This window comes from Eschscholzia californica, unplaced genomic scaffold (assembly GCF_041429995.1).
Source record: "Eschscholzia californica isolate CP2 unplaced genomic scaffold, dmEscCali1.0.p SCAF_6, whole genome shotgun sequence".
In the NCBI taxonomy this organism is placed as follows: Eukaryota; Viridiplantae; Streptophyta; class Magnoliopsida; order Ranunculales; family Papaveraceae; genus Eschscholzia; species Eschscholzia californica.
In genome coordinates this window covers 27,311,263-27,422,372 of record NW_028238483.1, presented here as the reverse complement: position 1 = coordinate 27,422,372, position 111,110 = coordinate 27,311,263, and the positions used below count along the sequence as shown (strand labels likewise).

At 35.8% G+C, this 111,110-nt stretch overlaps 10 protein-coding genes and 5 non-coding genes across 16 annotated transcripts in view; 7 read left to right on the top strand and 8 right to left on the bottom strand.

The window, feature by feature from the left end:
• The first annotated feature begins 26,534 nt into the window (after positions 1–26,534).
• On the top strand, positions 26,535–29,727 carry LOC147533076 (serpin-Z1B-like). Its single transcript, XM_086650477.1, has 3 exons — positions 26,535–27,027; positions 27,303–28,214; positions 29,598–29,727. Exons 1-2 carry the CDS (start codon positions 26,644–26,646, stop codon positions 28,131–28,133), a joined length of 1,215 nt encoding a protein of 404 aa, XP_086506603.1. The 5' UTR covers positions 26,535–26,643; the 3' UTR covers positions 28,134–28,214; positions 29,598–29,727.
• A 1,256-nt stretch (positions 29,728–30,983) lies between these two features.
• Positions 30,984–31,401, bottom strand: LOC147533075 (uncharacterized). The gene is made up of 2 exons (XM_086650010.1): positions 31,236–31,401; positions 30,984–31,132 (listed from the first exon to the last, which is right to left on the bottom strand). Exons 1-2 carry the CDS (start codon positions 31,399–31,401, stop codon positions 30,984–30,986), a joined length of 315 nt encoding a protein of 104 aa, XP_086506136.1.
• A 4,707-nt stretch (positions 31,402–36,108) lies between these two features.
• Positions 36,109–38,017, top strand: LOC147533074 (serpin-Z2B-like). Its single transcript, XM_086650320.1, has 2 exons — positions 36,109–36,657; positions 36,774–38,017. Exons 1-2 carry the CDS (start codon positions 36,196–36,198, stop codon positions 37,584–37,586), a joined length of 1,275 nt encoding a protein of 424 aa, XP_086506446.1. The 5' UTR covers positions 36,109–36,195; the 3' UTR covers positions 37,587–38,017.
• A 10,696-nt stretch (positions 38,018–48,713) lies between these two features.
• On the top strand, positions 48,714–50,366 carry LOC147533073 (serpin-Z2B-like). The gene is made up of 2 exons (XM_086649095.1): positions 48,714–49,332; positions 49,447–50,366. Exons 1-2 carry the CDS (start codon positions 48,889–48,891, stop codon positions 50,263–50,265), a joined length of 1,263 nt encoding a protein of 420 aa, XP_086505221.1. The 5' UTR covers positions 48,714–48,888; the 3' UTR covers positions 50,266–50,366.
• Positions 50,367–51,445: 1,079 nt separating this feature from the next.
• On the bottom strand, positions 51,446–55,681 carry LOC147533072 (Ribosomal protein L25/Gln-tRNA synthetase, anti-codon-binding domain-containing protein). The gene is made up of 4 exons (XM_086647100.1): positions 55,163–55,681; positions 53,894–54,908; positions 53,680–53,809; positions 51,446–52,013 (listed from the first exon to the last, which is right to left on the bottom strand). Exons 2-4 carry the CDS (start codon positions 54,266–54,268, stop codon positions 51,730–51,732), a joined length of 789 nt encoding a protein of 262 aa, XP_086503226.1. The 5' UTR covers positions 54,269–54,908; positions 55,163–55,681; the 3' UTR covers positions 51,446–51,729.
• LOC147533071 (small nucleolar RNA U3) lies at positions 55,574–55,789 on the bottom strand. Its single transcript, XR_015228989.1, has one exon. It is a non-coding gene; the product is annotated as a small nucleolar RNA U3 (small nucleolar RNA).
• A 3,783-nt stretch (positions 55,790–59,572) lies between these two features.
• Positions 59,573–63,397, top strand: LOC147533070 (protein OSB1, mitochondrial-like). Its single transcript, XM_086647099.1, has 6 exons — positions 59,573–60,184; positions 61,055–61,193; positions 61,634–61,724; positions 61,849–62,231; positions 62,323–62,413; positions 62,911–63,397. The coding sequence occupies exons 1-4, from the start codon at positions 59,817–59,819 to the stop codon at positions 62,121–62,123; spliced, it is 873 nt and encodes a 290-aa protein (XP_086503225.1). The 5' UTR covers positions 59,573–59,816; the 3' UTR covers positions 62,124–62,231; positions 62,323–62,413; positions 62,911–63,397.
• Positions 63,398–63,850: 453 nt separating this feature from the next.
• LOC147533069 (transcription factor HHO6-like) lies at positions 63,851–65,932 on the bottom strand. Its single transcript, XM_086647098.1, has 5 exons — positions 65,546–65,932; positions 65,247–65,434; positions 64,799–65,147; positions 64,523–64,599; positions 63,851–64,402 (listed from the first exon to the last, which is right to left on the bottom strand). The coding sequence occupies exons 1-5, from the start codon at positions 65,769–65,771 to the stop codon at positions 64,148–64,150; spliced, it is 1,095 nt and encodes a 364-aa protein (XP_086503224.1). The 5' UTR covers positions 65,772–65,932; the 3' UTR covers positions 63,851–64,147.
• Positions 65,933–67,265: 1,333 nt separating this feature from the next.
• Positions 67,266–67,336, bottom strand: TRNAG-GCC (transfer RNA glycine (anticodon GCC)). Its single transcript has one exon. It is a non-coding gene; the product is annotated as a tRNA-Gly (tRNA).
• An 11,989-nt stretch (positions 67,337–79,325) lies between these two features.
• On the bottom strand, positions 79,326–85,704 carry LOC147533067 (uncharacterized). Of its 2 annotated transcripts, none has more exons than XM_086649078.1 (6): positions 85,092–85,704; positions 84,111–84,222; positions 83,842–84,016; positions 81,094–81,147; positions 80,826–81,013; positions 79,326–79,744 (listed from the first exon to the last, which is right to left on the bottom strand). In XM_086649078.1, the coding sequence occupies exons 1-6, from the start codon at positions 85,421–85,423 to the stop codon at positions 79,625–79,627; spliced, it is 981 nt and encodes a 326-aa protein (XP_086505204.1). In that variant the 5' UTR covers positions 85,424–85,704; the 3' UTR covers positions 79,326–79,624. The 2 variants fall into 2 exon arrangements, with proteins under 2 accessions (XP_086505204.1, XP_086505205.1); XM_086649079.1 differs by having other exon boundaries at positions 80,826–81,007; positions 85,092–85,660.
• A 4,782-nt stretch (positions 85,705–90,486) lies between these two features.
• LOC147533066 (small nucleolar RNA U3) lies at positions 90,487–90,701 on the top strand. Its single transcript, XR_015228986.1, has one exon. It is a non-coding gene; the product is annotated as a small nucleolar RNA U3 (small nucleolar RNA).
• Positions 90,702–91,783: 1,082 nt separating this feature from the next.
• On the top strand, positions 91,784–91,998 carry LOC147533065 (small nucleolar RNA U3). Its single transcript, XR_015228990.1, has one exon. It is a non-coding gene; the product is annotated as a small nucleolar RNA U3 (small nucleolar RNA).
• A 2,780-nt stretch (positions 91,999–94,778) lies between these two features.
• Positions 94,779–94,993, top strand: LOC147533064 (small nucleolar RNA U3). The gene has a single exon (XR_015228983.1). It is a non-coding gene; the product is annotated as a small nucleolar RNA U3 (small nucleolar RNA).
• Positions 94,994–95,900: 907 nt separating this feature from the next.
• Positions 95,901–107,022, bottom strand: LOC147533063 (nucleobase-ascorbate transporter 3-like). The gene is made up of 14 exons (XM_086646847.1): positions 106,479–107,022; positions 105,385–105,482; positions 105,095–105,271; positions 104,814–104,914; positions 104,573–104,648; positions 104,424–104,483; positions 104,155–104,339; positions 103,955–104,051; positions 98,739–98,825; positions 98,144–98,202; positions 97,928–98,019; positions 97,754–97,831; positions 97,504–97,664; positions 95,901–96,228 (listed from the first exon to the last, which is right to left on the bottom strand). The coding sequence occupies exons 1-14, from the start codon at positions 106,630–106,632 to the stop codon at positions 96,010–96,012; spliced, it is 1,644 nt and encodes a 547-aa protein (XP_086502973.1). The 5' UTR covers positions 106,633–107,022; the 3' UTR covers positions 95,901–96,009.
• Positions 107,023–109,606: 2,584 nt separating this feature from the next.
• Positions 109,607–111,110, bottom strand: part of SERPIN1 (Serine protease inhibitor (SERPIN) family protein) — a 2,892-nt gene continuing 1,388 nt past the window's right edge. The window contains exon 2 of the mRNA XM_086648628.1: positions 109,607–110,541. Coding sequence (XP_086504754.1) covers positions 109,753–110,541 — 789 coding nt within the window. The 3' untranslated portion in view covers positions 109,607–109,752. The remainder of the gene's footprint in view (positions 110,542–111,110) is intronic.

Here is a 111,110-nt window from a genome sequence, read left to right as displayed (position 1 = left end):
AAACTACTTACTTCAATCTAAGTACGTTTGCAAGTCATATGAGTTTTTATTGGAAAAAAATTTCATCGAAATTGGCAGGGTGGAATAGACATTCTCTATCACATGCCAGAAGAACTGTATTATTGAAGAATGAGTTAGCAACGATACCGGTTTACTTTCTCTCAACAAATTTAGTGACAAAGAAAACATTATATGAAATTGAAAAATGTCAGAGGGAATTTTGGTGGGGACATGACTCGAATCAAAAGAAAATGCACTATATCGGATGGCAGAGACTAAAGAAAACATGAAGAATGGAGGATTGGGGATTCGTGATATGAAGCAAGTTAACTTGGCTTTAGTTGGGAAGCTAGTATGGAGATTTTTAGAAGAAAAATAAGCAATGTGGGTGAAATTACTTAGCCGCGACTTTGGGGAATAAAGAAAATTCTCCGGGGAATAAAGACTTTCATTAAAATCAGTCAAATAAAATTGACTTTTTTGTTTCTTTCTATTGTTAACTGGCTTCTAATTTTAGGAGTTAAAAAAAATTATAGAAGATACTATAATAAAATTAGAAGTTATTTTTTTTATAAAATTAAAAGAAATCTTTCTAGGGATCAAAAAATAAGACAACTGCCAAGTTTTCTTGTGTTCTTCCACTGAAGTTTGATTTTCTTCTAATCAGTAAACCCTAAAACACATGGAGAAGAAACCTAATGATCATGAAGAAGACATAGATACTAAAAAATGGCCTGGTCTTGATGATATTGAAGAGTTAAAGTTCATGTGTGGTTTTTGATTTTATTCTCTTTCAACTCGATTTTCATGGTTTACTCAAAAGAAAAAAACGATTTACATTCTTTTACAACTGCACCACGAACAGATTTCGCAGATGCGAAACATTTCGCACTTAATGATGTTGTGAAACATTTCGTAAGAATCTTTTGTACGAAATGTGGCTTGTTGTAAATTCACTCGAAAAGGTTCTGTTTTACTAATTTTAGTATATAGATTATTTGAAACTCTGATTTCTATTTCAGACTCTTCAATTTGACTCAAATGAATCTTCAATGCATGAAAGTAAAACTCTTCCTATGAGATTGGATGTATCACATATATTTCTGAGAGACAAGGTAAGAATACGTTTTCATTAGTACTATTGTGTGAATGAATTGAATATAGGTTGAAGATAACTTATTTTCTTATATGTTACAGTATTTTGATTCAAGGGAAGAAGTAATAGATTGGTGTAGTAAGACATGTAAAGAAATCGGATTTGTCATTGTGAAAAAAATGAGTAAGTCTGTGAATAATGAAGGAAAAGGGTCGTTCACGTTGCTTCGGTGCAGTCGAAGTGGTAGATCCAGTAGCCACAAACTAAACAATTGGGTTTCTAATATAGTTCCAAGTAAAAGGAGACGTACGGGTTCTTCTAAATGTGATTGTCCTTTTGCTATAAAAGCACGAGAAGTGGATTATTGAAGTAATCAATGGACATCACAACCACCAACTTGAGAAGGATCTCACAGGCCATGGATATGCGTCTCGATTGAATGAAGTTGAATCTGAATTAGTTAAGAGTTTAACTAAGAGTGGATCACGTCCCAAAGAGATATTGTTGCACATAAAACAAAAGGCCAAACAAAATAGTGAACCTAACTGGTCCATTATGAAGACTATTTACAATGCGCGACGAAAGCTCAAGTGTAATGAAAGTGAGGTCAGCAATGCAACAGTTTTTGAAGTTGTGCACCGACTACCACTATGTAACGAAACATAGATGTCACGAAATGTCTGAAGAGATAACAGATCTATTTTTTTCACATCCTAAGAACGTTCAACTGGCGAGGTATTTCCCTCAGTATGTTATCATCAATTGCACTTACAAAACCAATAGGTTTAAGTATCCTTTGCTCCAGGTAGTCTCGACGACTTCGACTGGAAAGACTTTCACAGTGGCAAACGCATTTATAGCTAGCGAGGTTACATAACATTACATTTGGGTTCTAGAGTGTCTTAGAGATTTATATAATGTTGGAGATACTCCAACGGTATTTGTAACTGATAGGGAACAAGCGTTGATAAATGCGATTGGGGTCATGTATCCAGATGTGCAACATATCCTTTGTTTGTGGCATATAAACAAGAACGTACGATCGAAGGCTGAAAAACAATTAAAGATCATTGTCAAGAATATAAAGATGGATGAAAGTGACAAGAAACTTGAGAAAGAGAAGATGGTTGATGATTTTTTTAATGAATGACAACTTTTGGTTTGGGCAGGTACTGAAGAATTATACAATTCCCGGTACAATAATCTCGTAAACAAATTGACCAAAAAATCCTTGGAGTTAGTATCCTATGTACAAGATACATGGTTGTCACTCTACAAAGAGAGATTTGTTAATTATTGGACTAATCAGATAAGACACTACGGCACCACAACAACCAGTAGAGCTGAGGGAGAACATGGTAGGTCGAAGTGTTTCTTAAATAACTCGACAGGTAATTTTGTTTCATGTTGGGAAGCTGCTCATAAGTGTTTAGAACATCAGTTTATTGACATCACAGCTGCTTTTCAGAAAAGTTTGAGTACTGTATTGCATGAGCATCAAACACGCCTTTTTGACAAATTAAGGAATGTAGTCTCACATCGGGCAATGTTAATTATGTTGACTGAGATACAACGGGTCGATCCTTATGAAAGTGGAAATATTTGTCTTTGTATACTTAGACGCACACATGGGCTACCATGTAGACACGAGTTGCTCGAGTACGATAGTAGTAATGTACCCATACCTCATGAAAATATTGATAGATATTGGAGACAGATGTCATACGATGTCTTGGTAGATGTCGAAAAAATGAACTACGATGACCTACCTGAGCAAATGATAGCTAGAGAAAGGTGGCAAAAAGCCTCACAACTGGAGATAGAGCAAATGAGAATCGAACTAAGGTTAGGTGCTCCTAAAACAACAAACATGAGAGAGCCTGAAAATCCTATTGTTGGAAAAGGTCGCCCATCAAGGATAGGACTACAAAACGGGAACCATCAAGCTTTGAGATTTTAGAAAAGCAAAAAGCAGAGAAGGAAAAACTAGAAAAAAAGTTAGAAAAAGAAAAGGCGTTGCAGAAGATACGAGAGAGAAAGGCACAAAAAGAGAAGGGAAAAAAAAGAACGGCCGAAATGCAAAAGGGAAAAAAAGAAATGAAGGAAATGCAAAAGGCAGAACTCGACGATAAGTTGAAGAACATGACGCAAAAAACTGAACGACAGGAACTCGGACCAAAGAAAAGACCGGCTCTAGTGATATATCCGCCGGTGATAGAGAAAAGGTGGTTGAGTTCAATTCCCCCTCACATGAAAAAGTACGTCCAAAACATAGTAGATGTCTCGGGGGATGGGCATTGTGGTTTTCATGTTGTTGGTAAAGCAACTACTAATGGACGTCACGAGATTGGAAAGGAAATTCGTCGAATGATGTATAATGACATTATTGAGAATGAAGACTTTTACAGGGTTATGTGGCATTGTAATGCAATCGATGAACTAAAGGACCCTTATCATGTGTAACGAAGATCCAGCCCCGAAACATAATTGGTTTTGTATGCCACAATGTGGATATGTTGTGGCAGAAACGTTTTCAGTTCCGGTTGTGATATGATCAAAGAACATGAACTTTACATTCTTGCCGACCTCGATAGGTCCACAAAGTTATAAAAAATGGGATATGGTCGTTCTTGCTCATTACAACGATAACCATTATATCTGGGTAACGTTGAAGTCAAATTCTCCTTTGCCGCATGTTCCACCATTTACATATTACGAAAAAGTCAAGAACAAAAACTATTGGGCTTGGTACGAGTTGTTTAAAGATAGATTTGACTGTTATAAGGAGTTGACAGGCATTAGTCTGGTGGAGAACATTGACGTCCCAGAATGAAGGTTTTTTATTATTAACAATTAGATGTTTTTTTTCTTCTTAGAATGATAAGTATTTTATTCGCTTACTTGGAGTAATGTAGTAAAAACTACTATGGTAACATGAGTTACTCTCAATTTAAGCTTAACATCAATTATGCATTATTTTTATTTTACACTGACTCGATGTTCATTACATGTAGGAAGAACAAATAATAAGTCAAAAAAATTGGGACCTCAAAAAAACAGCAGATTTCGTACTAACGAAACATTTCGCACCCACAGAAAATTGGCAAAACAGGAAGGTGTTTCTTAGTTACGAAACACTCATCTGACTTTTATTTTCAAACTCAGTTTCGTAGGTACGAAACATTTCGTACCCACGGAAAATTGGCAAAACAGGAAGGTGTTTCTTAGTTACGAAACACTCATCTGACTTTCAAACTCAGTTTCGTAGGTACGAAATATTTCGCACCAACGGAAAGTAGGCAAAACAGGAAGGTGTTTCTTAATTACGAAACATTCATCTGACTTTTAATTTCAAACTCAGAACATACCACCATTCAAAACTTAAGACTCAACACATCCGAAAGGTTTTTCATTTCAAACTTAAATAGGTGCCAATTTTCGACATCAGCAGAGATGCTCTTAGTTTGATTTTTGTATTCAAATTTTCTTTCACAACGGAGATTTCAGTGCCTCACTTGTATTCAATTGATTGTTGATAGTATACAAATAAAATATGTATTCAAATTTGATCTCATAAAAGGCCTTAAATTTTGAACTTGCTTCAGACTACTAAAATCTCAAGGCAGCCTTGTGTAATTTTAAGGAAAAATATTTGGGTGCTTCTAAAGGCACCAGGCCAAAAAGGTTGTTAGCATCCATCTCTATTAGCACAAAGTCCAACTTCTCCTTTCTCTGTTAGCACCGTACAATTATGTAGGCACCGGTCAAAGTGGAGTTAACCCTAACCCCTCCATCCTTCACAAAATCTGAACCAAATTGGGAATTTCAAACTTTCTCTCTCTCTAGCTTTCAAAACGGAACTTCGACTCACGGAAAGGACATGCCTATATTAGAGTTAGGGTTTAGAGTTTGAACATTGGAGAAATTTTGAGAATGACTCAAGAAGTTGAAGACTGGTGCAAGGACATGCCTATAATCACTATTTATACCAACTGCATTAATAATTACCACCATTGGATGAAGAATGGTTCAGGCACATGCCTAGAATCACCCCTTCACTCCAAACAACACCAACCATTTCCACCGTTGATGTTCTCGGGATGTTTAATGTCTTACTCCTTTCACATCAATTTTGATTATTGTTTCTACTTGTATTGTTAAGAATCTTGATATCACCTTTCCAGGAAATGTAGGGTTTCGGGTTTTATTCTTCAGTTAATTCGTTCAATATTTATGAAGAGGAGTGGATTTTACCCTTTTTTTAGTTAGGAATCATTGGTTGGTGTAATTAGGGTTGAGAGATAGATTCATTAGTGAGAGGGATAGATTCATTAGTGGGAGAGAAAGAAATTGAAAGAGAGAAAAAATAACAAGATATAGAGGGGAGATGGGTGGTGTCGGTGCCGTAGGACTGCTTTTGTTTAGAAAGAAGGAGATGGGTTTGACTCAAAAAAAAAAGATGAAAGAAGCAAATGAAGGTGACCGTCACCCACATTAAAAACAAGTGCTTATAGAGAACTCGGGTCAATGACCATTGACTCGAGTCAATAAAATTTCCGAATGCTAGCAGCCTTTTAGCTAGGTGCCTTTAGATTTGACCGGTAAAAAGTAGCTTGAATGGTCTGAAAAAGGCAAATTGGTGACGTCATGTTGACAAGATGTGCGAAATGTCGGGCCATTTGTGAGCACTTTTTGTGGGCCCGAATAGATCTGTTTTTTAAGAAAGGGTCCAAGGGTATATAGTCCAAAATAATGTTCAAAAAGGGTTTAGGGTCCAATCTTCCCAAAAAATGGACTTTTAGTCTTTTTGCAATATGGACATAAAAACCCTCCCTTTATAAACAAAATACCGTCCATGTCCCACAATCAAATTTCACGCGTTTTGCAATTTGGGGCAGACGAAATCTGAAAAGCCGAGAATTGGGCGTGATTTGGGGGATTTATTAGGAAGTAACGGATATAAACAAATCGTGTTTTATCTCTCCTCTAAATAGAATTGGAAATCAAATTTTCTCTTTCCTCTTCCCCGAATCGATCTGAAATGAAACCCTAACCAAAACGAAACGCCATCACCACTGAAAAGGTAAGATCGTTCATTCTTCTTCAACCTATTCTTTTCTTCAAAGTTATTCAGGTGAAAAGGTAAGGTTCCTCATTAAATCGATACTTTTTCCAAAACGGTTAAATCTCGAACCATCATTACCTTCAGGTGAAATCTATAAATACTTGATCTTGCATGTTTATTTTCCATTATAATGAAGTTTTTTCATCGTTTTGGTAAAGGTTTTGGTGGAGCTTTTTAGGGTTTTTTCTTGAATGTTTACGATTTTTGTGATTTTGGGTTTATTTTGTTCCATCGTTTTTGTGTAATGTTTTTTAAATTATGAGTTATGTATAATGAATAATAGTTCAATGGTTTTGTAGGTCGATCATCTAATCTACAATTTAATTTTTTTTCGACACCCTAAATTTTTTTTATGAAACATAGACTTCTGTTTGACATTTAGACATTTTTCTTTTGTGAAATAGTTATAATTTATTAACAATAACTTGAAATTTGTTGTTGTGCAGGAGTTTTAAAATGACAGCGAAAACTAAAGGTACACCTAAAGCTTCCAAGGAATTAACTACAGTGAGAAAGAGTCTTTTACAGAGGAAAGCTATTGTGGAAGAAGTTGTAAAGAAGAAATCTAAAACTAAAGCATCATCAATTACTGAAGTAAATATTTGCGAAAAGTCTTATAAATTTCTGAAACTGTGAGAAAATTATACCTTTTTATATATAAAGTTTTAATAATTTATCATAAATGATGCATACTTTATGTCGCAGACTATCTATTGTTCGTAAATTACGTATACTTTATCAGATTTGATGAGTAATCTGTAAGAAATGACAGTGGAATATCTTTCATATATACAAAAATTAGCTACAAAAACATGTTTTCATGATTGCAGATCCTGATGTAAATGTACCATGCACAGCCATTGTGTTATTTGAGCATGTCGAAGAGAGGACTTATAGCTGCACTCCGAACTTTTCGTTGGGGATAGATGAAACAAATCCCAATGACTTCTCCGATATTGTTCGAGTGGCCAAATCCTATTTAGATAGAGCTGAAAGTGATTAAGAAAAAGATGATGATTTTATGGAGCAAACTCCAAAAATAGTTAAGAAGAAATAAACAAAATTAAAAGCTATGAAGGGTGGATCAGAGAAATCAGATGTTGCTGAGTCAAACACCATTACAAAATTCTCTAATTAAGAGGATAAAGGAAGCTCCAAGAACCAGAAGACATACTTAGATTATTTTCTGACTTAAATTACTCGTTTTTTACGCCTACATGTAATTTATGTACCATAAATTATCGTAACATGTTGGAAAATATAAATCTGAAATCCTATATTTTAATATAAAGTATGTGATTTATATTAAATATGTATACTGTATAATAAATAACACAAACTTTGTACGACTGAAAAGAAATTTTATTCAACAACAATGTGTTTTTAATTGAAACTGAAAAATAAACTCAAATATTAACCCTACATGTCGTGCCGATGTGGTAGGCAGCAGGTTGCTTACACCTACCACAAATCCTCAATCTCCTTGGAATGTTGTCCGAGCTCTCGATCATTACTGTCCTTGGCCTTTCAGGTCTACGACGAATCAAAGGTGGTATTGTTTTTGACTCTTCATCAAATGTACATGGTTCATCAAAGTTAGGGACAAGGTTTATATGTTCCTTGTAAGTCTTCACATAAGACTCCGTTGTCCAAACAGGATCATAGAAGCAATCTTCTTCATCGTAATTTCAACTTTTTATGCACCAAATGGCATGCTCACAAGAAACACCATCTACCTACCACCTTCTACATGTACAAGTAAGTTGTTGAAGATCGACCGAATGAGATGGGTCGGAGTAAACCACTGATATTAATGGGGCTGCCTGTGCAAAATTCCAAGTTGCGGCACTATCGTACTTTGTTTCGTAGTCTTAATTTGATGTGATGATTCAGTAGGAAATTCCATCAATGCAGGTTTACTACAAGAAAAAAAACATATACATTTGTCAGAAAAATTTATAATTTATCATAAACGACATAAAACAATGAATAAATTATCCATAATTTTTTATAAACTTCAACATGCGTTGGAGATAAATAGTAATTTAGTTTGAATCACAGTGACACTGTAATATAACACAAACATGTGTAATTTGCTATAAATTACGTGTACTATTTTGGAAATTACGCAATATGTACACACTGTTACAGAATAATTGTATGAAATCTTTATTAGTTCAAATGTGTAAATCGCAAAAAAATACCTATAATTTTTCGTAAACTACACGATGTTTACATTCTGTTACGAAAACATTTTAGGGAACCTTATCTGGTGAAAACGTGTGATGTTCAATACGTTCGTATAAAGTATGTATCGTTTATAATCAGTTACCGCACAAAAATTTCTCTGGTTTAGTAGTGGTACGGTAACCGGATCTGATGTCAAGAAATATTCGAATAGTCAACATCTATAACAAAATTCTGAAAACTAATTTAATACATGAAGATAAACATCACAAATTCGAAGTTAATGAATTACTAAACAAGGATTTGAGATTAATATGCTAAATCTGTTATGAATATGTTTAGAGAGAGATGTATTATGATGAAAGTAGGTAAAAAATGATACAGAGATGAAACCGATGATGATGAAATCTGTAAATATACATTGAAGATGAAGATTAAAAATAGTGCAATGTTAAATCTGTTATTTTGACCTGAGAAGCAAATAGTAGATCTTGACAATGGTACGAACAGAGACTTTGAAACTGTAAATCCTGATAAACGATGGAAGTTTCAGCTGCTCTAATGAAGATGAAGCAAATTTCTGAGATTAAAAAATGGAGGTTTAGTAGATGATTCGGTTTTAGAAAGAGAAAGATAAACAAGTTTCCGTTATAGAGAATAATGAAGATAATGGTTACTTTGAATATAATCGTGATTGGAGAGAGAAGGTAGGAGATAAAATAGGAAACAGAAATTTGGAATTTTGAAGAAAAATCAGTTTTTATATATAAGGAAGGTTAGTTTAGGTATTAAGATTAATATGTATTTTAGGGATTAGTGTTTTTTTCTCGAAATGGATACAAATTGACTAGATATCCATTTACATTAATATTTTAGTTTTGAAACCCTTTATAGGATTAGAGAGGACTAAATGTCTTATTAGGACCCGTTTTTTGGGCTATAACCTCAAAAATTATTTAAGAAAACCTAGGATTGGAACTTCCTAAATAACATATTCCTAAAACATCTCTTGTACCAACCAAAAACCGTGTAAAACTTGAGAGAGATCATATATAGAGATTTTTGGTTTCATCAAACACCAAAAAAATCTAGATATTTGGAAATTCACATACACATATTTTGGCAGTTTCCCTTCTTCCTATGGTACAAGTCTTGGGAAAGAAGTATCTGAATTAGTGCTAATAGCCGACTCTAGTATTGCTATTTAAAGAGGGAAGTACTACTAGAGGTTTCAAATTGCATTGCTTTCCGTTTCTCTATCCTCCCCTTTTTCTTTCCCTCTTCTGTTTCCCTTCTCATCTTGAGCTTTGTAAAAGAGTATTAATGGAGTTGGGTTATGACTCTAGCCATCAGCCACACATTGGGAAGAAGAGAAAGAGACCTACTAAAAAAAATTCATCATCTTGGGAAAATATAGCCAAGCATGACTCTAGCCATCAGCCACACATTGGGAGGAAGAGAAAGAGACCTACTAAAACAAATTCATCATCTTGGGAAAATATAGCCAAGCATGTATGGTTGAATGAGGCTAAAGATAACAACTTTGTATTCTCTCCCTTTTCAATTTACTCTGCTCTATCCTTAATAGCTTCTGGATCAGATGGTCATACCTTAAAACAATTCTTGGGTTTTCTCAAACGTAAAAATCTCAATGATCTTAACACTTATGTTTCTGGAATCGTTAACTCGTTAGACACAAACGGAGGCGGTCCTACTCTCTCTTTAGTAAGTGGGGTTTGGGTTGATAGTTCATGCACTCTAAAACCTTCTTTCCAAGAAACTGCAACTTCAATCTATAGAGCTAAAGCGGAAGCTGTCGATTTCAAAACTCAGGTACGACTTAATTAAGATTGCTTAACTACAATTAATACTTGTCTCTAAATTTATTTACGTATTATATATGGTTTGGTAATAATTAATAACTTGATGATACGAAGGCAAAAAAAGTGAGAAAAGAGGTGAACAAATGGGCTGAAGAGAACACAAACGGCCTAATCAGAAATCTACTCCCGGGCGGAGCTATCAATAAACACACAAAGATGGTATTGGCGAATGCACTCTATTTCAGAGGTTCATGGGATAAATATCAGTTCAATCCATCAAGAACAAAGAAATCAAACTTTTATCTCCTGAATGGAACCTCAGTTAAAGTACCTTTCATGACTAGCTGTGTCGATCAATATATTTCTTGTTTTGATAGCTTTAAAGTCGTCAAACTATCTTACAAACAAGCTACCAAGGGTCAAAAACAGCTTCTTTCCATGTATATATTCTTACCTAATGAGCGAGACGGACTTGATGATCTGATAGAAGAGGTGGATTTGTTGTTTGATGATAAAAGATTAATCACAAATAAAAACCTCAAGTAATGAACCCTAAAATTATCAATCAACTAAATCTCATCAAACTTAGATTCAAATATGAACTCAAATCTTTTCTACAACAAAGTTAAATACTCATAGATAACTACTAACCTTTTGACATAAACAACACAAAATACCATTAAGCTAAAGAGTCTTGTTCCATTAGATTATCTCTTTAAAGTAGCACATCCTCTTGCAAAAGAACCACCAAGAACTCTATCTCATTTTTTTACTTTCTCTCACTAGGATACTTTCTAATCTCAGGCACAAACACGTTTTTTACTTGCACCCACTTTTGTTCCAACACACTTCTATTTGATAACCCTATAGTGCTCAAGCCACACTCAAACTCCAAGCCCACATAATATTCCATACAAGGCCCAACTTCAAATTTGGTTTAAAGCCCCTTTTTCCAACATCCCCCCTTAAACCAAATTTCCGTAGCTTCTCATACCTAACATCCACTTCAATCTTTCAAAGACATCATGCTTTAAAGGCTTCGTAAATATATCCGCTATTTGATCTTGAGACTTGCAATACATCACTTCAATATCACCTTCTTTAACATGTTCACGAATAAAATGGTAGCGTGTATCAATGTGCTTGCTTCTTTCATGACAAACGGGATTCTTGGCTAAAGCAATAGCCGATTTGTTATCAAGGAACACTTCGGTTGGACCAACTTGAGGGCATTGAAGATGCTTCAACATATTTCTTAACCAAATTGCATGACAAATCATAGAGCTAGCGGCTACATATTCCGCTTCACAAGTAGATAAAGTCACAATGGGTTGTTTCTTAGAAGACCAAGTAAATGCCGTGTAGCCCATGAAAAATACAAATCCGGATGTACTCTTTCTTTCATCTAAGTCTCTACCCCAATCACTATCGGAATAACCGATAAGCTTAAAATCTTGTTCACAAGAGAAAAATAAACCATCATTGAGCGTACCTTTAACATATCGAAGGAGCCTCTTTGCAACATTAAGGTGAGATTCATCCGGTGTCTTCATGTACCTACTCACTAGCCCAACTCCATAGAGAATATCCGGTCTTGTACATGTAAGATAACGTAGACTTCCAATCAAACTTTTGAAATATGTAGGATCGACATCACTTCTTCTTGTGCATTTTCTTAACTCCACTCCACTTTCAAGAGGGGTGTTTACCGGATTACATGACTCCATTTTAAACCTTTTAAGAACTTCCTTGGCATATCTAGAAATAAATATGCCATTTTCCATTTGCTTCACTTCAATACCAAGGAAATGACCCATCAACCCAATATCGGTCATATCAAATTCCTTAATCATGCTCTTCTTGAACTCATCAAATAGTTTTGAATCATTACCGGTGAATATCAAATCATCAACATAGAGACAAACAAATAACATACCTCCATCTTCTTTCACTTTCATATATAAAGTGTGCTCATGAGGACACTTTTCAAACCCATTTTCTTGAAAATACTTATCAATTCTTGCATTCCATGCACGTGGAGCTTGCTTTAACCCATAAAGGGCTTTCTTCAACTTATAAACTTTATCTTCTTTTCCCTTTCTAACATATCCCAAAGGTTGTTCAACATATATCTCTTCCTCTAGGATACCATTTAAAAATGCCGACTTGACATCAAGTTGATAAATCTTCCATGAATATTGAGCCGCTATAGAGATTAACAATCTAATTGTTTCCATACGAGCAACGGGAGCAAATACCTCACTATAATCAATGCCGGCTCTTTGCTTGTAACCTTTAGCTACAAGTCTTGCTTTGTATCTTTGGACTTCTCCACTTGCATTCTTCTTTGTCTTATACACCCACTTCACGCCAATAGGTTTGTATCCCTTTGGCAAATTTGTCAACTCCCACGTATCATTTTTTTCAATTGCATCAATTTCTTCATTCATTGCATTTTCCCATTTTTCTTCTTGGATGGCCTCTTCATAACTAATAGGATCACAATCCATGAGAAAACAACACAAGTTCAATTCTTCTTCATTATCTACAACTTCATAAATTTCTCTCAAACTTCTCGTCTTCATTGGTCTTTCACTAGAACTTCCCCCCGATGATGAAGATGATGGAGACGAGGATGAAGGTGATGACGATGATGATGCTTCTCTATACATCGGTGTTTGTGGCTCTCTTTGAACTTCTCTTGGTGCTTCTTCTTTTTCATGTTCTTCCCCTTCAAGCTCAAGTTCAACTTGAGTAATTTCTTTTCCTTTCCACTCCCATGCCATTTCTTCTTCAAATACAACATCTCTACTAAGGAGAACTTTATTGGCAATAGGGTTGAATAACTTGTAGCATTTTGTTTGTTCATTATAACCAAGGAATATGCATTTTTCACCTTTGTCATCAAGTTTTGTTCTTCTTGCTTCCGGTATCTTTGCATAAGCAATGCACCCAAAAACTTTTAAATGAGCCACACTTGGCTTGTAGTAGCCCCATGCCTCTTCCGGTGTTTTCATATACACACTTTTTGTGGGACATCTATTCAACAAATATACGGCACATGCCACGGCTTCCCCCCAAAAATTTCTAGGCAACATTTTCTCTTTTAACATGCTTCTTGCCATATTTAATATGGTGCGGTTTTTCCTCTCGGACACTCCATTTAGTTGTGGTGTGTATGATGGAGTAAGTTCATGAATAATCCCATGATTTTTACAAAACATATCAAAATCTCTTGAAGTGTATTCTCCACCTCTATCGGATCTTAATTTCTTGATCACATAAGCACTTTGTTTTTCAACCATATTCTTGAATTCTTTAAATGCTTCAAATACTTCAAATTTATTTTTCAAGAAGTATACCCATGTTTTTCTACTATAATCATCAATGAAAGTAAGGAAATAGTTATTACCTTCATTTGTCATCGGCTTCAATGGACCACAAACATCGGTATGCACAAGTTCCAATGGATTATAAGCTCTCCACCTTCCTTCTTTCGAAAAATTTGTTCGATGATGTTTACCAAAGATACATCCTTCACACACTTTATGTGGGTGATCAATATATGGTAAACCCCTTACCATATTCTTGCTTGCCAAAGTCTTCATCCCATCAAAGTTTAGATGCCCAAGTCTCAAATGCCACAACCAAGATTTATCTTTCACAATAGAGTTTAAGCATTTTACATCACCATGTTGAATGTTCAAAGGGAATAATCTATTTTTCGCCATCTTCACCTTGGCAATGAGAGTTCCACTTCTATCTCTTAATGTGAGATGAAGATCCTTCAATCTAATATCATATCCCTTCTCTAAAAGTTGTCCCAAACTCAAAATATTATTTTTCATATCGGGAACATAATAAACATCGGAAATATAACTATGGTTGCCATTTTTTAGTTGAATGAGGATATTACCTTTTCCTAGCACCGGAATCTTTGAAGAGTCGCCAAACTTTATATTCCCTTTTACATTTTCATTTACTTCAACAAACAATTCTCTTTTCCCACAAATATGATTACTTGCACCGGTATCAAAATACCAAGTATTTGTTTGAGATTCATCAAACCCATCACAAGAAAATAACAATGTAGGATCCACATTAATTTCTACATCGTTCTGAACAAGATTTGATTCTTCCTTCACTTCATTTTTATACCAACATTCATTACTATAATGTCCAAGTTTGTGACAATTGTAGCATTCAATATCCCTTTTATCTCTACCTTGACTATTATAAGGTCTAGTAAAGTTTCCTCTACCTCTTCCTCTTGATTCATTTGTTCTTCCTCTATTAAAAGGATTTCTTCCTCTTTGGTTTCCAAAGCCCCTTCTATGATTATCATAGCCTCTTCCATAACTCTCATAGTCTTTTTCCTTTTTTGATATACATTGTTTTTCTTCTAAAGTTAGTTTTGCTTGAAGCACTTGATCAACCGAATAATTTGAAGAGTTTGTAACATTTCTATTCACCCTTTGTTCATGGATTTGCAATGTTCCCATCAATTCATCTACCGTCATAGATTCCAAGTCTTTTGATTCTTCAACAACAATAACCACATTATCAAATTTTGGTGTCAAAGACCGTAAAATCTTCTCCATCACCCGAACATCATCACATTTTTCACCACACCTTTTCATTTCGTTAACATTAGACAATACTCTTGAAACATAATCGGAAACAAGTTCTCCTTCATTCATACTCAACCTTTCAAATTCACCGCGCAAAATTTGAAGACGAGCCTTCACTACTTTATCAACTCCTCTAAAAGAATTCTTGAGAATATTCCAAGCCTCTTTCGATGATTTTGCTTCGGATACTTTTTTCAAATGTAGGACTATCTATCCCTTGATATATGAGAAACAAAGCTTTTTTATCATTCTTCCTTGAATCTTTAAGAACATTTTTTTGTAAATCATTCATACTATCCTCTTCTTCTAAACTTGGTTCTACATAACCATTTTGAACAATATCCCACAAATCTTGAGAACCCAACAACACACTCATTTGGATAGACCAATGTCCATAGTTTTCTTTTGTTAATCTAGGTATTTGAGATTGTACCATATTTGCCATCTTTCTTACAAGATCCCCAATTTTTTTACAAACCCTAGATTCTCAAAGTGTTAAAATGCTAAAGCATTATGGCTCTGATACCATGTTGTTTGATGATAAAAGATTAATCACAAATAAAAACCTCAAGTAATGAACCCTAAAATTATCAATCAACTAAATCTCATCAAACTTAGATTCAAATATGAACTCAAATCTTTTCTACAACAAAGTTAAATACTCATAGATAACTACTAACCTTTTGACATAAACAACACAAAATACCATTAAGCTAAAGAGTCTTGTTCCATTAGATTATCTCTTTAAAGTAGCACATCCTCTTGCAAAAGAACCACCAAGAACTCTATCTCATTTTTTTACTTTCTCTCACTAGGATACTTTCTAATCTCAGGCACAAACACGTTTTTTACTTGCACCCACTTTTGTTCCAACACACTTCTATTTGATAACCCTATAGTACTCAAGCCACACTCAAACTCCAAGCCCACATAATATTCCATACAAGGCCCAACTTCAAATTTGGTTTAAAGCCCCTTTTTCCAACAGGATTCTGAATCAGGTTTCTTGGAACGTCATCTTCCAAAACAACAGGTTAAAACGGGAGAATTTTGGGTTCCAAAATTTAAGATCTTATTTGATTTTGAACTATCTAGAGTTCTAAAGGATGACTTGGGTCTGGATTTGCCTTTTGACAAAGTGAAAGCAAACCTGACTAAAATGTTGGATAGTCCTCCAATGGAAAAACTTTTCATATCCGAAGCCATACACAAATGCTTTGTTGAAGTTGATGAGCAAGGAACTGAAGCTGCTGCTTCTACTGCAGTTGGAATGGTCTGTTGTGCGAGTCGACAACGTAAACTAGTACATCGAGTGAACTTTGTAGCTGATCATCCTTTCATGTTCATTATCAGAGACGACATCAACAAAGTGGTGTTATTCATGGGTCATGTCCTTAATCCCTCAGTTAATTGAACAATGTATTAGTCCCTCATTAACAACGTTAGTGCTCCATTTCTCGTTAGTATTTGATTTAATCGTTAATAGAGTAGATTTACTAGTTATTTGATCTCTATATTAGAAGTGCGCAATTATTTGTCGTCTCGTGAAATTAATATTCAAGTAGTAATTTATGAGTTATTAGATCGAATTGCAGTAACAACTAGTTGGAATATATGAAATCAATTAGCTGGACGCTATTTTTTTTCCTCACTCAAATAATTAGTTACATGTAGTCGCATCTGTTGGGTTTTCCTCCTAGTGGGGAAACCTAGTTGGGTTTGGGTCGGTGACTTAGGTCGGTGATTAGGGTTAAGGGAAGTCTATAAATACTTCCTTAATCTTAATTAAAAGTAAGCAACACAATTAGAAACGCACAAGAGAAGAAGGAAGAGAAGGGGGTTGCCGAGAAGAGCAGGGCTGATTTGTTTCAGCGTGCACAGTCTTCGTTGTTCGGAAAATCCGACGGTGAGTTCTTCTCCAATTAAGCTGAAATTTGGCAGAAGTGTTCTTAGCCTGCTCATCTAGTATTTCTACGGTGGAATCGTTGATTGGTGGCCACAATCCTAGTGAATTTAGGGTCGTTTTAGACTGAATATTTTTGGGTTGTTTTGTTCTTGTTTGTGAGGGTTTCTCCGTGTTTCTTCGTGTTTGAGATTGATTCCTTTTGTGGAGTCTGAGTCTCGGGTGGACGTAGTCTGTAACTACTTTGCTTATTATAGTTAATTTGGTTGGACTACGAGTCCCGTGGTTTTTACTTCTCATCTTGAGAAGGTTTTCCACGTTAAAAATCGTTGTCTTATTTACTTTCTGTTATTTGTTTATTACTCCCATTTATTCTTCTGTATTATCCTCGGAACTAACACAAAGGGAAAAACTCTTATTTCCGCTGTGCCTAGGTGCCCGTTTTTCCAACAAGTAGTATCAGAGCTCCAGGTTAGAGAGTTCTTTGGATTGTGATAACTTTGGTTATTGGTTTGTTTGTGTTAGTGATGAAAAATATGGGTAGAATGATAAGTTTGAATGGTGTTAATTATCATCTATGGAAGGGTAAGATGGAAGACTTGCTCTTTGTGAAGGAATTTCACGTTCCGGTGTTTTATGAGAAGAACCCCGATGAGAATATTGATGATCAGTGGACATTGCTAAATCGTCAAGTATGCGGTTTGATGAGGCAATGGGTAGATGATAATGTGTTACATCTTATTGAGAATGAGACTAATGCTCGTTCGTTGTGGTTGAAGCTGGAGCAGTTGTTTGCTCGAAAGACAGGAAATAAGAAGATGTATATGATGAAAAAATTGCTCGAGTTAAGATATCGAGAGGGAACTCTCATGACTGATCACTTGGATGTGTTCCAGGGGTTACTCAATAAACTATCTGATATGGGTATAAACTTTGATGAGGACTTTCACGGTTTATGGCTTTTTGGTACGTTACCAGATTCTTGGGAGGTGTTCAGGATGTCTCTTCGTAATTCTACTTCCGAAGGAGTTATCTCAATGGATTTAGTGAAGAACAGTATCTTGAATGAAGAAACTAGGAGGCAGTCAAATCCTATTTCTTCGAGTTCAGATCTACTGGTTACTAAGTCGCGGGGGAGAAGTTCACATAGAGAATAAAAGAAGAACAGAAGCAGAAGCAAATCTAATAAATTTGCTAATGTGGAGTATCATTACTGTCATAAGAGAGGACACTTAAAGAAGAATTGATGGTTGTTGCAGAAAGAGAATAAGCAAGGAAAGAAGCAAGAAGATAGTGAAGAGAGAGTAACTGTTACTGAAGATGAGTTTCTTATACTCTGTGAGAGTGATGCTATTAATGCTACATGCCATGAATCCTGTTGGGTTATGGATAGTGGAGCAACTACTGATGCTACATCACAGCGGGATTTGTTCTATTCCTATACTTCGGGTAGTTATGGTTCCGTGAAGATGCGTAATAATGGTTTGGCTCAGGTTGTTGCCATTGGTGATATTTGCTTGGAGACTAGTATTGGTACTAGGTTGTTGCTTAAAGGAGTTAAGCATGTCCCAGACATTCGATTGAATTTGATTTCTACAGGGAGACTTGATGATGAGGGTTTCTATAGCTTATTCGGAGGGGGTAAGTGGAAACTTTCACGAGGTTCTATGGTGATGGCTCGAGGTGATAAGTTTTCATCGTTTTATTGGATGAAAGCTAAGGTCTCCATGGATGCTGTTAATGCAGTGGAGAATGATGATGCCATGGAGTTATGGCATAAGAGACTCGGTCACATCAGTGAGAAGGGATGGTCTGTGTTATCCAAGAGGGATGCCATTACAGGTATTTCTGGTTTGCAATTACAAAAGTGTGAACATTATTTTACTGGGAAACAACACAGGATGTCGTTAAAGTCTTCTGGATCTTCTAGAAAACCCGAGATACTTGATCTGGTGCATTCAGATGTATGTGGTCCAATGAAGACAAAATCTCTTGGTGGTTCATCATATTTTGTCACGTTCATTGAAGATCACTCTAGAAAGTTGTGGGTTTATCTTATGAAGTCCAAAGATCAGGTTTTGGGTTATTTCAAGCAGTTTGTGGCATCCGTTGAGAGACAGACAGGTAAGAAACTGAAACGCATTCGCAGTGATAATGGTGGAGAGTGTTCTGGACCATTTGATGCTTACTATAGGGAACACGGTATTCAGCATCAGAAGACGCCACCCAGGACTCCACAGTTGAATGGTTTAGCTGAGGGAATGAACAGGACGATTGTCGAGAGAGTTAGGTGTTTGATTTCACAGTCAGGCTTGGCGCAGACTTTCTGGGGAGAAGCTTTGAGCTTGTTTGTTCATGTGTTGAACCTGTCACCAAGTGCTCCGTTGGAGGGTGATAGCCTAGAGAGGGTATGGACCGGTAAGGATATTTCTTATGGTCATCTGAAGGTCTTTGGGTGTAAGGCGTTTTTCCACATTCCCAAAGATGAAAGGTCGAAGCTGGAGATGAAATCACGATAGTGTGTGTTCATCGATTATGGTCAGGATGATTTTGGGTATAGGTTCTATTACCCAGTGTGGAGAAGAAGCTCATCAGGAGCAGAGATGTTGCGTTCATGGAAAATCAAACGATTAAGGACATTGACAAGTCCGGAACTCCAGCTCAGGGTTATGAAGGTTGGATTGATTTGGAGGTTGCTCCTTCTACATCTGTCGATGGTCATGTCGAGGTTGAGGTTCAAATTGATACACCCGATGTTGATGCTCCCGCACAAGAAGATGGTACTGGTGGTCATGGTGACGATCATGATGGAACACCAACTACCGAGAAACTCCCTACTATTAGGAGATCTGAGATTTTTCAAAACTCTAAGTTGCTAAATTTCCAATTTTAAAACTCTTTCTAAATTTTTGAAATCTTTTTAGAACACTTCTAAAAATTTTCAAAACTTTTAGAAACTTTTAAAATTTTCCAAATTTTTTTTTGGGAGTTTACTAAACTCAAAACAACTCCTTTTAGAACACTTCTAAAATTCCAAATTTTGAAGAGAAAAGAATTTTTTTTTTTTTTTTTAGTTTGAAGGTCGCCGGCCGGAAATTTGGCCGACCGGCGACCTCTGCCGGAGAAGGTGATGAGGTGGCGTAACAGATGATGTGGCGTGACATGGCAGAGAGAGAAAAGAAATGGAGGAGAGAGAGTAACGGTGTTATAACGGAAGGGGGCCATATGGGTATTTCTTGTAAAGTAGGGGGCCAGGCGGGAAGCTGGTCACAAAGTAGGGGGCCATTAAGGAAATAACCCTAATAAGAATCCACCTCCTTTTAGGTTTCCTAAAGGCCAGCGCTTCGGGGAAAGCTAAATAGTTTCCGGGGTGTGAAGACTTGGTCAAAAATTGGTCAAATTTGTTTGAAAATTTTATTTAGGGGGAAAGCAAAATAGCTTCTCCACCTCACCTCTCTCTCTCCACCTCATCGTCTTCTCCGTCGAAGGTGAACCAGATCTGGTTCACCAGATCTAGGTCTGTTCGCAGACCAGATATGGTGAACCAGATCTAGAGAGAGAGAGGAGAGAGATATTTTTTTTTAAAAAAAAATTATAGAGAGAGATTAAAAAAAAAATTTTTTTTTTTTTTTTTTTACGTTGAAGGTCGCCGGCCGGAAACTTTTTCCGGCCGGCGAACGTGTCGGAGAAGACAGATAGAGAGGTGAGGTGGGGAAAGAGAGGTGAGGTGGAGAGAGAGTGAGGTGAGGTGGAGTGTTTTTTTTATTTCCCCTTAAAATTTATTTTCGGAAAATTTCTAAAATTTTACATATTCTCTTTAAAATTTCACACCCCGGAAACTATTTAGCTTTCCCCAAAGCGTTGGCCTTCCTAAAACACCCTTTAGAATAAGATTTAAGGAAATTGTCGAAAATAGCAACTATTAATATTTTCTCAATTTCCTAAGGAGATGACGTCCAAACCCAGCCAAAATTGACAGATTTAATGTTCATAACATAAGGAAACATCCCTCCAAAAATCAGCCCAATCCGAGCCCTAAAAGTGCCCGAATCGGCCTAGGCCCAAAAACCCTATTTTGGCCCTTTTGTACTATCTTTGCCTAATTCCTTTTTAGGCCTATGAGATATGTTTATGGGCCATTCCTATTGTTATATCTCACTCCCACTAGTCATATCCTAGATCAATTTGACACTCTTGTGTGTATCCCGTTGTAGGATCCGATCGAAGTTAGCCGCGAATTACTTCGTAATTCGACGATCGTAGTTAGTCTCCAGCTACAACTCTACGATCCCTAAATCAATCGGACTTGATGATCTTCCATATCAATTGTCTTATCCGACAACTTGTTCGCATTGTCACCTTGGTCGAAGGACATCTCCTTTAACTCCTTCACATTGGGTTGCAGTGAAGTGGATTTTGAGATATTTTCGAGGGACTTCTGGTTTGAAGCTTACTTTCGGAGGTGACCAGTCACTACTGGTCAGTTATACTGATGTTGATATGGCTGGGGACATTGATTCAAGGAAGTCTAATTCGGGTTACTTGGTAACATTTGCAGGGGGAGTTGTAGCATGGCAGTCAAGGCTGCAAAAGTGCGTTGCACTTTCTACCACTGATGCTGAGTTTATAGCCACAACTGAAGCTTGTAAGGAGTTGTTGTGGATGAAGAATTATCTTGAGGAGATCGGATTAAATCAAGATAAGTATGTATTGTTATGTGACTGCCAAAGTGCAATACATCTCCGCAATAATTCGACGTTTCATTCACGTTCGAAGCACATCGATGTGAGGTATCATTGGATACGAGATGTGGTTGCTTCCAAGGAGTTAGAGCTGGTTAAAGTTCATACAGACGAAAACGGTGTTGATATGATGACGAAGGCTCTACCGAAGGGGAAGCTGGAGGTCTGCTGAGGGATAGCGGGGCTGGTTGTTCAGGTTCGCCAAGGGACAACAGAGCTGGCTGATTACAGGGCTGTCGAGGAGAGCAAGGTTGGATGCTTCCAGGGTTGGTTGTTCAGGGTTGTCGCGGAAAAGCGAAGCTGGCTGTTTCTAGGGTTGTCAAGGGGACAACAGAGCTGGATGTTTCTCCTACCTAGTCGGAGGGAGAGTTTGTTGGGTTTTCCTCCTAATGGGGAAACCTAGTTGGGTTTGGATTAGGAAACCAAACCCCGGCCCCAAGTCAAGCTTCTTTGGGTCGGTGACTTGGGTCGATTACTTAGGTCGGTGATTAGGGTTAAGGGAAGTCTATAAATACTTCCTTAATTTTAATTAGAAGTAAGCAACACAATTAGAAACGCACAAAAGAAGAAGGGAGAGAAGGAGATTGCCAAGAAGAGTAGGGCTGATCTGTTTCAGCGTGCACAATCTTCGTTGTTCAGAAAATCCGACGGTGAGTTCTTCTCCGATTAAGCTGAAATTCGGCAGAAGTGTTCTTAACCTGTTCATCTAATATTTTTACAGTGGGATCGTTGATTGGTGGCCGGAATCCTAGTGAATTTAGGGTCGTTTTAGACTGAATATTTCTGGGATATTTTATTCTTGCTTGTGAGGATTTCTCCGTGTTTCTTCGTGTTTCTTCGTGTTTGAGATTGATTCCTTTTGTGGAGTCTGAGTCTCGGGTGGACGTATTCTGTAACTACTTTGCTTATTATAGTTGATTTGGTTGGACTACGAGTCCCGTGGTTTTTACTTCTCATCTTGAGGAGGTTTTCCACGTTAAAAATCGTTGTCTTATTTACTTTACGTTATTTGTTTATGAGTTAATTCCTATATGGCCCCCTACATTGTGACCAGCTTCCTTTATGGCCCCCTTTTTTTCGTAAATTCAAATATGGCCCCCTTTTTTGAGGTAAATGTCCTGATTACCCTTCTTATTAATATTTTTTCAACATAAAAAAAAAAAACTTGAATTCAACCTCACTTCCTACTCCCCCACACATATCTCTCCACATCATCTCTCTCTCTCTCTCCATCTCACCTCTCTCTCCAACTCACCTCTTTCTCTCTCTCCAACTCATCTCTCTCTCTAACTCACCTCTCCCTCTCTCTCTAAGTCACTCCTTCTTCTCCGACGAAGGTCGCCGGCCGGAAAATTTTTCGGCCGGCGACCTTCGTCGGAGAAGAAGGAGTGACTTGGAGAGAGAGATGAGTTGGGGAGAGAGAGAGAGATGAGTTGGAGAGGGAGAGAGGTGAGTTGGAGAGAGAGGTGACGTGGAGAGAGATGAGTGGCGGAGAAGGAAGTGAGGTGGAATTTAGGTTTTGTTTTTTATTTTATTTTGAAAATACATTAATCAGAGGGGTAGTGATGACATTTGTCTGAAAATAGGGGGCCATATTTGAATTTACGAGAAAAAAGGGGTCATAAAGGAAGCTGGTCACAAAGTAGGGGGCCATATAGGAATTAACTCTTTGTTTATTGCTCCCACTTATTCTTCTGTATTATCCTCGTAACTAACACAAAGGGAAAACTCTTGTTTCCGTTGTGCCTAAGTGCCCGTTTTTCCAACAGCATATCATTATTTTGAACTTACATGTTCTTTATCACTGATAGTATGAGTCTCCTTCCATAATGTGTCAATATAAATATTTTGAAAGAAATTGAATCCAAAATCATTATGCTCAAAAGAAAACTTTGGAAGTCTATTAACATTGTCATACATTCTATAGAAGATGTTACGTTAATTGGATTGCACAGTGAATTTACATAAGTTTCCATATAGTACAAACAGAGCTGCACGTCTCCTGCATATGGTTTGATAAAGGGCAACAAGATGTCAAGATTTGGGTCATAAGTTTCCATATAATCACGATTTTAAAGGAAAAGATTTGGGGCATAAAAAAAAGTTACCCTAAACCCTAAACCCTAAACCCTAAACTGAAAGATAAAGACTTAGGGGTGCTTATAAAGGCACCCGGCCAAAAGGCTATTAGCATCCGTCTCCAGGCCCAACCGCTTTTTTCTCTATTAGCACCGCCAACTATGTAAGCACCGGTCAAGTGGAGTTAACCCTAACTCCTCCATCCATCTTTCACAAAATCTAACCGGAATTTCGGACAAAACAATGATGCCCTAAGACATACTAGACGGACTGGACCAGTCCGTCTGTTTCCATTAAATCACGGTTTAGCCAATCCGTTACTCTTCACATGCTCACGGATTGGCTAATCCGTTTTTCTTCACATACTCACGGATTAGTCATTCCGTGAGTATTTCGATCCACATAGCAATTTTTCAGGTCTATGGGTTTCTGGTTCACTCCTCTGCCCTCATCCAAAATAGCCTTATCTTCTTCATCACCAAAATTTGAAAAAATAGACTACTGGGTTGGGGGAAGACAACGATGAGAATCCCTCTTCTACCACAAACTACTACTCATGGAAGACACACTCCTATATGTTTCTGCAATTCCATTACTAACAAGGTTGGCGGCAATGGAGGCTTCCCAAAACCACCGTCTTCCTACTTCCTCCCTATTTCAATTTCACCAAACACCAACAACAATAACAGCAGAACCCTTCTTACCCATTGTACAATTCTCTCTTTTTCTTCATCACCATCATCATCCAAAACCACCACCACCATCAATACCCGGATGCCTGTTCTTCTTCCCCAAAAGCCATTTAAAACCCCAAATTTTCCTCCCCAACAACCACCACCACCAGAAACAGATCCACTTATTAACTCTTCCTCATCCTTTTCCGACCCAAATGGATTCGGAGACAAAATCATATACTTGGAATCCATTGGAATCGACCTTTTCTCCCTTATCGAAGATTACCCACTTAACCTAACCTCTTCTCTCCACGACATGAAATCCACCATCGACTTCATGCGCTCCTTGGGTTTTACTCCTCTTGAATTACGCCGTATCCTTGGAATGTGCCCTAAAATTCTAACTTACAAAATTTCAGACATCGTCCATGTCTTCACTTTCCTCTTCAGAGAAGTTAAAGTAACTGGTTCTAATCTCCGGTGAGTCATAAACCGTCGACCAGGTTGCTCGACGTCGCCACCAGACTCTGACATACCCTTTACTTCTTACAGAGTATTGGGATATCTGAAGTTCATAAATACACTTATGTGTTATCTTGTAGTGTTGAAGATAAGTTCATACCCGGGATTCATTACTGACCGTGAATATGGTTTTAGAGAGACAAAATGACGAAGGTGAACGTAATCCACGTTAAAACCCGGTGCTAACAGCCTTTTGGCCCGGTGCCTTTAGAAGCACACAAGACTTAGGTGACAAGATTTGATTTAGGAGACATTTTCGTTTTGGGTCTAAATAATGTTGATACCTTTTGCCTAAAATGGAGATGTCCGCTGGGTCAAATGACTTATTTTTATACTCCAAGGGGGTAGTGGATCAAGATTTTTGTAGACATTTCATACAAATGGTGTATTGGGCCCAATTTAGGTTTATGGAACATTTACTTTCTTTTCTTTATGACCAGAGAATATTTTTTTTTGTAGTAGTAGTAGAATCAAAAGTTTCCTCAAATTCTTTGTATTATTTTTTTTTTTGTTGAAAGCTCAAATTCTTTGTATTAGAAAATACAAAAATGATAGTATGTCCGGCCGAATCCCGCCCGGAGTACTTAGACGGGAAAGATCTAGTGAGAAAAAACCTAACACTTTCTCTCACTAGATCTCAACCGGCCAAGTACCTTGGCCGGGATTCGGCCGGCATACTATCAGTGCTGTAAAAAATAAGTAACAAAATATACTTAAGAAATATTAGGGTATTAAAACGGATAAAAAATAAAAGAGTTAATTCCTATATGACCCCCTACTTTGTGACCAGCTTCCTTTATGGCCCCCAAATTTCTGTAAATTCAAATATGGCCTCCTATTTTCATGGAAATGTCATAACTACCCTTCCCATTAATATATTTTCAAAATAAAATTAAAAACAAAAACCTAAATTCCACCTCACTTCCCTCTCCGCCACTCATCTCTCTCCACGTCACCTCTCTCTCCAACTCACCTCTCTCTCTCTCTCCAAGTCAGCACTCTCATGAAGATCGCCGCCCGGAAAATTTTCCGGCCGGCGACCTTCAAACTTAAAAAAAAAAAAAAAAAAATTTCACTCACCTCTCTCTCTCTCTCCAAGTCAGCACTCTCATGAAGGTCGCCGGCCGGAAAATTTTCCGACCGGCGACCTTCAAACTTAAAAATATATATATATATATATATATATATTTTCACTCATCTCTCTCTCTCTCTAAAAATTCCGGCGAAGGGGGTTTTCCTTCGCCGGAATCTGGTCTGTTGAAGAACAGACCAGAATAGGTCTGTTGAAGAACAGGCCGATCTGGTCTGTTCTTCAACAGACCAGATTCCGGCGAAGGGAAACCCCCTTCGCCGGAATTTTTAGAGAGAGAGAGAGAGAAATGAGTGAAAAAAAAAAAAATTTAAGTTTGAAGGTCGCCAGCCGGAAAATTTTCCGGCCGGCGACCTTCATGAGAGTGCTGACTTGGAGAGGGAGAGAGAGGTGAGTTGGAGAGAGAGGTGAGTTGGAGAGAGAGGTGACGTGGAGAGAGATGAGTGGTGGAGAGGGAAGTGAGGTGGAATTTAGGTTTTTGTTTTTAATTTTATTTTGAAAATATATTAATGGGAAGGGTAGTTATGACATTTCCATGAAAATAGGGGGCCATATTTGAATTTACAGAAATTTGAGGGCCATAAAGGAAGCTGGTCACAAAGTAGGGGGCCATATAGGAATTAACTCAAAATAAAAATGCTTTCCTGCTTGGGAAACCTAGTAATCTTAGGAATTTATTGGAAAAGGTCTATTTATTACTCTTCTTCTTCTACTTCTCTGATCTCTTCCCCTTGATCTTCTTCCCTCATCATTCTCTCTCAATATCTCTCAATGGAGTTGGATTTTAACTGCAACACATCCTTGAGAAAACTTGTCAAACATGTTTGGTTAAATGAAGCTAAAGATAAAAACTTTGCTTTCTCTCCATTTTCCATCTACTCTATTCTATCCTTATTAGCTTCTGGATCAGATGGTAGAACCCTAGAACAACTCTTGGGTTTCCTCAATCGCAAAGATATCAATGATCTTAATGATTATGTTTCTGAAATCATTAACTCGTATTCAAGCAACAAAACCACAAAGGGAGACGGACCCATAATCTCATTCGTAAGTTGTGTTTTTGTTGATGATTCATGTACTCTACAACCTTCTTTCCAAGAAACTGCCTCTTCAATCTATAAAGCTCAAGCCAAGGTTGTCGATTTTATAAATCGGGTAAGACACAAAAACATCGATCTCATATTTTATTTATTTTTTCTTCGTTATTTTTTTTTTTTGAGAAGATAAAATAGTATCATTAATGAAAAAACAATGCAATGGCACAAGCCTAGATGGCTAACCATCCAATACACATACAAAAGACAAGAAAATATAGATACATTAGGCTTATAGCCTAGATAAAGCATCCCAATTCCTAATGTATTTTTTCTTCGTTCAATTCGGTCGATGTGTTTCTTACAACAATTAATGAAATTTTGATGCTAATGAAGGCTGAAGAGATCAGGGAGAAGGTGAATGCATGGGTTAAAAAGCGAACAAAAGGGCTAATCAGTGATCTACTTCCCCAAGGATCTCCTAATGAAAGTACAAGGTTGTTGTTGGTAAATGCACTCTACTTCAAGGGTTCATGGGAAGAAGATCAATTCAATCCAGAACTAACAGAAAACTCAAAATTCTATCTCCTTGAACAAGGAACCTCAGTTGAAGTACCTTTCATGAGAAGCTACCAAGAAGATTTCTATATTTCTTGTTTCGATAGCTTTAAAGTCCTCGGGCTCCCTTATAAACAAGCGACCACGACCTATCTTCAAAAACGATGCCTTTCTATGTATATATTCTTACCTAACGAGCGAGATGGGCTTGCCGATCTGATAGAAAAAGTGAGTTCTGAATCACCAAATTTCCTGGAAAGCCATCTCCCGAAAAATTGGGTTAGCGTGCGAAAATTCAAGATTCCAAAATTCAAGATCTTGTTTGGTTTTGAAATGTCTAGAGTTTTAAGGGATGACTTGGGTCTTGATTTGCCTTTCAACCCTAGAGAAGTAGAGCTGACTAAAATGGTGAGTACAGAAGATGGTAATGTTCAAAGGCTCTGTGTTTCGAAAGCCATACACAAATGTTTTATTGAAGTTGATGAACAAGGAACTGAAGCTGCTGCTTCTTCTGCTTTTGATAATGAGAGTTATTGCCTGTTTGATGACCCCGAACCTGTACCTATAGTAGATTTTGTAGCGGATCATCCTTTCATGTTTATGATTAGAGACGACGTCAATGGGGTGGTGTTGTTCATGGGGCATCTCCTTAATCCCTCTTTAGATTGAAGCTACATGGTTGATATTGATCTTTGATCAACTAATAATACTCTCGGTTTTAGTTCTTTTTTTTTTATTCAACTAATAATAGTCCAAGGCCGGCCCTGGCCCAAAGCGAGCAAAGCCTCGCTTTGGGCCACCAAATTTTGGGGGCCACATTCGGATGGGGCGCCTTTAGATTTTGTTAGAAGTTAAAGTTCTCAACCAAGATCCAGTTAAAAAACCAGTCTTCTGGGCCTTTTTACGTTCATTCTTGGCAACACGTGGCCCCCACCTTCTTTTAACCAATTGAGCAATTAATTCACCCTACTTTTTATGAAAAATAATTCACCTGACTAACATCACACTTATACATTTCAACAAAAAAAAAAAAAAAAACATCACACTTATACTTTTTGTGTTTCTTTCTCTCTAATCTCTCTCAACATTCAACAATCAAGTCAGCTGCATGCCCACATCTCCACATTATATGTCCAATATATTTGTTAGTTATCATATTTTTAGGTCTATATAAATTATTCAACATATAACTTTATATTTTCTTGGCTTCATCATTTAATTCATTTCTTTTGTTTATTGTTACTATTACAAGTTATAGTTAGTATAAGCTGATTTTCAACTCCCATCTCAACTTTAAGTTATAATTAAGTGAAGTGTAATTGATTTTTAGGTTTCGTCAATTTTGTAATTAAGTTAAGTCTAATTGATTTTTTGGGTTTTGTCAATTTTGTTTTGTTGAAGATATTATGTATTAGGGAAGAAAAGAGAGGAAGAAAACCATATAATTTAGTTGTTGTACATGTAATTGTTATTTGTACATTTGCGTATAAGTAGAGGCGAGTAAAATATATAGGTAAAGACGGACTGAAACTTTACATACAAAAATATTTTTTTGTATTAAAAGTCGAACATATAGAATCTAGTAGACAATATCTTAATTAATTTTAACTCATTGTGGTCAATTTATGCACTTAAGGGGTATCATGCACATAAGAAGAGATTTATATCTCTCATCAAAAAAAAAAAAGAAGAGATTTATATAACAAATCAAAGTATCTTCTTTAACTAAAATTACAAGGTGTTAATTTAAATACTAATTTCGGTCATACCTTGTAATTGTTATACAATTAGGCGTATATCTATTGTTATTCCAAAATATAATTTAGCAAATTTTTTTGTAGTACTGGTGTTAGTTACGGTTAGGAAAAAAGACTAAAGTCATCATTTGAAAAAAAATCCTCGAAAGACAAGATTTAAAAATGTGAGAGAGGGATTTAGACTCTTGACCTAGTCATAGAACTTCTGTATATAAGATTGAGTATATTTACAAAATCACAGGTGGACGGAATCAGGTTCTAGCATGAACCATTCCACATGTGGGTCCGCGTTGAATATATGCGTACGTAAGAGTTAGGGCCACATTTCTGGTGTCCGCTTCGGGCCACCAAAAAGTCAGGACCGGCCCTGTAATAGTCTCATCAGCTTGAAAATAACCACGAGGCACCATGAAGGACATTTGCTTTAATAAAGTAAACATTATCAAGAACATATCTGGAAAAACTTTTGTTTATAAATAAAGAAAATCAAAACGTTAGAGTGATAACATAATTTATTTTTTATTTTTCTTTTCTCATATAGATACTCGTTTTTAATTTAGTTAATTTATGATTTCACGAGGACTCTTGTGGTGGAGATGGTGGTGATGGTGGTGTTGTAACGTCGGAAGTGCAGTGGTGGTTGAGATGTGGTGATTGAAGTGTGGTGGTGGTAGAGGTACAGTGTTATGGAGATATGGTCGTATGGTGGTGATGGAGGAAGTATAAAGGTTGTATTGGTGGTTTGTTTAGGTCGGTGGTGGTGGTGCTGCTGAAAGTATTGTGGTGATAGTGGAGATATGGTAGTGGTTAAGTGTGGTGCTCGTGGTGGAGGTGTGGTGGTTGTTTTGGAGGTGGTGGAGTCTTGGAGGTCCGGTGATTTTGGTGGTGGAAGTACAATAGTGGTGATTGTGGTGGTCAAAGTGTGGTGATGGTTGTAAAGGTTGAGCGGAGGTAAGCAAGAAAAAGATTATACTAGTAGAATTTGTGTACATATCTGTAACTGAACTTTAAAGTCAATAACAAAAAACAGAATTTTAAAGCAAATCAAATTTTAGCTAAAGGAAGTCTGGCACTCCTTGCATTACCAAATAAGAAAATGATGCAGGACGCAAAGACTTTATAAAAAAAAAAACTAGTCAACTTTGGTTGACTAATACATTTTCTAATTGTTACGGGGAATAAAATTTTGTTTACCATTTCTTCTCCATATCAGGAAGGGTCGCCGGTAAATTGTCATTGACGGCGACTTTAATTTTTGTTTCAAATGTTTCTCTCATCTCTCTTTTTCCGATCACCAAATCCGACAACCACCATCATCATTTGCATCTCTCTCTTCTCTCTCTCTCTCTCTTTCTTTCGGTCACTGTGTCTCCCTCTCTGTTTATTGTTTTTTCTCCCCTCACTGCTTCTCTCTCACTATATCTCGTTCTCTCTGTCTCGCTAAGACTCGCGCTCCCTAAACCCCTAATCTTCTCTCTCACTGCGTCTCCATTAGGGTTTATTGATAAACGTGAAATTGGACTCAAACTCCTTCCTCTTTTTTCATTTGTTACCTTCTTTTTATTGATTTCTTGAAGTTTATTCAAGCAAGATTTCCGACTAGACCTAAATGGGGTGATTTCTGGGTTAATTGATTGTCGGGATCTGACACTTCGGTAGATTTCTACCGACCCTAAACTCACACACCTCCGATTGATTTCTGATGATACCAAATTTTTCTTTTGGGTGTTTTCTGATTTCTCAGTGGTTTTCAAGCTTTGCTCTATTTTTCAAGACGAAGGGCTTCTAATTTCGCAGATAATCGACAAATCTCCAGTTGGTTTTCTTCCATTTCTGGATCAATCTTGTCTTGATAACAAGTGGGTTGATTTTCATTTTCTACACTTGTCAAAGATGGAGAGAGAAACCTTGCTTGAAGAGGAGTTTTAATGGCTTACTTTGAGAATTTATTGGTTTAATTGAAACCCGGGATTTCAATACAAGAACAGAGGGGATTTGTTTTCTGTGCAAGAACCTAAATTTAGGGTTTCAGATTGATTTAGTGATGTGGGTTTCAGAGTGCTCTGGGAAGAAACTTTAATGGAGGTTGATTCTTCTGTATCTTCGTCATCGAAAGCAACATTGTTCCAAATCTCAAGATCTGGAGCGTTTATAGTATCTGGGTATTGCAGAATACTCATTGAATTAACTTTTAGAGAGATAAAATTAGGGGTGAGTGATGAGACATGAAAATGTCCCATTTGAATTTCTTAACTCGGGTTAGTTAGTCCAGTTCGAGCGGTTACTCTGATGATTTATTTGATTTTCTTTCTCAGGTCTCATTTACGGAGTTCGATGCGAAAACATCGTGATAAAGGCATATTTGAGGGGCATTTTGGTCATTTTAATGACAAGGGTATTCTGGTCAATATTAGTGCTCATGTGCAAGTAGAGTCCAATACGAATCTATCGGCGAAAACGGTAGTCCAATCGGAATTCATATGAGAGACTTATAGCTAGTCAAAGTTCGGATTAAAATCAAGTCAACAAAGCCACGTTGCAAGTTCCTTAAAATGCTCCAGATGCACTAAATCATTGTCCCTTTAGCAACCGACTACCAATCCAGCAAGTCTATCACGTGGATTGGATTGGAGCTAAAATCTTGGAATCATCCCTTTTATGGTTATTTCTTTATATATTATTGTTCTCATCTCTAAAAGGCAATAAGGAAGGAAATCTTCTCTTTATTCTATTTCAGAAAACGACTGGTAAAGAGGGAAAGAAGACAGCTGCGTCCATGTTCAAGAGGTAAGGTTTATTTTAAGAAACAATAGAGAGAGAATGGAAACTAACATAGAAGATTTCTTTGAGAAGGAAATAGCTAAAGCAGAGAAGGAAAGAAAGAGGAAATTTTCGAATATTGATATAATCTTCTCTAGATTGGTATTCAATATATTCTAGAGAGAGAAAACTCTCGGCTGATTGAGAAATATCAAAGAGAGATTCGAATGGGTGAAAGATTGGGAATGTCTTGCTGGATGATCTTCAATTACAAAAGGAGAATAAAATGTGGAAATCTTAAAGATAGATCTCGGATTTGGGTGATGGAGGATTTTCAAGATTGAAAGATTTTAGAAAGACAAAGGAGTGGATATTTTATGTAGCCGGAACAGGGCAAGAGAGAAGATCATGGAGATTTCGGCTAGCTGGATATCTTCTTGGAATTGGCAGGCTGGAGAGAAGATATTCTTCTCGGGTATAAACAAGACAGAGAGAGCATCATCATTTATCATCTCGGTTTGGGGTCGAAAACAATCACCATCTCGACTGGAGAGTCTTCCTCTGGTAGCTCAACCAAAACCGACTATATTAGAGAGAGAGAGAGTGATGTAAAGAGCATCTCGGCTGGGATCATCTCGGTTGGGGGGATCAACCTCTCGAGCTCAACTAAACAAGAATTACAGAGAGAGATAGAGAGAGATAGAGAGAGAGAGAGAGAGAAATCATCATCATCTCTAGTTTGTTTCTTTTCAATTTTTCTTGTATTCTTTTTATTTCTGTTTCTTAGTGAGAGAGAAAGAGATTACAAAGAACAGAGAGAGATTGATGTTACAAAGTTAGAGAGAGAGAGATGTAAAGATTTAGTTTTGAAATAAAAACAGAGAGTATCTTCATTCTTTCATACTTTTGATTTTTGTATCTCTTTTAAGTGAGAAAGAGAGAGATTAACAGAGATTATAGTGAGAGAAAGAGGTTAAGAGAAAAGAAACAGAAAGTTAGAGAGAGAAAGAGAGTTGGAGAAGGTGAGAAAATAATTTTCCCACAGGGAATCCGTTTCCGGGAAGACGAGAAAATCGTTTTCCCTAAGGGTCTGTTTGGCAGAAAACAGGAAAAACAGAAGGAAATCACTTCCTAAGGCTCTGTTTGGCTACAAAATCAGTAAGAAATCCAACTTTTCTACTTTTCTTTCCTTTTTCCATATATTTAAGCTTCCATCCTTTATCATGAAGAACTAATTTTCTATCTAGGGTTTAGATGAAGTCGTAATAATCATTTTCTCGACAATTTATTAAAGTTTTTACCATTTTAACGATAAAATCTTCCGGGTTTTTAGACCGTTCATGGACTAAAAACCTGAGTTATATAAAGAACTATCTAATCAGTCCAAAATTAATTTGTCGTTAGAATTGTTAGGAAGACGGATTCAGAAAACCCTAGGCTCTCCCCCATTTGAGTTCCTTGTATCATTTGTAATTATTTTCTTTCCGTAATTTTAATTTAATATGTTATTTATTTTATTTTATTACCAAAACCTCATCAAAACCAAAAACCAAGTTACTTCCAAGTCTTAGAATAGGTTTCACTTAGTCTCTGAGGAACGAACCGGTCTTACCGGAATTTATTACAACTTGACACCCGTGCACTTGCGGGTGTAGACCTATTTAGGGTAACCTTTCTAGGCCCATCAGTGAGCAAGGTTTTTTTACAGTTTTAGCTTAAGTCGAACCAATAAGTGACGATTTAACTAAATCGTCGGCCGAAGCCGAACCAATTATTCGGTCGGCCGACAGGGTTCGGTCCAGTTTGGTTCGGCTCGGTCGAGTTCGGTTGATCGGCTCGGTTGAGTTCGGTTGATCGGCTCGGTTGATCGGTTCAACTGAGCACAATTTCATTTCATTTTATTGCATAAAAAGTAAATTTCTTATTCTTTATGAGGGTTCGTTTCATTTCTTTTGTTTTTCATTACACTTTTAATCTTTATTAAATTATTATTAACTTAAGATAATAAAGATAGTTCGCAACTTATTACTAAAGTTTAGTATTTCCTACTCTGTACTTCTATATATAATATTTTAGTATGATAAATACATTAGGGTTTGGTCAGTTCGGTTTTGAACGGTTTCTAGAAACCCAAACCAAAGGCAAACCAAACCGATATAAGTTGTTCAGTTTACCGGTCGAACCGAGTCGAATAATGATTGGTTCGACCCTAAAACCAATCAGTCCGGTTCGACTTGGTTTGGTTCGACTGATTGGTTCGATTTTTGCTCACCCTAAGATAAAATGATAGAGCGGAAGAAAAAGGGGGAGAGAGAGAGAGAGCGAGCAACAAGAAAAAGAGGGAGAGAGGTTAGAGAGAAGGAGGAAGAAAAAGAAGAGAAAATGGTAGTGTTGATGGTGGTCGGAATTGAAGAAAAACAATTAAATCGATCTCTTTTTCCCATTTAAAATGTTCTAAGATGTCAACAATTGGTTGCCCAAGTGGTCCAATGTGTTGGGCTATAAGCCCGTTCTTTGTAAGAGTTTGATTTCGGCAATTTCGTGTTTATCATATCTTTCATGTATCAATGCCAATGTAACGACTATTGTAGATCGTAGTCAATTTCAAAAAAAAAAAATTGTTTGAAGTCATTGACATCATGTGATCATTTAATTTCTTTAAGTCACGATTTGGGACATCGAAAATAGTCTATAGGGCATAAAGACTTAGCCAACTAAGATTAAATCTAATTAATATCCAAACAAAAAAAAAATTTATGTCCGAGAGACTATTTCGGATGCTCCAAAACCACAACGTTTTTTTAAAATAAATTGAAACTTATCTTCTTTCTCTTAAGAAAAAAAAATTTCAGACGTTTAAGGATAAAATATAGATATTTAGGAATTAAGTAAAAAGCATGAGCCTACGCTACATGAAAATCATAGATGTCATGACGGTTTTTTTTTTTACCTTATCCCCTTAGCACTAATTGGTAATTAAATTTACCTTGTAAATAATTACGAATTGAATTTACCCTTTTAAACTTATTATTTTTAGCAAAATATTAGAGTCACGTTTAGTGTAAAGAAAATTAAAATCATAAACTAAATAATCTACGGACAACATAGGTTTTGATGAATCATATTCTCTTTTCACACGTCAAATAATTTTAGTGTTCTTAATAAAAATAATAAGTCCAAGGGAGTAAACTCAATTACCAATTATAGATGGGGTTAAACTAAAAATATTTAACCCCTCCCATCTCTCTCTCTGGGTTCTCTAATTTACTTTTTCTCACCATCTCCCTCGTTCTCTATCTCTCACTTTCACAATTTCCCTCTCTCTCTCTCTCTCTCTCTCTCTCTCTCTCTCTCTCTCTCTCTCTCTCTCTCTCTCTCTTTCTCCCAATGTTTCTCTCGATCTCTATCTCTCTCCTTCTCTCAAATAGACACAGTTCCGACGAAGGAAAGTATTTTCTTTACCGGAATCAGAGCTCGAGAAGGGCTTCTGGCGAACCCTCCTCGATGTCCCCTTCGCCCGGAGTTTTGTGAGAGAAGGAGAAATCGTGACATAGAGAAACGTCGAGTGAGAGAGAGAGAGAGAAAACAACCCAGAGAGAAGCACTGAGAGGTAGAGGGAGATGGAGCACGATAAAGAGAGAGGAAAGAGACAGGGAGAAGGAGAGAGAAAAAAATACTGAGAGAACGGGAAAGACCGAAAGAAAGGATAACAGTGAGTGAGAAAGAAGAAGAGTGGAGAGAGAAGAGATGGTAATGGTGGTGATGGGAAGTTGTAGTGGCGAAGGTGATACAGAAGATGAAGATTAGAGGGCATTATTTGATCAAGTTAATTTTTTGGTTAAAAATAATATGCCCCAAAAAATGTATAAGAAAAACATGGGTTCTTTAGAGAATTTATTCCCCCGAGATTATTCTTTATGCCCAAAACCGCCGCTTATTTTTAAACATCAGCTAAAGTTTAGCTGCTAAACCCTAAAACACAGTGTCTAGAATGGGAGAAAGATATAACATCTTGGCAGTTACTATTCGTTGTATGATACTAGTCTTGTAAAACAAGTCTCCTAATAATTGCTAATTAGTAGCCGACTTTACCACTACTATTTAAACAGGTAAGTACTAGGGTATACAATCCAGTACTATCGTCTCATCCATCTTCCAGTACTTTATTTCTCTCTCATTAGTTTTTGAGCTTAGGATACAAGAGTGTAGCATTAATGGAGTTGGATTGTGGCTCTACTAACCCTCAGCTACAGATGATAGAGAGGAAGAGAAAGAGAAAGAGAATTACTACTACTCAAACAAATTCATCATCTTGGAGAGAACTGGTTAAACATGTATGGTTGAAGGAGGCTAAAGATAAAAACTTTGTATTCTCACCCTTTTCAATCTACTCTGCTCTATCCTTGTTAGCTTCTGGATCAGATGGTCATACCTTAAAACAACTCTTGGGTTTTCTCAAACGTAAAAATCTCAATGATCTTAACACTTATGTTTCCGAAATCGTTAACTCCTTGGGTTCAGTCATCACCGGTAAAGCAAACGGAGACGACGGACCCATTCTCTCGTTCGTAGGTGGGGTTTGGGTTGATAATTCATGCACTCTAAAACCTTCTTTCCAAGAAACTGCTACATCAATCTACCGAGCAAAAGCTGAAGCTGTCGATTTCAAAACTCAGGTATATATGACATAATTAAGATTGCTTAACTACAATTAATGAATATTTGTCTCTAGTTTTATTTAGTTTTGTTATTATATGGTTTGGTAGTAATTAATGACCTTGATGATATAAAGGTGGAAGAAGTCACAAATAAGGTGAACAAATGGGCCGAGGAGAGCACAAAAGGACTAATCAGGAATCTACTTCCGGAGGGAGCTATCAATGAGCGCACGAAGATAGTATTGGCGAACGCACTCTATTTCAGAGGTTCATGGAAGAAATATCAGTTTAATCCAGCCGAAACAAAGAAAAAAAACTTCTATCTCCTGAATGGAACCTCGGTTAAAGTCCCTTTCATGACTAGCTATAGCGATAAATATGTTTCTTGTTTCAATAGCTTTAAAGTACTCAAACTTCCTTACAAGCAAACCACCAAGGGTCAAAAACAAGGCCTTTCTATGTATATATTCTTGCCTAATGAGCGAGACGGGCTTGTTGATTTGATAGAAAAGGTGGGTTCTGAATCAGGTTTCTTGGAATGTCATCTTCCAAAACGAAGGGTTATGATGGGAGATTTTTGGGTGCCAAAATTTAAGATCTTATTTGATATTGAATTATCAAGAGTTCTAAAGGATGATTTGGGTGTGGATTTGCCTTTCGACCCGGTGAAAGCAGATCTGAGTAAGATGTTGAATGGTCCTCATCCAGCGGAAAATCTTTTCGTTTCAAAAGCCATACACAAATGCTTTGTTGAAGTCGATGAAAAAGGAACCAAAGCTGCTGCTGCTACTTGTATTGCAGACGAATATTATTGTTGTGTGAGCATACCCGAACCAGTACCAAGCGTAAACTTTGTAGCTGATCATCCTTTTTTGTTTATAATCAGAGATGATGTCAATAGGGTCGTATTGTTTATGGGTCATGTTCTTAATCCGTCGTTACATTGAAGCTACTTTGATAGTATAGGTCGTCCTCTTTGATAGTTTCTAGAGATATAGAAATATATATTAGTATTTGGTTAGTTTGGGAGAGAATTATGAACATCTTATTGTTTTTTTGAGTATTTGGTTTTTTTTCGCGTATGTAAGTTTTTCACATTATATTTATTGATGAAAACATTAAGGCTGATATCTGGATTGCTTTTATCTATCTCAATTTTCTTAGAGATGGGCTCAAGCTGGAAATCTTCGGTTGTTTTTTAGGCTTGTTGTTGCTCATTAGAATGTGTGATTGTGTTGAGAGAAGTAAATAATAAATCTATGCTCCTCTTGATGTCAGACTAGGACTCGTTTGCCCGGGAAAGATGTTTAAGCCTCTTGAAAAATGTTTTCCTCGTAGGTTGAGAGAGTTTTTCTTATATGGGATTTAAAGTTTTCTTTTTTTTTTTGTTGAAAGGGGGTTTAAAGTTTAAACTATAACTATAGTTAGCTTTCTTCTTATACTAGTTTATTTTTCTTATATGGGGTTTATGTTGGGATCCCTCCTTGTATAAAAAGGAATGTTAGTTTTTTTTGTTGAAAGAAGAGGAATCTTAATTGAAAGAGGATTTTCCCTATTCCTTTTTTGGAGTGAAATAGGTTCCCTATTTCAAGCTTAAAAAGGAATTTTATTTCTATTGAAATTAACCCCTATTTATCATTATAAAAAGGGAATGAAAGATAAAAAAATTATTCATACTTTCAAGCCAGAGAGTATCTTCTCAGATAATCTTCTCTTATCATATCTTCTTAGGTTAGAGAGAGAGAGATCAAAGAGATGAGACCGAGAGAGAGAATCCTCGCAGATCATATCTTCTCAGGTTAGAGAGATAGATCAGAGAGGTGAGACTCTTGAGACAGAGAAAGAGATATTTCTGAAGTGGTTCTTAAGAAAATTGGTTTGAAGAAATAGTTTATGTTAAACTTCTTCAGCCTTTGGTAATCTAGGATTTGTTCAAATCCTAAAGTGTAAGAGATTTCTATTTTCTCTTTCTTGTTCAGTTTATCCACCATAGTTTTGGTTAAGAGTTGTTATCTAAGAGCGTTTCCAAACATATTGTTTAACCACCTATTGTTTTAGGGAAGAATTATTATCCAAAAGTGTTTCCATACATCTTGTAAAGTTGGTTAATCCTCTATTTGTTTAGGGAAGAGTTGTTATCCAAGAGTGTTTCCCCACATCTTGAAGAATTGGTTTATCCACCATAGGTTTGGTGAAGAATATTGTAACCCATAATTTAATCATGGTGGAAGATTTATGGACTAGGTCCCGTGGTTTGCTACCTTCTGTCTTGGAAAGGTTTTTGCCATGTTAAATTATATTAGCGTCTCTGCTTTGACTTTCACATCGTTTATCTTCATATTCCTGAACAAGTTAATTAGGCTATTTTTCCTAACAAGTGGTATCAGAGCTGAGGTTAGATTTGTTGTTCAGAAATATGGAAGGGAAACAGTAGTACCCAATTTACAGATGATTTAAGTGAACTCATGAATGAGAGTTGAATGCAGTTGGAATGTGAGATATCAGTGGTTTCAAGACATTATTGAAGAAAAAGTGTTGAAGATCAAGAAAATCCATATAGAAGACAATACTTCAGATATGATGACAAAAGCAAGCATAAGCTGTAAAGAAGTATTGTTGGCTTTGGAATGGTGGGTTTTTTTCATTAGTCGAGAGGTGGAGTTTGTTAGGGTCCCTCCTTATATAAAAAGGAATCCTAGGATATAGGGTTTTTCCTTTTAGGGAAAAATAGGTTCCTTATTTCAAGCCTAAAAAGGAATCTTATTTCTATTGGAATACCTCCCTAAGGAGATTGTTGAGAATCTTTACTCTTTAAGTACCACATAAGTAAATCAATTAGTTTTATGATTATAGTAAACTTTAGAGTTTCTCTTAAATGTTGCATTAGAGAAAGTTTTCTAATAGAATATCTCTAAAAGGCCAAATAGGAAAGAGACCATTTTGAGATCCAATTTTCACACTTGACACCTGAGATTTTTAGAGCTTTTGTGGAGTGTTGCATTGGAGATGTTCTAAATAATCTTGTTAATCTCAAGTACCAAATTCAAAGGGAGAGGAAGATAGGTGCGAAAGAGAGAGAGAGATGAGAAAGAGGGAGATATACAAGAGACCTTCCTGGTTTTGGGTACTTATTTTTTAGCACTCGTATAAGGAGCCCACCATTTTTCTCATTAGTGTCAGCGGCAATAATGTTGGGTGCTCCTTTTTTTTTTGTTGAACAATGTTGGGTGCTCTTAGTAGTTTCCCATAATATTTCCTCATACATGTCAAACACAATAAAATGAATATGTGATGAGAAAACTCACCGATGAAACGGACCCTTAATAACTTCTTTTGCATCTAGTGTTATAAGGTGTTTGCATTATCTCATGAAGGGCCTCAAATTTTGAATTTGCTTCAAACTACTACAATCTCAGGGCATGGATACCTATGGCGTTTGGTGTGCCCTTCTTGGATCTTTTTCAGGGAACTTTACCTTCAAAACCAAGTAATTTCTGCTTGTTCTTCCATTTTCCTTAGTGATCATTTGCATGACATCCTTTATGAATATATGTTTGAGAGACCCGAAGAAAAAGTTGACAATCTCATATCCTTGTGTGATGCTTAATGTTGATGTTGCGAGGAACAATACGAATGACCAGTACCAGGTGGGCTAAGATCCTCTTTACTGATCTATTTTACACTTTGCACTTTCAGATAATGAGGATGTGAAATCTTTTTATCCTTGTTTATTTAGGTCGGGATGTACTAGTTGTTTCGACAACATCCTCTTCTACTTCAAAAAAATTACAAAATTAGTTAATTAGTTCCAATTTGTGAGCCGACACTTGAAGATCTTATCAATAAGACATACACTACAGTGACTACCCACAGCGGATGCTCCATAGAATTTGAAGTGGATGGTCCATATAAGGTGAAAATAAAGCAGCTAGACACCTTCTAGAGTGCTCCCATTTCTTTTTTACGACTCCTTTCTTTCCATCTCTTCTAATCTTCTTCCTCTTTTCCTTTCTTTAAGGAAATCTGTATTTGTGCATATTCAGCAAGTTGCACATGTTGAATCCTAAATATGCTTCCTCATCCTGTAGTGCTATATTGAGCTATAATCTTCTTAGCATTAATTTTAAGAGTTTTATATAGTTCACTGGTTAGTTATGGAATAATGGAATACAAGTTGGAGTCGAAGGTAGGAGTTACAATTTAATTATGATTTGTTTAAGACTTTGGAGTCTAATGAGGAAACCACTGTTAGACAAGTTGTCTTTGAATACAAATAATGATGAATAAAAGAGGGATGGAGATTAGAGGCTTGAAACGTGTACTAAGTACACTTTCCTTAAAGCATTATTTGCCCCCTCTCACTCGAGATTACTTGAAGGGTATTAGGCAAATTGCTTCCCAAGATATGACAAGCCTTTGTGAAACTACACCAAGTAATTTGTGGAGATTTCACTTAAGGAGCATTAGAACACATTGAAGATGGCAAAGGATATTCCGACATAATCACTCTACATGGTTTTCGATTACTTGCAATGTGTATAGAGAAAACATTATTTATAGAAACAAAAAGACTCTTTTCAAGTAGAAAAATCTTTTCACAAAGAGAGATATCTCTCCAAATAATTTATCAAAAGATATAACTTTTAGTAACCAAATTCAAATTCAAATAATAGAAAATTAATTTTCTAATTTTATAAAATAGACTACTTAATAACTTGTCCAAAATTTCAACAATCCCCCACTTGGACAATTATTAAGATAATACCTTTGCCAAATATAATTGTAAGTAGTATTTATGCATAGAGTATGGTATCTTTCGATTTGAACCATACCTTAGTGTAAGTGCACAAAGTTTTATCGAAATCGCAGGTAGCTTGTAGCTTTGAACCAGTTATTCCTTGTGATAAAACCGGTAACACCACACACACAATACATTTGTTCTTTTGCTCCACACTTTCCTCGCTTAGCACTTATATGGCCATGTGCTTCTTGGTTTCATGAACTCTCCTTAGATAAACTCTAAATCTAATGAGAGGCGGCACCACCTCTACGTTCACATAGTTGAAGTTCTTCCAGTATCTTTGCTACTTTAGAGATACTTGTCTTTGACTAAACTTCATTAAGAGTTTTAAACTCAACCTCAAACCGTAGCAACCAACACTTATCATCCTAGATAGGGTTAGATATAAAATTTAAGTGTTGAAACTAGCCACTTATCAATGACTTGTTGTTACCCATTGAACCTAAGACTAGTCATTTTCTAGTGTTAGGTTGGGTTGCCGTCAATGGTGACTTTTATGTAAAGAGTTTCAACCCCATCTCTCTAGATGTTAATCTATACATACCTCTCGTCAGAGGTTTAGTAAATAAATTCGCTAAATTGGAGTATCAAATATAAGAAACTATAATTCCATCTTCAATTATGTATTTCACATTTAATATTACAGACTATGTCTAATCTTCTCATTTTTCCACTACATGCACAATCACATTTAGATGAATAATCACATTAGAGACCCCCACAATTTCAAGATTCCAACAATTGACTGTATCTCTCTTACAATTTCATGTTCAATTTATGAGAGCATCATATATTAAAGCAAAACAGTAACGTTCTCCACTTGACAATAAGTCGGCTGCCTTAGTGTCAAGATTGTTACAATGTAGAATAATTTTTTCCCCAATATTGCAATAATCATCAATAACCACGCAATTGGTATATTTGGGTCACTCATTGATTTTATGCCATCTTCATCGGCTTACCCCACTATTTCTGTTGTGTATTGAGATATATTATGGGATCCATATCGAGCCACAAACATGTCTTATGGGATCAAGAAATTATCAAGCTTTAGTTGCTCCTTACTTGCTCTCCCCTACTGTTTCCCAAGTTCACTTTTGAAGAGATAAAACAGTGTCATTGTCTTTGGAACCTAGGATGCAAAATACCTTAATATATTTTCAAATATGATCAGTCTCAATATTGATACTTGGAACCCCTGGTATACACCTATTGTTGCCAATCCAAAACAATTCCCATAGGTTAATGGGATTTATTCTCATCATAAGAAATAAAACTCATGCATAACCAGTTTTTGAAAAGAAAACAACATTGGTAATAAATTTTGAGACTAGAATTATATATACAAAAACCACATTAACTAATCAATATTTCGCATTGATAATGTGACGATCAATATTAATTCATTTATACATAATATCATAATATTATCTTATGCACACTACTTTAGCAACACACATGAACTAACATCAATATTGGCTTGATGTCCTCAACTCCATCTCACTTACCAAAATCTCTCTAGCAATACTAATTATCTTTAGCATGTATAGTATGTATAAGGACAACAATTATAACTAGATTTTCGGGTAAGTAGAAGATATTAACAGACAAAATAGAATGCATAGATTGAAATTTCATAATTTACCTGCAAGTATGTCCTCATACCCAGGGGCGTGGGTGAGGGGGTGCGGGAGGTGCGGTCGCACCGGGCCTCCCTCACCCAAGGGGCCCCTTTTCTGAAAAGTTAATACATAGCAGTAGGTTTAAACATAAGCCAGCGGTCATGTAACATCAAATCGATTTGGCTCTGTTGGTCCGTTCCTTGCTTAGGAACACACAGGTCCCGGGTACGAGACCTCTAAGCCACTTTTTTTCTTTTCTTTTATGAGGCAAGGAGGAGCTCATTTCGATGATGTTTTAAGGGCAATGATATTATTTGATATTATTTCGTAGGCCCCCCAACCAATAACTTCTAAATAGTTAGTAAGCAAGTTGGTTTCCTTAACAAAAAAAAAGTAAGCAAGTTGGTTCCGCACTCTAGATGACCTAGTTTCAAATTTTCTTCATTTCCATTCTCTTATCTTTCTTTCTCTTTCACTCTTTGATTTATTAGGTTCAAAATTTTCTTTACAAAATTAATGTTTTTTTCTTTTGTTTTTCTATTAATCTTTAAGCAAAAATAATTAATGTCTATTGTTAATGAAAATTCTGTAATTATATGTTTAATTTGTTGTATGGATGCATTTATATTTAATGTTTATAGTTTTGGGTGTATGCTATATTTTATTGGCTTATTGCGATATAAAGGGCCCCGATTAAAACTTCGCACCGGGCCTCCAAATATTCAGCCACGCCACTGCTCATACCACAATTACAATCCTGAAAGGTTCCAATGTTTATCTATGGTATTCTTTCATCTAACTCTCACCATCACCCCCACTATTTTAAATATGTATTAGTATGGTTCAATGTGATTGCCATTGACTAACAATATCAGTGTATAATATAAACAATCAAAAACACTAATTATGTGCCAATGTCATAAAGAATATATATCACTGTTTGGTGTCATAAGACTTCAATACTATCTATAGTTCAGTGTCTCTTATAACTCTTTAATATGTAAACATATGGTGGCATCACAGTCATAATTATTTAGACAAATCAGTAAGATTAATGAAGGGTAGACACATACCTTGTTGTTGAGTCCATACAAACTTTTGTATTCTGAGAAATTGTATTACATCTTCATTTATTAATTAATTTTCTGTTGTTCAAATTTATTGCCCAATATTTCCTACAACCATTGATCATTCCAAGGACATTGGAAAAAACCCAAGTTGCCTTATGAATAGATGCATCATGTTAGATTGTTAGATAATACTACACTCATTTCATGGCCCTCTTTCGGTTCTCATAAACAAATGTACTTGCACTCCAAATTGTGTTTCAGATAAAGTTTGAACCTTCCTTGTTGATACACACCAAATATTCATTAATTTACCCTCAACCTTTATGACCCATGTCTAGGGTAAAGAAACAACAAACAAGAAGTTCAAACGGATGATGCCATTTTTTCCATAACTATGTAACTTATGCATGGACAAATTGTCCATATTCTGATTCTAAAGGTCACCTCCACCAACAATAGATAAAACACAAATTTCGTAAAGATAAAAAAAAAAAAAAAAAAAAAAAAAAAAAAAGAAAACTTATCCGATTAATGTTTGTGCTTCTATCTTTTAGTCTGTAAGTCCTTTGTCTAGTACATTTCCGAAGGAATCGCTCCAATGGCTGGATTTTTAAGGACTTCGGAATCTTTACTTCTTTGCATTATATCATCATCAAGAATTTGGTGTTGACGTCCATCTCCATGAATACTCTGAATCTAAACTATAATATTTTCTTTCTTTGTTTTCTTATACAATGTTATCTTTATGAATGAATAGGATCAACTACTTCAATTTTTCAAAACAACAAATATCGTCTAATACCAAGTTCCTTTGTGAAACTAACCATTCCTATCTAACTAATGGAATAAGATTTGAACCCCACAAGAAACTGCAACTTGTCCCATGCCCAAACTTACTCATTTTGATTCTTATCATAGTAGCCTCAATCTCCACGATATAATGCTTTAAGATTGTTAGACAAGTTGTCTTTTAATACAAATAATGATGAATAAAAAAGGGATGGAGATTAGAGGCTTGAAACGTGTACTAAGTACACTTTTCTTAAAGCATTATTTGCCCCCTCTCACTCGAGATAACTTGAAGGGTATTAGGCAAATTGCTTCCCAAGATATGACAAGCCTTTGTGAAACTACACCAAGTAATTTGTGGAGATTTCACTTAAGGAGCATTAGAACACATTGAAGATGGCAAAGGATATTCCGACATAGTCACTCTACATGGTTTTCGATTACTTGCAATGTGTATAGAGAAAACATTATTTATAGAAACAAAAAGACTCTTTTCAAGTAGAAAAATCTTTTCACAAAGAGAGATATCTCTCCAAATAATTTATCAAAAGATATAACTATTAGTAACCAAATTCAAATTCAAATAATAGAAAATTAATTTTCTAATTTTATAAAATAGACTACTTAATAACTTGTCCAAAATTCCAACAACCACTACAGCCCCTATCTGATTATAGTTGTCAGATTTGCTCGCCATTCTTGATTTCCGGTTAAGGAAGATGTTTGTTTCAATTGATGGTGTTTTGTTTAGTTCATTAATTCCTTCAACTGGAGTGCATTTGAAAGCTATCTGGATTGGATCTCCTCACATATTTAGTAGATACTGCCTTCATTTGCTGCATTTTATTTGCAATTTATTATTCAGTAGGTTATCTCTATCACGGAAGGATTTAGAAGATGTCGAGGTTCCTTTGATTTATCTGAATTATGTCTTTTGCTGAAAGAGGACTGTACGTTGACCCACTGTTTCTTGATCTAATGGAGTATTATAGTGGCTTGGTTATTATGTAGAGAACTCTCTTCTAAATGCAACGCAAAGACCCGTGAGAGTATTCTCGCTAGATTACTAGAGCAGTAAAGACGAACTTATTATGAAGCTACTGGTTTTAAGGATTTTGTGTGTGAATGTTTGCTCTTTTAACAATTTTATTGAAGTTTTAACATGTTTGTATATTTTCCGTGCTAAATTTCGAAAAGGTAATAAACTAATAGTTTTTTTTGTATTCTGTTTTTGTGTCCATGACACAGGGATAAGATGGAACTCTGCTGAGATGATGATTTGTTAATGGTGTTTCTCGTTTTCCCCTACAACATGAGAAACAAGATGGGAGGTTGAAGTTAGAGTAGTTTAGTTTTAATAGAATTTTATGTTCCTGTGGAAGAGTTATTAGCTATTGTCTTGTTTTGGTCGACCTTTTTTTGTCCAGGCCTGCGAATTTCTTCAGGGGACTTCTCAAAACATATAATGTGAATTTGTTCTTTTTAAATTGTTTTAAGGAAATTTTTCTCTTCTGTATACACTAATTATTGACCGGTGAACTCCCAATCAAATTTATATGGAGGAATATTAAATGTACCAGATACAGGCAGTAGAAAATCACTGGCGATTTTATAGGCACGCTATTATTTTTCGTAAATGCTAACGAGAGGGATTGCCGCCAAATATTTACAGATAGATACTAATTGTCCCAAATGCTAACAAGAGGAAATTCCAAATTTTTAGGGACAGATATTAATTGTCCCAGATGCCAACGAAAAACTACGGCCAAATTTTTAGAGACAAATATATAGTGTCCCTAGTAATCGTTGATATAGGGACAAATACAAACTGTCCCGGAAACAGCTTTGGGACAGAAGCTATCCGTCCCAAATATTATTTGGGACGACACTTTTTGGGGACAGATCCGAACCGTCCCAATACTCTATTGGGGACGGATTTTCCCATTTTGGGACGGTTTTTTACCGTCTCTAATGGACCTATTTTTTGTAGTGGCAGCCTTGGTAAAATTTCAAGAAAGAAAAATGTTATTTGGCTGACAAAAAATAGTTTGAATGGTCCCAACAAGGCAAATCGGTGACATAATGTTGACAAGATGTGCGAAATTTGTCTTGTTGGGCTATTTGTGAGCACTTTTTGTTGGCCCAAATAGAATTGTTGTTTAAGAAGGTGGCTGATACGCAGATAAACAGATTTATTAGGTGGACAGCAGATTTATCAAGTGAAAAGATAATCTATTATTTCTTAAGGGGACAACTCAAATCTAAACCAACTCCCTCTCTCTTGATTTATCCATCCATTCCCTCTCTCTCTCTCTATCTCGAAGCCAATCTATTTTTTTAAATCCTTCTCATGTTATACATTTCTTGTTTTAAGAACATCTATTTTCTCTCTCTACGAATAAAAGAACAACCAACCGTGATAGGCTACCCTCTCAAGTCTCACCTCACTCCCTTTTCTACCGTATTAGAATAAGACCAGGGGGTATTTTGAGTATTTTTACACCTTTCAGGTGTGTGAACTTTTAAAAACACCCCTGGTCTTATCTGCCACGTAGGCATGATGGTGTACAAGGGACAAGGGGATGTTGATGGTGGACTGAGTTGGTAGTACTTATAGTTGCTAATTAATGGGAACACCAAAATCTTGAAGATCTGTTCATATGCAATAAATCCTAAGACACGAATTAAAGTCGAGGTCAGAATTTGTACCCTAAACTTTGAAAACAAAAAATTTGATGAAATTTAGAGACGTCGTCAAATCTCTTTCAAAATGACGAATTTCTTTGGATGGGTTCACATCAAAAATATACTAAATCACCGCGATAACTTAGAAATCAAAACCATCAAATCATGTTCTTCGATTCAAAATTCGTTTTTCTTTTTGTTCTTCTTCACTTTTTGTGGATTTTTGATGTAGAGGAATTGGCCGAGAAATATATGGATGAGATCGAAGCGGCCAAATACAAGGGTGACAGACTAAAACGGCCAAAATCGAAGCTACGGGTGTCGGAATTGGACGAAATTTTGAGGGATGGTGCGAAATAGCGTTCCGGTCATTCGTTGTCGCTTCACCATAGCGGGCCCACTTTGAGGGGCAAATTCCATCGTTTAGGGCCTCAAAACGGACTTTTACTAGTTTTTTTCTATTTTTGGTAATTGTTTTCAGTTTAGGATTTCTACTATTCTAGTATTTTATTTTTTAGGAGTTTCTATTGGAGTTTGACCAAGATTAGGAAACCCTAAGTCTATATAATGAGGGCTTAGAAGTTGTTTCAGGCATTCATTCAATCAATAAAATTCAGTATTTTAGTATTCTTGTTATCAATTTCGGTTCAATAGTCTTTAGACGGAGTTGTAAGACTTTTTATCAGTTTTCCGCTGCGTCAATTTTTGAATTTCAGAATGCGAGTTGTGAAGGTGGTAATGGTTGGAGAAAGGGTGGTCTTGGGAGAAGGTGGTGGTGGTTGTTTGGAGAAGGGCAGTGAAGATTAAGAGTATAAAATCTTTTTGTCCCCCATTAAAAGTTACTAATTATTTTTACACCCCATGTTTTTGTCCACTTAAGAAACTCGGTGGTCCGCGTATTGACCACCTTTAAGAAAACCGAAGATTGGAACTTTGTAAATAACATGTTCCTAGAACACCTCTTGAACCAGCCAAAAACCGTGTAAAACTTGAGAGAGATCAAAATTTAGAGATTTGGTTTCATCCAAAACAAAATTTAGATATTTGGACAAAATTTAGATATTTGGAAATTCATATATACATATTTTGGCAGTTTCCCTTCTTCCTACGATACAAGTCTTAGGAAGCAAGTATTTGAATTAGTGGTTAATAGCCGACTTTAGTATTTCTATTTAAAGAGGAAACTAGTCTAGAGGTTTCAAATTGCATCGTTTCTGTATCCTTCCCTTTTTCTTCCCTCTTCTGTTTCCCTTCTCTTCTTGAGCTTTAGAAAAGAGTATTAATGGAGTTGGGTTATGACTCTAGCCGTCACCCACACATTGGGAAGAAGAGAAAGAGAATTACTACTACTCAAACAAAGTCATCATCTTGGAGAAATCTGGTTAAACATGTATGGTTGAAGGAGGCTCAAGATAAGAACTTTGTATTCTCACCCTTTTCAATCTACTCTGCTCTATCCTTATTAGCTTGTGGATCAGATGGTCATACCTTAAAACAACTCTTGGGTTTTCTCAAACGTAAAAATCTCAATCATCTTAACACTTATGTTTCCGAAATTGTTAACTCTTTAGATTCGGTCACAGAGAACACAAACGGAGACGGTCCTACTCTCTCGTTCATAGGTGGGGTTTGGGTTGATAGTTCATGCACTCTAAATCCTTCTTTCAAAGAAACTGCTGTTACCATCTATAGAGCTGAAGCAGAAGTTGTCGATTTCGAAACTCAGGTACCACATAATTAAGATCGCTTAACTACAATTAATACTTGTCTCTAAGTTTTAATTTTGTTTTATTATAGTATATGGTTTGGTAGTAATAATTAATGACTTGATGATATGAAGGCAGAAGAAGTGACCAAAGAAGTGAACAAATGGGCTGAGGAGAACACAAAAGGCCTAATCAGAAATCTACTTCCGGACGAAGCTATCGATGAAGACACAAAGATGGTATTGGCGAATGCACTCTATTTCAAAGGTTCATGGGAGAAAGATCAGTTTAATCCAGCAGGAACAAAGGAAAAAAAGTTTTATCTACTGAATGGAGCCTCAGTTAAAGTCCCTTTCATGACTAGCTATAGGGATCAATATGTTTCTTGTTTCGACAGCTTTAAAGTCCTCAAACTTCCTTACAAACAAGCCACCAAGGGTCAAAAACAGGTTCTTTCCATGTATATATTCTTACCTAATGAGAGAGACGGACTTGTTGATCTGATAGAGAAGTTGGCTTCGGAAACAGGTTTCTTGGAATGCCATCTTCCAAATTATATAGTTGAAATGGGAGAATTCAGGGTCCCGAAGTTCAAGTTATCATTCTCTTTCGAACTCTCCAGAGTTCTCAAGGTTGATTTGGGGGTTGATTTGCCCTTCGACCCGGTGAAAGCAGATCTGAGTAAGATGTTGAATGGTCCTCATCCAGCGGAAAATCTTTTCGTTTCAAAAGCCATACACAAATGCTTTGTTGAAGTTGATGAAAAAGGAACTGAAGCTGCTGCTGCTACTGCTTTTGTTGTTTGGTCTAGGTCATTAGAGTCTCAACCCATGCCAGTACCGCGAGTAAATTTTGTAGCGGATCATCCTTTCATGTTTATAATCAGAGACGATGTCAATAAGGTGGTGCTTTTTATGGGACATGTCATTAATCCTTCGTTAGAACGAGACTAAGTATATATACCATATGGTACATTATTATCAGCCTCAGTACTCCATCTTATCTGGGAGAGAATTAAGGAAAATTTAATTGTTTAGTATTTTGTTTTTGCTAATGCCAGTTTTTCTATTATGTTTTTGAGATAGATAAAAAAACAGAGATGTGTATAGAATTTTAGTCTCCAATATCTAGACTGAGAACATCTCAATTTTCTTAGGAATCAGATTGGTGTAACCTGGTGGCTTATTGCTCTAGAATTCGCCGATAGATATAGGTCATTATTAATATACGTGTGAGTTCTAGACTTCAGTAGGTCATTATTAATATACGTGTGAGTTCTAGACTTCAGTATCCAGCTTTATCGTACTAGGTCTGTAATAGACTATTTCGAGAGAAGATTATGCTCGTCTAGACGACTGACTCACAATTTTTCTGTCAGGTGAAAGATGTTTTGAGCCTTAAAAGACGTTTAACTTATTTTTGCCATACCAGCACCTTTTTTTCCTCTAGTAGGTCGTGGGAGTTTTTAGAGTAGTTCTTCTTCTGCTATTACTTGTTTATTTTCCTCTAAGAGGAAGGTAGAGACGACCGTCTAGGTCAGAGAGGGCGAGGAAAGTAACTTTACATGTATAGACAATAACGGAAAACAATCCCGACCGTCTAATTTAGATTAGCTAAACTTGAATTAAATTGTTTTAATGTTTGTTCTCCAAACTGAATTAAAAGGGCTGAATTTTTGTTTTAACACTTGTACCCTTACCATCTATATCATCAAAATCAAGAACTCAAACTCAAGTTGCACAATAAAAAGCCCCTAAAACTTTCCAAACTCTTATTAGAGTCTTCAAAGCTCATTCTACATGAAGGAAGAGATGAGGATGGAATCCCCAAAGTCAGTTGTCCAGGTTGCCTGGTGTGGTCGGGGCCTAGGGGTGGTGGTAGGAAGTGAAAAAGATGAGTATGGGACAAAATATAAGCGTCATTCAACAAATTTTCATAAGCTAGACCATCTTTTCGGTCCTGTTTTCAAGTCTGGAATTAACGGGATTTTTTCAGCTCATTCAGACAAATACCCAATTCAGTTAAATTTTCAGCTTTTCTTAAATTGAAAACAAACATTTAAAATGTGTATTGGTCCTATTGGACCCAATTCAGATTTCAAATCTGGAAAAATGAAAATAGTGCTCGCAATTATTTAAACTCAATCTGGATGAATTACCATTAAAGAGATGGTATAATTATGCAGCTACAGTAATCAACACAAAGCGTACTTGGTAATTGAAAACAAAGGATTGGGTGTAATACGGGATTTTCAAGCACTAATCTTGATTTAAAACATAATTTTGAAGCAGTCTACCTTGAGGTTTAATGTGAAGGTGGTGGTGGTTCTACTTACTAGTAGAGGACTCCAAAGCTGCTTATGTAATGGCAGAAACCGGCATTCTCTCTTCTTTTTTGGTAAGAATATGTTTCGCTATCTAGACAGCTACGGGATCTGGGTGTTCTTCTGACTTTGCTGCCTTGATCTTACTGACTTTACTGCCTTGATCTTGGTCTTTCCCAAACTTTGTTCCCTTGATTCTACAAATGGGCATTTCCTCGATCTTGGTTAAGAGCTTTAATGATGGGTTGACATCAATATCCCGCAAGAAAATTTTATCTCCAACGTCTAATTTGCTGACATCTACCTCAATTTTCTGAGGAATGAGCTCAGCTGGACCTTGGTAGGTTAGGCTTGTTATTACTTTTTGAAAATGTCCTCCTGTTTGAGCAAAAGAGAAAATCTCAATACAGTGATAAATTAAGCCTAAAGTTTGAATTGGATGGACAAGTGATGAATATAACCAAATTGGATAAAGGATTTTCCGTTCACTTAAATCTTATAATAAGTACGAATTATAAGTTAAGCAGGTATCAGAATGAGAACCAAGTATTTTTCACATGAGGAGGATTAGATGACAGTGTAAAAACGTCATTCATAAATTCAGATTCACTATAGATGTGGTTTAGGATCACCTAATAACTACAAGGTTTACCCAAGGATACTCAGAAGGATAAACAAACCCATTTTGAAGGATATACACTTAACTAGTAAATAAGTAATTAGATGATACCGGGGATTGTGCAATAATGAATCTGCTTTCTTTTTTTTTCTTTTTTTTTCAATTGTCAGCATGCCTCGAACCCTTGACCTCTAAGGTGGAAGACTAAACTTCTCATCACTCCAACCAAGGGTTGTTGGCTGCTTTCTTATTTGAATGATTTACGATATGAACAGTTTCCGAAGTCCATAAGAGCTTGCTTCGTGAAATGTGCATACATTCTCATGACTGATATTTTAGGTGAACGTTTAGCCTATGACAACTTCAGAATTCAATTATTAATTGATCCCAAAATATCAATTCAAGAAACAGCATCATCAATAGTCAAGAGCTTAAGAGAACATTGTACATTGAGTCATGGGTTGTATGAAACTCCAGAGTTCATCTCTAACAATTTAAGCAATGGCAATAAAAGGACTATAAACCCTTAACACGACAATAGAACAGCATAACAATTTAACAACAGTCACAACACATGTCAAAGATAGTGAAATCATGAAAACTCAGATAACTACTATCCTTAAAGGCAGAGGATGATGATAAAGAAGACGCAAGTGCCAAATTCAATATAAAAGTCCAAAAATTTTCAAATAGGATGTTTTCGTTTTCTTCTGTTTTGGCTTGAATATATATAAAAGTATATGATAGTTCAAGAAACCAATTCAACAAAATTTCTTTACGATTTCCAATCATACTCATAGTAGATTCTAATTGACTATATATAAGACTACATAAGGGTTCAAGATACCAAGTCAATGAATTTGTGTTAGGTTTGTGGTCTGCCAACTCAAAACCAATTGGCAATGAGTGGAGAGGACCTAAACATTACATTATTGCTTAAAAGATCACCTTTTTCGCTTGGGACTATTCTCACACGTCCCCTCAAGTGTGGTGTTTTAAGCCTAACACGTGTTATGTTTTCTTTTCGGATGAAATAGAGCACATGTGCCTTTTAAACCTATCACGTGTAGGCCTAGCTCTGATATGTTAAGTTTGTGGTCAACTCAAAATCAATTGGTAATGAGTGGAAAAAACCTAGACGTTATATTAATGGTTAAACAATCACCTAATTCCCATGTGGATTATTCTCACTATTTGCTTTACGATTTCCAGTACATACTCAATATAGATACTTGTTCCTCGTAATAGACGCACATTAATTTATATCACGAACTCAGAGTCAAGGTGATAAGAGGAAGGTGTCTAAACTACAATGTGGCCACAGATTAAAAGTTATACTAGCCAACTATGAGTCAGGAAATTCTACAAACACATAGTGAGCAATTTCAAAAAGGAACAGAAGAGGTTCAATTTGAACAAAGTTACCTTTCTTGAGACCAGGTGAGATATCCTCTCCTTTGAAAACAAGAGGCACATTGACCTTCAAATCAGAAACTCCATCAACCCAAACTAAAACCAAGTTCAGAATCTGCCCAGACTCAGGATCCCTATGAATCTGTCAAATATTTATAAAACCTTCCATTGTTAAAAGATATACAAGAAAACAAAAAAATTTAAAAGGGTTTAAGAGGGGTTTTGCCTTGACAGGAAGAACAGTTCCAGAATCGAGAAGATGAGAAGAACCAGAACCAGCACGAATCTGGAGTTGGAAAGAAGTGGAACAGAAGAAAGGAAGTTGTACAGATTCAATAATGGATTTGATTTGTTTTTTCTCTGTAGTGAGAAGTTGTTTCTTAGAAATGGGTTTAGATGGATCTTGTTCATCTCTTGAGAAAACAACAGTTGGTATCCTACCCTGAGCTCTATCTTTTGCGGCTATTCTACTTCCTGTGTATTCTCTTGGAATTGCTTGGATCGTATGATATGAAGCTGTTGATGACCTAGGAATGTTGATTCCAGATACCACCACCCTTTTTAACCCATTACCGACGGCGCACCACCATCGACCACCCATCTCTTTCCTCTTATCTCTCTCTGTTTCACGAGTTTCAACTTGATCGGTGTCGTAAACAGAAGCAAGCGGCTCTCCGGTTGTGAAATTCTTTCCTGTGCTATTTCTGGTTGTTTGTTTTTGAGGGAAAGACTAGTCTGGGCCTTGTGGGCTAGATTGCTAAACTATACAAAAGAACATTTTAGTGTGCCGCTTCGGTTGGAAACCGGCCCACTCTGCTATCTGGAGATGTGAGGTTCACTCTAATGAACGTGAAATCTAACATTTATTGAACTTGTGTTAAATAAAGCAAATCTATATTAAGGAAGGATGTGTTGGAAAGGTAGCTGCCCTAATCTGTGTCTGATCGATCATTCCGCCGGCATTTTCGCCTTCACGGTCCCGATTGACTGTCGCTCGGGGATGTAGTTGTAAATATGTTAGTCTTAGTGGGTCGTTATCATGAACTGAATAAGCTCCTAACTACCATCACAAATACATATTTGGCCCTAAGTGGGAGTTATCCGTTCGGAACGTTTATAAGATATTCAAAGTTCTTAAGACTTTTGAAGTTTAGCGTGATTGATTTCGACCTTTTGCTCGAAGAAACTGGAAAATAGAGCATGCACATTGTTTCTACCCAGACGCAATAGCTTGGTCTGACCTATACTTTATATTCTTGGTTGCTAGTTACCCGTTCTCCCATGTGGGACTATTCTCACACGCCCCCTCACGTGTGGCATTCTTTGAGCCTAACACGTGTTTTTTTTTACGGGTGACGTGGAGCACGTGTGGCTTTTAAACCTATCACGTGTGGGCCTAGATCTGATACCATGTTAAGTTTGTGACCATCCAACTCAAAACCAATTGGCAATGAGTGGAGATGACCTATACTTTATATTCTTGGTTGCTAGTTACCCATTCTCCCATGTGGGACTATTCTCACATTCGTGATGAAAACTCTTCCACGGACTTTAAATGCTTTCACATCCCACTATATACAAAGACACATACTTTCACTTAAAAAATCAAATGAACTATAAATCATCACGGAACACTTCTATTTTCACCTAAATAATAGGGAGAAAAAAAACAAAACCATCGGAGGTGAAATTCGTGAACCTGAAGAAAGTAATTTTACTTCGAAAATAAAATAATTATAATATAGTCTTACAGAGTCTTACACTCCCCAATTGTTTTGCGATTGATAGCCCTAATATTTCTTTGGCAGAAAGTATCCCCTTGTAATTTAGTAAAGTAAAATGGAGTCTCTGGCACATGTAATTTTGGTTCTAAGACAACTGCTTTGAGATTAAAAAGGGGTATTGGAGTCTGTCAGACAACCACACGACCACCTCAGTCGCCTAAGACGAACTGAGAACGATCATCTACAGTAGAGATGATCTCAACAATCAATCTCCACCATCAGTCACGCTCTGATCGTGTGATCTTGATTCATCGACCAGACTTAGATTCCTGTCTCCTTAGAAATCAAGGATACAGATGTACGATCCTATAGAACAGATCCTGTTCAAGTAAGGTCGTGCTAGTTAATCCAATCTAGGTTTACTTAAACAAGACATTGATTTCATGTCTGACCGGTGTGGGACTAAAGTCTTTGGTTTCTCTCAGCGGGAGCTTACGATTAAACCCCTCCTGATCCTATGATTTTTACTATTCTGTCCGAGCAGTGATTTAATGAGCTTAATCTCAAACCTCAAAAGTGGGATTCATCTGCCTTAGATATTTTATCATCCTTGATTTAACGAAATCTATCTCATAGTGAACTACAATATCATAATCTAGGGCTCAAACGATCATAGTTTGATTTTCGGCTCATTAAATCGGTCTTTCGTGTTTATCAGGCTGCCCGTATAGAGCCTACCTCATTTTCACCACTTCGCGATTTCGAGAGTCCTTATAGCATTCTTTTGTTTGCGTATCTATTCACCAAACCAATGCCTCAGAAATCGTCTTTTGTATAGTTTTCGGTTCATATACATGAATGATAGGTTCCTTTATTAAGCGTATTGACTAGATAGATTTCAAGGTCAAGACTGCTTTCTCATTTGAAAATGCTTCTGTATAAATTTCTTGTTTCTATATACTGCATAGTTCTGATCGAAGTTAGTTATTTGTTTTTGTAAATGTGGAGCCTGATAGGAATGCCTCAAAACCGTATATGCATGAAAGACAATACAATGTTTTTAATATCGATAATGATCCACAGTTCCCTTGTTTTCTTTTTGTATATCTTCAATCCTGTACTTCTTTTTTTTTTGTGTTTTTGCAAGCAGGAAGTTCGAGCGAATCGTCAATTCAAATGAGACTAGTGAGACACGGTGATAAGTACGTAAGTGGTCTTCTCCTTTTATATGATTAGTAAGGTACGTACGCACAAATTGCAGATTTCTACATGCTGATTTAGATCATATAACCTATGAATGAAAATCAAATTGCAATGGTTGATATTAGTTCCGAAAAAATGGTATTTTTAGTGACTGAATATTATTGAAGAACTTAAACACTGGGATGGAGGGAAATAGTGTAAACTACGCCTAAATCCTAATATCCTGAAACATAGGTATCCATATCTGATAAGTGAATTGAGTTGATCATATCCAACTTGGTACTGGGAGGCAAAGGTGATCCTCGTCCATTTCCCATCTTCTGGACATACCGGGATACAGTAAAAACCCTCAAGTTTACAGTTCTGATCATTTGAAACACACTACTTTAGACAAACAGGTACCTGCCCTGAGTCATGGACTGATGTCAGGACCCTAGAAAGAGAAGCAGATATATGAATGTTCTTGGAAACTGAGAGGACTGGATTTGGGAGTGACTAATACCATGGGTGTTCGCTTCGATAATGCTCTGACTTAGCTTCATAGGCTACATATCAACTGCCATCCTGTTATTGTTGTCTTGATACTCCAGAACCCATTTTGATCGATTTTTTTGTTGCAGGAAGATAATGAGGACTCTACTACAAGTCTGGGTTGCTTTCAGAACCCATCTTGATACTCCAGGCACTCTTCTTACTTTTACCTGAACAATCAAACAAAATTCATCCCATTTCGGTCTAACTCGCCATCTTAATTTTTCGGCTCTACAACATGTATCTTGATTTGCTATGAAGGCAGTACTTATCATTGATGTTGTACAGAAGAAGAGTTGGTAGTATGTTCAACCCTAGAATTCTAATATCTTGACGTAGGTGTACGCAATGATGTGCATCTATTGTGGTCCTTCGCGGTTTCTTAAGCAATGAGATTGACAGCAAAAGTAGCACTTTTAAAGACTACATTATTTCTTAATCCTAGTATATTCCGTAAGGGTAAGCACTGGTTGTATCATTTTCTGCTAGGCCAACCAATCTGAACTAAGACTTAAGCAAGTTAAGGTCTGATTCGGTTCGAGCTAGTTTGGTCGGCCAGTCAAACCAATGTAAAAATATCAATTATTTTAAAATGTCAGGTTAATCTTAAAGTCTATATGAGACAAATATTACATTTTGGAGAGAAGGCGTCGTTATAAACTATAATGTAGTTATAAACTTCGAACACGGGATATCTTGTAGTGACTTTTAATGATGCATAAAACAAAACAAAACTATCTACAATAGTTATATACCAGATATCCATCCAACCAGCCAAGAGAGAGTAAAGGGGTTAAAGATCCTCTCTAATTTTAGTACATATTTTTCTATTCTTGTAAGTATCTCTATAACTCTGATATTAACCCTAATGTAAAATTAAAAATGCTCCTTCAGTAAGATCAATAAAGTTGCTATCTAGTTGATCTAAAATTATTGGTTTTCTTTCCGATAGCATTATTCATAATTTCACATGGCATACGAAGCTCGCGGTTATTACTCGACGAATTGCATTCAAGATGAGTCTTTTTTTTTCTTTTTTTAATTCAGGTCTGTCACTCGAGTCATCAAGGTCATCCTCTTTCATCTCTTTTCAAATTATGTTTTTGATTCCATCACTTGAAATCTAATCAATTTTTTTTAACAAATGGATTTGTTTCTTTTCTTTTTCTCTTGGTTTCTCGTGTAACGGAGAAGACCACCAAGCCTCTTGATTACAGAAAGAAACCGAGTTGCCCCAAAAACACAAAAAGAAGCAGCAAACCAAAAAGGACAAATCAAACAAGTTTAGCAAATTCGCTGACGATATATCAGGACGGTCTATGTTCACTTTGATGAAAAGCAGCAGTCCATGCTACTATCGCTTCTGCCGATGTGACAACAACAGAAAAGCAACAGTTCCTTGTACCGTGGTTCTTACTGCTTCCCAACAACAGTAGACAGCAACAGTCATCTTATTCGTTTGGGACATTTCAAATGTCATTAAATGATGACAGTGGGGGACATTTTCATGTTCCTCAATGTTCGTGTTATTGGTTGGGGACATTTAAAATATCCCGGAATGTCTATGTTATTCGTTCGGGACATTTCAAATGTCATGAAATGTCTCAATCTCTATTATTCGTTTGAGACATTTCAAATGTCTCGAAATGTCTGTGTTATTCGTTTGAGACATTTCAAATGTTCTGAAATATTTGTGTTATTCGTTTGAGACATTTCAAATGTTACCAGTATCTATGTTATTCGTTTGAGACACAAAATTATGGACATTTCAAGACAAGTTGGTTTCATGGACAGTTGGGGACATTTTATTGTAAATTTGGAGAGCTTTTGGAGAGAGAATGTTTCTAAAAATATGAAAAACACTTGGAGACATTTCAGTAAACTTTGACTTATACCCCCACGTGGACGGAAAACGTTAACTTTTAGGTAAGTGTCAGCCGTGGGAATCACACATGTGAAGTGAATCGGGACAAAAATGCCCTTACTTACATTTTAATTTCCATCTCAATACCTTCTTCTTTTTTCTTTCATTAATCAACTTCGTCAATGACAGACAATGACACAACTTTTCCATTCATCGACTGCCACCACCATCATCATTGTCTTATCTTCTCCGACCTACGTAAACTTCGTCAATCACATACAAGGACCTTTGAAGGTCTGTTCGAATCAGACCTAGATCTGGTTCATGAGAAAGGGAAAAAAGAAAATTTTTAGAGAGAGAGAGAGGGAAAAAAACTTTTTATTTATTTTTACTTTTTTATGTTTGAAGGTCGTCGGCCGGAAATTTGGCCGGCCGGCGACCCCTGCCGGTTAAGACGATGATGTGGCGTGCTCAAATGATGTGGCAGAGAGAGAAAATGAGATGGAGGAGAGAGATTAACGGAAAGTTAAAGATAACAGAAAAAGGGGGTCATATGGGTATTTTTGCTAAAGTAGGGGGCCAGGCAGGAAGCTGGTCACAAAGTTGGGGACCATTTGGGAAATAACCCAAAAATTTTTGAATGGCCCAAAGCCTTAAACCCTAGAACGGACCTCCAGTTAACCCCTGATCATCGATATAAAACCGTTACGAATTTGAAAAGAACAGCGACAAGAGAAAAAGAAAACAGAAATGGTACGAAAGCTTTACGATTTGAATGTCGTGAAGGAGGGCGAACCAAGTCGCAGGAAATCTCTAGTTCAACGAAGATGAAAACCCTAATCTCTAGGTCTTGTCTTCTATCCTCTGTGTTCAGAAAAGCCCTCACTTTCTCTCTCCCTAAATTCGTTCATTCATCATCTTCTGTTTCTTCATATTCGGCGGCAGAGGCAAGTCCTGGAATTTCAAATTTCTTTTCCGGACAATCACAATCCAACAACGAAGAGAGTTTGGTTTACAGGCATAAACTCCTATGCCAACGACCAAGTACGATCAAATGGCAAAAACGTCTCCAGAATTCTGTTAGTTTTATCGGATCAGTTGTCTTTCCTTTAAAGATCATCAATTCTAGTAGAAACTTCGGCGTTCATACCGTACTTGAAGTTAGATTATCTAATGATTCAGACCGAACCTTCCGGTAAGATTCTCTTGTATTTCCTTCCTTTGATTTAGATAGTTTTAGTTGTTTGATTTCAATCGATTTATTGAGAAGAGATAATGATAATACAGGGATATACCTAATACAAACTAGCCCTAATTCAATATAACAAAGCAAAGAAATTGAAAAATGTTTTATGGGTTTCTTGATTATTAGAACAATCCCTGTCAGTTTTAGAGAAACCCCTTGGTTGAGGCTCTTGATATCTAGGTCTCCCAACTCTACAATAAGGCTAGTTTTCCTTACCCATAGCCTTCCCCATACAATTTTGTTTTCGTTGTATTGGTTCGATCCTAAGTGACCTAAAGAGGCATAGAATAAGGAAAAGGAAGTATATTTAAGTGGCAGCCATGGTAGCCTTGATAAGAAACACCTTCGCTCCGATTAGATTAGTTTCACATGAACTACAATTACCCTTAGTATGGAAGTAAAACTGGAACTTTATTGTCTTTGCATTTAATGCATTTCTAACTCGCCCTATAAGGTCCCAGAGGACCTTGGCTTTATAGTTCCTAATTGGGAAACCCACGGTACAAAAAAGAAGCCACCCAAAACCTTCCAAGAATTGAAGATTGTTCCTGAATATTTTAGTCTACATCGTATTTTATTCCAGAATTTAAATAGTCACTTTTTTAACCTAAACCAAACTCAAACATGATGGTAAGTCCTTAAGGAACAGATTTGAGTCAAGAAGCATCCCTAGAGAAAAGAGCAAGGATGCAAGTTGAATAGATTTGAACTTGCATTTATTTGGTGAATAACTTAAGCTTTAAGAATTGGGCCTGTGGAGTTCCTTGTTAGCCTTTAATTCGACTACTTTATGTTAACAATCCTTATGTATTTCAACAGGATTTTACTGAAGATGTGGGATGAAATGGCCAAACTATCACTCAAACATTTGAAAGTAAATGATGAAATTTATGTTTCTGGCTATCTTGATTCGTACAAGAAGGTCGATCCAAGTGGGAAATGCAGGATTCTTTATGAGGTTTGTACAAATTAGAAAAATAAAATCCTCAAATTTTATACTTTTAGTTTGATTTACTTGTTAACAGAGCTATATGTCTTCGGTTACATAGAAATTTTCAAGCTGACGTCTTATTTTTTTCATACTATTGTGAATGTAATCATACCGAAACTCTAAAGCTACAGAGGTGAAAGGTGTACTGTTAATTATAGCAGGAAAGATGCTATCTCAAGATACTGGGAACTTATATGTTGGCCTTCCAAAAAATTTAGACAAGGAATAAAATCTATTATATATTGCAGTTTTACTTGGTTTCTTAGTTTTTATCGGTTTAGCCGAGTCAGTTTAACATATAACTTGTATGTCATCCGAAATGTTTAAGTTTGACCATTTTGCTTTAGAAAGATATTAATTAGTAGTTTCCGTGCTAATTTGGGCTTCATTTGGTCCATTTTATCCAGGTAAAAGTGGATGAAATTAACTATGTTGCTTGCAACGGCAAAAGTGAAACTAGCACATCAGAGCCAAAAGAAGATATAATCCCAGTCTCTGGTAAACTCCTTCTTCCCTTATAAAGTGCAGTTTTGGTTGATACTATCTCTCATTTCAGTTTGGAGTTACATGGATGTATAAAAATTACTTAATCTTCGTTACTTCTTTTCAAACCAATTTTCAGAATTGAAGAAGAAGGCAGACAGCTTATACTTATGGCAGGTATTCTTTGCTAACCCTTATGAGTGGTGGGATAACAGAAAAGATAAGAAAAATCCTAGATTTCCTGACTTCAAACACAAAGATACTGGTGAAAGCCTGTGGTTAAATTCAGAAGACCCTCCTTGGGTTAGAAGACAGCTTCAACTCCATGACTCTAAAATGGCAGAACAAGGATTACGAGGACTTGTAAATTCCTCTTCGCGTTCTCGTATATCAGAGTGGACATTTGACGAGTAGAGACCAGTCTCTGACCCAAGAAGAAGCAAAAACCAGACGTTCATGGCTGCGAAGAGCAGAATCATCCATTTCTAAGGTCATCATGACTGATCGAAAATGGATAGGCGAGTAAGTAAAAAAAGCAAAGCAACAGATTGATTAAGACATCATTGCTTGCTAATTGCTATTTGATCTCAGATTATGGTGGGTTTTTTTTCAGGTTCGAGGTTTTCTGGTGCTACACTTCTATCTCAAACATCTATATGCAGTTTTCTTACCGCACTTTCATCTTATAAGAGCAGTTAAAATAGGTATGTCTAATGCCTAATAAGTGCAAGGATCTGAACTGTAGACAAGTGAATTCTGTGAGAAGGAAATTAGATAGTTGAAAATTTAAGATGACATAGAAAAAAAACACTTACATTAGTATGGCATGATCCCCTGTTGCTAGGTGATACCGTGATATTGGTGGTTCCTTATCTTGACCAAAGCTATACTTGGCGAGTTTCGAGATGATCCAAAGGTTAATATTTTAGAAGAATATTTTCTGATCACGTAAATTTTTATCATCATAAATTTAGTGTATTCCAAAATCTTATACCCCTCTAAATATCGATTCCGCTAAAAAACAATAACAGTACGAACGAATGAATTATTAACTTTTGTTTTTTTCTCTTTTATGTTTTTTGTTAGTGTTTGCAAGTGAGATGAGATTTGTTCTTATGCGTTAGAAACTTTTTGTGACTTAACCTATGCATTCTTTTGTCCATTATAATGACATTTTTATGCTGATGCGTCTTTTTGTTAGGTGGTGTGGAATCGTTGTGGATCTAATCTCTCAAATGCAGATCTAGGTCTAATATGAAGTTCGTACGCTTGTTTCAAGTTCAAGCCAATTGGTATAATTTGTTATAAGATTGGTACTAATGGGCAGTAGATAGGGCTGAGTGATGAGCTCCATTCTACCAGCTTGAGACAGAAGGCGGATTTTCCGATTTTTAAGTTTATCAGAAATTCTGAAGATGAGGAAAGAAGATGGTATTAGTTGAGGACCCCTAATATTGAAATTTTTGGGCCAGAAGTTTTCACCTTTTTCTTTTTATTTATAGCCTCTGAATCATTTTAACATAGAAATCTTGTATGTGGGATAATGTGATATTGGTAAAGGATAATAACATTTAGGTCAGGAAACTCCAAATTATTGGTTGGGTTTGAATTGTCATAGATCTTTGTTTACCTAACATTCTTCTTATAACAATAAATCAAAATTGCAAGTACTACTCATTTAATAAAAAGTTAGCCTAACTTCGGAATAAAGTTACGAATAAGTGATCAGATTTTCTTGTTTTAAGTTACTAAATTTAGAAAATACCCAATAGTTTATCAAAAAATTTATTAAATTATTATTTAAGACTTCAAATGAAGAAGGCAATTTGGTCAATTTTCATCCATGAAAACCAGAGATGTTCTCAATTTATAAAACTATAATTTGATAGATTTCTAAATGGCATTGGCAGTTGAGAACTTTCTATGCAAAATGAGAAGATCTAGTTGCAAATGTGGGACTCCCCTAAAGTTAATCAATATTAGGATCAAAGTGTATAATCATATCAATGGCAGATCTCAAAGAAACCCAAGTTGGTATGGAGTTGAGATTGTTCAACAAGATTAGAATCAAAGAACAAAAGGGTCACAATGAGATTGATAGCAAACAGCATTAAATATCAAATTTGGGGCATCTTGAACAATTGGGGCAATGACTGTCCTGTGTTCTATCATTCATAAATTTTAGATAAACTTGCCTCTTACTTAACAAGAGAAGAGATCAAAAACAAGTTAAAAGTGACCAAGAAATTGAAGAATCTCAATCCTCTTCTTCACTTAACACTCCCAATACACCTGCAAAATTTGATACTCTCTCTCTCTCTCTCTCATTATCTCTCTCATGATTTTAGTTTAAGTATAATTGGATATTTATGAGGTTATTGATCTAAAACTCCTCATGTATAAACTGTATCTGCAAAATTAAGCTCAAGATCTTGTGTCTAAACATCACATTCTCTAGCTATGGGAAGATGACCTTTCCAACCATAACTCTCTGATTTTCCATCTTCTTCATCTTCCATATGATCACCACCATTAGCAGCCAATTCAAGAGGTCCTGTTGGGGATCCAGACTGAGAATTGCTTGATTTTGAACACCCAAATTGATCCCATAATCCTCCTCCTAAACCCAAAACTTGTTCATTTCCAATTTTTGAAGTACCATTTGAAACTCTCCTAGTATGAAGACGAAATTTCTGAAACATAAACAAGTAAATTCATCTTCAATTTTAGCTTCATCATCAAATTAAACAAAACCCTAGAACAAAATAAGAAGATTCAAGATGAAAATCTACTAAATTGATCATCAAACCCACCTGAAGATGACTCTTAACTTCATCATTTGTTAGACCATCTACCTTCATCAATTCTCTTATTTGTTTAGGTGTTGCCACTGAACAAGACAAAAAACAAATGAAAGATCAGATTTTGAAGCATAAGAATCAGAAAAAAGAGGAATCATTTTTCTTCCATTCCCCCCTTTTTCTGCTACTTTAACTCCTACCCAGATTAAAATATATCAAAAGCTGAAATCTTTCATACTTAAATCCCAAACTTTAACCTAATTAAACCAGAAATTTTAGGGTTCTAACCTTGAGAACCACCAAGTTGTTGCAGAGCATTAATGAATCTTTTATGTAGATCAGGTGACCAACATCTTCTTTGCTTCCTAGATGGATTTTGTGGTGAATTTGAAGTTGAGTTCGTCATTGATACAGATGGGTACCTGGAATTCAAAATGCTGGTACCTGAATCTGTGCTTGTAATCTTCATACTTACAGGACTAGAGAGAGAAACTGATTGACCCTTTTTATCTTCTTTCATCTTCTTCATCTCTGGTAATGGAAAATAAGTTAATCCTTTAAATGGTACAAATGCTCCTCCACCATTATTGTACTGAAATTTCATGGGAGTTGGAGAAATCTTTTCTTCTTTAGCTATCTTCATCACCATAAACAAAATCAAACTTCAATTTCAGATCAATCAAGGAAGAATTTAATTCCCCAAAAAAGTAAAAAAGAATCTGTTTCTCTATCTTACCTCTACCAAGTTCTTTTTCTCATCTGAAGTATCAATTTTGGGCAAATCTGTACTAGTCCAAAGCTGAACAGAGCTCATCCAGTTCATCTTATTATCTTTAACATCTTTAGGACTGGATTCTTCAATTACAGGATGAACAACAGATGAACTTTCACAATGTTTAATTTCTTCTTTCAATGTTAAAATAGCTGCAATTTCAAAATTATAATTAGTACCCATTGTTTAGATACCTTGAAAATCAAAAACCCATATCTCAGAAATCAAAGTTGAGCTAAAAAATTGAAGATAAAGAAATTCACCATCGTTTAAAAGGAGCATGCAAAGAGGAAGCTCACGTTTAAGACCATCAATCTTATTCATTTCTTCTTCTAACTTTGTAATAAATTCATCAAGCTTAGAAGATTTCTCAGAAACGTTTATTACCATTGAAATATCTTGAAGAAAATCAGTAATGGTTTTAGGTATGAAGGTGGGTTTTAAACCTAACCTCAGTTCTGGTTGTAAAATCGAATCCATGGCACCCATTTTGATCTATCTATTCCGTCTCTCTCTCTACCTCTTAGATATCTTTTCTCTTTCTGTTTCTCTCTCTAACTATGGGGTTTGGCGTGAGTGAGGGATTATATATATACAGTAAAAAGGAAAACCTAAGAAACCAGAATCCGAAGATCCCATAAGCTGTTTTTAAAACCGGGAAAGAGGATTAAAATAGGAAGATCTTGTTAACAAAGGCGATTTTTTACGTTCTAAAAACCATCACGAGTCGTCGCATAAATTATTAGGGTTAATACTAGGTTCGCCCCCCTAAAGGTGATCTAATCCTCAAAATGGCCTCCTAGACCACAATGGGCAAATCACAATACCTTTTGTCAAAGTTAACTTCTTATTTTTATCTTTTCTTTTCGATACATTTTCCTTAGCCTTCACCTCCCATAAAAAAAATGTCTTGTCGATATCTAGATAGCGAGTTCATCCTTCTTCTTCAACTCCCCCTGTCTCCTCTCTCTCTCCCAATCAAATAAGATGAAGTGGAGTTGAGATCTGTTTATGGAGTGAATAAATCGTAGAATAACGTAGATGTTCAACAAAATTGAAAAAATATTCAGAAACTTTTCAAACGAAAACAACTTTTCACTCTACTGAAGCAAAGAAAATGTTACACAAGAAAATCATAGAGATTCAATAAAACTTAACAATCGAAAAAAACCAAAACATAAAATTCTAAATAATATTAATTAATATTTGAATTTAATTGCTTTAACTCATTGTAAAAGATAACAAACTACCCACCTAAGATGAGAAGAGAGATTTAACGAGAAATATGTAGTTGTTGTAAAACTTTTATGATTTTGTAAAGAAGATCTCAGATTCTTAGTGTTAAGACCACAAATGACGGAGATAACGAGGTGTGGTGAAAAGGTAAAAATTAAGGGAACAAATTAGTTTCTGGTTTCGCTAGGGTCCTCCTAATCTGACTTGTTTTCAGTCTGATCGTAGGATTTCTTATTCGATTATAAGTTAGATTTTGATTGTATTCCTAATCTTCTTATTTGATTTATCTACCCAACTTATTTACTTGATTTACGTATTTCATTTTCATCATCATCTTCTTCATTGGGGAGTGAGAAAAATAGAAAGAGAGAGAGAGAGAGAATGTGAGAGACAGACAAAGAGAGAATGTGAGGAGGGCGGAGGATGAATTATTTGGTCAGTCTGTCGGTCAGCCAAATGGCGGTAAACCATTTCTGATGAGTAGCAAAGGCAAAGACAGAATGTAAAATGATAGAAAAGAAACGGCAAAAAGTAAAAGAAAAAAAAGTCAGAGATTGGCTATAATTGAGCAAGTTGTTTGTAAAGGCGCCATTGTTGAAATTGGGCATCTTTTGGGGGTAAAGTAGAATTAACCCATATTCTTTTTTTTTTTTTTTTTTTTTTTTTTTTTTTTTTTTTTCTGTAGAGATTAAAAAGTCCATGTTCCTATGGAATTGAATAGTTTATGGAAGAAAAAAAATGGAAAATTGCACCAGCCGGGAATCGAACCCGGGTCTGTACCGTGGCAGGGTACTATTCTACCACTAGACCACTGGTGCTTGTTGGAATATTCCGTCTACCATAAAAATTAGTGCAATTTACTTCTTTTTATTTGTTTTTTTCGGAAATTCTTCTTTTTATTTGTTGAAAGTGCCCTATACACTTGAAATGTGTGGAGATGAAATGAGTTTTCGTTTTGTTTCTTTTGTTCATATGGGTTGAGATTTTGACATAACTATACTAAATGAATTTAAGGCTACTTTTTCTCAAACGGTTTTGGGATCTATACGCCCTAATTTATTGCTTCCCGCGCCCCAGCTTATTGCTTTCCGCGCTCCTCACACTCATACGCCCCTTGCGGCTGTAGAAGCGGCAACAGTAATAAAATTCTCCTTTTTTTTCACACTCAAGAATATAAGAGCATCTCCTATGAAAAACTCAAAAAAATTCAATTCATCTTATGTGTCAAGTTCCAAATGAGATTCTCATTCCTAGATGGCGAAAATAGAAATCTTCAAATTTTTTGTGTCTCCAATGCAAATCTAAACTTGTCTTATTTACTTATGTGACATAGTTATTTTTGTAAATAAATAGTTAGTTATTTAGAAAATATAGTAGACTCGATTTTTATTGGTTGAAAATATAACATTAATGAGTTTGACAATTAGAGATATCTCAAGAGGACACCCTAGAAATAGAGTGTCCTCTTGAGATATCTCTATTCCACCCTCGACGCGTCATTTTGAAGATCCAAAAAGAGTGTTGCATTGGAGAGAGTTTTTAAGAAAAAACTCTAAAAATCATATGTGACACTCAAAGTTTCTAAGATTGAGTGTTGCATAGGAGATGCTCTAAGCTTGGTTAAGTTTTTTTACCCTCAAGATTACATGGGGTCCGAGTAAGCACTTAAGCATCACCCATCTACTACACCTCCAAACAGTGGTGGGATTTTAGCTTCAATTTGAGTTCGCAATTTGAGTTCGCAATTTGATTGTTTGCTTGGATCTCTCTCCTTGAGGACCTTGGAAACCAAATTACATGTTCCGAATCGTTCACAATTTATTTACTTTGCAAAGTCTAATGCTCGAGAAATGTGGAGTAACTATGCGAAACTTGGAGTTACTTGACACTTCTCCTCCACTAACTACTATGGTTACCAAGTCCTCACACATCCTTGGGACACATTATATTACCATGTCGGAGCCAATTAAACCTAATACCCTTTGTAAACTGGTTTGCGAAAATATAAAGATTAATTTCGTTTTTGTGACCAACTCGCCGTTTTGGTCCCCATAAGTGTCTGGCAGTTCGATTTGGCCCAAATTTTCTGTTTCGTTCGCAAAAATTTTTTAGCTTCCCCATTTTACCTTCATGAAAATTCTGTAATTAAATTATTTTTTTTTATTTGTCCACCACACCTAGCAATTTCCACATCACTTGTGTCCACCTAAGATATCACCGAAGAAGGTCGTCGGCCGACATCTTTTTCCGGCAACCTCCATTTTTTTTTTTAATCTTCTTTGTCTCCAACTATCTCCACCACCTTCTTTCTCTCTTCATCTCTTCTCTCCATCCCCCCTCTTCTCTCTCTCCCCTTCTTCCTTGTTCCGACGAAAGATGTCACTTCGTCGGAACAAAGAAAAGGGGGAGAGAGAGAGATGAAGAGAGAGAAATGAGGTGGAGGAGATAGTTGGAGAAGAAGATAAAAAAAAATGGAGGTCGCCGAAAAAAGATGTCGGCCGACGACTTTATAAAATATATATATCTCATCTCTCTCTCTCTCTCAAAACTCCGACGAAGGGGTTTCCCTTCGCCGGAGGGTCTGTTCGTGAACAAAAAAAAATAAAGTGTGAAATCTTTGGTTATTTGAATCTTTGGTTATCGAGCTTATCACATCTATGATGTATCAAATGTCAAAAAAAAATAAAGTGTGAAATAAAGAAAGAGTTAATTCCTATATGGCCCCCTACTTTGTGACCAGCTTCCTTTATGACTCCCTTTTTTTCGTAAATTCAAATATGGCCCCCTATTTTCAAGTATATGTCAATACTACCCTTCCTAATTCTAAATTTAAAACATTTCAAAAAACTTATTTCCACCTCACCCCTCTCTCTCTCTCTCTCTCTTCACCTCATCTCTACAACTCACCTCTCTCTCTCTCTCCAATTCACCTCTCTCTCTCTCTCTCCAATTCACCTCTCTATCTCTCTAACTCACTCCTCTATCTCTCCAACTCACCTTCATCTTCTCCGATTAAAGTCACCGGCCGGAAAAAAATTTCGGCCGGCAACCTCCAAAAAAAAAAATTATTTTTTTCCTCTCATCTCTCTCTCTCTCTAAAAACTCCGGCGAAAGGGGTTTCCCTTCGCCGGAGTTTTTAGAAAGAGAGAGAGATGAGAGGAAAAAAGGTTTTTTTTTTTTGGAGGTCGCCGGCCAGAAAATTTTCCGGCCGGCGACTTTAATCGGAGAAGATGAAGGTGAGTTGGAGAGAGAGAGGAGTGAGTTGGAAAGAGAGAGAGGTGAATTGGAGAGAGAGAGAGAGAGGGGTGAGTTGTAGAGAGAGAGGGGTGAGTTGTAGAGAGATGAGGTGGAGAGAGAGGGGTGAGGTGGAAATAAGTTTTTTTAAATGTTTTAAATTTAGAATTAAGAAGGGTAGTATTGACATTTACTTGAAAATAGGGGGCCATATTTAAATTTACGAAAAAAAGGAGGCCATAAAGGAAGCTGGTCACAAAGTAGGGGGCCATATAGGAATTAACTCATAAAGAAAAGGTTGGAGCAATGAGAAAGCGTTTTATTTTTCATGTGTTGGGTTGCTTGGCTTTTCATGGTTTTGAAAAGAGGTTTTGTTCGTTCGGAATTAGATAGGAATCACGTGTCAGTGTATCTCAATCACGGAGCGATGAGATTCCCTCTTCTTGTCCTCTTTCCGAATTCCAATGGAATCGTTATGAATTAAACACATTAATCATTTCATTTCACCACAATTTCAATCTATATAATAAATAAAGAAGATTCCCATATTCTATGTTTTCTGTTTGATTGGCACGTGTGGAAGCTGGAAAAACAATTCCTGCTCTCAAGTGTGGCTGGAAGACCCCTTCATCAAAAAAAAAAAAAAAGTGTGGCTGGAAGACATAAATAAATACAAGTATTACCCATTTTATTTGAGATAGATCATTATGTTATGTCCAGTTAATATCTCGCTCCGATTCCTACCGAATCCCGAATCTCGAATCCTGACCGAACTATTTAATCGGTTCAGGTCTAATGAGAAAAACTGTTTAATTTTTTCTCACTAGATCTGGCAATTTCGAGTACTTTGGTTAGGATTCGGCTGCAATATTAACTAGACATAACATCATCTTTTATTTGAGTTCGCATACATGAGATCCACTTGGAAGATTTAGTAAGATGTATGTGTTTCCATTGATGATAACAAAATTTGAATTTTAGCTTTTGCGAAATATGTTTACAGAGCAATATAAAGAGACCGAGAGATAGAAAGAGAAAGTCCTAAAGATTAGAATGGACAAATACAAGATGTCTCTCGGTGTATCCAAATATGACAAATCTTTTACTGTTGCCTTTAAAATAAACCTCATATTATCTTGACCCTTTTTATGTTTAGGTCATTTAATCACTGTCTATAGTTCTACGCATTTGAAAAATTACGAAGTAAGTTGTAGTTTTAATTTGCTTTTAAAAAAAGAATGGAAGTAATTAAAAAAAATGTGTACTCCTAATAAATTTAAGAAGATATGGATAAAAATAAAAAACAAATAAAGAGGAACAGAAAGGTAGGGCATAAAATAGTTTATGAGAACAGAAAACACGGGCATACATTCATCATGCAAGAATGGTAAGTGCAACTGCAGGAAAACATGAAATGTGCACTAATGTGAAGTCATGATTCTTTTACTACACGTGGTTGTGATGCACTTAAATGGAACCTAGCTTTTGTTTTGTCTACCACAATTTATACTAGCATAACAAAGTAAAATAAGAGTATCTCCAATGTAACACTCAACAAAAACTCAATTAAACTAACGTGCAAGTGTGAGTTGAAAACTTGAAATTCTCTTTTATAGATGACACTATTGAGATTCTCAATTCAAAATACTTCTCTAATGTAAACACTAAAAAAACTCACTATTTATTTTAGATTTGTTTTTTTTTTTTAACGGTACTTTAGATTTACTCTTAATTATTATTTTAATATATAAAATGATGATGTGGCAACAATAAGTGTTGACATATCCAAAAGAAAATTCAACAGTTGAATTTTTCTTTGAGTATCTCAACATTTATTGTTGCCACATCATATTGAGATTCTAGTCAGTGTTGCATTGGAGAGTGTTTTTTATTAAAACTCAAGTAATCCTACGTGTCAAATTGAGTTTTTCAAGTTGAGTGTTGCGTTGGAGATGCTCTAAGTATATTAACACTGATGATGTTAAATAATGACTTCCTAGATATATCTATGAAAATCATTCTTTGTTACGCCGACCTATTGCACATCGAATCCACCCTTTTCACTTACAGTTTCTCTGTTTTTGTATTGGGCCCAAGTGGTATGTCAAACAGACAGTGGGTTGGCCCACCATAAAACAGGGAGACCTAAATAAAAAAGGGACAGACCCGATCGGTCAGTCTGTGCAATAGGCTCGTGGACAACCCCAACGGGTAGCAGGTTGGTCGAATATAAAGAAAGAAAGAAGTATAACAAGCATGTTGTAAAAGGGAATTAGGATTCGGTCCAAAAGTTACATGCGACAATGGCCAATAAACGGCAGACCCTGGTCATACGTCGACAGCGAGGGGACAACCAGACAGACCCTAGTGGTCTGTCGCTTTGTTGGCCTGAATCGGATAGTGGGCAACTCATTATCGGTCATAAACTCATGATCAGATAATTTATTTAGAGTTTAGATTCAGTTAGGGGAAAAAACACCTTAGGTTGTGTTCTTTTTGAATGTGAAATGGTTGAATCTGAATTGGTCCTGATGGTGGTGGTGGTGAAAGTACTTAAGTACAATTTTTTAAAAAAGACGGGGCAAAAGCGTCATTTTACGCATTTTAGAAGTCTGGTCTTTGTTTCAGACTTGTTTTGAAGTCTGAAATATGTGAACTCTTTTTAACTCATTCAAACCAAAATCTAATTCAGCTAAATTTGTAGATTGTCTTACATAAACCAAAAACTTCAATTCAGATTTCAGAACCGAAAAAATAAAAAAACAAACACAACCTTAGTTGAAATTTATTGGCTGAAATTAATTTGAAATAACTATTAGTACGGTATATAAAAACAAGTGAGATTCGAATTTAAATAAGTCAAAATCAAACAAATTTGATACATAAAATTGGCACGGCCTTGTTCAAATTTTTTTCCCACAAGTAGGAGAAAGCATACCCTTGTTTAAGAATCTTTCTTTTCCTTTCCCCTAATTTGAGCTTGAAATAGGGATGGAAAGTTCAAGGATGTTACTCAGATTCTTTTCTAAACTTTATCTTAAAAACAGGGTAAGGTGTAACCCATCTTAATTAAAAAAATTAATTGTAGTACACCACTTGGTGAGAGAGGTAAACGTTATGAAGCAATAGAAAAATAGTTGGAATGTCAATCGATAAGAAAGCATGAAATTCATGAGAGAGAAAGCATGGAATTCATGAGAGAGAGAGAGAGAAGTAAAGAACTACACCAACCAAGGTATTTATGAGAACAAATGAGGAAAGCATCTCAAGAAGACAACAAGGTAAATCAGATGCCATAAGCAAGAGAATCCAAATTTAAAACGCAAACACAAAACAAATTTAATTTCTTGGCTCATTGAGTAGACTCTATCCAATGGGGATTACAATTGTTTAGACTTTAGAATGGCAATGATGCCTGAGTCAAATTATTCTGGTTCCCCTTAACTACAATTAATTAACAAAAATGTATTCTGTTACCATAAACTAGGATCTAGTAAAACAAAAATGTTCAAGCATTATTATGGAAACAGGAAATTAGGTCGGAGGTCCAATTTCATGTTTTTTTTTTTGTCAAAAAGACAAGTTATTTTTTTATCCTTTTAGGCCCCATATATAGTTTGGAAATAGGCTTGAAGGACAATTCTAAAAGCACTCCCATTTCTAATGCCGAAAATGCCCTTGGAATTTTAGCTTGCGAAGCTTTGCAAACTGGTTTGCAGTGCTTTGCAATCTGGTTTGCAATCTGATTTACAGAGCTTTGCAAACTGGTTTGCAGAGCTTTGCAATCTCGTTTGCATTGCTTTGCAATCTGGTTCGCCTCGCAATGACTTTGCACACACTTTGCAATCTGATTTGCAGAGCTTTGCAAACTGGGTTGGAAACTAGTTTGCACTCTTGTTTGCAAACTGGTTTGCAATCTGGTTTGCAATAAGGTCAGTTTCGTCTTTTCCCTATATTAGATTATTTACAAAAATGCCATAGGGAGCTAAAGCCTATAAAAAGTTGATAAACCCTTTTTAACCAAAACTCAAATTTTTTAGGGAGTTTTGGCCAAATTTCCCGAATGGAAATGTGACAATAGTAAACATTTTAAATAACAAATACATCACTAGTTCTTTTTCTTTATTAAAATAAGCTCTGCTTAATTTTATTAATTAGAATTAATTAAATAAATGTTAGTCCTACTGCTCTCCAACTGACTTACAATGCACTCAAGAAGTACTATTTCACTAGGTGTATCAAGATTGTTTAGAAGATGTGAATGGGTTAATAAATGTGGGACTTTATTGGCATTTCGTAGACACAAAGAAAAGAAACACTGAATCAGATTTTTCATACTAGTCTTTATGTCAATGATCGTTGATCGAATCTTCGATGGGACATCATCTTCAATGCTTGAGCAGGTTTTCATAACGTTCATTGAATCCTCTTTTATGAACGAAAAACAAATGCCAGTCGTCTCTTGCGTAACAAACTAGTGATGTGCTACAATTATATGCGTGAACTTATTCTTTTTCTTGTTTCTAAATGTGTAGATCAATTTGAAATTTTAATTTTTCGAGTGTCAATGTTGACCATTGATTTTGCACATCTAATATTATTATTATTATTATTTTGTGAGAAAAAAAACAAAGAAGCAAATTCCTGAGAGAATGACCATTCCAAATCATAATCAGGCCAATAGAAGATTTGATACTAGTGAAATAGAGGAGATGAAAGTTCGTGAGAAGAAAACAAAGACGCAAATTCCTGAGAGAATGGCCATTGCTAATTATAATCAGGGCAACAGAAGATTTGATACTAGTGACATAGAAGAGATGGAAGTTTGTGAGAAGAAAACAAAGAAGCAAATTACTGAGAGAACGACCATTGCTAATCATAATCAGGCTATTTGATCCTATTGGGATAGAGGAGATGGAAGTTGGTGAGAAGAAAACAAAGAAACGGACACGGTGGAGAAAAACTAAAACATGTGATCTCTCAGTACCTTATGTGTCTTCAATAGTATCAAATCTTGAGACCCTTGGAATGGGGGTCTCAAGAAAGATTACTCTGGTTGTTGCTGTTATTGTTGCTAGATTATACAGATATAGAAGTATAAAACACTAGGATATAACACAATATAGATTTCTTGATTGATAAATTGATTCTGTCTTTCGGTCTTACCTTACTTTGATATCCGGGTACAATATTTTTTTGATCAATCTGAACTATACTTTCGCTAGATGCACTCTAAATTCACAAAAAAGTGAACACAAAGTTATTGATTTATTGATCTAGAAGAGTCCATGAACAGACACCATACACTCCTTAAAAGAATGGATTATTTCTTGAAATGATACTCAAAAAAATGATAACTTTAATAATGATACTTATTATGTGACTATTTCATTCTTCATTTGTATTGTAGTAACTCCTTTTTCATTGGTACTTAAAAAAAACTCATTTTTCATTAGTACTTAAAAAAGAAAAGAAAAAATGGAGACCTAGAAGAGTCCATGAAACAAGCATTCCAGTTTTTAGTGGATTATAAGAGGATTAGGAAATGTGTTCCGTCCACGTGGCAAGGAACGACATTGCAACTACAGAATCGATCCTTCGCATTTATAAGTACTAGTAGTTGGTGATGGGTCCTACATTAATATGAGAATCTTTCAAGGAAATGGTCCATTTTTGTTGTGGGTCCACTTGTTTTCTTCCGACCTAAATCACTGGTGTTTCTTGTTTACCCCTTTGTCTTTTGAACCTGTTTTTCTTCTTTTCATCCAAAAAAATGTCTTTTTTTTGTTAAACAATCTTATTCGAATCTTTTTCCTACAACCTCTTCTTTCCTTCAACAATAGTGAGACTATAATGTATATGGATTGACTACTCTAGCACTCTCTTACACTAGGTAGTTGTAAGCAAATTGTATGTACCGTGTACGCTTGTTTTATGAAATCGAATTATAGAAGTGGTCAAGGTATCAATTTATCTCAAACATATAAGTGCGTTTTGAGAAAAAAAAAATTTACTCTAACTTCTGTTGTTCTCAAGGTATAACTATATTTTATTCACTTAAGACTTGTAACATTTTATACTCCTAAAAGATCATCTTTTTAAGACTGTAGGTGAAAATGTTCTCCATGGATGTGACTTCTCTATATCCTCATTGATGTCTTTTAAACATGTATGTCCATTTTTTCATCTCTAAATGATGAATCTAACACTATGGTAGTGGTTTTTCTTTAATGATTTCGTATGTGATATTTCTATCAGGTCCAACTTGATAAAGTTCTAAGTTCAACAAAAAAAAAATGATAAAAATATACTTACTTACTAAGTTCAAAACTGTAGCCATTTCTGATTAAATATAAATTACATTTATTTCTAATTTAAATTGAGAAATAATTACATTTTAATTTTATCTACAAACTAATCAGATATGAATGTATTCATTATTTTGTTGTTACTTTTTAAAAATGTCATATTCTTTATACGTCTTCATCATTATGGGTTGGTGATTCGCCAATTAAATGGAATCAATTGAATTTTATCATTCACAGAGAAAATGAAAAAGAAGGATATAACAACCCAAAACTTCAATCACTTGTAAAACTTATTCGATGAATTAAACAATCCACTAACTTTAGTGAACAAAATTCCAACAATCACACGAGGAATGTGACAAAACTTCTTTCCATCTCTCTTTCTAGATATACAATATATGCGGAGACGTGAGGTTGTATTATTATTCAGTTATCTATCTAATAAGTCAAGACAAAAGACGTTTACTCTTGGAGATATAGATGAAAATTATTAAGATTTGGGAAAATCTTATTCCTTTGGAGGAGAGATGAAATTGTAGGAAAGAATAAATAGACAATATAGGATGGGACCATTGTCCACTTATAATAATTGAGGAATTTGATTTGTCATTTATAAAAAATTCTATTGTGGTTTAATTTTATATGTACTTTTGATTTGCAATCAAAAGATATTAGATCAATATTGTATGTGTAAAAATAGATTCTAAAAAAATATAATTATTTTGAAACTCACTTTGCCCGAGTGCAATATGTATGTCCTCGTACATCTTATCGTTATAGAAAAAACATTAAGCATCATTTCGTGGAAATTGTAGTGTTGGGAGAGAGCGAAAGACTAACGAAAACTTTTTGTTCATAATTTTGGTTCTAGTTTTGCCGATTAAAAACGGAGAAAATATTTAGGTCATAAAATCGAGAGGGATGTACAAGTAGGTCAAATACACTTTTTGATAAACAATACATGTGGTTTGATTATAAGCCACCAGTGATTTGTTAAAGGGGAGATTCCACTTTTGACTAAAATAATGTACAAGGTTCAAGTAATCCTATGTGGGATCTAGTCAGCTACTAGTATGCTACTAGTGTAAGGGTGCTAAAATGCTTATAAGAAACTGTATTGTGTTTTCAAATATGTTCTTCCATGATTTTATCCACAATATTTGACTTTAAGTTTTCCCTCTATTATAATGTGTGGGTCAAGAATCTTTTCACCCAACTAATGATTCTTGTTCCCTTAGAGAGACAATAGATTCTTTCTCACCCTCCCACTATCACTCTCTCATTCTCCAAGTCTCAACCTCAGGACCACTGTAACTCATCACATAGCTTACACAAAAGTCTGAATAATATTTAGGATTTCTGCACTCTTTGCCAATTGATTATGTAGAAACTTTGTATGATACCAGAATTACGTAGATACAGTAATTCCAATAGTTACCACGCGTTTCACATCACCGAACGAAAGAATATGTTATCTTTGTGGCGAACACTACACGTAAAAAAGTATGTGCGAATGATCTCACATGGATAAAGAGTAAGATTTGATCCTGATCTCCCAGGTGGAGAAATATACGTGTTACCACTCAACCTAAATGATTTTCAAAATAAATTGACATTTATCATACCAAACAAATTGACATTTATGAAATCAAACGAATTGGGTTTCATTAAATCTTTCCCCTAGACTTTTAATTCAGTATTAAGAACAAAGTTGTCGTGTCAAAATCAAGATTGATCAAACTTTTTGATTGGGGTATTAAGTGAACGGACCTAATCGCGACAAAAATAACCCTCCTCGTGTACTTCATTGTTTAGGATTTAGCCTTTTCTCACACTGTGAAAAGACTAAAATATCATTTGTCCCATTAGGGGAACCACACCAAGGAGTCCCTTATCCGCGTTGTAATCGATAATGAAAGTGGCTAACATAAACCGAACACGTGTTAAAATATCAATTCTTTAGAAGATAACCCACCAAATAAAATTCTCATTACAGTTTTCATCAAGAGAATCCATATAGTGAAGATGAATGGATAGTTTTAATCCTTAGTTTCTCTCTCTTAAATGTGTAGTTTTTCGTAGGATTCTCTTTATGATGGTCCTTGTCTCATAGATCGCATAATATCTTTATCCTTTTTGTGTTTTCTTTTACTTTTCTATCCACAGAAAGAAAGAATCTAGCTTCGATAATGGTAAACAGTCTACAAAAAGAGTTCGACTAAAATCCTATTTGTATAAAATATTACGCCCATCCATTGAATAGATGAAGATAAGACAGATGTACTTTTTTCAGAATAAAAGCATAATCGAATTTTCATGTTGGCTTGTCTATCTCTCTAAACCAATAATATTGGTCAAAATATGCTACGACCATTTCTCTTATAATATCAGAAGTCGTCAGTTCAAAATTTGGAGAGTTCAGTTTAACTCAAGGTTTTCCGATGTAATTTATAGGTACTACAAAATGACAATAGTTGTTTACCTAATGACCACCTAGGGTTCTTTGTAATGGGTTGTCTAGGGTTCTTTCTGAACATCATCCGTTAATACTGCAACAATTGCACAAGTTGTGACTTGCATAATAAAACTAATTATCTTATTAGGACTATCGACTATATGAGCCGAAAACCTAGATCATATAAACACATGACAACCAGTTTAGTGCTAAAGATGTTACTATGAGATAGATGAGAAAACCTAAACATAGAATATTTTTTTGCTTGTGTTCTTGAATCTCCCCAATTCATGCAAGTACAAACCTAAACATAAAATCTTTTTGCTTATGTTCTTGATATCCCCAATTCATGCAAGTATATTGTGCTCGATCCCTATGCACAATATGGGTGCAAGTAATGACGTGTTGTCTCATATAGCAAACTACTACCTCCTAGAGACTGTTTGGTTACCAGCAACATAGTGTTCCAACCCGAGTTGAACATAGGAGTCGGGCATAATAGCATTATTGATACACATGTTTGTGAAGCACAATGGGCTCATATTGAGTGGTACTGCAGTATCTTTGTTTATGTTGGTGCCATCTCAAGTTAAAAAAAAAAAAAAAAAAAAAAAAAACCCTTGCTATTTTGCTGACATCCTTATCGACCCACAGGTCCTTCCACGATAACCCGACTCTGATACCAATGTTGGGTGGTCTTGGACTTCTCTCACCCCAAAAACTAGGAATAGTTCTAAAATGATTTAGAGTTCTAGTTCTACTACTATAATGTTTCTTCAAAACCAATTCCATATGCAGATGATTTCACCATCTCAAGAAAAGTTGGAACCACCATGGTATTTTCATTTCCTGGATAAATCTAAACCTCAATAATCTTAACCAACTTTTCAGCAAAGGATGTGTTGAACCAGATAAGAAACAATGTTAAAAATCAACAGAAGTAACAACAATTTTTTTTTCTTCAGAGTATTTCTATTGCTCTCAAGTCAATCTAAAAACAAAAAAGATAAATACATCAAAACAAGGGGTATGTACTAAAATTAAGAGCAGAAGCAAAATTTCCCATTCCATTGGGTTTTAACATTAGAACTAGTAGAAGTAACTCACAGTTATGACTTGACGAAATGAGTAGTTAATAGCTTTGAAACTGTGAACCCAGTGAAAGAATCGACGTCAAAGAGTTCTTTCAATTTATCATCACAAATTATTCTCCTCTTGTCAGATGGGTCCTTCATTAACAAACAGAAAGTAGTAAGAAACCATGGAATCAGGCAGTAATAACAGAGAACCATGTCATACGACACGCTGATTATGATTGAATAGATCCTCCTAAGTATGAGTTTATATCTCGGCAGTAGTTGACAGAAAAAAGATGACAACATAACTCAAACTAACAACAAATTTCAGATCTTCCAATTCATGACATTGCAGATACAAACATTCCAACATCGTCAAGTTCAGGAAGACATTTTGTACAAAAGTAAGCAATTTTATTTTAGCTGGAATAGATCTAACATTAAGAGACCACCCCAACATGGAAGAAGACACAGTTCCCTCGAAAGTTTTACCCTAATCTTTTTCTGCTCGAATAATGATAATCTCTAACTTTTGATGAACCTATCCCAAGCAATAACATTCTCTTAATTAAATGCCTGGACATGTGCCAGATATAATACATTACTTCCACTGGCAGAAAACAAGAACATAAAGGTGCTATATTTTTTGGAGGGGCCCCAATATATCCATACTGAGAGGCAATAAGAGTGAGAGTTTGGGGCTATCCGAATACCTTCATTTTTTATCTTAGTCCTATAAAAGTATACCAAGAATATACACAATCTCTTTATTCTTTACACTATACAAGTTTCTTCTAATTTGGGAATATTGAACTGATATGCAAGAGGGAGAATGTGACCACTCTCAAAATGATTGGTGTCTTTAACAAGAGTTTAGAACTTTGAGCATAGGCTTCCCAAGTAGTTAATACTGGACATTGGACCATATTGGTCAAGAGGCGATTAGCATATGACTCCATATATCTATGATATATCTTATAGGATATGGGATGAATGGGCAAATGTGCTGACATAGACCATAAGCAATTAATTGATGGATCAAAATCCAAATATCATTTTCCCGTTGTTGCTACAGACACTACCAATAGTTTCCTAATGAAGATAAAATTCAAATTATAACTTCCAACAATTGGGTGGTTATCAGTTAAAAGAAATCAACTGCTACTCATGCATGAAACATCGGACAAGAGTGACGATTGTGAATTATGAATTTAACACATACAAAGTAGAATACCTGCAGATTGTTTTCTTTGATGTAACTCCACATTTTCTTTACAACCTCAGACCTTGATAATGCAGTTTCACCAGTACCAATAAACTTCACCAGAGCATCAGAGAGCTGAAGGGGAGCAAGAAAGCCGGAGGTGGACCCAGACCCTCCAGCTTTTTGTCGTTTTCCTTTGGGTTTTGGGTCATCTGCATCTGAACAAAAAGTAGTATAGAGTATATGGACAAAATACTTCAAATTATGCTATGAAAAAGCTTGAATTCACTCCTCTCACCTTCTGATCTATCTTGCTTTTGTTGTTTTTCTTTTTTAACCGGCTTAACTGGAGCTGCCAATTCATGGAAAAGATTACATTAATAACATCTAACAAACAGAAGGAAATCTAACAGATAAAAGACAAAGATGATACAAAAGACAGTAGAAGATTGTAGGGAAGCAGCGGAACAAAATGTGATAATATTTTAAAAGTTCGGGAAACCAAAGAAATCAGAGTTTCTAAATATTACAATCAATGAAGAGCCTCAAGATTTGGTCAAAATAGGATATCTGAAGTAGCAATATAGTACCTAACAAGAATATTATAGAATTAGCAAAGTTTATTGCCCAAGAAAGTGCTAACACAAATCCAAAGTGGGACAAGTGTACTCTTCTGATAACCTAATAGACTCCCAATTATATACTTTAAGTTTTTCTTTAGTTTCTTCTTTTACTGTTTCTACTTCTCGTCAATTTAAAAGCTCCTGCAACGTCTATATACCTCTTGACTAGCCTGACTGCACCTAAGCACCTTCGCCCCAAAAGACCAACTCTCACCCCCTCACTTTGTCCTTGCAAATCTCAATAATTTTAAGATATGAATGATACTTACTCTTCGTATGCCTCTTAGCCTCTATATGATTTCAATCGAAATTCAATACAGAACAAGTAAGCGAGCCTTTACCAAAACAACTAAGCACAAACCAGAACAGAAAATCTACCGAAGCAGGAAACGGAGACCCAACAACAGCACTACAATAGAGCAAAAATTAAAAAGGAGGAGAAATTTTGAGGGAAAATAAACATTTTTTCTCCTTCCTCTACTGTTACATGTCAAATTCTTCATGGAGGGAGATATTCAATGTCTATAAGTAGATGACCTTATCTATGCTTGCTAAAGTCAAAAACTCGACACAAACATCATAACGGACTAACGGTTTTAACCTTACATTATCTCATTTGGAAGTCAGCACCACGTATCTTACACTTGGAAGCATAAAATAACAATAGTGAAGTGCTGCTCATTTAGATACGCTTCTAGGCGTTGTCCATACATTCTACTCTATGGGCAGGGCCGGCCCTGACTTTTTAGTGGCCCGAAGCGAAGGGAAAAAATGAGGCCCCCTGTATTATCAGCAAACTCAAAGCTCACCTTATGACCCTGCGCTCATCCTATTGATTCTATGAAGAAACTAAAAATCTTTCCCTTCAATCAAGCATTCATACATAATATAATTTCTATAATTTAATCCTAACTCAATTCATCGCAATAGTTAGCTAGCGACATGTGTTATGCCAAAATGGTAGCCGATGATGCTTGGATGATTTTGTCTTTAGTTTTTCAAACCACTTGGTTTAGGCATCAAAGTTATAGGGGTTCATTCAATCACTAGAAGCACGTGGTCATTCTTGTTCTCAGACTACATTTAGTACCTAAACGCAAGACCTATCGTTATATGACACATTTAGAAGTCAAGTGCAACAAGATGTTTATTAATGTGTTTGTTATCTCCATGGAGTGACTTCTTAAAACATTGAGTTTGAGATATCATATAAGGTTAGAAGGAGATGTATATAAGGTTAGGAGGAGATGTCTCCCAATAAAGATGGTCATTTAGATTCATGCAAGATAAAAGAGAGTTTAACTAATTTCAATTATTTTGAACTTTTTGTTAACTACCTTACGTAAAAAAAAATAGTTTTATATTTTACATTTTGAGAGATAAGACAACAAAACTTTTCGCGCAAGACCAAATTTCTCGACTTTCATTGATGAGAAAAAATGTTTTTTTTAAAGAGGTTTAATACATGAAAGGGTTGAAAAATCTTAGAGGAGGCCAAAAAATGATGAAAAGTTCAAAACAACTCAAAAACTATAAGTAAATTAATTGTACTTCAAAAGTATGACAAAAATTAATAAGTGGATCTCAAACTATAATAACTTCAATAATTCACCATTAACAATACTGAACACTAATGAAATAAATTTTGTGATGAAGTCAGAATAAATATAAATAAAAATAAAAATAAACTTATACTTTTTGTACAGATACTAATAGATAATAATGTAATTAAAGGCATTCAAATAAGTATGTAGCTGAATAAAGATGGGATGGGGTGAGAAATAGTGACCTATAGAAGTGACAAATAGAAATTGGAGATGAGTTGAGAAATACATCCACAAGGAGTACTTGTTACAATCAGACATGTGTCAAAACCGGTATTTGAAATTTTGGTGGGCCCCATGAAAAAGAAACAAAAGCATAAGGGTGGTGCATCTTGAATTGGGCGTTCTTCTGTTAGGTACACGCTGGGCCGCTTTAAAAAGATTTGACTAGTACAAATTCTTATAGACACCCTCATCAAATGTGGCCCCATTATTTTGGTGGCCCAAAGCGAGGCATTGCTCGCTTTGGGCCAGGGCCGGCCTTGTCTATGGGGAAGCTAGCAAGTAGTTTGAGCGTCAATGAATAACAAGAAAACGGGAAACCATAAGTGGAGGTGTTGATATTGATAGGAAAGACAAGTAGCACCATGCCTATGGTGGAAAAAATGGAATTTATTATAAATGAGTTCCCATCAATCAGGTACTTGTTTAAAACATATTGCAACAAATAATTACTCACATGATGACCATATTTCTATCCAAAAGAAGAATTAAAATATATAAGATATAAGTTGAGATCGTAATACCAAAAAGAATTTTGATAAATATTTTTTTGAAAGTTTGAATGAATATAAACCATAGAATATTTACGAGCTATACCTTCATCAGACTCCAAGGGCCAAATATGTTTTGACAATGCCTTGTTCATTTGAAACATGTTTATGCAATCGACACGAAAAATGTTACGCAATGCTTCGTCGCATAAAATGTTCCTCCTATTTTTTGGATCTTGCAAGTCCTTCTCACGGATGTAAGCCCAAAGTTGCTTGACAACCTATAACCAACATAACATGAAACATTAAGGTTCTGAAACGAATTAGTCTAACCTGGAAAACTTAAAACTTTCAATCTAACTCTCCACGACTAACCTCCGTTCTGGCTAATTCAGGTACTCCAACTAGGTCTTGAAGTTGTGGGGAAAGACAACATAATTTGTTAAATCCACCCCGCTTCTTAACCTCTTTGTCCGGCTTGTTAGACCTGCATCATATGTTTAAAAGGTAAGGATTTATTTAGTGACAAGCCCAGACCCCAATATCCTTCAATTAACCTGAGACCAATCTAGAACGAGCAAATACGTCATTCATTCCCACATAAACTCAGAATATAATAACACCGTAAGACCGTAAGGGGTGAATGGGTAGTTTTGTGGATGGTACTATATGGTCAAGTATGGGAAAGAGTTACGAATTTACAATCAACCACACCTTTGTGGAGGCATTTAAGCCAATTTGAGAAAGCCAAAACCCATCAGAAATTAGATTTTCTAACTTGGCTAATTTCATTCCTTGCGTAAAAGATATCATGTTTCTCTAGAATAGAAAGATTGAATAAGGCAAGGCTAAGACATATCCATCTGCCACGATTCTTTAAGAGGGCCTAACAGTATCAGTACATCCTTCATTTCTCTTATATCCATATACTCCCTTATTTTTCGCCGGCTAGACAAGGAAAACTCGTCAAACAACTGTGTTTCGATTCAATATCCTCAATAACATTCTTATATCAGAACATATTCCATGTTGCAAACACCTAAATATTATCATCACTATGCACAAGTCTCATACAAGGATCACCCTAAACAAGTTGCATATCAAAATTCAAGACAATGCCACAACAAATAATCCTCAATTAGGGGCAATACCTAACTATCTACTCATCAATTAGTAACTTTCAGTGGGTTTCATATTTTTTCCCCTAGAAATACAAAACCAGCCCAAAATTTCTTTTTTTCACATATAACAACATCAATGAAAAATTTCCCCCTAGAAAACACGAAAACCTAAAATGAAGAAGCAATAAATGAATAGATTAGAAAAATTTAGAGGCAAGGAAAGAGAAAGACTCACGCTTTTCTCTTTTTGTTCTTCCCATTACTTGTTTCTGGTTCTTCTTCACCGCTACTTCCTTCTTCATCTTCAGATTTTAGTTTTGATTTCTCATCATCATCAACCTCTTCATCTACGGCTACCACAGTTTCTTCTTGAACTTGTTCTTCATCTACTGTTAGAGTTTGAAGGTAAAGGTCGATTTGTTCTCTAATAAAAGCTTTCTTCTCCAATAAATCAACTCCGAAATCTTCTTCAAGTTTCCGGCGAACGGTAGTCGTAGTAGTTGTATTAAGGTCTGAAGTTCTTACAACTTCACGAAGCCTCTCTATAAGCTCCGAGTCCGACACCATTTCTTTTTCTCTCTCTCTCTCTAGTTTTTCTCTCTCTCTCTAGTTTTTCTCTCTCTTGGAAATTTGTTCGTTTTGTCTCAAAGAGGGGTTTCGTTGGTATTCTCTGTCTATCGAATCTGAGGAAGATTGAGATGAAGTGGCCAAAAGAGGAAATAACCCGAACTTAGTAGGAGAAGGGATTTCATCCATGTCCCACTGCGACATCTAACTACCTCTCTCCCCAATACTACCCGCAATGTTAGGTCACGTAAGATTTTTAGAGTTTTTCTCTCCCTTGCGATACTCAATTTAGATTTTCGATAACATATGTAATGTAACCCTCAGAAAATTTTTCTAAAAATCTTAATTAAGTGTCAAGTGTGAAAAATAGATTTCTAAATAGTCTCTTTCTTACTTGGTCATTTAGATATGGCCTAATCTATCTAGACACACAAGGTCGTGACAAAATGTGATTCTATTGGAAAACTTTCTCCAGTGCAACACTCGAGCGAAACTTTAAAAGTAGTTAATTTTTTTATGTGGCGCTTAATATCCTCGCGAATTTAGAGCATCTCCAATGCAACACTCAAATTGAAAAACTCAAAGTGCCATCTAAGATTTTTTGAGCTCTCTCCAATGCAACACTTAATTTGGATCTCAAAATGATGTGGCACATTTAATGTTGAGATATCTCATGAAGAAACACAATATTTGAGATTTTTTTTGAGGATCTCAATTGACCACTCAATATTAAAAGCAAATCTAACCATCTAGGAAATGACATCTGAGTTATTTTTAAGTTTTTAGAGTGTTGCATTGGAGATGTCTTTTGAATTAAGGATCTCAACATTGGCATCTAGGAAAGAGAAACTCAATTGAGCCTGGACACATAGGATAATTTGAGTTTTTTTTTTAGATTTGCATTGGAGATGCTATTATAGTGTCCTTTTGAGAGCATCTCAGATGCAAGACTCAATCTTAGAAACTCCAAGCACCACATAGGATTTGTAGAGTCCTTCTTATAAACTTTGTCCAATGTAAAACTCAAGTTGGACCTTCAAGATGGTGTGTCGGCAGTGAAATCAGAACTTCATAAGTCCTTTTGTACAGACTTCCTAAGTCCAATCTCAATTGAGTTAGGATTCTTTAAAGACTGAAATCAGAACTTATCTAAACTTTAGATACTGTAAAATTCAATCAGAAACCCTTTTTGATTTAGAATCCCAAATGAGTAATCAATCCTCATCTTTTAGGGATTTTTATGTGACCCGCGAGGGGGCCGACCGGCATGTGGCCCGACAACCCAACCTGACCACTTCAGCTATCGTGGGTCGGGATCTTTTCAGACCCATGTTCATCCCATACACTATTCCCACTAATATTTTCTTCTGATCAAGTTGATGTTCTTATCTGTAACCCGTTGTAGAAATTCAGTTGCCATTGATCGCGAATCAACCGATCGAGCCGCAATTGTAGATGGTTTCTAGCTAAATATTGTGATTCCAAAAAGGGCCTAACTTAATGATCTTCATCATATATGACAAAATGATGATCGCATTGTCACCTTGATCATATATGACTTAATGATCTTCATCATATATGACAAAATGATCGCACTGGTCTTGCATTGGATTTGTTCTTACAAGAACTGAAAAATATGTACTGAAAGTAGAGAGGATCTTTAACCCCTTTATTCTCTCTTGGCTGGTTGGATGGATATCTCGTATATATAACTATTGTAGATGGTTTAGTTTTGTTTTATGCATCATTAAAATTTCACTACAAAATATCTCTATCTTTTTGTTTTTTTTTTTTTTTGTTGAAGGGATCTCTATCTTTTTGTTGAAAGACAAGATATCTCGTGGTCGAAGTTTATAACTACATTATCATTTATAACGACACTTTCTCTCCAAAATGTAATATTTGTCTCTTAGGGCCTGTTATTCGTTAAGACCTTTTTACTAGATCTTTTTTGTTCCGGACTTCTAAAGATCTCACAACTTTTAAGAGTTCTGGCCCTTAAATGTTTAAAACTTTAAAGATTCAGAAACTTTTAAGTTTTGAAACTTTTAAAAACCTGGGACATTAAGTCTTAGGACATTAAAGTTTCAGAATCATTTTATTAAAACTTTGAAGATCTAGATCTTCTTGTTAGATCTTTAAAGGGTTCGTTTTAAATCTTAGCCGTCCAAACAAATGGTTGAGATTAAAACGAAAGTATATTATTTTAAATATTAGTAGTTGTTTACTCTTATGTAAATACGAGACGATAGAAAAAGCGGAAGTGTAGTTTTTTCTCTCTCTCTCTCTCTATATATATATATATATCCAATGTAAAAATGAGACATAGAAAAAAAAATCAGATTTACTTATATATATCACATTATTCTAAAGTTAATACGGGATGCAATTGAAAAATAAAATCAAATATTTTGCTTTTTTAGTCCGTAAACTACGATAATAACTACTAAAATTCGACAAAAGAAAGAAAAATAGTCATATATTCGACATAACTAGACGACTCTGTCGTTCCACATTCTTTCAGCAATGCTATCTCTCCAATCACCAGCTTGATGTCTTTGTTGCTCTTGAGTTTGTAATTATTCATCATAATCTTCATCCAGAGCACACTCATCGGTTTCTTCTTCATCTGGGGCAAATTCGTCTGAACTACATTCTCTACGAATAAAATTGTGCAATCCTGCACATGCTAAAACTAACTATGCTTGTGATTTAAATGGAAACGGCGGAGCAGTTTTGAAAATTTTGAATCTAGCTTTAAATATACCGAATATTCTTTCCACCGCAGTTCTTAACGAAGAATGACGATGATTGAATAATTCTTCTTTAGTTTCTGGACGTCGAGTACTCCCGAACTCTCTTAAATGGTATCTAACACCTCGATATGGTGTTAAAAATTGAGGGCGATTAGGATATCCGGCATCTGCCAAGTAAAATTTACCTACAACATAAATTATCGAGATGCAATTTATGTTTCCATATACCAGTTAAATATATCAAAAAGAATTTTATAAGAATATAACTACTTTACCTCGAGGAATTTTAAATCCACCGTTACCCTCTAAAGCATCTTTTAGTACTCGTGCATCATTTGCTGAACCTTCCCACCCACTACGAACATAAATAAATTGCAAATCAAAGGTGCACGCCGCCAAAACGTTTTGTGATACAATTCCTTTTCTATTACGATAGGCAATTGAATTTTTTATTGGTACCATAGCTGGAATATATGTACCGTCAATTGCTCCAACACAATCCTGTTTTTCATATATAAAATTATTAATGTAGTTGAATATAAATAAAATATAAAATTAAATTGAATTTAATCATAAATAATAAGAAATCTATTACCAGAAAGTAACGATTAAAGCGATCATTTGTTAGGATCTTCAATGAGGTGGTTGTTGGAGTTTTCGCCATCAACTCTGGAGCTAATAAAGTCAATGCCTTCAACACTTTATTGAAGTTCATGCTTGTACAAAATTTGGATCTATCAAATCTTTCCCTAGTTATAGAGTAACTATTATTCTGACCAACCGTTAAGAGAAACATACCAAGCATCTCTTCCACATTGACATAGCGTGTGTCCTCTAATAATGATTTTTCCTTTAAAATACGACATAACTTGAGAAATGTATCTGGATACATCCTATAAATCTCACGAAATTCATCAGGTGAATCATCCAATTTGCTTTGCATGTAAATGAATCCGTTACCAGTGACTGACTTTCTTGGAGTATTAAGTTGGTGTACATGGATATTGTAACAAGTTATTGCAACAGCACGAATAATAATTTCATTTTGACTATTAATTATTGGTGCGTGTTCATCATCTTGAAAACCATCTTCGTTATCCATCTGAAAAATCGTAACAAATGAGCATAAACATGAAATACGTAAGAAAAAGAAAGTTAGACTATAACACTTAATGTTAAGTTTTAATAAGATCAACATGAAAAGTATAGCATATGAAGTTTCAATAAAAAGTATTAGACTGAAGTAAATAAACCAAAACTAGCTCAAACCGAACAAGACCTTAACTTGCTCAAGTCTTAATTCAGATGATTTGGCCGAGCAGAAAATGGTACGACCATTGCTCACCCTTACGGAATGTTACTAGGAGCAAGAAATAATGTTGTCTTTAAAAGTGCTACTTTTGTCGTCAATTTCATTTCGTAAGAAACGGCGAAGGACCACGATAGATGCGTACAACTACGTCAAGATATTAGAATTCTAGAGTTGAACATACTACCAACTCTTCTTCTGTACAACATCAATGATAAGTTCTGCCTTCATAGCAAATCAAGATACATGTGCTGAGCCGAAAAATTAAGATGGTGAATTAGACCGAAATGGGATGAATTTTGTTTGAATATTCAGGTAAAAGTAAGAAGAGTGTCTGGAGTATCAAAGTGGGTTCTGAAAGCAACTCAGACTTGTAGTAGAGTTCCCGTTATCTTGCTTCAACAAAAAATTCGATCAAGAGAGTAAAATCTTCAGAGTTATTAACATGATATAAAGAGACATTCGTGCTCAATGTTATTTCTTTTCTACAAATTATAGCCGAAAAAAAAAAACACGAATTCCATATCGACTACTATGATAAATATATAATGAGTAACTCGATTATGTGTTGTTTGTACATCCCTTGCCTATAACATCATAGTTGCAATATTACTAAAAAAACTCTGTGGCGCAGAGACGACAATAACAGGATGGCAGCTGATATGTAGGCTATGAAGCTAAGTCAGAGCATTATCGAAGCGGACAACCATGGTATTAGTCACTCCCAAATCCAGCCATCTCAGTTATCAAGAACATTCATATATCTGCTTCTCTTTCTAGGGTCCTGACATCAGTCCATGACTCAGGGCAGGGCAGGTACCTGTTTGTCTAAAGTAGTGTCTTCCTAATGGTCATCACGGTAAACTTGAGGGTTTTTACTGTGTCCAGGTATGTCCAGAAGCCAGAAGATGGAAAAGGACGAGGATTACTTTAGTCCCACATTTATCAGACATTACATTGAGCTCCTGTTTAAGTAAAGTTAGATTGTAGTAACTAGCACGACCTTACTTGAACAGGATCTGTTCTATAGGATCGTACATCTGTATCCTTGATTTCTAAGGAGACAGGAATCTAAGTCTGGTCGATGAATCAAGACCACACGATCAGAGCGTGATTAATGGTGGTGATGATTGTTGAGGTCATCTCCACTGTAGATGATTGTTCTCAGTTCGTCTTAGGCGACTGAGGTGGTCGTGTGGTTGTCTGACAGACTCCAATACCTTCTTTTTAATCTGAGAGCAAGCTAATTTAGGGTTTAGAATTACAATTTTAAAGAACTGGAATGTTCATATGCAAATAGTTAGAATTGGCACAAGACTATATAACTCAGCCGGCTATGAAGCAATATTAAGAGATAGAAATGGCAATGGATGTGCCAAAGACTCGATTTTACTTCACTAAATTTTAGAAGGGGATACTTTCAGATGGATTTGGCCCAGCAGAAAATGGCACGACCAATGCTCACCCTTACAGAATATATTAGGAGCAAGAAGTAATGTTGTCTTTAAAAGCCCTATCTTTGCTGTCAATTTCATTTCTTAAGAAAGGGCCAAGGACCACGATAGATGCACATCATTGCGTACAACAACGTCACGATATTAGAATTTTAGAGTTTAACATACTCCTAACTCTTCTTCTGTACAACATCAATGATAAGTACTGCCTTCATAGCAAATCAAGATACATGTTGCTGAGCCGAAAAAATTAAGATGGTGAGTTAGACCGAAATGGGATGAAATGGGTTCTGAAAGCAACCCAGACTTGTAGTAGAGTCCTCGTTATCTTGCTTCAACAAAAAATTCGATCAAGAGAGCAAAATCTTCAGAGTTATTAACATGATATAAAGAGACATTCCTGCTCAATGTTATTTCTTTTCTGCAAATTCAAGCTGAAAAAAAAACACGAATTCCATATCGACTACTATGATAAATATATATTGAGTAACTCGATTATGTGTTGTTTGTACATCTCTTGCGTATAACATCATAGTTGCAATATTACTACGAAAATCTGTTTGCAGAGATGACAATAACAGGATGACAGTTGATATGTAGGCATGTAGCCTATGAAGCTAAGTCAGAGCTTTATCGAAGCGGACAACCATGGTCCATGGTATTAGTCACTCCCAAATCCAGCCATCTCAGTTATCAATGGTAGGAATGGTGAACTTGAGGGTTTTTACTGTATCCCGGTATGTCCAGAAGATGGGAAGAGGACGAGGATTACTTTAGTCCCACATTTATCAGACATGAAACTGAGCTCCTGTTTAAGTAAAGTTAGATTGTAGTAACTAGCACGACCTTACTTGAACAGGATCTGTTCTATAGGATCATACATCTGTATCCTTGATTTCTAAGGAGACAGGAATCTAAGTCTGGTCGATGAATCAAGACCACACGATCAGAGCGTGATTAATGGTGGTGATGATTGTTGAGATCATCTCTACTGTAGATGATCGTTCTCAGTTCGTCCTAGGCGACTGAGGTGGTCGTGTGGTTGTCTGACAGACTCCAATACCTCTTTTTAATCTCAAAGCAGCTGTGTTTGGACTGTTGGTTAGAACCAAAATTTAGGGTTCAATTACAACTTTAGAGAATTGGAATGTTTAGATTCAAATAGTTGGTTAGAATGGGCATAAGACTATAGCTCACCCAGCTATGAAGCAATATTAAGAGATAGAAATGGCAATGGATGTGCCGAAATGGATGTGCCGAAGACTCGATTTTACTTCACTAAATTTTACAAGGGGATACTTTTGAGTTCCGACAAAAAAAGAAGTTAAAAGGGGATAAACTAGGCGAATGGGCACAAGACTATAAATCAGCCAGCGCTGAAGCAATATTAAGAGATAGAAATGGCAGACATGTGTCAGAGGCTCGATTTTACTTCGCTAAATTATAACGGGATACTTTCGAGTTTCGAGTTCCGACTCAACGACCGCCTGTGTTTTGCTCTTGGGCCAGTGCTACTCCTACTTGGAAGGTACTTCAAGTTTTACTCCCATATTGGACTATATCGTAATTGTTTTCAAAGTAAAATCACTTTCTTCAAGTTCACGAATTTCATCTCTAATGGTTTTGCTTTTCCTTCTCCCTCATTATTTAGGTGAAAAACGAGTGTTCCTTGATGATTTATAGTTCACTTGATTATTCAATGTATACAAGTGGGATGTGAATGCAATAATAAAGTTCGTTGAAGAGTTCTCATCACAAAACTTTTGACCAAGAAAGTAGAACGGGAGGATCACTAATTGGAAACATAAGTGAGCTATTGTGTCTCCGTAGAAACAATGCGCAAGCTCTATTTTCCAGTTTCTTCGAGCAAAACTAACATATCATGTGGATTTTCTTTTTGACTATTAGGGGGAGGTAGTAGAAGGGAATTCTCATGGACTCTTGGATGTCCACGAACATCTCAACCATTGAGAGTCCGCGAATGTCTGTGACATTCAAATCCAGCCATTTGAGAGTACACTAATGTCTGAGGCAGAAAAGTATGAAATATGAATCTCACTATAACGTTGAAGAGACATGGTTTTTCAGATTGATTTCATCAATTTGTGGAATCTATGTAGTGAATCATTGTGAATATGGGTAAATACGATAAAAAACAACATTTATTGCTTAAATATGATAACAATATCATCACAAACATAATTTTGTTCTTACCTTACTAATCATACCAAAGGGGAAGACCACTTACAAACTTATCACCATGTCCCACTAGTCACTAGAAACACCATTCTTTCGGAACTATTATCAGCCATTACAATTTGATTTTCATTCATAGGTTATATGATCTAAATCTGCAATTTGTGCGTACCTTACTAATCATACAAAAGGAGAAGACTTGCGTACTTATTATCGTGTCTCACTAGTCTCATTTGAATTGACGATTAGCTCAAACTTCCAGCTTCCGAAAACACACAAAAAAGTATAGAATTCAAGATAAACAAAAAGAAAACAAGGTCATTATCGATATTAAAAACATTGTATTGTTCTTCGTGCATTTACGGTTTTGAGGCATTCCTATCAGGCTCCACATTTACAAGAACAAATAACTAACTTCGATCAGAACTATGCAGTATAAAGAAACAAGAAATTTATACAGAAGCAGGGGCGGAGCTATAGGTGGGCTAAGCCGGGCTGCAGCCCGGGTCTTCCCACCTATAACCTCTACCTTTTGTTGGCTTTTTTACGACGTAGCCCGAGTCTTCCCACTTGATTTATACTTCGCGTTGAGCTTTTTAACCAAAGATTTCAGCAGCCCAGTTGGTAAGCCAAGAGGTTGATAACCATGAGGTCGTGTGTTCGAGTCCCCTTGCTAGTTATATTTGTTCTTTTTTTTAAACTACATCTTATATTAACATCCACAACTATTAACATCGACAACTATAATATAAATAAAGTTCTTCACTATTTTAAGGTCTAATTCTTGTGTATCTCCTCTATTTTAAACTAGTTTCCTTACTAGCAATAAAGTTCTTCACTATTTTAAACTAGTTCATATATTAACATCCACAAAGATTTCTGTTAGTATTAAATCTAATAATGTCTATTTTGTATTAAAGATAGATATGGATCCAATGATACAATGATGTAGTTTAGCCAAAATTCTAAATTTTTCTAAATATAAATGTTAAAATGTGAACTAGCACTATGATAAGGGGGTGTATAGAAAAATTTTCGCGAACCCTTGATATAAGTTCAGCCCGCCCATACTCAAATTCCTGGCTCCGCCTCTGTACAGAAGCATTCTCAAATGAGAAAGCAGTCTTGACCTTGACATCTATCCAGTCAAAATGCTTAATAAAGTACACTAATTCAGATATGTGAACCGAAAACTATACAAAAGGCGATTTCTGAGGCATTTGTTTGGCTAATAGATACGCAAAGAAACGAATAACGATATAAGGACTCGTGAAATCGCTAAGTGGTAAAAATGAGGCAGGCTCTATACGGGCAGCCTGATACACACGAAAGACCGATTTAATGAGCCCAAAATCAAACTATGATCGTTTGAGCCCTAGATTATGATATTGTAGTTCACTATGAGATAGATTTCATTAAATCAAGGAATGATAAAATATCTAAGGCAGATGATGAATCCCACTTTTGAGGTTTGAGATCAAGCTCATTAAATCACTGCTCGGACAGAATAATAAAAATCATAGGATCAGGAGGGGTTTAATCTTAAGCTCCCGCTGAGAGAAACCAAAGACTTTAGTCCCACACCGGTCAGACATGAAATCAATGTCTTGTTTAAGTAAACTTAGACTGTAGTAACTAGCACGACCTTACTTGAACAGGATCTGTTCTATAGGATCGTACATCTGTATCCTTGATTTCTAAGGAGACAGGAATCTAAGTCTGGTCGATGAATCAAGACCACACGATCAGAGCGTGATTAATGGTGGTGATGATTGTTGAGGTCATCTCCACTGTAGATGATCGTTCTCAGTTCGTCTTAGGCGACTGAGGTGGTCGTGTGGTTGTCTGACAGACTCCAATACCTTCTTTTTAATCTGAGAGCAAGCTAATTTAGGGTTTAGAATTACAATTTTAAAGAACTGGAATGTTCATATGCATATAGTTAGAATTGGAACAAGACTATAAGTCAGCCAGCTATGAAGCAATATTAAGAAATAGAAATGGCACACCAATTTTTTTTTTTACAAGGGGATAAACTAGGGCTATCACTTGCAAAACGATCGGGGAGACTGAGGGTGGTAATGGCTTCAGTCTGACTGCACGACCACCTGTGTTTTGCTCTCGGGGGGGCCAATGCTACTCCTACTTGGAAGGTACTCCGAGTTTGGAATGAAATAAAGAACTATTGGAGGATAGACTAGAATATGGTTCATTTGATTTTTTAAGTGATAGTACGTGTGTCTTTGTATACATTGGGATGTGATAGCTTTTAAGGTTGGCGAAGAGTTTCATCACAAAAATTTTGACCAAGAAAGCAAAATGTGAGGATCAATAATGAGAAATATACGTGAGCTATTGCGTCTGGGTAGAAACAATGAGCATGCTCTATCTTCCAGTTTCTACGAGCAAAAACAATGCGCATGCTCTATGTTCCAGTTTCTTCGAGCAAAACTACATGTCAAGTAGATTCTTTTTTTTGACTGTTAGGGGAAGGTAGTAGAAGGGCATTCTCATGGACTCTTGAATGCCCACGAACATCCCAGCCATTGAGAGTCGACGAATGTCTGAGACATTCAAATCCAGCCATTTGAGAGCACTAATGTCTGACGCAGAAAAATATAAATCTCACTGTACCCTTTAAATGAGACATGGTTTTTCAGATTGATTTCATCGATTTGTGGAATCTATGTAGTGAATCATTGTGAATATGGGTAAACCCTTCATAGTGAATCTCTGCATATCATTGTGAATATGGATAAATATGATAAAAACAACATTTATATTGCTTAAATATGATAACAATATCACCATAAACATAATTTTACACTGTAATTAAAGCGAAAATCTACATACATTTAGGTCTTTTTGTAGTTACAGAAACCTAGAAGGGACTAATTCATGTATTCTAATTGGGTAACTATAGAACTCATCATTTCTCATATCTCCATTTCTCATTTGAAAAGGAACCCACCATGATAGTCCTCTTTCTTCTTCTGTGCGCCTTGCATCAAGTGTGTTATCTAGTAAAGTTCCAATTAACAACGCCACAGTTGGGGCCGACGAAAATATCGTATTAAAGATGTCATTGAACTGCAAGAGAAACCACACAACTTGAAGTTAAAAGTAAGCTTTTTTAGATCGTATGAGTCTGAGAGAGCTTATACAATGCATAAAGACGGTAAAATTGTTGTGTAATGACCCATATCATTACTGTTATAACAGAAAAAACAACTATCTTAATGAGTCTTCACCTAAACATAGCCCGTTATATCGGAAAACCACCCATCATTACGGTTATACTAGACACATGACAAAAACAGAGAATTCTAACATAATGAGAAAAACGATAACAAGAGAACATTGCCGAAAACCAAGAAATGAAATTTCGATTTCGATGGAAATTTCGGTCGGTCCAAAAGTGGACATGTTTCGTGGAAACGTTTCGGTCTGTGTGGAAATTTTACAAATTTGCGGAATAATAAAACAGTTCTAAAACAATTAGTTTAGGGGATAAATTGAGTTATTTAACTCTACTAGTACTAAAACAGTTAAGTTAAGTGTTTATCTGCAATTAAACAGTTAGTTTAGGGGGTACATTGAATTATTTATCAGATGTAAACCTAAAACAGTTAGTTTAGGGTCCAATCTGCTATAATAGTAATAGTTAGGGGGCTAACCAGAAATAAAATATAACATACTTGTTTTGTAGTAAAAATTGTTTTCCCCTTAAATACAACCCTTAGTCCCTATTTCTAAGACTTCTCGACCGAAACCGACTGTTCCCTCTTCCTCTCTCTCTCTAAAATCGAAATCTGAAGTTAAAGATCACCTAAAGAATAGAAGAATATCTTGAAGAACAAAAGATTTGAGAAGAAGTAGTCAAGAAAGATGAAACAAATTAACAAAAAGGTAGAAGATAAACGACTAAGGTATTATATGAGTTATGATTATAGAATCTTTCGAAACCCTAAACCTAAATCTCTGTTTCGAAATTTCGTATCAGATTTCGGTGGAAATTTCGCTTCGGTGATGTGAATTTAGGACATGTTTCGGTCATTTCGACCGAAATATGTCGACATTTTATTCCTTGCCGAAAACTAGTCTTTGTTTCTGTTATATTGACAGCTTTTTAAGCACTGAGGCAGGGAGATGCAGAAGAAGTACAACCTCCAAGTTTCAAAGTTATCAAAACAACCCGATAAAAATTTGATATTGAACTATGTATTTGTTTCTTAATAGTATTTTTATCAAGGATAAGGTGATGAATGATCACAAATCTGATCAGAAGTGATCATGTCAATGCTAGAAATGAAACAATCAGATCGATATCTTGAAATTAATGTGTAAAGATATAATCTGACTTACCCATCCCCCGGGTGTTTTGACTGGTCCATGGCGTGCTGAGCTAGAATAGTCAGCGAAGTATTGCGGAATAGATATCCCCAAGAAAAGAGAAATTCCCAATATGTAAAGGTTCCTCATGGAGTTATTATTCGTGAACTGAATAAATGAGATCCCAGTAGCAGCTACAGAAAAAGGTGAAAGAATGGCTTGTAAAGTCGATATAAAGATATTTCTACTCATGCAATATAAAAAGTTACGGGTAAGAACTCACCGACTAGTCCAAAGAGTACACAGTAGATCGCAGCAAATATCACAAATGGAATTGATGCGAAAAGAGCCCCAAATTTACCTGCAAACAAATAATTTGTATATAATTGAGCATTTTTGATAAATCCTGGATGATGGATTACGTTCGAATTTAGTGAAAGAAAGTGAGATGGTCAACCAAAGATGGAGAAGAAGATCATGAAAGCACATGACATCTGAACTACTCTTCTGCTCCCAATGTGTGTCAATCCAAGAAGGCCAACATTTTCTCTGAGAGATTATAATATATTATCAAGAAGACAAGAACAGATCAAGAAACATAAATTTCTATATAAAAGATATTTGTCATAGAAGAGATAATACAAGAAATCGCAAATACACGAAGGTGGCTTACACAGACGCTGTAGTGCCAACAATTGCTCCAAATATGCCGTTAAGAAGCGTGCTAACACCCTGCAGGTAAAATTTAATTCGCAAAAATTGTTTCGTTACTTACTTGATCCACGTTTTTAACACATCCCACATCTATTTTTTCAAAGACTAAGGTTTAATTCAGTGTTTATGTAAGATCTTCCCAAGCACTTCCAACTTCGTTTTAGATAGTCAAATTTGAAATAAAGTAACGGTTAAGTTGCTTATTAGTAAAAGGGCAATTGGTCAAAATTCTGTATGCCAAATTTTCTTTTGTCAAAAGTATGTTATTTCAGGGCTTTGGCTCCCTATGTAAGATTTATGCATAAATTCTGTATAGTCTGTTTAAGGAGCCGAAGCCTATAGTATTGACAGGTCTTTTTTACAAAAGACTAACAGGAAAATGTCGTCGGCCCAATTTCCTGTGTTAAAAGATGACTTTCCTAATTGTTTTACCAAACAAGTTCAAGTGAAAAAGAATAAGTACTTTCATACCGCAAGAAGCTGCCCAACTCAACTTAAAACAAATAAAAACAAAAGAAAGGTGGAAAAGACTGATTTGTTATTTATAGACTAACCTGCAAACCGATGCTTCGACTGAACACATGAGCTGGAGGAGGTGTAGCACCTGAAAGCCGTGCAGCAGCAAAGAATGCTCCAGTTGACTGCAGGAGTGTTAAGGACAAGTAATTATTCTCGGTTATAACCTAGTTAGATTAGTTTAATCAAGATTAGTTAGTAAAGTTGTTATGAAACTGTTAGAGTTAGTTAAGAAGGGTTTTAGAGTTAGTTAAGAAAAGAGTTAGTTATAACTAACTCTCTCTCTCTACTTTCTGTTTCTCTTTCTGTTTCTCTCTTTCTCTTAAACTCTATTTAAACTCAAGAGTTGAATTGTAATGGTTAATGTTAATTGAATACAATCGAAATCAATTCTCTCTTCTTCTTCTTTTCTAATATGGTAACAGAGCCTTCAACTTTTTCGATCTTCTCGATCAAATCAGGTTTAATTTTCTAATCTTTCTTCTTCTTTTCCTTGTTCTAATTGTTCCTTTTTCTAATTGTTCCTTTTTCTTTTTTCAATCAACGACTCTTTTTCTCCATTAATGGCTACTGGTTCTTCTTCTTCTTCTCCAAATTTTTCTTCTTCTTCTTCCTTTGTTAATCTTCCATCTCCTTCTACTGTCAATCAATATGTTTCAAATAAGCTAACATCCACAAACTACATATTTTGGAAATCTCAATTCCTTCCTCTACTGCGTTCTTATGATGTTCTTAGTATTGTGGATGGCACATCTCCTTGTCCTACCAAATTCATTCGTTCTCATGATTCAGATCTTCCATTACTTAATCCTAAATATACTAATTGGATTAAGCAAGATCAAATGATCCTAAGCTGGCTTCTTGCCTCTCTCACTGAAGAAACTCACAGTCAAGTGCTTGATCTATCCAGTTCTCATGAAGTCTGGTCTGAACTAGAAAAATCTTACTCCTCTCACTCAAAAGCTAGAGTTTCAAACCTCAAACATGATCTTCAATCTTTAAAGAAAGGTTCTGATTCCATTCAAACCTATTTTAACAAAGCCAAATCTCTTGCTTTACAACTACGACAAGCTTCTAAACCTATATCTGATGATGATCTTTGTGATACAATTCTCAGAGGTCTATCTTCTGATTATGGCCCCTTTCGTGCTGCTTTCTCTCTTCAATCACAAAATTATTCTATTAATGATCTTCTCGGTCTTCTCCTTATTGAAGAAAACAGATTACAACATGAGGCTTCTCTTTATCTTGCTAATTCCTCTATCAATTTCACTCAAAATTCTTCTTCTAGAGGTTTTCATCGAGCTCCTCCTTATTTTCGAGGAAGAGGAAGATCTGATGTGCGATTTCATGGTAGAAATATGATTAGAGGTCGATCACCTAATAATTCTTCTCCAGTTATATGCCAGATTTGTGGCAAATCAGGTCATTATGCCTTCTACTGTTACAATAAGAATAACTCAGCATTTCAACCTAAATCTTCTTCTTCTTCTGATCATCAAACCTTTCTTACTGAATTTGATGATTCTCATTCTTACTTTCCTGATTACTCATCAGCCTATTATCATTCTTATCCCTACTCTGATGCTGATCAATCTTATGTTCCCTCTCACTTTGATTCTCCCTCTTCTACTGATTATGAGACTTATTTCCCAGAAATTCATAACACATATACTTCTGCTCCACCACCTTCTTCATCTTCTTCCTCCACCACTTGGAATCCAGATTCTGGTGCTACTCATCATGTCACTTCTGAACTAGCAAATTTGAGTATTCAATCAGAATTCAAAGGTCAAGGTCAAGTAAAGATTGGCAATGGTTCAGGTTTGTCTATTTCTCATACTGGTTCAACTTATGCATCTTTTGATTCTAATCCATTTTTACTTAAGGACATTCTTCATGTTCCTTCTATTACTAAGAATCTTCTATCTGTTCATAAGTTTGCTAAAGACAATAATTGCTATTTTCAATTCTTTCCCTATCATTTTAACATCAAGGATCTTCAAACTAACAAGGAGCTTGTCCAAGGGCCATGTGAGGATGGTCTTTACAAAGTTCAGCTTCATACTCCTTCATCTGATGTTAATGGTGCTGTCTATGCTTCCTCATTGGCTCCTGATTGGCATTCTCGACTTGGTCATCCAGCTTTCAGAACAATGAAACATGTAATCCAATCAAATAACCTTCATTTTACTTCTCTTCTTCCATTTGTTTGTAATTCTTGTCAAATGGCCAAAAGCCATTCTTTGTTTCATCCATCAAGTGTATCTTCTGTAAATGCTCCTTTAGACTTAATACACTCTGATGTTTGGGGACCTGCTTCCACTCCTTCCTTTAATGGATACAAATACTATGTTACCTTTCTAGACACATTCACTAGATACACTTGGATTTTTCCCCTTCTTAATAAGTCTGATGTGTTTTCAACTTTCCTTCTCTTCAAATCTCATGTTGAAACTCTATTTTCCCTCAAAATAAAATGTCTACAATCTGATTGGGGTGGTGAATTTCGAAATGTATCCAAGTTTCTTGAGGCAAATGGCATTGGTCATAGAATTTCATGTCCTCATGATCATGCACAGAATGGAATGGTGGAAAGAAAGCATAGACACATAGTAGAAACTGGTCTAGCTTTGTTAGCTCATGCTAACTTACCTATTTCTTTTTGGGATTTTGCATTTGAGACTGCTGTCTATCTCATAAACAGATTGCCTACTCCAGTACTTCATGACATCTCTCCTCTTGAAGCTTTATTTCACACAAAACCAGACTACAACTATCTCAAAATCTTTGGATGTGGCTGCTATCCTTGTCTTCGACCCTATAACAAACACAAATTAGATTTTAGAAGTTCTTGTCACATTTTCCTTGGGTATAGTCCTAAGCATAAGGGTTATAGATGTCTTAATCCTATCAATCATCATATTGTCATCTCCTCTAATGTGGTGTTTGATGAATCCCTTTTTCCCTATCAATCACTTATCACTTCCTCTCAATCTTTCTCACCTTCCACCTCAATTCCATTCTCCCCTCCTCTTATTCCATCTTCTTCTCTTATTCCATCTTCTTCTCCTATCCCATCTTCTTCTCTTATTCCATCTTCTTCTCCAATTCCATCTTCTCCTCCTATCCCATCTTCTCCTCCTATCCCATCTTCTTCTCTTCATCCATCCTCTCCTCCTATTACATCTTCTCCTCCTATTCCATCCTCTCCTCATATTTCATCTTCTATTCCTCCTGTTTTGAACTATCATCCTATGATAACCAGGGCCAAAGATGGTATTCGAAAACCAAAAGCTTATACTGTTTCTCTTCCACCCAATGACATTACTCCAACTACATATCTCCAAGCTTCTAAAGATCCCAAATGGAGATCAGCCATGTCTGAAGAGATCAATGCTCTAATTCAGAATGGTACTTGGGAACTTATTCCCTCTTCTTCTACTATGAATGTTATTGGCTGTAAATGGGTATTTAGAATCAAGAAAAATGCTGATGGTTCTATTTCTAGATACAAGGCTCGATTAGTTGCTAAGGGCTTCAATCAAGTTGAGGGTATAGATTATGAGGAGACATTCAGTCCAGTCATCAAACCTGTCTCTATTAGAATTATACTTTCTTTGGCTGTCTCAAAAGGGTGGGTTCTTAGACAACTTGATATCAAAAATGCCTTTCTTAATGGCTTTCTCAAGGAAGAGGTTTATATGAGCCAACCTCCTGGTTTCATTGATTCAGATAAACCCACTCATGTCTGCAAGCTACAAAGATCACTCTATGGTCTCAAACAAGCTCCTCGAGCTTGGTTTGAGAGACTAAGCTCTTATCTTCTAAGTCAAGGTTTCATGGCTTCTCAAACTGATACCTCTTTGTTTTATAGCATCTCTTCTACTTCTGTTCTTTATATTCTCATCTATGTGGATGATATCATCATCACTGGGAGTGACTCTTCTTTGGTTCAATCTACTATTTCTTCTCTCTCTCAAGAATTTGCTATCTCTGATTTAGGTTCTCTCAATTTCTTTCTTGGAATTGAGGTGAAACCTAATTCAGATGGTCTTCTTCTCTCTCAAAAGCAATATATCTCCAACCTTCTTCTCAAAACAAAGATGAATGATGCTAAGTCTGTCTCCACTCCAATGGCTCCTTCCACAATTCTAAAGTTGGATGAGGGTGATCCTTTAAGTGACTCAGACATCACTCTATATAGAAGCACAGTGGGTGCCTTACAGTATGCTACTATTACCAGACCGGATATTTCGTATGCTGTCAATAAAGTTTGTCAATTTCTTAAACAACCTACTCAAGATCATTGGAGTGCAGTTAAACGAATATTAAGATATCTCAAGAACACCATTGACTATTGTTTTACCATTCATAAGTCATCTCTTACTCTTAATGGTTTCTCGGATTGCAATCTCCAAGCCTTTTCAGATGCTGATTGGGCAGGATGTCTAGATGATAGAAAGTCCACTGGTGGCATTCTCATTTTCATGGGCTCTAATTTGATTTCATGGTGTTCTAAGAAGCAGGGAACAGTTGCTCGTTCTAGCACTGAGGCTGAATACAAAGCAATTGCAGATGCTACCTCTGAGCTTCTTTGGATTCAATCCCTTTTTGATGAATTACAAATTCAATCAAGTTCTTCCCCAATACTTTGGTGTGACAATCTAGGGGCTACTTATCTCACGGCCAATCCAATATTTCATAGTCGCATGAAGCATGTTGAAATAGCTTATCATTTTGTGCGTGACATGGTGAAGAATCATAAGCTTCAGGTGCGACACATCTCTACCCATGATCAGCTTGCTGACATCCTCACCAAGCCTCTCTCCATCACTCGATTTGCTGCCCTAAGATCCAAACTCAACATCTCTCCACCCATGTTGAGTTTGCAGGGGGATGTTAAGGACAAGTAATTATTCTCGGTTATAACCTAGTTAGATTAGTTTAATCAAGATTAGTTAGTAAAGTTGTTATGAAACTGTTAGAGTTAGTTAAGAAGGGTTTTAGAGTTAGTTAAGAAAAGAGTTAGTTATAACTAACTCTCTCTCTCTACTTTCTGTTTCTCTTTCTGTTTCTCTCTTTCTCTTAAACTCTATTTAAACTCAAGAGTTGAATTGTAATGGTTAATGTTAATTGAATACAATCGAAATCAATTCTCTCTTCTTCTTCTTTTCTAATAAGGAGAGAGAAACATCATACGAAATTATGTCAGTACCTCATCATATTTAATAAAAAAGAAAGAGATTCAGACCTCAGCTGAGGCAACAAGTGTGGCTCCCATCATCCCAAACACATGGCTAGCTCTGAAGATGGGTGCACCCCACTGGAAAGGATATGGCATTCTAACCCTGGATTCAAGGGAAAAACACAAAAAGACACCACAAAAGTTAATATTTGTATATGGAGAACGAAATTGTGTAAATAATCTAGAAACCCCATAATTAACAATACCATGAAGCAGATGAGATAAGGTAGGATCGATCAGTGCGGCAGCTCATCTTAGTCGTTCCACCAACATTACTGTATGCACCACTTACAGTGAGAAGGGCGGCAAAAGCCCAAACAATCCCGACGCACAAAAGTAAGCCGAATTTCTCAAGTAAGTTATATGTGCTTTCATGGACACGCTTCAAATACTGCAATAAGAACAATAGTTTTGTTTTTCAAATATATCTTATCTTCTTAGGAATGTAAAGTGCAAACCGTTTCAGTTTAACTACCTGTTGAGTGATGACAAGTAAAAGTAGCATAGGCAGACCAATCTCTACACAGTTCGCGAGCTGAAAAGACAAATAAATAATATATCACTTTTCACTTTTTTTCTTCAATTCTTAAACAAATTACCCTGGTACAGGAAAGGGATTTATACCATCGGGAAGCCCCTCTGAAACAGGCCAAGACCCACTACACAAACCACAGGAACAATAGAAACAGGACTGAAGAATCTGTCGAAGATTTAGGTGCAGATGTCAATAAGCAGAATAAAAGGTTATGCAGATATCAACACTTCTCACGTTTTCCACCCCTTAGCTTGTTTTTAGAAAGCTATAGCTTAAAGACCGAACCACATGAAAGAATTAAGAAGAGCTTTAACCTCATAACATTGTTACCTTGAAAAAGTTCCCCATGCCCTACTATACCCAAGGATGATATGAAAAATAGATGAGACAATTAATGATCCTTGGATAGCTCTCATTGTGTGGACGAATCTCTGGAAACATCCTGAAATGTATCAGTAGTGAACGACCTTCGAAATTTTAATACAATATATATATATAGAGAAACTTTTTGAGATAGTAATAGTTATGAACTTAACATCAATATAAGATGCTTGTTCTGAAAATCTCATTACTAGCTTCTTATACTTCTTAAGGATGAAAATTTGACATACCTGGTGGTCAGATGCGAAAACACTATCAGAAAAATCTCTAACTATCGATATCACTGGTATGATAAATGCAGGTGATGCACCCATTAGAGTAGGAAGCCGTGTTCCCATTAATGTTTGAAGAAGAGTATTTATTCCACTCATAAATAGCAAAGTCTGAATTACTCGGGCTTTGTCACCCTGTTTCAACGTTTCATTAGAATAGATATCTTCGGATTATTCGCTTTTAAGCACACTCAAAACGGAAGGAACACAACTTGTACACTTAAGAAGTGGGAGTTAAGAAAACTTACATTATCCCCTCCCATTCGAGGAACAAGAACACTGGCAATCATGACCGTAGTTCCTAACATTACAATGTAGTGTTGAAAACCCAGTATAATCATTTTCGCTGTAAAATAATCGATAAATACTTCAATTAGTCCTAAGTTAGCTCAAACTCTTCAGTTATATGCAAGTTCTATCATTTGGCCTTAATAAATCTAATAAACCCGTATCTATCACGTAAAAGGAGAAAAACTAAATGAAATGAAAGACGAGATAAACAGTTAGTCTACAGTAGTGTTTTTTTTTTCTTCTTATAATTCATATATGAAATCTGACTCGATGTCTGAGTTAACTTAAGTCAAATTTTGAGAATGTTTGTTTTTTGTTTGAGTTGTCTGGATGGCTTATTTGGGCTGATTTTCGGTCCATTGAGTTTAACAAGTGAGATTCAGACAATTAGAAGAAATCAAACACCAAGTAACTCAATTTCATAGCAAAATGCCAATTTCCTATGTTAGGGCATCTTGAATCCGAACCATTACTATATAGTTTTGGATGAACTGTAGCATTCGCTACATGAATTCGGTATATTTGGTACTGACTACTGAGTATCATCTTTATAAAACTTATATTACATAAAACTCCCTAGGGCATCTAAATAATTAGCTGGACAATGAACAAAAGATTGAAATGGTTTCCATGCTAGATTCTAGAGGCAAGATTGACAGCCATAGGGATCTTGAAATTGTACAAAAACTAGTTCTCTTAAGCATTTTGATTGTCCCAAATCCCTTGAACCTTTATGAACTAAAGTTAACATTTTTTTTTAGTTCATAAAATAAAGAAATGAATTGAATCAGAACTTCCAATATGTCAAAGTTTACAGTTCCAATTTTTTTTTTTTAAAGTAGGTAAAATCTTATAATTCAGTGAAGAAAAACAGACACCCAAAAACAGAAATCATGAAATTTGTTCACTTTTACTACTTAATAGTTAAATCATGAAACTTTATTGAGGAATCAAAGAAGCAAAATAACTACTACTAGACTATTAAGTAAACCAAAGAACAAGTAAAGGGTATAAAAAAAGAGGAACAAAAAAGAAGAAGAAGAGAACTGACGCCATGAAGGATTGGAGTGGATGCAGAAATCAAGCTGATTAAGCTGTTCATGAGGTGGAAAGATAGTTCCCCTTATCCCAGAAAGTGATGGTCCTCCTCCTCCTCCTCCTCCTCCTCCTCCAACTGGTTGTGTATGTTCGTTTGTTTCCACCATTTTTTTCTCCTTTCTAGTAAAATGGGTGGGGGGACTTTTTAATTATCTTTTACAAGATTCAGATCCCTCAAGTTGAAATGAGATGACAATGATACTCCTCCAGCCTACTTCAAATTAATTAAGATGATGATTAAGGTTGTTGGTGAGATCGAGGAAGGAGTAAAAAGTGATGGGCAAAGGAGCGTGGGGTGTTCAGGGTTTTCGTCAGCATCAATATCAAGGTAGTTTCAGTTTTTTAACTTCTTCTTTCTCCTTTGACAAATACTGTACTGATAATATGAGTCACCCATGGATTATAATCCAAAGGAAACTGCCAAGGAACTTTGGAGTAATTACTTCTTCTTTTTTTTCTCTCTCTCTCTCTCTAGAAATTACTGTGAGCTAATGGTCAAGCACTCAAGCTACACAATTAGTATATTGTTATGGTTTATTTTCTTTTCGGCACCCTATTTTGTAATCAACTTCTTTTTTAACCCTCTGGTTGTTATAATTTTGAAAGTGACCTCCTTTTGTTCAAATCGCCAGTTAACTTTAATTGTTAAATCTTTTGTTTTCCGTACTTACTCTTCTTCTAAAACTGAATTTTCATTTATCCTTTCTCTCTTCTCCGACGTCTTAAAAGTGGTCGCCAATGGGCGACTGATCGGGCAACCTGCCTGTGACCTTCATAAGATTTTTTTCATCTTCTTTTTCTTCCATTGACCGGAAAAAACATAGAATATTTATCAAGTCATAAAAGGTCATGATGATGAGGCTAATTTGTAGTTCCTACAACTGGTAAATGATCCAACAAGTCATTTCGTGATCGCGTATCTTGTTTAGGAACAAGAGAATTTACAATCTCGATTCGAAATATCGTAGAAAACTCCGAACTAAATTGTCTTGTATTTTTCAACATCTCTCCCTCTCTCTCTCTCTCAAAAGCGGAGAATAGCTCTTTAATCCTCACCGACCGCTTCAATAGTTCGCAAGTTGTTTCTCTCTCTTCAAACCAGTTCAAAGCATTTAAAGATCTTCGTCATTGCGAAGATGTCTTGCTTAAAGAAGAAAACTTAGAGAGATAAATAACATGTTACTCTGAGACCGTGTAAGTATGTACGAGTTCTGTATTTGTAGATAACAACTAAAATCTGATAAGTTTTACAAAAATTCTTATTAATTAGAGAAATACAAATGAGTTTTTATCCTATTTTAGAGAAATTGATTAACATTGGTACATAAGTAAATTGTTCTATTTGACATGTTTCTGTATTTAATGATTTACACAAATTAGAAACTTGATAATTAGCTTCGCAATCTAAACTTTAAATTAGGTCAGATGGAAATGTTCCGAGAGACATTTAGTGTAGATCAGGACCATCCATTAGTTCTTAAAAAATTAACTAGTAGTTCTTAGAAAAGAGAACTACTTCTAATTTTACGAAAACGAAAGGACCAAAAGGAAAGCTGGTCAAAAATTAGGGGGCCAGAAAAATAACTATTATGGCCTTATATTTTTTACCTTTTCAATCAAACCCCACATGTATTATATCTCAAGGAAATCATTCAAATTCCTAAGATAATCCAATTTAGATAGGTGCATCTACATTCCTTTCTTCACATCATCTTTCTATTGACATAAAGAAAAAAAAGCATTATTACTACTACTATTTATTTGATGTCGGCCTTATATTTCCTAGTTCCTCATCATGAAAGGTCCTTTCTTTTTTGTTAAATATAAGAGGGTTATAAGAGCTTGAGTTTTTAGCTTTAAAAACACAATTTATAGTCTAAAGACTTCAAAGATTTACTTTTAGTTTTACAATAAATGCAAAAAAATTTGTCTAATTTGAGTCATGCAGAAGAAATAAGTTCACTCAAACAAAATTCGAGCATGTGGATGGTAAAAAAAAACTCATAGATGTTGAGTAACAAAACTATTCTTTTTATCCAACAGGTTAAATTTAGTCACACAAATAGAAATGTAAATCTTCATACGGACAAACTCGCTAAATGGGTTCGAAGGAAGGAGAGATAAAAAGAATAGTTTTTTTTTTTCCTTATTAACATCGTAAAGAAATGTTAAAAACCAATTTTTGGTACCCAAACCAAGTATGTTCATGTAAGGTGAACTATGTTGCAGGGCTTGCAAAAGAAGAGTTCTGCTTCTTGGAGTAGGAGCCATATGGGGCGTAATGTTGTATGACATTTAATGTTACTCGGATTCAAAATTTATAGAAAAAGTAAAAGATGATATTACTATCTCAAAAGGATCTTTACCTAAAACTTCAAAGGCTTCTCGATCTGCTTGATCTGTTGTGGTGAGACCGACTCCTAGTTAACTGAGACTAGAGATGCCGAAATGTTCAAGCAAAGTTACAGTACCAAACCGAAGTGACAAAAAAATCCTTCCGCAGCAAAGTTACCCCAAGGAGGGGGATATTCCACATGGTGAAAAGAGATGACAAGACACATTCTTACCTAGATACACAAAATGATAGAATGAATTGGATGAAAATTTTCTAAGCATATCCTATAAAGTTCTTTTAACAAAAAAAATAAAGGAAGAAGAACCTATAAAGCTTCATATCTATCTAAAGAATCTAACTTCAAATACCTAAAATTTGGCACTCTTCTTTAGTTGAGACCTCCATCCCCATCCACATACTAGTCCTACTAGGTCGCCAGAGGAAGTTCCAAGCTCAATCCTACAAACTTCTTATGAGATGGGCAAGTCCAGTCCAGTGTCGGTAGATATCGGATAAGCACTTTCTACGTATTTATGTAATGTGTTCCATTAAAGAGCGTTTCAAATAGAAAAATAGCAAATCCTCGGTATCGCTACATGAAATCCTGTTCCATTCTTATTCGGATTAGAAGCAAAACCACTCAAGATTTGTCAAAGGCAAACCTTTTATTAAAAGAAACATCCTAAGAATAACCCTCACAGATGAGCTGCTCAACTCACATGATTCTAAAACTGTACATGCAATTCTGTTCGAAATTAATTCTTATTTGTTCATACTTTTATTCTACATAGAAAACATCACACGAAATTAGGCTAAAATACCACCATAGCAGTTCAGAGTTCAGTGTAATAGTTACTCACTACAACAAGATCAAGTCAGGGTTTCACCACTCTTAAGCGACAATCAGTGATGGGTTAACGACGTGCCCAATGAACAAAACCATACCAGTCATGTCTTCTCTGATCAGGAAAATGAATGGGTGGTCAGCTACAAAGTCTATCGGACCTCTTATGAATAGAGATCTTAGTTTTATCACACCTGCGGAAGCTGCAGCTGCTTCTGTTCCTTCCTCGTTAACTTCGATAAATGATTTGTGGAAAATGCTTGATACATACAAGTTTTGACCTTCGGGGGAATCCACCATCTCGGTCAGACCACCTTCACCGGAGAAAGGCAGCACCAACCCTAGTTCCTTCAGATCGTTTGAAGCCTCGAAACCAAATGAAATCTTGAATTTCGGGATCTTGAACTTGCCCACTTCTACTTCTTGCCGTGGTTGATGACGGTTTAAGAAATCGGATTCTGAACCAATCTTCTCTGTCAAAGCTAGTAACCCATCTATAGCATCAGGTAGATAGAAATACATGGTGAACCGTCTTTTATCTTCACCTTGCTTGTAAGGAAGGCCCAGAACTTTGAAACCATCAAATTCACTGACTAATTGTTTCTTCTTGCTAGTCATGAAAGGTACTTGAACTGAGGTTCCATTGAGAAGGTGGAAGTCGTCGTTTTTGGTTTCTGCTCCATCGAATTTTTCATTCCAGGCTCCTTTGAAGTAAAGTGCATTTGCAAAGATAAGTCTTGTCGAGTTGTCAACAGAACCAGAACGAAGAACCTCTTTGATTAAGCCACCAGTTTCCTTCTCAGCCCAAGTATTAACTTCAGTTGCCACTTCAAGTGCCTTCACCATATAAGTATATAATCAATGCAAACCCCCATATAATGTTAATAATAAGAAAGAAGAATTAGCTGCAGAAAGATTTTCTGGAAAACAAAAAGTGATGTAATTGTGTTTACCACCCTAGAAGCAAGAGGGGCTGATATGACACAAATAGCCATCTAAATTTGAAGACGACCACACTTTCCTTGAGAAGGAGATGACATCTCGATTGACATATGCTGGTTCTACTTAATATTTGATCACTCAAATAGCTATATTTAAAGGTTGAGACTAAATTTGGAATATTTGGGAAAAATGGTCTACCGGCAATAAGGATTAAGGAGGTAGAAAGAGCGATATAAATTGGTAATAATCTATTCATAACATTTCTCTAGTACTAAGTTCCCTGACAGAATAACAATACTTATAGCTAACTGGTAATATCATAAACTTCCACGTACGAATATAATGTGACAAGTAAAGTAATTGGATGTGATACAATTGGAAACGGTCTTTGGAAATTGTTACAAAGCTAACCACCCATCTTTGGAGATAGGATAATAGATAAAAGTTAGGGCCTTTCGTTATAG

Coding starts and splice junctions, on each gene's coding strand:
- LOC147533072 (XM_086647100.1), bottom strand. CDS start 54,268: ATGGGTGGTCGATGGTGGTGCGCCGTCGGTAATGGGTTAAAAAGGGTG. Junction 53,810..53,893: donor GAACTGTTCTTCCTGTCAAG/GCAAAACCCCTC, acceptor AATATTTGACAG/ATTCATAGGGATCCTGAGTC. Junction 52,014..53,679: donor CTCACCTGGTCTCAAGAAAG/GTAACTTTGTTC, acceptor TTGCTCAAACAG/GAGGACATTTTCAAAAAGTA.
- LOC147533069 (XM_086647098.1), bottom strand. CDS start 65,771: ATGGGTGCCATGGATTCGATTTTACAACCAGAACTGAGGTTAGGTTTA. Junction 65,435..65,545: donor CATGCTCCTTTTAAACGATG/GTGAATTTCTTT, acceptor TTGAAATTGCAG/CTATTTTAACATTGAAAGAA. Junction 64,600..64,798: donor ACAACTTGGTGGTTCTCAAG/GTTAGAACCCTA, acceptor TGTCTTGTTCAG/TGGCAACACCTAAACAAATA.
- LOC147533074 (XM_086650320.1), top strand. CDS start 36,196: ATGGAGTTGGATTGTGGCTCTACTAACCCTCAGCTACAGATGATAGAG. Junction 36,658..36,773: donor CTGTCGATTTCAAAACTCAG/GTATATATGACA, acceptor GATGATATAAAG/GTGGAAGAAGTCACAAATAA.
- LOC147533063 (XM_086646847.1), bottom strand. CDS start 106,632: ATGGTGGAAACAAACGAACATACACAACCAGTTGGAGGAGGAGGAGGA. Junction 98,826..103,954: donor CACTTGTTGCCTCAGCTGAG/GTCTGAATCTCT, acceptor ACACTCCTGCAG/TCAACTGGAGCATTCTTTGC. Junction 97,832..97,927: donor GATCTTCTTCTCCATCTTTG/GTTGACCATCTC, acceptor ATTTGTTTGCAG/GTAAATTTGGGGCTCTTTTC.
- LOC147533067 (XM_086649078.1), bottom strand. CDS start 85,423: ATGGTGTCGGACTCGGAGCTTATAGAGAGGCTTCGTGAAGTTGTAAGA. Junction 84,017..84,110: donor CTGAATTAGCCAGAACGGAG/GTTAGTCGTGGA, acceptor TGTTGGTTATAG/GTTGTCAAGCAACTTTGGGC. Junction 81,148..83,841: donor GCCCTTGGAGTCTGATGAAG/GTATAGCTCGTA, acceptor ATGAATTGGCAG/CTCCAGTTAAGCCGGTTAAA.
- LOC147533073 (XM_086649095.1), top strand. CDS start 48,889: ATGGAGTTGGGTTATGACTCTAGCCGTCACCCACACATTGGGAAGAAG. Junction 49,333..49,446: donor TTGTCGATTTCGAAACTCAG/GTACCACATAAT, acceptor GATGATATGAAG/GCAGAAGAAGTGACCAAAGA.
- LOC147533075 (XM_086650010.1), bottom strand. CDS start 31,401: ATGAGTATTCTGCAATACCCAGATACTATAAACGCTCCAGATCTTGAG. Junction 31,133..31,235: donor ATCTGAAACCCTAAATTTAG/GTTCTTGCACAG, acceptor CTCCTCTTCAAG/CAAGGTTTCTCTCTCCATCT.
- LOC147533070 (XM_086647099.1), top strand. CDS start 59,817: ATGAAAACCCTAATCTCTAGGTCTTGTCTTCTATCCTCTGTGTTCAGA. Junction 60,185..61,054: donor GATTCAGACCGAACCTTCCG/GTAAGATTCTCT, acceptor GTATTTCAACAG/GATTTTACTGAAGATGTGGG. Junction 61,725..61,848: donor AGATATAATCCCAGTCTCTG/GTAAACTCCTTC, acceptor ACCAATTTTCAG/AATTGAAGAAGAAGGCAGAC.
- LOC147533076 (XM_086650477.1), top strand. CDS start 26,644: ATGGAGTTGGATTTTAACTGCAACACATCCTTGAGAAAACTTGTCAAA. Junction 27,028..27,302: donor TTGTCGATTTTATAAATCGG/GTAAGACACAAA, acceptor ATGCTAATGAAG/GCTGAAGAGATCAGGGAGAA.